Raw genomic sequence first — 110,844 nt, 5'->3', positions numbered from 1 at the left:
TAGCACTCGAGCCCCCAGCAAGTCAGGATGCTTTTAACATGATGGTTTCCTGTTTGAAAGCTCTGGGTCTATCTTGTGACTTGCGCTGGCACACCTAGCAAGGATCTTATGCACCCAGGATGCCATCACACCCTGGTTGAGAACCGCTGGGCTGGGCAAAAGCAGGTTTCTCCCCCACAAAGGGGAGGCCCCAGGCCTCAGCCTGCCTGAGCTGGGTGCATTCCTGACATTGGCCAGCAGGTGTCATGACATGCTTGTGTCCCCTTTGGAGAGTGGAGTCCCCAGGGCTTGGAGCTGTAGCTGCTTGTAGTTGGGGGGCGGGGGGGATGGACACACCCAAGTCGTGGGTGTTTTTGTGGGTTAAAAGCAGGGGTGGGGGAAGGCTGGGAGCCAGCTTGGGAATAGGAAGTTTCCCAAGGAGGGGTGGGGCAGGGGGCTGCGGACCTGGAGGGAGGGGCACTGGCATGAGGGGCGTGGGGGGGATGGCTGTGGGTTGAGAGTGAGGGGCACCAGCATGGCTGGTGGGGACGGAGTGGGGTGAGCAGAGGGCCATGGGGCAGGAGTGAGCTTCTCTAGCTGGGGCTTGTCTGTCCTGTTGAGATGGGCCAAGGGAGTTCCCAGGGCTCAGATGCCACCCCTCTCGGTCCCCTGCCAATGTGAAGCTCTTGCCTGTCGTCAGCCGTGCTGCACCCTATGCCAGAGCCCTAGGGCCCTGGCTTCCGCAGTTGATCTTGTGCTTCTGATGCAATTGCCCTCCTGTTGCTTCATGCCCCACTGAGCCAGTGCCAGGATCTGGCCCTGTTGTGATGCCAACAGCAGCTCCTGAGTTCTGTGCAGCTCTGCTAGAAGTGGGGTGGGCGGGCAGGCAGTGGGGCAGACACCTGGGTTGCATCCTAGCTCTGGGAGCCTAATGGCCGGCTGCTGCATGACCAGTGGGGGTGGGAGCCAGGATGCTTGGGTTCTTTCTTGGCTTTGGGAGGAGAATGTGGTCTAGTGATTAGAGCTGGACGGGGGAGCTGGGAACCAGGACACCTGGGTTCTGTCTTGGCTGTGGAAGGGCGGGGATGCTGGTGCTGGTGCCCCTGCTGCTGTGGGTGGAATCAGAAGCATCCCAGAGTCCTGCTGACCTTTCTGGAGCAACAGATAACTCTGGCGGCTGTCAACATGCCAGGGGCCATGTTCCCAGCCTCCTCCCAAACAGCTGGGGCTGGAATCACAGAAAATGAGGATTGGAAAGGACCTCAGGAAGTCATCAAGTCCAACCCACTGCTGCGAGCAGGTCCAGCCCCAGCTATCTCATCCCAGCCAAGGCTTTGTCTACGCTGCCTAACAACCTCCTGCTGGCACCGAGATGCAGCCACCTCTGCGGTGGGGCCCTCATCCACAGCCTGGCCCAGCTGTTTTCCCTCTATGTCCATGAGCATCTCTTGCCTGCTGCCCCATCCCTCTTGCCTGGGAGCTACCAGTGCCCCATTAACACCCCCCATCCAGTCCCCTTTTCCTCCCCAGCCCTACTTCCTGGCTCTTCCTTCCCAGGAATGAGGCCCCTTCCGTCCCCCGGGGCCTGATCCTCAGTGGGCTCAGCCTGTATGTCCACCCCCACTGCCCTCCATCCACCCTCTCCCTCCTCTGCGCACACACATGTGTACACACACAGAGACATGTATGCACACATACAGATACATGTATGCATATGCATGCACACGGGGACATGCACACATATGCACATGGATGGACACCCTCACATTTGGACACACATGTGTGCACACAGACACACACGCACACATGCATCCCTCTGGGTATCTGGTTCCAGGACCACCCCTCTCCCTCTATCCATCCTGATACAGAAAGAGTGAGATGGGGTGTGGTACACGGGATGCCTGGGTTCTCCCCCAGCCCTGGGAGAGGGAGTGGGGCTGGTGGGGTAGAGCAGGGGGTCGAGAGACTGGAGGCCTGGGTTCTCTCCCAGTTGGGGGGGAATCCCTCCTTTCTTACTCTACCCCCCACTCCTGGCTGCACCCCCTGGGCTGGGGTGGGGGGAGAAGTCAGGTCGCGGGGAGCGGGGAAGAGGCCGGGGAGGGAGGGGCAGGGGCAAAGCCAGAGGGAAAGGAAGGAGGCGCGGGGGGGCGGAGAGGGAGACAGCGGGACAGTGGAAGTGATGGGGGAGGGGCAGGAAATGGGTCCCAGCTGCTCTGTTCTGGGCAGGATGTGGCCGAGACCCCCGCTCCCCCGCGCAGGGAGAGGACCCAGGGTCCGGGCCGAGGACCGCCCGCCCGGGAAGTTCGCGCCTCGTTGCCGCCAGTCCCGGCCCCGCCCCTCTCTGCCGGGCGCCACTGCCCGGGGACGACCCCCTCCCCCGGGGCGGCTGGAAGAGCGGAGCGGGGCCGGCACCCCTGCCCGGCGCTGAGGCGTCGGGCCCCGCTGCGACCCGGATCCCGTGCTGGGAGGGATGGCTCCACCGCCCTTCCAGAGCCGGCAGAGGGGCCAGGCGGCCGGGCTCCCCGCTCGCCCCCTGCACCGCCGCCCCGTCGGACTTCCTCTGCACCGCGGGGGATGGGACCAGGTGGGGGCGGTGTCCACAGCCCCTTTTCTCCTGCCCAGCTCTGCCCCGCGCTGCCCGTCCAGCAGCTCCCCGTGCGCCGCCCCTGCGCACCCCTCTGCCAGCCTAGAGCCTACCTATCCCGATGTACCCTCTCCCTTCCCCTCTAGCTATCTACCCCCATCTACCCTTCTATCTATGTATTCGTCCCCACATACCCCTTGTCCATCTGTATTTATCCATCCGCTGTTTGTCCCCCACATACCATCTTTCTGCCTGTCTACTCCCATATACCCGCCGTCTGTCTGTCCATCCAGCCCCACACACCGCCGTTATCAGTCTCGCCACCCGCCTGCCTGTCTGTCTAGCCCAGTGATTCTCAGCCAGGGGCCACCACACCCTGGGGTATCCTGGGATCCTTTCCGGGGTGCCAGGCAAGGTTAGCGCCCTTCCCGTGCAGGCAAGAGCAGGGGTTTCCAACAGGCGTCCCGGGTGGGGAAAACACCCCGAGCTCGGCCCTGCTCCCCGGTCTGGCGGGTCGCGCTGGCTGCCCTGGCGCCGGCGCTGCTCCGGGCCACGTGCGGGGCTCGCGCTCGGTCTCCCACGTGGCTGGGGTACGAAGGGGCCCTACCCCGCTCCTGAGCTCGTCGCCACGCGCGAGTAGTGCTAGCGTGTGCCCGTGGGCAACCAGCAGCCAGAGGGTGGCTCAGAGCCGGGGTTTTCCCAGGAGGCACCGAGCCGAGGAGCGCTGGGCCGCCCCACGCCCCGCTCCGGCTGCCCCTGGCCTGTCCCCCCGGTCTGACCCCAGTCACCCCTCGCTGCTTCGCCCTCTGTCCATCACTGACAGCCCCACACGCCACCCACCGCTCTGCTCCTCCCTCCCTCTACCCCTCCTTTCATCGCTCCATCTCCCACCCTCCCTCCCTGCACCCCCCACACCCCCCAGTTCCCGGGCAGGGATCCGCCCTGGAGCGGACACACGGTCCGGAAATTCCAGCCCCGGGGGGTCTCCCTCCCTTCCCTCCTGCGGACCCCACTCTCGGGGGGGGGGGCGGGGGGAGGTTGGGGGCTTCCCCCTGCCCAGCTCCCACTCATAATCCCAATTTTAAAAATGTGGAGCATTGTCCCCTTAAAAGTACATTGTGGGGGGAGTTTGGGTAGGGCGGGGGCGGGGCTTCGTGATAGGTCACGCCCCCTTAACCCTTCCCCGTCCAGGGGTGCGAACCAAGGGGCAGGCGGCTTCGGCGGGGACTGTCCCGATTACGGCGCGGCTGGAGGTGGGAGCCGGGGCCGGGGAGGGGAGGGGAAGGGAAGGGAAGGGAAGGGAGAAGCCCCCAGGGATGGAGAAGGGGAGCCTGAACGTGTGGTGTGTGAGCGCGGGGTGAGTACAGGGGTACGTGTAGTCCCTGGGGTGCAGTGTTTGCTGGGGGCGCAGGGCAGGGGCTCTGGGTCCAAGGGGTTGCAGAGCGAGGTGTGTGTGTGTGTGTGTGTGTGTGTCTGTCTGTCTGTCTGTCTGTCTATGTCTCTGTCTGTCTGTCCGGGACTGGGTGTGTGTGCGCGCCCAGGATTGGGGGGGGGGGCAGTGTTAGAGTGGGTGTCCAAGGCTGGGTGTGTGTCTGTGCGTGTCCAGGCTTGGGGATTGGATGTTGGGGGAGGGAGACAGGAGTGTGCCCAGGGATGGAGAGGGTGTGTCCAGCAGTGTGTGGGGGTTGTTTAGGGGTGTGTATGTGTGTGTTCAGGAGTGCTTGGGTGTTGTCCAGGGGTGTGTGGGGGGTGGTGTCCAGGGAGGGTGGGTATTGTCCAGGGGTTTGCATATGTATGTGCCCAGGGGTGTGTGTGGGGGAGTGTCCAGCAGTGGGGAGGTGTGAGTGTAAATCCAAGGGTGTGTGTTTGTTGGGGGGGGTACATAGGGGGCTGTGTGTAAGGGGCTGCAGTGTATATGTAGGCATGTGTGCATAGGGATATGTATGCGGTATGTTTGCTGGGGTTGTAGGGTGTGTGTGGAATAGGGGGCAGGGGGACTGCAGGCTGTGCGTGTCCAGGGCAGTGAGGGACAACCATTTTGGTGGGCATCTCATAAATTAGCCCCGCACCCTCCCCAAGAACCACTCTCATTCCCTTCTCCTGCCTGATCCACTGTTCTGCTTTCTGCTCACTGCCCTGTGCCCCCTGCCTGCTCTGCTGCTCTGCTTTCCGTTCCCTGCCTTATTTGCTGCTGTGCTGCCTACTCCCTCCCTGATCTCCCATGAGCCACACACTGAGGCTGCCTGTGCCACTAGTGGCACCTGTGCTGTAGGTGGACCCCTCTGGCGTGGGGCTGGGTGCATGGAGTCAATGTGAGCATGGAGAGGTGTGGGTATGGGCCCCTGGGTCTGTGTGTGAATGCAAGGGTGCGAGTGCGCCTGTGTGTGGAGGTGTGTGTAATTGAGTGTTCATGTATATTCTATGTGTGTGTGTATTGGGTGTGGAGTGTGTGTATACTGAGTGTGTATTCAGGGTGGGGGATGGTGTGTGTGCATTCAGGGTGTGTCAAGGTGTTTCTGTTCAGGTCCATCTCCACTCCAGCCTTAGCCGCCTCTCCCTCACCCACCCACCCGGTTAGGGGCCAAGTCTCACTTGCGGCCACACCCCAAGTCACGTGTCCCCGGGCGTGTTCTAAGCATGTTGTAAGCGTGTTTGTTTCGCCTGAGCAGGCCTTGGTGCTTGGTGCATGTGGGCTCCTGCCCTTAGCCTCACTAGTGACTGTCTTGGATGGCACTGCTCTATTTCTGGGCCACTTTGTCATTGGATTCCCTGATTGGCTGCTTAATTTGTGCCCTGCTCTGCTATGTGTTCCCCGGCTCCCTGCCTCCCGGAGCTGGTGGGGGAGGCTGTGTTTGTCCCCTTGCTCTCTTGAGGTTTTGGATTTGCAAGGTGAACAGATTGGCTGGGTAACTTGCTTCCTTCTGGAACAAATTGCCGCCTTCTTTGCTTGTGGGCACCTTTGTTGCTGTTTTCATGCTTTTGCTGTTCTCCTGGGTCTGATCTTTTATTATGGTTACAGTGAAGACCGGGGGGCTCAGCCTCCAGCCCACAGCTCAGATCTGGTCCACAGAGCCATGGCATCTGGCCCGCGGGGATCCTCACGGTTCGGGAAATTTGGCAGCAGGGGAGTGGTGGTAGATCTGCATGGCTGGATCAAATCCTACCTGGGCATGGGCGGGGCCAATTCCCCCGGCCCATTGCCTTGCATCTTTGGATCAGGACTGAGCTATGACCCCCTGCACCCCCTAGACATCAGGATTGCAGCCAAGCTGCTCCCCAGCCCCCCCCCCCCCCCCCCATTGGGGCTGCACCATCCCTACCCCTGCCCCTCCTGCACGTCTAGATCAGGCTCCTGCCACACTGGCCTCATGTGCTTAATCAGGCCCATCAACCGGATCTGGCTTGTGGATGGACCTGGCACTGCCATGAGGCCTGTGGGGTGAAAAGTTTGGGCCCAGCAGTGTAGAATGATTCACTTATATTCTAGTAACACCAAGAGACCCCCGATGGAGAATGGGCTTTGCTGGCCACTGCCCAGACACCAGCTGAGATGAATTCGCTGCCATGAGCAGGCGTCGCCCAGACAGGCTGAGATCAGGACCCTTTTCACACCAGGGGCCATCCAGACCCTTCAGACTGACATCTGGTATCCATTGTGTTGAGTGGTGCCCAGATAGCAATTAAGATCAGGATGCAGGTGCTGCCCAGGGTCCTGAGTTCAGGGACCCCTGTCATACCAGGGACTGTACATGAAAAATACCCAAGAGCCCCTGCTCCAAAATCTAGAAGGAAAGGTTCTCTCTCCCCTTCTTAATCTCCCCTTTATGCTGCCAACACATACTCACCCCAGTTACTCACATGTGCAGACTCTGCATGTGTCCCTGAGGCTGAATTCAGTAAAGCCAGACCAGACGCCTCCCATCCATCCGTCCATCCATCTCTCACTTATACCTACCTACCCATCCATCCATCCATCCATCCATCCATCCATCCCTTCTATCTATCTATCTACCTATCCATCCATTTGCCATCCACCCATCCATCCCTTGTACCTACTTATCCATCCACCCACTTATCCATCCCTTCTTATACCTACCTATCTATCCCTCTACACTCCCCACCCTCCACGCCACCAGTGTACCTCACTGAGATATATATTAGATCTCTCTTTATAGCTGTATTCCATAACCAGAGATTTGTGGGTGCATGGCTGATGCCCTGGGTAGAGTGTTGCCCAGGCCTTGCCCTTCCTCCCTCACACCCTCACCCTTACTCCATTCTGGTCTAGTTGAGGTGCTTTGGTCTGAGGTCATGACAGAGACTGGGGCTGCATGACCAGATCTTGGAGACTGGAGAGAGTGTGTGTGTGTGTGTGTGTGTGTGTGTGTGTGTGTGTGTGTGTGTATGATGGACCTTTCATGCTGCGTCTCCTCCTGGCTGGCATCTCTTGCCAGAAGTGCCTGCCTGGGAGTAAATTAGCACATGTATGTGGGTAAGCACTGCCCTGTGAGACTGGCAGAGTGGGGAGATTGGCAGGGTAAGTCCCAGCCCTTTGTTTCCTACCTTCTCGTCCTTGGGTTTTTTGTCAGTGTCTGCATGTAAGTTCCTGAGATTTTTGAGGGCAGGGATTGTTGGATGAGCCATTTGGGTGTTTTCTGCCTGGCCCTCCTGTGCTTTTGGGTATTCCTATAGCTGAGAATTGGTCCCATTCAGCTCAGGCCTGGAGGACTAATTTAATCTCTGGCTAAAAATCTGCTTGGAGGCCCAATTCCCTGGGTTTTGAAGGGTGTCCTTCCCTTAGACGCCAGAGCAAGAAGAGAGAAATATTTCAGATTCTCCAGCCATCCCCATTTCTGCCCTTCTACCTACCTACCCACCCATCCATGTGTCTGTCTGTACATCCACCCTGTCTACCTCTCTACCCATCCATCCATCCATCCATCCATCCATCCATCCATCCATCCATCCATCCATCCTATTTACCTGTCCGTCTGTTCATCCATTCATCAATTCCCTCTGTTTATGACCCATCCATTCCTCCATCCATTCCTCCACCTCCAATGCACCCCTCTGATATATGTATTACATCCGTTTTAACTGTATTCCATAACCCAGGCTCCTTATCAGATCACTAAGAGGTGAATGCTTTTAAACAAACTATATCTATTCCCTCCCTCCATTACTATAGTAGGGTTGGAGTGCTGGTGCAGCCATCATGGTCCAGGAAAGGTAGGAGAGGGCATTTGGTGCCTGAAAGCTTGTCCAACAGCTCTCTGGGCTATGCAGGTGGTCCAATAAAAGATACCACAAAAAATCCTCCCCTCCATCTGTGTACACATCCATCTTGCCAGCCCCCTCATATACACCCCACCTTTCTCCATCCAGACTATAAATACTCCTCTGTCCTCCACACTCTGCATCTGTCCCCATACATACCCATCCATGCACCCATCAGTCCATCCATCTATCCATTCCCCCACCTCTCTTTCCACCCGTTCTTCTATCTATCCTTCCACCTACCCCTCCACCTCTCCATCCACCCATCTCTCCACCCACCCATTCCATCCTTCTGTCCATCCCTCTTATCTTCTAACCCATCTTACTCACCCAAACCCAACTCCAGGCTTGCCCCTAATTTAATTCAAACGCCACCCACACACACACACATGCATATTTCTTTTCCCTCTGAACCTCCCCGTTTCCAGCCTGCCTCTGTGTTACTGCTGACTCTGCCCTGCCAGGGCCGGAAGCTCAGGAATGCAGTGAACTTTAGAAGTTGGGCTGTGCAATGGCTTTTTTTTCCCCACTTTAGCACAATATTTGCTTTGGCTTCCAGAGGCCGGGAGACCGTGAACTGGGCTACCCATCAAGCCACTGAGGCATTGAGTTCCTCTATGGAGGGGCTCTTCCAAGTGGCGCATCTTGATCTGGCATCTCATGACTCCCATGTCTCTGATGAATGCAGGTAAATAAGAGTCCTGGAGCTCACGCCCCAGAGGGAGGGGAGAGAGTGCAGCTCCACGGAGGAGGAAAAAGAAAAGAGGGGGAAGGAAGAAATACATGAGAAGAGGAGGAGAGTGGCCAGGGGTCCTGCATCGACTCGGGCGCTTCTGGGAGAAGAGGATGGCTGGATGAAGACGGGCTGAACGGGGCGTGCTGTTGGATTTGGGACAAGTGTTGGCTTCTGTGGGCTCCCTGGGCTCAGTCGGCATCGGGCGCCTCGCTGGATTACAAAACAGGAAGAGGGAGATTTTGGCTGGATCCCAGTAACTCGGATTTCTCCTGACGTCGGATTGAGTTAGGGTGAGTGGAACCGAGGTGGCTCCAGGCTCGGATGGAGGGATTTGGGGGTGGGGGGAGGAAACGGGGTTCTCTGGAGGGAAAGTGTGCGTGGGGGGGGGCCCCTGGCATGGATGGGGAAAGGGAAATGCAGGGGCTGGACGTCTGGGTTCTGCCCCTGGATCTGGGAGGTGAGTGAGGCAGGGCTGGGAGTCCAGAGTCTTAGGTCCTTGCTGTGGATCTGGGAGGGGTTTAGGGTGGGGTGGGTTTGGGAGCCCGGATGCCTGGGTTCTCTCCCAGCTCTTGGAGGGAGTGAGGCCTGGTGGTTGAGCTTTGCTTCTCTGTTTCTTGCAGGACCCCATGGCCCCCTCACCTGGGTGGGAAATACCTATTGTTTCCTCCCTCCCTTCTCCCTCCTCAGGGTTGTATCAGCTCCTGAACACCCAACCTTTTCCTCACTCACCCAGCTCCATGGAGACAGAGTTCCTGTCTCTCTTGCTGGGCCAGGGAGAAAACCCAGGCGTCCTGGCACCAGCCCCTTGCTCTAACCCCACAGACGCCTCTCCCCTCCCAGTGTGTGTGGGGGGAGCTGATTGGCCCCCTACTCTCCTGGGTTGTTTGCTCCGGGCCTTCCCTGGCTTTTCCCCTTCCCCAGCAGCATACGGCTCCCACTCCCTTCACCCACCCCCTGCAGGGGGAACTGGTGGGGTGGAGGGGCTGTGAAGTTGTGCCACAGTCACTGCAGATCCCACCCGCTAGAGCCAGGATACAACCCAGGTGTCCAGGCTCCCAGGCCCCACGCCCCTTCCAGAGCTGAAGACAGAACCCAGGCGTCATGCCTCTTCCCCAAGGCCTGGTACCCAGAGATCTCCCTTCCCTTGACACAGTTCCACCTGCCTCCCTGGGAAGATGAACCCCGTCCGCCTTCTCCCTGGGAAGGGGAGGGGGTGGAGATGGGGCTTGCTTCCACAAGGCCTGGCAGGCAGGAACCCAGGAGCCCAGGCTCCTGCTATCCCCTGCTCTGCTCCGGGAGGGGATTAGAGCAGGGGGCCTGGCAGCTGGGACACCTGGGTTCTTTCCTTGGCCCTGGGAGGAGAGTGAGGTCTGGTGGGTCTGAGCTCAGGGGCTGGGAGCCAGGACACCTGGGCTCTGTGCCAGTTCCAGGGGAGGGAGCTGGGCCCTGCACTTGCCAGTGCCTTCAGCAAGCTCTTCCCTGTGTAGTGCAGGGCCAGGGCTTCCTCTTCCTCCTCAGCTCCTTCATCCCAGCCCACTGGGCTCTTTCTCTTGCCATCTTGGTTTCTTTGGCCCTGACTCTTGCTCCTGCTACTCCTGCATTTATCTAATCCCCTGCCAGCCCCAACCCTTACTGCTTCTTCCTCACACCATTTCTTTGGCCGACGCCAGTGGGTCCATCCCCTTCCCTAGGCCCGTCTCCCCTTGGTCTGGATCATGTTTCCCTGGGACCAGCCCTCTCAGCCATCTCTATCACTGTGGAGAGCCCCAGACCCCAGCTTGGCACTGAGGCATTTTGGCCTTGTCTGCTCCTTGCTGCACTGAGGCTGTGGAGAGGCCATGGCTCATCCAGCCTCTGACTAAGGCTGGGCTCTTGGCTTGCCCATCCAAAGCTTGATGCTCTCAATGGCCAAGGGAGAAAACCCCCCGGCCCTGATCTGTGCCAGCAATGTCCTCCACATTGTGTCCTTCTTGGACCTGCCACCCACTTCCTTTGCCAACCCAGTCACTTTGCCCATGTCGTTGCTTCCCGCTGGCTCCCCTTTCCCTGTCTTGGGGTTCTTCCCTTTAGGCCCATCTCAGCTTGGGAGCCCGGACACCTGGGTTCTGTCTCGGCTCTGGGAGGTGCATGGGGTCCGGGGCGTAGCAGTGGGGATGGGAGCCCGGGTGCCTGGGTTCTGGCCCAAGCCAACCTGGCAGGGCTGATGGCAGAGGGGTGCCTCTATCCCAGGCCTTGGAGATCTGCGCAGGGAGGGGGCTTGGATGCCCGAGTGTGGCTGCGGGGGGTGGGGAGGTGATTTCCTGTCCCAGGGAAGTGAAGTCAGTTTCCTCTGGCAGACCCGCCCCTCCCCCATCCACCAGCTGGCAGCCTTGGCTGGGGGCCTGCGGATGTGGGGTGTCCTGGGTGGGTGGGAGGGGTGGGCTCAGGGGGCCTCAAGGGAACAGGATGGGGCTGGCACAGCGGGGTCACAAGTCAGAGGAATAGGCTTGGGGGGTAGGTCTGGGGCATTCCGGTGGAGGCTTTTGATGAGAGTTTGGGGAGATGATGGGGGTCTAGATGCCTCTCTCTTCTCTGGGTTCCACCTCAAGGTCCTAGCCCTGAGCTACCCTGGGGGCTGGGATCCCCTGTCCCACAGCTGGATCCAAGTGATGGAGGGGAGGGGATCACCTCCCTCTGTGGGCAGGCGGGTGGGGGGGCAGGGGATGCACTCCTAATCCACCCCACATGGTTCTCCCCCCCAACACACCCCATGCAGCCACCTATCCCACAGGGCAGGAAACCCGTTGGACTGGATTCCAGCTCCGCATGGCTCTCCCAGTTGTTATAGGACTGGGTCTGGGGATGAAGCTGGTGCCAGAGCAAATGGCAAGCAGAGCTGGGAGCCCAGACATCTGGGTTGTATCCCAGCTCGGTGGAGGGGGCTGTGGGGTCTGGTTGGTTAGAGCAGGGGGGGCTGGGGGCCAGGAGCTTGGGGGAGGGAGGGATGGGGTTTGGTGGGTTAGAGTGGGGGGGCTGGGCTGCCGGATGCCTGCATGCTCTCCCCACTCCTGGCAAGCGCCTTCCCAGGGGCCAGCCCTACCTTCTGCTCTCAGGCTGGAAGCAAGGCTGGGTCTGACACCCCCCCAGTTCTGTCCTGGCTCCAGAATTACTGTTCCCAGGAGCATGAATCAATCCTGCTTATTAGCTCATTGCTTCAGGCCAGTGCTGGGGGCTGGGATCCCTCCTGCAGCTGGGAGAGAGAGGAAGCAATAGGTTGAGACTCATTCACAGGCAGCAGTGGAGCCCAGGTGTCCTGGCTCCCACCCCACCCCACCCCTCCTGATCTCACTCCCTTCTCTGAGCTGGGGTGGAACTGGAGCCCTGGCTTCCAGCCTCCTCCCCCCATGACGTCACTGCCCCCTCAGAACTGGGGTAGAACCCAGGAGTCCTGGCTCCTAGGTCCTTCTCCCCTCAGCCGTAACCCTCTAGACCTCACTCCCCTTCCAGAGCTGGGGTAGAACCCAGGTGTCCAGGCACCCGTTGCCCATTGATCTGGGGCTGGATCAGCCCTGGGGTACCCAAAGAGCTTCATACCCTGCAACATCCAGGCCCCCCTGCCACATTGGGGCTGGCACCCATAGGGTGCCACCCCTGACCTCCGTGCCTCTCTATGCCCCCAGATGCCGATCCTGAAGCAGTCACCTGTGACCCAGTCGAAGAAGCGGCCCCGCATCGACCGGGACATGATCAGTGCCCCCCTGGGTGACTTCCGTCACACCATGCATGTGGGCCGTGGTGGCGATGCCTTCGGGGACACCTCCTTCCTAAGCAACCATGGGGGCCCCAAGCCCAACGGCCTCCCCACCGCCACTGATGCCCTGGCTCAGGCTGAGCTCCCCCAGCTGCCTGCAGGAGTGCCGGGCAGCCCCACTCCCTTGGGGGGCAGCTGCTTGGATGGCGGGGGTATTGCCTTGCCATCACCCCCTGGCAGCCTGGATGGGGAGCTGTGCTACGGCGAGTCCCTCTTCTCCTTTGAGCTGGATCTGGGGCCCTCCATCTTGGAGGAGGTGCTGGGTGTGATGGACAAAGGGGGAAGGCCTCATGAGGACAGCCGGGGGGCGAGGCCAGTGGGGGGTGAGGGGCTGAGTCGCAGCCCAAATCCCCGGCAAGGGGAGGAAGAGTTGGAGGAGGAGGAAGAAGAAGCAGGCTCTGGGCATGGCTACTCATTTGACGATGAATTGGATGATGAGATTGGGCTATAGGGGAGGGGTCTTGGCCCCCCCCCCCCCCGGCCACATCCTGGACTCTTGTCATTTCTGGTTCTTCTCCCACTCCCCTTGCTCTCCTTCCTGTGTTCTTTTGACCTCTTCCACCGTCTTTCCCTCCCTCCTCCCCTCCTCAGCCTCGGTTCCTTCCAGACATGTTCCCAGGAGGTGCCAGGCATGGATCCTGTTCTCCCCTCCTCCTTGCTTCTGGGCTTCATGGAGATGACCCCCCACTGGCATCCAATTCACAGATCCTTTCACCAGTCCAGCCAGGCACCCATCGTCTGCCAATGCATCAGTTGACCCACCAGATGGCAAATGGATCACTCTGCGATTCCCTACCAGTTTGAGCAATCAACCCAACCATGGACAATCAACCCAACCTATGGACCGGTCAACCCAGTGGCCAGTCAGCCATTGCCTCAGTACTCAGTCATCACCATTCAATCTACCAACAGTTGCCCACTGACTTGGCATCCTGGCTGTTGATTACTCAGCCATCACCCACCCGCCATTAACAACTGATTCATTCATGGACAAGTCAATTACCCACCTGCCTATTAATTGGTCAGTTATCTCTTCAATCAGGTAGCACAATAGTTAAACAATGGATCTGTCAACCCACCTATCAGCAGTAAACAGACCTGTCAATGAGATGATCAACCAGCAGTCAACCTGCCAATCAGCAGACCAGTCAGCAGCCTCCATGTCTGCCCCTTAGTGATCTACCCTCCTCTTGGGGGCCCAAGCTGATGAAGCAGAGATGTGGACAGGAGCCATGGAGCCAGGAGGGGGCATATGGGTCCCTCACGGGGTTTGGAGGTGTTAATACATTAGCCTGGGAAGCACTGGGAACCAGGACACCAGGTTCTGTTCCAGCTCTGGGGAGGGAATGGAGCATCCATCTGGTTATGAGGAGAGGTGGCCTCATGTTACTAGGGTTTGGGTTGGGGATGGAGCCGGGATAAAGGGATGTTTATTCCAATGTTGGGCAGATGCGTTAGCACTTAAGAGGGCAGCTGTGAAGCTGTGGAGGGAAGAGGTTGTTCAGGGGGGCCCATTAATGGAATCCCTGGGTGGTGTTTTGCTGAAGTGAAGTCCTGCTATCTCCCTATGGCCGGAGGTGATGCGGTGGGGATGGCATAGGAGCTTAGGAGGGGCCATGATCTCTTGTAGAAGTGCCTGCTCTGAGATCTCTGGGTTCAGTGTCTGTTCTAGGGGGCCAGAGTTGGGGGGGTTGTCCCTATGGGGTTTGACCTGGGCTGTGGTGGGACAGGAATACTGGTTGATGGGGAGATGAATGCACTGGAGAGGTAAGAGGAAAGTTTAGGGAAATGGCCAAGGACAGGCTGGAGGTGGTGATTTGAGAAGCACTGAGAGGAAGGTGAAAGAATGTGGCAGAAGTATGGATCAGGACACCTGGGTTCTACTTCAGCACAGATGCGGGGAGTGGGGAGCTGGGAGCCAGGTGCCTGGCTTCCATCCTTGCTACATCACTGATTTGCAAGGGGGACCTCAGCCATATCCATTCTTGCTCTGTGCCAGTTTTTGCCTCTGACATGGAGCTGCTGTTGCTGCCCTAGAAGGGAAGGCAGGGAAGGCTCTGTGATTCTCCAATAAAAGCTGCTATTTAGATGCTAAGAATCAATGCATCTATCAAGCCCTGACTGCATGGGGGTCCAGGCTGAATCCTGATCTCAACTCCCCTGGGTCAAGCCCAGGTATCTCCTTTGCCCTTCATCATTCCCCTGTATGCCTCCACTCCCATCCCCCACCCTGCCTTTCACCCTCTGAGTCTCCCCTACCCCCCCAATGAATCTTTGCATATATTTTTATATCTCTGTATATTGTTCCCTGTGTATAAATGCCTCTTATGCCCCTAGCCCCAGCCCCATGGCTGCGTCCATTCTAAGGCAAATCTTTATATGGCGAGAGAAAGTTTGTATTTCATGCAGTTGAATAAATGTGGTTCTGATCTCTATGAGGTTTTCTAACCCAGCTGCTCCTGGAATCCTTTCTCCTCTTCCAGCCTCCACCAAGCCAGGCGGAAGGAGGACGAATGGGCGGCAATTGCCGTCCACCAAGGGGAAGGGAAATTCCAAAGAAAACCAAGGGAATCAGGAAGGAAATATTTCCAGCTCTGGAAAGGGCGTGGGGTTGGCAGCCGGACGTTTGGGGTCTGTCTCAGCTCTGGGAGAAGATGGGGATTGGGGGGGGAGAGGAGAGGAGAGGAGAGGAGGGGTGGGACTGGAGCCAGGACTCCTGGGTTTTAGCCCAATGCAGGAAGGGGAGCAGGGGCTGGTAGGTTAGAGCAGGGGGGCTGGGAGTCAGGGTTCAAGCTGCCCAGCTGGCTCCCATTTTTCTGGGAAAGGTGGATGGCTGGGCTGGGCCCTTGGCATTGCAGGAAAGGTGAGTGTGCTGGGGCTGTTAGTCCACCAGCCTTTCACTTGAGCCTAAAAGGTCAGGGCCCTTATCCAGTCCTCCTACCTGCCCCCCCCCTGTCCTGGGGATGCCTGTAGGACAGTTTCTAGCCCTCTCCCCTCATTCACCTAGCTTATCCCCCACCCCAAGGCTTTACTATACCCCAACACCAATGTAGCTGTCAGATCTCAGGCCCAGTTGCTTATCCCTTCCCCTTGCCCTGCCTTTCCTTGCAGGCCTTACACACACCAGCCTGCCAGTCCTGTGGGGGCGGTGGGCTGGGGCATATATACTCCAGGTCTTACCATGGAGCCAAGATCACCCCCACCCCTGCCTGGGCAGCCCTCCTCCCCAGCAGGGAGCCTGGCCTGTGGTCTCAGCTGCAACATCTGGCTGGCTGCAGGCCACAGGTCTCTTCCCTCCCCCCCCCAAACTGGCCCCCTGGGTTGCAATTGTTTAAATTTCCTGGCACTGGGCTATTTCCCCTGTAAACAGTGGGGGGGGAGGGGCCAGCTTGAAATACTGCAGGAGCCGGCACCAAGCCTGACAGGCCCAGGGGGCAAAGGTAGCGGGTGATGCAGACCAGATGTGAGCCTGAGGCACCAGCAGCTGAGCTGGCTGCCGTTGGAAGGGGCGGGGGAGCGGGGCTGTGTCCTCTTAAGGGGGTGGGGGGGTGGGGTAGGGTGGCAGGGACTAGCTCTGATCCAGCCCTGGGGTTGCATGTGTGTGTTGGGGGAGGGAGTGTCCCTGAATTGATAAAGGATGTGTCCTCAATCCTGCCTAATGCCTTTGGGCTTTAGGATTTAGAGCTGGGGGCCAGGATTTGAGCGCCCAGATGCCTGGGTTTGCTTCCAGCTCTCAGAGGGACATGGGGGTCTGAGTTGGGTGGGGGTGGCAGGAGACTGCTAGGAGCTAGGACAGCTGGGTTCCCTCAGCTCTGGAAGATGTGGGGAGGAGTGTGCACTGGATTCAGGATGTGTGGCCCTTATCTCACTTTTTCCTTCTGCCAGGGTGATGGTGACAGCAGTAGGTGATGCAGCAGTACCATGCGGCTGACAGCATGTGCGTGTTGGGGAGCCCAGGTGCCTGGGTCCAAGCCCAGCTCTGGGAGGGGGTGAGGCCGTGGGCTGGAGCAGGGCAGGGGCTGACAGCCAGGCTGCGCAGGACCTGCCCCACACCAGGGAGCAGGGCAGGGGGCGAGAGCTGGGGGATGGGGGCAGGAGCCAGGACACCTGGGTTCCCAGCCAGGCCTGGGTGTGGCTAATGGCGCTGCGCCTCCCTGAGCAGGGGACATTTGCCCTCTGCTGGCAGCACGGCAGTACAGCAGCTCCATTCCCACAATCCTTTGCAGCATCTTCTATTGCCCAGGGTGCAGTGGCAGGGGGTGCTGCCCGGGGAGAGGAGCGGTGGCGGATGGGGCAGGCCAGGCCAGGCCAGGCCAGGCCAGGCCAGGCTTGTGGCTGCCGGCAACACTTCCGTGGGGTTGAGAACACCAAGGCTGGGGGACGCTGGCCCCAGCCTGTCTGAATACCAGAGCTGGGCCCTGGCGGAGGTAATGCTAGGGCTGGATTGTGGCTTGGTTTTGCTGGCTAAGAACCAGGGGAGGAGTTGGATTTGACCCCCCAGGGGCTGGCCGGTGCCCCGCCGTGGGGCTGGAGTAGGGCTGGTGTCACCTGGGGGCACAGGCCCTGTGTTCTGCTCTCTTTCTCTTACAGGCAGTCAATGGAGGAAGGAGCTCCCGCCCCTGGGGAGGACCCCATGCCCCCTGCAGCCGATACCCCGGTTTCTGACACTGTGGCCCAGGGGGTTGCTGACTCCTCTCTGGAGCCCAGAGCCCCCTGCCGCTTCTTCCTGGAGGGCCGGTGCCGCTTTGGCAGCCGCTGCAGGAACCCCCACCCCAGCCAGCCAGCTGACTCCCCCCAGCCCCCACTGCAGCCCTCAGCCCCCAGCAAGAAGCCCCCCATGAAGACAGCTGAAGATGTCATCTCCCGCATCCTCTGGGACCCCCTGCTGGACCCCAGCAGCTTCTCCGTGGGCTACCTCGACCGCTTCCTGGGTGTCCTGGAGGAACCCTTCACAGCCTTCTCCTGGGAGGACCTGGTGTCAGCTGGGCCTGGGGTGCTGGCCGTGCCCCAGCACCGCATCCGATACTTCAAGTACTGTGGCCGTATGGTGTGGGACAGGGCTACCCGTGCCGATGACATCTTTGGTTCCACCGGGAGCAGGTGCACCATCCTGGAGGTGATGAAGGAGGTGGCTGAGGCCCAGCAGATAGGCTTGGGAATGGGAGCAGGGGCAAGGGACCCTGACTCAGCTGTGGATGAGAACCACGCCTCAGATGGGAAGGATGGAGGTGTGGGTCATGGCTGTGAGGAGACAGCTTTGGAGAGCCATGAGGAGGAGGAGGATGAAGATGGCCTCCTGGACCCATACACCAGCCCACCAGCCCACCGGAGACTGCGCCCCAGCCACTTTGTAGCCGTCCGTGTCACCAGCCCAGAGCTCTGTGGAGCCATGGGACAGGTGCAGGAGACCCTGTCCTGCTGCTGCCCAGCCTTGGCGGGGTTCTGCATGCCTTTGGGCAGCCTCCACCTCACACTGTGCCTGCTGCGGCTGGACACCCCCTCCGAGATCAACGCGGCTATTGTTGCCCTTCAGGAGCTCCAGGCTGAGCACCGGCGTCTCCTGCCTCCTGCCCCTGTGCTGCGCTTCCAGGGCCTGGCTGCCTTCAGCTCCCGTGTGCTCTATGCTGCTCCTGAGCCCTCCCCTGAGCTGGGAGCCCTGGCCCAGGCCCTGGAGCAGGCGTTCAGACGCAAGGGGGTGACGGTGATCCGACCCCAGGGGCACCCCTGCTTTCATGTCACCATAGCCAAGATACCACCCCAGGCAGAACCAAGCCTGAGCCTGCCCACAGAGCTGCCAGGGGTGCTCAGCCATGGGGAGCTGGGGGTCCAGGGAGTGGAAGCGCTGTGCCTGTGCCAAGTGGGGCCAGGGAGACGGACTGATGGCTTCTACACCAGTGTCTTGGAGCTGGATCTGTACTGAAGTCCCAGGGGCAGCCCCTGCCCTCCTCCCAGTCCTGTGGAGCTCATCCCCTCCTGGATCTGGGGCTCTGCAACTCAACCAGCTCTGAACCAGAACCCTTGCCCCCAGCTAGGACCCCTGGGTTTTGTCCCAGCTCTGGCAGGGATCCAGACCCGTTTCACTGCACTCCTAGCTTTTGTTCTTTCCAGACTCATGCCAAGTGGTCCCTCTCCCCTCCACCCATGCTGCTGTTTTGAATCACCAGCCCAGAGCCCTGCAGTCTCCATTTCCAGCTTGCAGGTTTGGCTTTTCACCATGGTGCACCAGAACACTTGGGTTCCACTGACCCATGTGCTGTCCTCCTCCCCAGCCTCCCAGAAACAGGAAAGTTATCTGAATCTCCCCAACTTAGGGCTCTTGCCATCTAAGTTGAAGGAGGCTGTGATATGCCACAGGCTCTGCAGCCCCCTCCTGCTGTAGCTTGGCTTTGGCCAGTAAATAGAGGACAAAGGGGCAAATTCAGCCTTGTCCAGGGGGCACCAATTTGGGATAGCCACCTTGCAGGGCAAAAGCCTGGCCCCAAGCTAACTGTATACCTGTCTTTCCCAGCCAGTACCTTGACCAGATTCCAACTCTACCCACAAATGGGAAAAGACCTAAGAGTCCTGGCTCCAACCCCCCTCCTCTGACCCACCCCAGCCACTTCTCCACCCAGTCACAGCTAAAAAAACCCCAGGAAGCACTGAATTTGTCTGCCCACACCAGAGCGGGGGGGGGGGGGGGGGGGGGTAGGACTTTAGGATGTCCCTTAGGTGCATCTGAGGCTTCCTACAACTCACAAGCTCAAGGGTGTTTGTTTCTGAAGAGGCTGAGAAAGGAGAGTGATGCTGCTACTGGATGAGGAAACTGAGGCACAGGCAGTCTATACCTCCCTGGTGTGCCAGGACCAAGAAGCAGAGGGTGCTTATTCCAGTAACACCAGACAGAAGACACATCCTACAAGTCCTTTCAAGGTGCTGGTTGATTGTGTAAAAGCTAACTGCAAGAAGTCTGAGGCAGAGGTGGGATACCAACCCTTACTCCGTGGGTAGCCCCTGAACCATGCTGCAGAGACAATAAATGTAGTGAGAAACCTTTTTTTTCCCCTAGAGTCTTTTTTTTTATTTGTAAGTTGAGGAAAAAAAAATCACCCTCAAAAAGGGGGAAGGAAAAATTTCTGGAAAGGAAAAAAAAAGAGCATTTGAAATCCAGCTACTTGTGCACATCAACAAGTTACATATTTTCAAAAGAAGGGGAGAGGGAGGGGAGCAGAATACTAAAGAAACTAAAGATAAAAGAAAGGAAAATAATAAAAATAAAAAAGGACAAACAGGAGACAAGGTTGGGGGAGGGGATGGGTTGTTACCAAGTTACCTGTAAAGAAACAGAGCGGTGGGGGGATGGAATAAATAAATAAAAAATAAACAAAAAACTGAGCAGCAAAACCAAAATCATAATTAAAAAAAAAATCAAAATAAAACAAATGAACTAAAAAGCCTCCCTCCTCCAGGAACACAGAAAAAAAGTTGAAACACTTAGACGTGAGCGGAGGCTTGGCTTGGGTCAATCCCAGGGAGATGGCAGCAGCAGCTGTAGCCTTTCTCCTGTAGCATCTTGCTATGGCTTGCATCACCCCTGCCTTTGCTTTTTCTCTCTGCTGTGGTGGATCCCTGATACGATTTGATTTAAGTCTCTGAACAAGAGTCTCTGGTGAGGGGGTTGTGGAAGGGATGGCAGCTCAACCTTTTTCATGGGGTGATTTTATATTTTTGCCTTCTCCTCTGCTGCTGGTTTCTGCAGGTTGCTTTGTTTTTTGCCCAGATGTGCCTCTTGTATACAGATTTTTGGCTTTCTTTCCAAGGCTGGACAAAAAGCTCCAAGGCAGGAGGGAGAAAGAGAGAGAGAGAGAGAAAACTGAGACAGTGTTAGTTTCGGCTCAAAGTGCATCTACGACTCAAAATAAGTCATTTGCTCTTTAAAATTCCCCCCAAATGGTTTCAACAGCAAAAAAACCCAAAACAAAACAAAAAAAAACCCCAACCCCACCGCCTGCCCTGCTAAAGTTGATCCTTAAAAAAAAAAAAGGAAGTAGAAAATAGGTACTTTACAAAATACAATCAATTTTCTCTCCTTATTTACAGCATCAAAGAAAAAGGTTCCTGTACAGAATCCTGAACAAATATATACAGAGAAATGGGGGTCTCCAAAAATCATCAGGTCAGCTCTGTTCAAGAGGGAGTGGTTTCCTTGGCCATGAAAAGGGGAACGGAGGGGAGAGAGAGTTCAGGGCAATAACCCTGGGAGGTTTCCTGAGGGCTCGGCTCTAGAAAGTATCGGCTCCCTGCTCCTGAGGGGTGCTCAAAGGAAGCCGGAAGCTGAGTTCAGGGTGGGGCTGTGTGGTCCCCTCTAGGCAGCCTCTGGATTTCCTTTCCCTCCGGAGGTCGAGTCTGATCTCTCCAGGAGTGCGCTGCCCCGGCTGGGAAGGAGCTACCTGCTTCTTCTCATGCACCGAGATCCGGGAGCCAGACATGTGCATGTGTTTCGCTGGGTACAGATGGCATGGCCCTGCCCAGCCCCGGAGAACGTCTAGGAAGGCCTCTCCTTGTGACCGCCATCCAAGGCACTCCCCTCCCCACCACAACACCCCATTCCCTCCTGCAGAAGTCATCTGCTGGCAAGAGACCAAAGGAAAAGCATTAACATTGCACATGCCCCTGCCCTCCTGCTCTTCACACCGTGGAGGGACGTGCTGTCTGTCAGCTGGCCATCTTACCCTCTTCTGTCTATGCGTCAGAGGTGCATGAGGGTGGGGGGTTGGGGAGTGCAGCGAGCAGCTCCTCTGTGCTGGCACTCGGAGGCTACCAGAGCCTGGCCCCTCCAGAGCTGCCATGTGCTCCCCTTGGGTTTGATTTAATTGAGGGGGTCACATGCCAGGGGAGGTTTAGAAGTTGGACAGGACCGCTAAGCTCTGCTTGCAGTCAATCTTGGTGGTGTCGGCGCCTGCGTACGCAAGGGACAGAGGGGCCAAAAAGAGCTGGCACTCTTCCTCTGACTCGAAGGCCAGCTCTGACTGAACGTAGGAGACTGGGAGCAGTGGGCGGAAGCTGAAGGAAACAAAATAAAACAAAATCAAGCACACACACAAAGGAGAAGAGGGAAAACATGGAGAAAGAGGGCAAGGAGGGCCAACAATGAGATGCCCAAGGCAAGCAGTGCTGGTGAGCTGGCCTGGCACCAGACCTCCCAGCTTGGCACCCAGTGTGAATCAGAGCTAGATGGCCCCTCTCCCCAAGCAACTCAATAGCCTTCTGCTGGTGAATAGAATAGTCAAGTACTCCATGCATGCCCATAACTGACTATGGGATGACTGGAAACACCTTCCCCAAGCATACCCCCACTACAGCAGGGCTGTATCCTGGGCCCTGCATGGATACTTCCCCTCCCCTCCCCAAGGTTGGAAATGCCTGGAAGAAGCTGGGCAGTGTCTGTGACCTGCCTCCCCCTGGGACAGCAGATTCATTGTAGCCTCTTGCAGAAGCCCCTGCTACAGGGGCTCCTTTGGGCCCATTTCATTCTGTATTTTCTCTCTGACTACCCGCAGCTGGAGGGGATCTCTTGCCCTGTTAAGGCAAGTAGGTGGACAAAAACTGGCTTGGAAGTGGGTGTGGGGAAGAGGGCAGAAGAAGCATGAATAGGTTCCCTTGTTAGACTGGGAGAGGTCCTAGTACCCAGCTGAGTGCTGGTCAGTGTAAGGCCCTCTTGGGGAGGGAAAATGGTCTAATGCAGAGGTTCCCAGGCTGTGGCAGGTTGCTTGTGGGGTTGTGGCACAAACCCTCTGTTCGGAGCCCTGTCTGTCCACCTGGGCAAGTGGCTTCTGGGGTCACAGCTGAGCTTCTCAGGTTAAAGCCGGGGGGCCGGAGAGCCCCGGGAGGGAGACAGCCAGCTCCGTGGTTAAAAAAAAAAAAAGGTTGGGAACTACTGGTCTGTGTAGCAGGAGAGAATGTGCGGTGCACTGCAGAGGGGTGGGAGTGTGTACAGAGATCTACCGCCAAGAGAACGCTAGAGAAATAGGCAGATTGGGATCACCCACAAAAAAAAAAAAATCACTGCTCTGGGAGTGACGATCCACCCCTTCGCTTCCCACTGCGGTAGAGGGCCGTGAATCTCACTGCTCAGCTCCTTTATGGAGCCCCTGGAGGGATCCATGTGCAGACCTGGCAATGGGTACTTGCTTAGATGCAGGGGCTGTATAAGAGCAGAGAACAGCCTGCTGTTGTTTGGATGGCAGTTGGGACGCAGCCACAGGTACTAGCCACTTCCTACTTACCTGCCAGGGCAGACTGCTCCTGAGTACACTTGGAAGTCTTTAAGGCTAGCCCCTATCTGGCCTAAGAGGGACTGTGGGCAGGCCGCAGCCCAGTCCCAGCAGCAGCTGGGCATGGGAAGGTGGGAGTGGGTACTGGGCACCTAGATCTCCCACCAGCTTTAGCCAGGAAGCACTTGGCACCCCCAGCAGAGGGTATCAGGCCAGGGATCCAGGTGTTGGGGAAAGGGAAGGCTGGGCAGGGGCAGATTAGCCGGCAGAGCGCTTGCGCAGCCTCACATACGTTTTGATCATGGCTTTAAGAGCCGTTTTCCTCTCCCGCTCAGCGAATTTGTCGATGAGGTAGCCGGACATACAGGGCGCCTCATGGTAGAGCTGGAAGAAGCGGTGGTAGTTGGACAGGGCCCAAGCAGCACGCAGGGCTAGGGCGTGGGCTACGCAGGGGTCTGATTTCAGCTCCTTGGTCAGGTACGCCAGCTCTGTGGTGATATCTGAAGGAGAAGAGAGGCAAGGCCCAAGCTTATTAGGGCTGACGGGGGGACCCCCACCACCTTCCCAGCCTTGGGGGGGTAGTTGCAAAGCAGAGAAGCATCCTGGCAGTGGCTGGGAGGTTCCCCAGTGTCCTGGGTCTGCCCTTTTCATCAGTGAAATAGGAGAGGCGCTCTAAGTTGTCTCTATAGTTAAGAGTCCTGCAGGGATTCCTGGAGGACTCCTCTACAACTCTACGGTAAGAGTCTACCAGAACTATAGGTCTTCCAAGCCAAAGACATGGCTAGAGTTACACAATGTAGGTGGGTACCACGGGCATCTCTATGGCAGACCTTCCCCAGACAGGGAGGCAGGGCTGTCAGGAAGGACAGCTGTAGACCAGGCTTAAGAGTCATACCATCAAGGAAGGACTCCCCAGCTCTGCAGTCAACACACCTGGATGCAGCTCACTCACCCCCAGAGTTCCTGGTGAAGATGTAGTAGAGGATGCGGTAGGCAGTGAATTCCCCAACATTGCCCGGTAGGTTCTCCGTGTAGAGAGACTTGAGCTGTGTCTGGCACTGGTTAAACTCCTCATGATCCCCCTGGAGGACAGATTCCCTTTTATTGAGGCTGGGTGGAGGTCTGCTTGCTCAAGCGAACTATGATCAGTGACACAGCTGCGTAAAAAACCCAACCCAACAGCCCCCAATCCTGGCTCTGCTTTAGCCTACAGATCCCATCTCCTTTCCAGAAACAAGGTTGCAGGATCCTGAATCTCAGCCTCTCCTGCTCTAAACCAAAATGCCCCCCACTCCCTGCCCATAACTGGGGGTATAAATTAGGAGTCCTGTCTCCTACTTCTAAACCCCCTAGACCTCTCTCCTGTTCTTACCAGAACCAGGGACAGAACCCACGAGTTCCAGCCATTGGGTCCAACCTAGCATCCCTTCCTGCTTTGGCAAATTTCAAGGCATGCCCAAAACAAGGGTTCAATTTCTTCTGACAGATCAGCAAGATGCTGATGATGCCCTACCCCTGGCACAGCTATTCCCACTGACAGACCTCACAATGACAACTGGCTTCTCTCCCCCACACTCACCTTCTCCAGCGCTATCCGGGCATGGGTCTCGTATACCTCCACTGTGAAATCTGTGCGAATACCCTGAACCTAAAATTGGGGGTTGGGAAAGAGGGGAGAAGAGAGGGGCAGTGTTACCATACATGCCCTTGTTCAGCCACAAGCATTGGCTGAAAGCAGCCACAAAGAGGCCTCTGAGCTGGGGCAGAAGGCCTAGGCTCTTGATAAGCAGGCCAAAAGGGAGTGGCCGCAGCTTGGATTAGCTGTTGCCCTGACAGCTAGCCACAACTGCCAGCAACACAGTTAGCACATGTGATGGAGCTGAGACACATTAACCCTTGATGCTGAGGAGTTGGCTCTGCAGGAACTGAGGGGAAGCAACAGAAAGATGGCAGGTGCCATCGGCAGCCACCAGATCCAGTGAGGCAGACAGTCTTCTTAAGGGGTTATGAGTTCTTATCTGGGGGCAGGCTGCTAGTGCCAACCCTGACAGGTCACATAGCAAACCAGTGGCAGAACACTGTGGAGAACAGAGGAGCCCCAGTTCCCCTGCTCTAAGCCACTAGATCCTACTTCCCCTCTCAGACCCCAATGTCCAAACAAAACAAAACCACACCAAAGAGAAAAGTGCTGATACTGCTGTAACAAGACCCTGGCAAGGTCTCACATGGAATAATCAGGTGCAATTCTGGCCACCTGTGCCTAATACACAAGGACTGACTGGGGAACAGATGCAGAGAAAAGTTACCAGACTGAGCAGCTCTTATGAGAGACCAGCTGGACAAAGCACAGGCAGAGAAGAAATGTAACTCTTGTCTATCAATACATCCACGGAGGAATACCAAGCAGGGAGAAGAGCTACTGGAGCCAACAGCAGCACCAGACCAGATGTTAACTGGATGGGAACAAACTTGGGCTAGAAATTACATTTCTAACCAGCACAGCACTGAAGCTTGGGAAGAGCCTTCCAGTAACAGTGGTGGGATCACCAAAATCCCAGAGATATTTAAGGTGTTTAGATCAGCAAGTGAATGGGACTGCCTTACATAATTACTTACAAGAGCAGGGGGCTGGACTCACTGCCCTAGGAAGACCCTGCCAGCCTGCTGTTTGGGCTGTTCAGGGCGTGTCCAAATAGGAAAGCTGACTGCAGCAGCAACAGGATTAGTCTTCTTCAGGTGCAACAGTGTGCAGACACCCTGCTTTATGCTGCAGTCATTGCTCCATTTTTGGAGAGGCCAGTGTCCCACAGCAGCTGGGCTCAAGATATTTGCAGGCAGCCCTCAGCTGACCCTCACATGGCTCCCAATGCCCAGGAGAGGGATGGAGTGGGGCTCACCGTGAGGTCCTGCCGGATGGATTTCATCTGCTCACAAGCAAAGACATAGTCCTGTTTCTCCTTCCAGTGTGACTTCACCACGGAGAGAGATTTCTTCAGTACCTGCAGGACAGTTATCCTTGGTGAGTGATGGGATGGACAGGAGATCAATGACTATCTTTATTAGGGGTTTCTCTCTCTGGGGACAGATCATTTACCCCTCCCTTGGCAGTTGAGGCGGCACTGGGCCTTGAAGCCAAGCTGGATCCTAGGCTACAAGACACCCTATTACTGCCTTGCAGATGGCTGTAATGCCACATGCTGTTCAGACTCTCCAGCTGAAAGGAGCTCTTCCATATGCCCCACCCCCAGCCAAGATTTGGGGCTCCTAGGGATGTTGCCTACACTCCAACCATGACCCCACCCTTCTCCCTCCACAAGTAAACCCTCTACAAATCTATAAGGACAAAAGGTGGGGAAATTGAGGCACTAGGAAGAAGTGAGCTAAAGGTCACACAGCAGGCTGTAGAGCTGACAGAAGCTCTTCCTGGGTCCTGGGCTGGTGCTCTCTCCAGTTAAGCTGCACTGACACCAGAGAACTGTGGCTGTCAGTTTTCATGTGGCACCTGAAACTTTCGGTCCCTGGCTTTGGTGGCTCATGTGGTATTTCTGTACCCGTGATAGCATTTCCATCCCCCTTCATCTTAGCTTGGGGAAACCAGGCTCATGTGTGTGACAGAGCCAGGGACAGGGAGCATCGGTGCTCACCGAGACAGGCCGGACGGTTGAGGGGTCAGGGGCGCAGGTGAGTCGCAGGTAGTGCTTGGTGATCTCCTGGCTGGTCCCCATGATCTTGAGCTCATTCCAGTCAGGGCCCTCAGAACTAGCTGTGTCTAGGCTGTTGATCTGAAGGATGAGGGGCTCCAGCCTCAGCTTCTTGGAGTGGCCATGCTGGAAGCGGGCCGCCCGCCGCTGCTTCTTGAACTCCTTCTCAGGGTCCTCATAGTCCATGGTGGCCCTCTTGCGGTTACGCTTGGAGGGGCCCTGGTCATGCCTGCACATCACATGGAAGTCATGACAGGGTCAGGGGTCTGAGGCACAGCCAGGGATATAACCCATGTGTCCTGCTCCCCAACCCTTTGGGTCCAACCTACCAGCCCCTGCTTCCCTCCCCAGACCTGGAGTGCGAATTCAGGCATCCTGCTCCAAACCACCAGCCCCCACTCCCATCACCAGTGCTGGGAAAGAACTGGTATTATGTCTCCCAGCCCCACTGCTCTATAACCCAGCAGACTCCCCTCCTTTGCCAGACTTGGACATTGAACCCAGGAGTCCTAGCTCCTAAGCTTGGCTGCGTTGTACAGTAAAGCCAGCCCCTACATGGACACTGAGGTTAGAGAGAGCTTGTTCCTTCTCTGGCACAAGCAGGACTCCCCTCCGTACCTTTTACCCCTCTGCATCCTCATGCGACCCCTCTCTATGTGCCCCCCTCTGCCACGGTTCTTCTGCGCACCCCTGCGGGGTCCCAGGCGGGTCTCGCCGCCGGAGTAGGAGCTGTCCGAGTCTGAGTGGGAATCACTGTCAAGGGAGACATAGGTATTAGAGTGGTGCAGCTCAGCCATGATATGAGGGCAAAGCTGGAGTCATCAGGGAGCTTCCAGAACTGGTTCCAGAAGAACTAGGGAAGGGCAACAAGGATGATCAGTGGTGTGGAGAAGCTTCCATCTGAGGAGACACTAGAGAGGCTAGGCTTATTCAGTTTAGAAAAGAGATGCTTGAGTGGGAACATGAGACGGATTTACAAATTAGTGAACAGTGAAGAGAAAGTCTCATGGATTTATTATTATTTACCGTCTCTCACGAGACAAGAACTAAGGGTCACAAAATGAGACTAGTAGGTAGTTAGTTTAAAACTAACAAAAGGAAGCTCTTTTTTGTACAGCATGCAATTGAAGTGAGGAACTCATTGCCACCAGATGCTGTGGAAGCTGTTTAACCCGATTCAAAAAGGGACTGGACAAATCCTTGGGAGGAAAGGGACATCAATAACTATTGACCACAGGAGTGATGGGCACAGCCTCCAAATCAGAACTTCCTGGACCTTAAATGCTTGAAGCTGCAAGTGACAGAGGAACAGCAGGAAAAACTGTGGTCATACCCTGTTCATTCTCCCTTTCAGCATCCTCTCTGTCCCTGTGTGACAGGAGACTTGGCAAGACAGACCTATGGGCTGGCTCATTAAATGGCAGTTCTTAAGCCTGAAATAGGTCTGTGTTAGTGCAGCTGTGGATGTAACTGTGACTCCAGTACAGGCCCGGCCCTACCTGCGCCTGAAGTGGCGGCTGGGTGAGCGCGACGAGGAGCGGGAGCGAGAGCCAGCACTGGAGGATGAACTGTTCTCCTTCATGAAGACATTGCGGTTCCCAAACTTGGTGGGGAAGCCATTCCCACGGGTGCGGCCAGCCCCAGCCCCACCACCTGTCCCACCAACCCCGCCACGTGGGGCCGGGGGGCCCAAGGTGCTGGCCCCAACCCGCTGCTGTGAGGGCTGTTGCTGCTGCTGCTGCTGCTGCGATGCCAGGCCTGAGGGCACAGAGGCCCGTGGAGAGTGGAGCGAGGACACTTCCCACCGCTTTTTCTTGGGGCTCTCAGAGATGCCGTCCCTGCCCAGACTGGAAAGGAGAGCGCGTGTGTTACTGGGGGGGAGAGGAGCAGCTGACCAAGGCCCACCTTGACAGAGCCTAAAAGACAGAGGCCCCAGTAATCTTAGCCCACATCCCCTCCTGAAGCTGGGATAAGAGCCAGGGGTCCTGGCTCTTTACTGCTCCTTCTACAGCACCTAGTTTTCTTAGCCTTCCTAGAGCCAAGAACAAAACCCCGGTGTCCTGAACCTTGGTACTTCCTGCTCTAACCCATACCCCACTCCCCTCAGGGCTGGAACGGAACCGAGTTCTGGGTCCTAGCCCCCACTGCTCTAACACGCTAGTACTACTTCCCTACCTCCAGGCACCCACTCACCCTGGCAGCGGCTCCTGGCTCCAGTCAATGGTGTAGGCTGTGCCGTCTTGCAGCCTGGCCTGCAGAACCTCTTTCAGCAGTTTCTCTGTTCTGTCCTTGTCTTCCTCAGACTCGCAGGCAGTGAAGCAGCGCTGGACATATTCCTTCATGTCCTGGGGCCAGTCCTCAGGTTTGCCAGCCGATGAGCTGGGGGAAGGGGAAACAAGACAGATGTCAGAGAATCGAGCCTATAACTGTGGCCTCATTTAGGGATCATGAGAAGACGCTTAGCTGGGGGAAGGGTTTGGGAAGAGGTATCCCTTTGACAGAGGGCACGGACCACTTGCTACAGACAGGGCTTACAGAGAGGTTAGACTCCCACCTTCAGCATTAGATCAAAATACAGATCTGGGAGACAGGGGTATTTAGATCCAGTCGTGTTTGCTGACTGGGGATTTTTCAGCTGTTTCCCTGCTTATGGCCATTTACATGCTCCTCTGACTTAGAAAGGGAGAAAATTAATCTGACAACTGCATCTCCTACCACCAAACCCAGCATGTGCAGTCAGGAAACTGCCCTGCACATGTGACATAGCTTCAACCTGCACTGTTTGGTCTGCATTGGACTTGACTGCTCCTTGGGTCATATGAAAGCTCCCTCTGAAAAAGGCTGGCTGGGGAGGAAAATATAGCGGAGGTGGGATTTGAAAATCAACAGGGCCCTGGGTCTGTACCACCTCCTCCCATCCCAGCTGCTTGGCCATCGGGCTCAGTGAAGGGGATACACACCCATGGTTATGATGCTTCTCCGAGTTCTGCTGTGAGCCAAAGTTACCATGCTGTTCTGCGCCCCCAAAGTTCTGGTTTGTTAGTACAAAAGGGCGTTTCTGAATGTTGAATTTCAGGCCCCCTGCACCAGGGGCTTCTGCGAGAAAGAAGTGGGAAAAGTGGATGTTACCCAATGGCTAAAAGAAAGAAGGAGAGCTTTGATTTCAGAGGCCTGTGGGATGGACTTACTCAAGACCCTGTCACGTGTCACCTGTCAGCAACTCGAGTGTGGAGAGAGCTATTCAAACTCAAATGGACACATGAGCAGCCAGTGGAGCTGAGCCTGGGAGAGGTGCTAAAAATCCATCCTCTAATTCTAACTGCACTCTCATGCATGCCCTCTCCTAAACTGGAGTGACATGGATTGAGGTCTGGGACGCGCCCTCCATCCCAGAGGCAGTTGCATCTCACCATCAGCTGACAGGTTCGTGTATAAAGAGAGCTCCCACACACCCTACACCAGAGATGGCTGCATCAGCACGGCTGCATCAGCACTGAGTGAGGTCCCTGCATAAGCAGCTCCACAGTGCACCCCTACCCCAGAGGCAGCCACATTTTAGCACCAGAAGAATCATCCTGGTATAAATGCTCTCTGAACTTCACCTGAGGCAGCTGCATCTTGACACTAAGCAGCAATGCTGAAAGTGACAGTAATGAAAATGTGTTAGGAGATGGCTAAATACTTTAATATGGTGCTCTGGATGAAAGTTTCCATTGCCAGGAGGCAGGAAGGAGTTAAGTGCTGTAGGTTCACAGAGCACGACACAGAACAAACCGCGAAGAGGCTGGGAGTAGGGGGAGGAGGTTGTTTGCATAAGCAAAGCATGCCGATGTCGACACAGGAACACCGCTGTCGGGTTACAAGACAGCTACAGTCATTAACTGCAGCTTGCCTTTGAGGACTTGCCTGAGTTCATACAGAGTCTGCTAAAGACTGCTAACAAGCCAGGAACCCTGATTCCTAGCCCCCCCCACAACCCCTTAATGTTCTAGAGTCTGGAACAAAACCCAGGAGTCCTGGCTCTCCACTCCAAGCTCCAGCTCCCCAGAACTCTTCATACCCTCCCGGAGCTGGGAGAGAACCCAGGAGTCCTGTCTCCCAGCACCACCCCTTTCAGAGCCAGCCTGAGTTGGGACTCACGTTTCATACGGTTCCAGATTTGCTGCCCTTTCTTAGGCTTGGGCCCCTCTGAGTACGAGTGCTGGCCATAGGAGGGGCCGGATGAGGTCTGCTGCGGGTGCTGGGGTGCAGAGGAGTTGCCCTGCTGTTGGCCTGCACCCCCCATGGAGTGGGCATTGTGCTGTGGAGGAGGCTGTGGGGGGGTCGAGGTGGCAAGCTGATGCTGCTGGCTGGGATAGGGCATGCTGTCATCAAGGCCAGGGACTGGTGGCTGGGAAGGAGAGACACTGTGAACCAGAAGCCACCTTGGGTCATACCCAGGGATAGAATCACAGGAAAAAAATCAGGGTTGGAAGGGGCCTCAGGAGGTCATCTAGTCCAACCCCCTGCTCAAAGCAGGGCCATCCACAACTAGATCATCCTGGTCAAAGCTTTGTCTAGTCGGGTCTTGAAAACCTCCAAGGACAGAGATACCGCAACCTCTCTGGGTAACCTGTGTCAGTGTTTTACTACCCTCCCAGTCGGAAAATTCTTCCTAAAATCTAACCTAAACTTCCCTTGCTGCAACTTAAGACCGTTGCTCCTAGTTCTATCATCTGCCAGCACTGAGAACAGTCCAGCTCCATCCTCTTTGGAACCACCCTTCAGGTAGTTGAAGACTGCTATTAAATCCCCACTCAGTCTTCTCTTCTCCAGACTGAATAAGGCCAGTTCCCTTAGCCTATTCCTGTAAGTCATGTGCCCTAGCCCCTTAACCATTTTTATTGTCCTCCACTGGACTCTCTCCAATTTGTCCACATTCTTTCTGTAGTGGGGGACCCAAAACTGAACACAGTACTCCAGATGTGGCCTCACCAGTGCTGAATAGAGGGGACTAATCATTTCCCTTGACCTGCTGGCAACACACCTACCAATGCAGTCCAGTATACCATTAGCTTTCTTGGCAACAAGGACACACTGCTGGTTCATATTCAGCTTACTGTCCACTGTAACCCCCACGTCCTTTTCTGCAGAGCTGCTGCCCAGGCAATCAGCCCCCAGCCTGTAGTGGTACATGGGACCGTTCTGTCCTAAGTGCAGGATTTTGCGTTTGTCCTTGTTGAACCTCATGGAGATTCCTTTTGGTTCAATCCTCCAATTTGTCTAGGTCACTCTGAATCCTAGCCCTACTCTCCAGCATATTTACTACTCTCCGCAGCTTGGTGTCATCTGCAAACTTGCTGAGGGTGTACTCTATGGCATCTTCCAGGTCACTGATGAAGACACTGAACAAAACCGGACCCAGGATCGATCTCTGGGGCACTCCACTTGATACCGGCTGCCAACTAGACATCAAGTCATTGATTATTATCCTCTGAGCCCGGTGCTCTAGCCAGTTTTCTATCCACCTTACACTCCATTCATCCAGTCCATACTTCCTTAGCTAGCCTGTGAGAATGTTGTGGGAGACTGTATCAAAAGCCTTGCTAAAACCAAGGTACACCACATCCACCTGTCCCCCCACATCCACAGAGCCAGTCATCTCATCATAGAAGGCAATCAAGTTAGTCATGCCTGACTTGCTCTTGGCGAATCCATTCTCACTGTTCCTAATCACTTTTTCCTCCAAGTGCTTAGACATGGATTCCTTGAAGATCTGCTCCACCATTTTGCAGGGACTGAGGTGAGGCTGACTGGTCTGCAGTTCCCTTTTTCCTCTTTCTTAAGCATGGGCACTATGTTTGTCCTTTTCCAATTATCTGGGACCTCTGATCACCATGAGTTTTCAAAGATGATGGCCAGGGGCTCTACAATCTCATCAGCTAACTCTCTCAGCACCCTTGGGTGCATCCCATCCAGCCCCATGGACTTGTGTATGTCCAGCTTTTCTAAACAGTCCCTAACCTGTTTTCATCACTGTTGGCTGCTCACCTCCTCCCCAAACTGTGCTGCCTGGTACAGTAGTGTGGGAGCTGACCTTGCCTGTGATGATTGAGAAAAAAAAGGCTCTTTAGCCTTTTCTGCATTCTCTTCCACTATGTTGCCTCCCCCATTCAGTAAGGGACCCACACTTTCCCTGATCCTCTTGTTACCAACATACTTGTGAAGGGTAACAAGAAAGGTTTCTACATCCCATGCTAGCTGCAACTCCAACTGTGCTTTGGACTTCCTGACTTCATCCCTGCATGCCCAAGCAATGCTCTTATATTCTTCCCTAGTTATTTGTCCATGTTTCCACTTCTTATAAGCTTTCTTTTTGTGATTTAGTTTACTGAAGAGTTCCCTGCTAAAGCCATACACAGCAGAACGATAAACACAGCAGAATGGTGGGGGACTTGGGATAGATTGCCTGACCCCCAGCAGCCCTCCAGTGCAGCCCTACTGAATTCCCCGGGATAGAGTAGGTAGTTTTCAGCCTCTTGTCCTAAGACCTGATAAACAACAAGGGGGTAACAGTCCCTGGTTAAAGGTGGAAAAGTGTCTTTTGCCACTGCAACTCAGGATCTTTTGAGGTCATACAACCGATAGCATTCTGTAGAGGTGCACTGACACACAGGCTCCATGTTGGATCAGCACTGATGAGGAAAATTGCGAGTATTGGCAATCAGCGTTTTTTGTCTGACACAGCTGATAATGTGGCCAATAAATGCCGTGTGCATGCACACAGGTGCAGCATGCATGCAGCCAGGAGTGCAGCCCTACAGCATGGACAGCAGCCAGGTCTGGCTGGGGGAAGGGATAAGTGGGGAGGGCATAAGCATGGGAGGCAGATCAAGGCCCCTGCAGTGAGGGAGGAAATAGGGCTGGCAGTGGTGTTGGGACAGGGGCTACCCAGCTGGGCAGTGTGGGGCATAGGACAGAGTCAGGTCTTGACCAGGGGGCATCCCCAGATCTGTGTGTGGGGCGAGGGCAGGCTGTGCTCAGGGTGGGTGGTGCTGGGAAGAGGGTTTGGGGGGCTGCAGCCACCCCAAAATTTGCTGTAGCCCCCCCCCCCCCCCCATTGCTTCCCTCCCAGCACTGCCACTGCCTGCCACAAAGCAGCCCAGCCCAGCCCCCCTGCTGGGACGAGTCCAGCGCAGCCCTGGCCCCAGCAGCAGCCCACCCTGCCCTGCATGCAGATCTGGGGGCACATGCCCCCACTCCCTATGCCCTCTCGGGGTATGTGCAGCAATGGGAGCTGCCACCCCGGCTACCCCCAGATGAATCGTGGCTCCATCCTGTGCCCCGCCCTGGCTGGGCATCAGCTGCCTCTGCCCAAGCCCCACTTCCTCCATCGAAGGGGCCTTGGTCCCCCCACACCTTCCCTCACAACAGACTCACTAGTTGGACGCAGCTCTCCAGGCTGCAGGGCTGCATATCAGAATTGGATTGGTATTGGCTGATATGGCTCCTTAAAAATGGCTAGTGGCATCAGCCCCAAAAATCTCTTTTGCTGCACCCCTAGCATTCTTGGCTCCCAGGATGCCCTGCTTTAACCCATCAGACCCACTCCCATCCCAAGGCTGGGGGAAGAAGCCCAGCATCTTGGCTCCCAGCCACCCTGCTCCAACTAATAGGTCAATCTCCTGCAAGAAGCTTAGAGTCAAACCCCAGGGAAGCTGCCAAGCCAAGAGTGCCCACCCATCCCATGTGCTCTTGCTTTTGGAACACCAGGCCACAACCCTAACACCATTCCTGGTTCAGGAATGAAGGGAACAACTGCCCACAAGCTGCTGAAGTGGGGAACCAGAGGCCATGATGACTGGGAGGTGGGGGTGAGGAGCAGTCTATATCTCACCTGGTTCATGTTCCCTTGGTGCTGGCCTGGAGCTGGCGGCTGCTGGGGTGTTGATGAGGAATATGAGCCCGCAACCCCATACTGGCTGGGAGAGTTGTAGCCAGGATAGACATTCTGTAGAGAACAACCCACAACACAGAATGGTGTCAGAGAGCTGGTGGCATCTTCAGAATGTTGGATAAATTCTCTATCATCTCCCCCCCCCACCATCATCTCTGGAGATGCTGGAAGCCTCCCTCCCATCCATGACTCAGCAACTCTGAGGAGCATATTCCCTTGCTTTGGAAAAATCATTTAAGGTGGGAGGGGAGCTCAGGTTTTCCCATTACACCCTGAGGGGGTGTCAACCACTTGGCTGTGCTACCTTGCTGACAGCAAGCTCCTCCCTTTGGATCCTAGTCCCCAAGATGCTGACAGTAGGAGACCTTAATGGTTACGTCCTTACTCACCATTGGGTAGTAGTAGTTGTATGGATACGTGTAACCATATGGCTGGTACCACTGGTAATACTGTTGCTGCTGCATGGCACTCAGGTCTCCTTGCTGGGATGAATACTAGAGACAGAAGGAGGAATCAGTAGGAATGACAGGCACCTCACTCAGTAACCACAAGCCCCTGCTGCAGCCAGGACTTCCCAGGATGCACTGCTGCAGGCACCTCTCTGGCGACCTACACAGTCAAATGGGTCACTAACTGGCTGGAGGGCCGCACCCAGAGAGTGGTGGTGAACGGGTCATTTTCGACATGCAGAGATGTGGGCAGCGGGGTTCCCCAGGGCTTGGTCCTCAGGCCTGCACTGTTCAATATTTTCATCAGCGACTTGGACAAGGGGGTAAAAAAAGCACCCTGTTCAAATTTGCAGAAGACACTAAGATGTGGGGGGAAGTGGGCATGCTAGAAGGGAGGAATAGGCTGCAATCGGGCCTAGACAAGTTACAGGGGTGGGCGGATGAGAGCAGGATGGGTTTCAACACTGACAAGTGCAAGGTACTGCACCTGGGGAGGAAGAACCAGCAGCACACCTACAGGCTGGGGAACTCCCTTGTCAGTGCAGAGGCAGAAAAGGATCTTGGAGTCATTATTGATGCCAAAATGAACATGGGCCGACAGTGTGGGGACGCGGTCAGGAAGGCCAACCATACCTTGTCATGCATCCACAGATGCATCTCAAGCAGGTCCAAGGAGGTGATCCTCCCCCTCTTTGTGATACTGGTCAGGCCACAGGTGGAGTACTGCGTCCAGTTCTGGGCGCCACACTTCAGGAGGGATGTGGACAATGTGGAGAGGGTTCAGAGGGCCACTCGCATGATCAGGGGGCAGCAGGGCAGGCCCTACGAGGAAAGGCTAAGGGACCTGAACCTGTTCAGCCTCCACAAGAGAAGGCTGAGGGGGGGAATTTAGTGGCCATTTACAAACTAGTCAGAGGGGACCAGCAGGCATTGGGGAGTCCCTGTTCCTCCAAGCACTCCCAGGAGTGACAAGGAATAACGGTCACAAGCTGGCAGAGGGTAGATTCAGACTAGACATCAGGAGGTGCTACTTCATGGTCAGGGTGGCTAGGATCTGGAACCAACTTCCAAGAATAGTGGTGCTGGCTCCTACCCTGGAGGTCTTTAAGAGGAGGCTAGATGAACACCCTGCTGGGGTCGTTTGACCCCAGTACTCTTTCCTGCCATGGCAGGGGCTCAGACTTGATGATCTGCTCAGGTCCCTTTCGACCCTACAAACTATGAAACCACACCATGCAGAAAGGCTGCCTAGATTTTCTCCACAGCCAGGAGGCAGCATGGACACGCAACAGCCAAGAGAGTGCACGCACCTTGCACATGTGCCTGACAACCTAACCAAGGCAGGAGATGGGTGAGAAGTGCTTATAGGGCTGCATTGGTAGCAGTGTGGCATGGTGGGGGTCTCAGTCCTCATTTGGGGCTGTGGTACTACTACCAGTAGTTACCACGGCAAACAGGTAAGGCATGACTGTCATTTTAAGTGAGGGGGCAGGGTGGTGTGGTGATAAAAATTGATTTAAAAAAAAAAAAAAATCATACTTTTTTTTCAAATTATAATCAGTTTTTTCTTTTTAAAAAAGCACAGCATTTAAAGCATAATGAAAATAAATTCTACAGGCTGTTGCATGTATTTAAATTCCAGTTACCAGTTTAAAGCAACTGTCTAAGGCAAATCATGAGCAAGAAGTTAATTAATTATCTAACATGTGTGCAATGTATCATTGGCTCGTTCCTAATATACTAAGGCTGTAAAGTTAATAAGAATCAGAAAACAGCATGTAATTGCTTCAACAAGCATGTGCCTAAGGTGACTTCCTATGCTGCAAAATGAGACACTATAGTCAAGGTCCTGTTCAGGGTGCTGACACAGAACATTTATGACAGTAAATGGGCTGTACTACATAGTAGGTTTGGTATTTGACTGGTCAAATAAAGTTTGGTTAACTGGCCCGTCAAATATCAGTCAGAAACTAAAAAATTGCCAATAGGTCCAAATAATACACAGAAAAAGTATAAATTTTCCATTAAATGCGTCAAAAAAACAATTAAGAATTCATATTTCCATCAAGAAAACTACAATAAAGGTGTGGGGGTTTTTTTGGGTAAAATTGCTATAATCTTTGGCCAGTCAAAAAAAAAATGCAGTCAACTGACCAATCAACTGATAATATTTGACTGGGTGTTTGTTCTATCCCACATCAATTGACCGCCTTGCCAACCCTACTACACAGTATCATTAGAGACGCACACGATGCACAGCCAAAGCAAATCACTGAAATCCAAGGTGAAGTTACCTCCTAAAAAGCCATGTAGTAACTTTACTACAAGAGAAAGGTAGTTCACCAGGTCAGTCACATCAGGGAGAAGGCAGGGCAGAGTGGCACCGTATAGTCTAATGAATTCAGAGGGGCATAATAAGCTTTTGTAAGCAGCAGCATGCCATGAATCTTACAAAGCAAGCTGTTGCTTATGAAAGCTTATGCCCTTCTGAAACAATAAGCCTATAAGGTGCCACTATGCCCTGCTTCTGCTTTACTATGCAAGGAGAGCCAATCTATTTGCATTAAGCAAAGGCTAATTCCAGAATGGAATCAGATGTCTTGCCACCTAGTGGCAGGACTCTAATAGTGGCAGGCTCTGCAATAGCACCAATTGTAGGCAGCCAGCTTGTTAGAACTGGTCATGGACTCGATCTTTACTATGGAATAAAGTCTGAGGTAAATGATTCCACAGTAATTGTGGTGATTGCCCTCATCCTCAGTTGTAAATTCCGGTTGGTATAACCCTTGGGATGAATGAGAATGCACCTTGCTTTAGACAATGAGTGAAGGACTAATGGAATACGTAAAATTAAACAACAACAAAAACAACTATTTAAATTGACGATTTTCCACTTGGGGATTTTAAACTGATCCATCTAATTTAAAGGAGTCTTTAGTTACTCCCTGCAGAGGCTGGGGCCCCTACTCACTGCCAAGAAACAGCTGAAGGGCAGGAGAGCTTGGGAAGTAGTCAAAGGTGAGAAACCCAGAGCTTTATCCAGTAGACTAGAGCTAGAAGCAGAACCCACATCTGCCCAGCCTAGGTCATGTGCTCCATCCACTAGGCTACAATACCTCAGGGTAGCTGAGCTCATGTGGAGAGATGTGTGATAAAATTGATAAAGGGCTTGCAAAGAAAGTCATATGAGGAGAGGCTGAAAGAGCTAGGCATCTTCACCTGGAAGAAAAGGCACTTAAGAGGGGACATGATGGAAGTTTTCAAATAGTTGAAGGAATGCCATAAAGAGAGCAAGAGCAAGAGAAAACACCTTTTCCACCTTTTCTCTCTTGCTGCAGAGTAGGATGCAGGCCAATGGCCTGAATTTGCAGCAAAGTAGGTTTAGATTGGATACAAGGAAAAACTTCACCATTAGAAGAGGTAAGGCAGTGGAACAGACATCTAGGAAAGTTGTGAACTCTCCATCACTGGAAGGTTTCCAGGAAAGGGGTCAGGGACAATCTAGCTGTAGCTATGCTTTTGTTCTACTATGGGGATTTCCCACATTTATGGGCTTTACTGGTAGCAGAAGGGGGGGGGGGGGGCAACGTGGGTCAGGGTGTTTTTAAGCCTTCCTCAGAGCATTGGGCGCTGGCTGCAGCCAAGGGTAGGGATTTGGATTGGGTTCACAGAGGTTTAAGGCTGGAAGGGACCTTGTGAGATCATCAGGTCCAACTCTGCTGCTCTGGGCAGGAAAGACTGCTGGGTTGTGTCATTGCTGGGACTTAAACCAGAAGGTTCCTGGCTAGAGGATCTTGCCTTTCCACCCAGGGTCAGACTGATCACACCATAGGTGGGGTCAGAAAGGAATTTTACCCAATGGCCAGATTACTGTGGGCTGTGATGCATTTTGTTTTTTCTGTAGTGAGGCACATAGCCCTCCACCTGGGATCTCGAGTATATATTAACAATCTTTCATAGAAGTAGGACGTTGGCTGCTGTGTCCCCCTGCTTTACTGGTGGCAGGTTTGGATGTTATTGCTTGTGTTGTGTGAGGAATGACGGTAGTTTTACTAAGAGGATAGATTATGGATCTATACAGGATGGTTTGTATAGGGATGATCCTGCCTCAGGCAGGGGGTTGGACTAGATGATCTATGGAAGCCCCTTCCAGCCCTGCTTCTCTTTGATTCTATGATTGAAACCCAAAACCTGGTAGCCTGGGTCAGGTGGGGCCTCCCTCCTTGGGTCTTCTTTACCTGGGCATTAGCTGGTGCACTGCTGGAGCTCTTGCTGCTCCCAGAGGCGGCGTTGGCTTTACTAATGCTGGCCAGTGCTTGCCTGGCTTTCTCCCACTCAGGGTTCTCGTGCATTGGCCCTTCCATAGTGTTCTCCCGGCTGTTGCTGTTTCCCATATTGTACTGCGGGGCCCTGGAGAGGTTAGAGAAAAGACTAGTTACATTAGGAGCCTCTGCCCATGGCATCTGCTGCCCTGCCTCCTCCTCTCCAAGTACAGGCTTGGGAATCACTCCAAAGGAGGGCACTGAGGCTTCTACAACAGGTTTAGATTCAAGGTCCCCAACTGGCACAGTAAAGGAGAAAAGGTTAAAAGGGAAGCAAGCTGCACTGTAACAGAAAAACATATGCTGAGGCAGAAGCTCCATCTATAGAAGTGTAACTGTAGCCCTTCTCTCCAGACTGTGGCAAGCCACCTTGCTCCATATACCCATGTTCTATTCTCTTGGGCCTAGGCTGTGCCAACTCTTTCCCCTACAGCCACCCAAGCACCTCTCCATTCCCTTCACATGTATCCTGAGAAATATGGAAGTGCAGATCCCCTCCATTATGGGAAACAGAAGTAGAGGGCAGGTCACAGGGTTCCCTTCTCCAACCCCAGGGCAGCAGCTGACAAAGCAATCCCAGTGGACTTGTTCCTGGTGGATGTATCAGGCCTGCAAGTAGGCTCTAAACCTATGCTTGGGTATCCCAAGAAAAGGGATAGTTAATTGAAGGCTTGGAAGGGGTTTTATATTCGATTTTCAGGTTTCGTCTTTCCACTCCTCCCTGGAACAGGACAGCTGACTGGAGACTTGAACACATTTGGATGTCATGGGTGGGTGGGTGAGTATATATCCCTGCAGAGGATCTGTATGGTCCCCAGCAAGGTACAGACAATGGAATAGAGTAGACCGGGGGCGTGGGGGAGGGGGGGGGGCGGGGGAAGTTTGCTGCGTGGCAAGAGTGTCTAAGGGGAGCTGATGGAATTGTCTCGCTGCAGGGTTAAGAATGTGCCAAGACCTCGCAGGACTGAAGCCAAGAGCTGGGAAGTTATTTTTGTTGGTTCGTTTTACTAACCCTGGTTCAAATCAAACAGGAGGAGAGATTGCCACTAAAGACTCTTTTCTTTCTTTAAACATATTTTTGATCCATGTCCCATACAAGGCACAACTTGTGGCTGAGAGTTTAAAGCCAGACAAATTGAAATTCCAAGTAAAACACATTTTTAGCAGCAAGGGGGAAATCAATAAATCCCTGGAAAAAACTCCCAGAAGCAGGGAAGTCTCCATGGCCTGATGTTTTCAAGCTGAAACTCAATGCCTTGCTGAAAACTCTTCTTAGTCAAAAACAAGTGACTGGACCCAAGACAGGGGAGAGCTGGTGAAATGTAACAGCCTGTAACAGACAGAAGGCCAGGCCAAAAAGAACTGTTAGATCAGCAGGGTCAAACACCCAGCCTGTGGAGCCCTGCCATCCAGCACCCCAGTGCTGCCCCCTGTGTCTAATCTGACCCACATGGAGCAGGACATATGCACATGGCACAGGGCTGATTCATGAGCTGCCCATGGATCCTTCCCTTTCTCCCTCCCCAGAGTACCTGAACCAGTGGCCATTGCAGCCAGTCTGAAAATTGTACTGCATAAGGCATGGATCCCAGCATGGCCAGAAGGCACTGGATCAAGTATTCTGGGGGATGGGGAAGGGAAGGGGAGGAGGTCCGTAGTCTCAATCTGCCCTGTGGACTGAACCCATGCCACTCATCTAGACCGTGGGGTAGAATGAACTTGACCACCCACATCCTACATCATCTAGACACCAATTTTCTTGTCTTACAAACAGTTCTCTACTAAATTGGTTACCAAGCAAGGGTGAAAGGGAAAGTGAAAGCAAAAAAGGTTTGGGGATTTCTTTACAAGTCATAACATGAAAAAAAAAAACACACTGTTTTCCCATAAGAAGCAACCTTTACAATGCTCAATAATCTGCCACAGGGGAGACCTGTTCTCATTTCAGAGGCTTTTAAAAAGAAACTCAAAAGTTCTAAGGTTGCTGCTCTCCAAGGGGCGATGGGCTTGATGTTGACACTGATAGGTAGACCCCTGGGAATGAGCACGGGTCTATATGGATGAAAGGGACTCACCTGCACAGAGGTCATGGCAAGATCAGGGCTTAGAATAACACCGTGCTAAGCAAACTGGTATGTACAATAAAAAGCAAAGGGGTTTATATTTTGGTGATATCTGTTACTGGACCAACTGTTTGGGAGAAATGTTGGACCATTTTTCCGGCACTAAGTGCCCTTCTTCAAGCCTGGGAAAGATCCATGCTTCTTTCCCAGACATGAAGGAGGACACTTGGTACCCACAAGCTTGTCTAGCATCTCTCCCAACTACATAACTGGTTCAATCGAAGATATCCTCCAAAATACACTTGCTTCTCCCATGTTTCCTGGACCATAATAGCTACCACACTCCAAACCTACTATGTATTTTCAACAAGATAGTTACAAAGCTGCTCAAATTATTTACTTGCTCAGCTGTATCCCAGTTTCTCTAAGTAGGGCAGCTGTGCTTGGAAACAACCCCCCTGCCCCCCTCACCTTCTAAATTTGTTTTCTAAAAAGAATGCAGAACAGGTTTGGCCACCTCCCTTCAAGTGAGATATTTCACTCGGACTCCTTTGCCTGCATTAGGGTACAGACAAGGGAACAAAGTACATGGAGTTAAGGGGGGGGGGATTTACTGCCCATTAGCTGACTTAAGGTAACTCTCCCAGGTGTTTGTTCTATCCCACAGTAAGTACAAATTAAACCAGGGCTGTTTAGCTCTGAATGGAACCAAGCTAAATTAGCAGTTTAATTTCCACTTACTGCAGGATAGGATTGGACACACAAGTTACTACAGAAGAACCAACACGTGGTAACTCTCTCCTCAGCCTCCTTAATTCAGCATCACTTCATTGTAAATCCAACTCCACATCTGACTGGAGATTCCTTAGCTGTTTTACAAGTGCAGTTCTCAGACCGATGCATTTAACCTACAGCCTTTGCATTATTAGACATTAATATTTATTTCCTTCCAATTTACTAAAGTGCTTAAAGGTTGTGCATCCACATACACTGGACATGCTCGATGTCAGCAATACCAAGGGCAACAATTTAAGGGCTTGTTTGTTGTACTGGGTGTAATTACCATGGCACACCCTACCCATAACATACCCACAGTTATAGCTGAACACATGTACTTGCACCAAAATATCCCATTCTCTCAGAACAGCAATTCTTGACCAGCATGCCACACAATGCTAATGCTGTTAAGGTGTGCAAGTATGATTCATACAATAAACCCAGAGATTTCAAATAGGAACCCACAGTGTCAAATTCATTCTGACCTGTTGTGGGCTTTCTGAGTTCTTTCCAACAGAATAACTGCTTTAATATTTTTCTGTAGTCAAAATGTGTGAAAACTAAGAGTTGACACTTTTCCAAGAGGGACCTTGAGTCTACAGAATTTAAGAACTGCTGCCTTAAAGGGGAATAAGCTATGTGATGATATTTGGATCACTGGTTGCCTGTGAACATGAAGGGCTGGAGCAGATGGCCCCAAAGGCCACTTCCAGTCCTATAAATGGGACAGCATAAACTGAGCCGACAGTAGATGACTGCCTGGCGTTATCATTTCAGCACTACATCATGCCCTCATTGAAAGAGTTATATCACTGCACCACCACCACCGTACAGGCCAGGCTTTCAATAACCTGCCACAATCTCCCTCCAACGCTTCCTAGCTCCATTTTCAAATGCCTTGGGCTTACAGCACAACAGCAACCGAAGCAAAAACTTCCCCAAGGTCAGGGCTGGGGTGCGCCAGGCACAAGACACGCACGAACAAGCAGCAACCCCTGCCTTAAGAGTAAAATATGCTGAATCCACCCAGGTCATTTTAAAATTAACTATGATGGATGAGAAGTGGCCTGAAGGCTGCCACTAACTCTAGTTTCACAGACATGCAGGCAGACAAACGATGTGTTTGTCCAGCTGCACGATGTTCCTTTCCTTTCCTTTCCTTCCCTGACCTGCATGAGTCGTGAGCTTGTGCTCTGAAATAGTGTACCTTTGTAGCTGCTCAGTGACAGGATTGCTACCGATGAGGACACATGGCGACTGGGTATACAAGGGGAGATTTTAACTGGGTTTGATATAAAGGCTCCCTCTAACCCAGGGTTTCTTTGGCAATATCTGCCTCTATAAAAAGTGGAGGGGGAGAAAAGGGAGGAGATATGCTTACATATACATATATGTATACATACACATATCTCCCCTCATATACAGATATAGATAGCTCTCCCTTGTGCGTGCATAAGTGTGCACACACATGGGTAGATCTATCTACATTTATATACAAGGGGAGATGTATATAACCTCTCCCCTTGTATATACAGATAGACAGACAAACATTGCCAAAGAAGTCCTGGTTTAAAGGGAGCCTTTATTTCAAACCAAATTAAAATCTCCCCTTGCGACATGCATAATCCCAGTCTCTACAGCTGGAGCAGTGGCTCTCAGCCTTTTTGGACTCAAGACACCACTCATAAGACTCAAGACCCCCTCACGGGGCTCGAGACCCCCTCCATTAACTTTTGCAAATGGCACAGCACCCACTTTCAAGCAACAAAGTGATCCCTGACAGCACTTTCCTCCTTGCAGAGGATCCCCACGGTGGGGCTGAGGCTCATGCTGGCAGGGACAAGCCTAAGCCTGCCTCTAACTATGCAGCTTCCCTCCTCACACCACAGGCACCCTTCAAAGGAGCTGGCAGTACACCTGGCATCCCTGGACCTGCCTCCCCAAGTCCCATGATCAGAACTGATCAAACCCTTATTCCCCACCCCTGCAAACCAGTAGTCACCATTCAGCGGCCCGCTGGTCTCCCAGGTTGGTGGCCATTGCTCGAGGCCCACTCAGGAGGATGCAGACGGATGCCCTAGATGCTCCCGGGGCTGCTCCTCCCTCGCGGCGGCAGCGGGACAATGCTCCCCGGCCGGGCCGGCGGCTGCCCAGGCCCCGGGGCAGCCGCTGCTCTACACTGCGGGAAGCCCTTGGGCCCTGTCCCAGCTCCGCCCCGGCCGGGGGGTCTCGGGCTGCCCCCGCAGCAAGTCTTTCGGGCCACAGCCCCCTGCCCCAGCCCCCCCTCAGGTCTCGGCGCTGCCCCCGCCCGGCCCCCCGTCCTCGCCAGGCCCCTGCTGCCGTCGCCCGGCCTCGCCTCCCTCTCCTGCCCCAGCTACAGCCGGGCCCGAGGCCCGAGGGCACGGAGCTGGCCGGGACGCGCGGGGAGTGGTGCGAAGCGGTGCAGGGGGAGGTGGGGGGCAGTCTCTCGCTCCCCCAAGATGGCGGTGGCACTTCCCTGCTCCCCCCGCCCTGCCCGAGAGGAGCGTCTACTTCCGGTGCCTCAGGAAGAAGAAGGAGAAGGAAGGAAGCGTGCGTGCGTCCGTGCGTGTGCGCGCGATGACATCACGCGCCGACGCTCTCCCAGAGCCAGAGGGCGGGAGGATGGGAAAGGAGCGGCAGGCTGAACCAATCAAGAAGAGGAAGGGGGAAGAGCCTTGCGTGCGCGATGACATCACCGCGCAGGTGCACTCCCAACCGTTTCCCCCTCCCTCCAGACAGGGGGTGTGGGGAGCGGCCGGTTCGACCAATCGGGAATGAGGAAGGCCCGCTCTGGGGAGTCATTGGTGGGAACAGGGAAGAAGCTGGGGGGAGGGGTTTGAGAAGCAGGTGGGTTGGTACGGTATCTCAGGAGGGACAGCTTCTGTAAAAGAGGCAGCGCTTATAAGGGGGGGGCAGCTGGGTTTTATTCCGGGAGGGGGTGTAGAGCGAGGTCGGGAGTTTGGCCTCTCTCCCAGTTCGTGCAGACTGTTGGCTGTAGTGGTTAGAGCAGCCTGGCAGGGGGCGCTCCCTGCTGGCGTCTGGTTCACCTCCCACCACCTGGGAATGGGAGCGGGCCCGGGCGTGGCGGGGGCAGAGCACGCGCCCGGGCAGCAGCCTGGAGACCTCCCCTGCAGCAGCCAGCTTGGTTCCCTTTGCCTGTCTGAGGCTGAGCTGGAGCTGCCCCTGGAGTGAGTGTCCTGGGGCTGGATATATGTGCACCCTGCTCTGCCCAGTGCTGGAATGCAGCTGCCTCTAGGTGGGGTGCACTGGGGCTGGGGGTTGGGCCCAGTGCACCCAGAACTTGCCTGGCACCGAGATGCAGCTGTCTCTGGAATGGGGCATAGTGAGGGCAGCATATATGTGGGTCCACTTCTTGCCTAGTCCTGAGATGCAGCTGCTTCTGGGGTGTGTTGTGTTGCGGGGGCTGTGCCCAGTGCAGAAATGCAGCTGCCTCTGGTTCAGTGCATTAGGAGAGGGGCTGTGTACAGAGACCTGGGCACTGAGATGCCTCTGGTATGGGAATATCTACCCTTGATGCCTGAACTTTTTCCTTAAAAAAAAAAAAAGTGTGTCCCAAGTCTAATCGGCCAAATCAATTCCAGATCTGTGAATCATTCAAGAACCATCTATGGCTCTACTATTAGCAAACATCCTGTACCCCCACCTCAGGTTTAGATGTTTCCAAATCACTTGGTAGGTGTCCTACATGCAGGCCCAAGCCCAGAGGCTTGGAGGTTTGGATACCCCCAGGTTTTGCTTGCCCTTAGCCATATGGCTGCAAAAGCAAGCTGAGGAGGAGTCTCCCCGTATGGTAAAGCGGGTGTAAAGCCTAGATCTTCCCACTGGAAACAAACCTGGGGAGGATAACTATACACTACCTCCACCTGGGTACTAACCCATGCCAGAACAGTGGTTATCTCCTGTTGCTGGGAAAACCACTATGGTGACTGAACTGGGGGAAGATGCATTGCACCCATCTCAGCAGATTTGTTGGAGCATCCCCCGTAAGACTGAACACTGCTTGCCACTGGTGTGGCCTAAAGCCACAGTCATGCAGCCACTGGAACATGGCAAGGCCCCTGCCCCTTCCCCACCCTGTAAACCAGCTAGTCTTGTGCTTTGGGGCTGGATGGGGCCAGTCTCCCCACATCCACCCTGGAAAGGACTGAATGCACCACAGCAACTCCATTTAAAAGAACATTTCTCTTTTATTTCTCCATCTGGTTGAGGAAGTGCTCGTTAGTGGCCGAGGCTCTAATTAGGACTGCGGGCAGGCAGGTGGGGGCATCTCCTGGGCTCACATTAATCTCCTCCCTCCTCTGCCTGCTCTACAGCCCAGGGTAGGCATTGCAGGCTACAGCTGCCTGGCTGCGGGGCTTGGGGTCCCAGTTAATATGCTAGGGCCACAGGCCTGGCCTGGCCCGGCCCCCAGCCTGTCTTGCTCAGCTCCCTCCCAGCCCTGTGCTCTGTCTTGTCACCTCCTTGTCTCTGCTTTGAGCCCTTCTTCAGGTTTTCTTTCCCATTCACTCTTTTTCATGCTTGCGAATTCTCTTCCACTTGTTCATTTCTCCTCATTCATGTTCTCCCCCACTTAGTCCCTCTCTCACTCATTTCCCCATTCTTTTGCTCTCATTCATTTCTGGTTCTTCCACATTCTTCCTTTTGCTCAATTTTTACATTCATCCCTTTTTTTCTTGTGTTGCCTTAGGCTTTTATTCTTGTCATTTTTTCCATCTTTTCCCCATTCATTCCATCATTCATTCTTTCATCTTCTCATTATTTCCCTATTGCTTTCTTCAGTCACTCCATCCGTTCCATTCATTCATTCATTCCCTCTTCCCCTCATCCATTCTGTTATTCCACACTTGCTCTCCTCCAGTTATCCCTCTCCCATGTAGTCATGTTTATCCCTCTAATCTTTCTTTCTTTGTTCCTCTGAACACGCTCGTACTCCTTCTCCCCTGTGCAGTTTCTCTCACTGACTTTTCATCAGGGATATTTAATTTGTCTTTCTCTTCCACACTCATCCATTCATTCACCCACGCACCCACCCTTTCAGTCTCTCCCATTCACCCTTTCTTTCCTTCCATCCCTTCATTAGCTGCCCCCCTCCCCCAATTCTTTCCTGACCTCCTCTTCCAACCCCTCCCCCCCCCAAGGTGCTTGGCCAGCTGAACAGACAGACAGACATGGCAATGGGGGAGGGGCAGTCCCAGGCTCTCCTTGTCCTCCCCCCCCCCCCCATGGCCCCCAGTGGGTCAGTTTGGGGTCTGTCAGGCCCAGCAGAGCTGGCGGGGCAGAAGCTAGTCCATGTGTTAGTCGGGGTGGGGAGGGGTGGGATCCAGGGGTCAGGATCTAGGTCAGGAATTCGGTTCGGTACTGTATGTCCGGTTCTTCATGGGCAGCACCAGCGTAGGATGCCCGCATGCTCGGTGAGTACTGGGGAGAGAAAAATATGGGCATTAAATTCACCAGTGCAGATGGGACAATTCTAACCTCGCCCCCTAAACCCAGGGAGAGGGAACAGGTCAGAGGGGGATGATCCTGACCACTTCACCCTGGAGGCATGAGGGCGACAGGGACTTACCGAGGGGGGCGGGGAGCACCGGTCAATGAGGGGCATGTTCTCATATCGACGACTGCCACTGAACAAAGCGCTTTGACTCCTGCAAATGACAGTGAGACAGGCGCTAGAACATGCATAGACTTCTCCCTTGCCCTCAGTACCCCACAGGGTGCCCTCAGATCCCCCTCCCAAGGAGATCTCCATCTCCTGGGTCCTTTTGCCACCTGGGCTTTGTCCAGTGGAGGTGGGAGGTGGGTAAATTAATAGGCGTTATTATACAGACACCAGTAATAAATTCCCAGGACTGATGGTGGTCATTTGGTCATTCGGGGAAAAGATGGTAGTCTTTCCCACCCACTGCCCATGCCCATAAAGCACCATCTGTTGGAGTCATGGAATTCTGGGTGGTGACAAAGCTGCTGGCTGAGAAAGGCTCACAGCTCACGGTGACATGCAAGGGTCTCTGCAGGCTTTGTAGCACCATGGTGATGATTTTATGGGTTTAAGGTTTATTGAAGCAAATCTTCACAGTGATTATTTTTACCCCTATATTGAGCTTTTTGTAGCACTGGGTGTGTGTGTGTGTGTGTGTATTGGGGATGGATGGAGGGGTGTGCATACGTGTGTGTGTGTTGAGGATAGATGGTGTGTGTGTGGTAGGGGGTGCTAGGGATGGATGATGCAAGTGTACGCATGGATGGATTGTGCGTGTGTGTTCGTGTGGCCATGTATACATGGACCCACCACTTGTCTGGTGCTGAGATGCAGCTGCCTTTGGGGTGGGGTGCGTTGGGGGCCGTGTGTGTGAGTGAGTGTGTGCGAGTGAGTTTACCTCTGCTGGAGGGGACAGGCCCTGTTCTGTAGATGTGTTTTTACCACAGCTCTCCACTTTGGAGTCGATCTTGTGGCTTTTTGGCTTCTCAGCAAACTTGGGCTTATTTTTTTCAAGTCTGTCATGTGGTTTCTGCACCATGCCTGTGGTGAGCTTCTGAGCTGGTTTCCCTGTCCTGAGGCTGGGCTGAAAGCACTTGGTCCTGGGGGGTGGGGAGGGGCAGGGGGAGTTGGGGGCGGATCTTTAGGATTGCCATTTGGAGAGATGCATGACTAGCTGGCAGGGGGCAACATACAAATGGAGATGGGATCAGGGAGGGGAGAGGGGACAAAGCTGCCATGGGGTGAGGTGGGGAGAGTCGCTTCTGGGTAAACCTGGCTTTCCTTTGACAGCAGCTGAGATTGCTCCTTTGCTGCCAGAGACAGGACTTCAGGCTGGATGGACCTATTGCTGCGACTGGAAGTGCCAGCTGGGATGCCTGGCTAGAGGGGCCCATTGCCATGATACAGGACAGCAGCCAGGATGCTGGGATAGAGGGGTACATAGATCTGGACAGGGGCAGTATCTGGAATGCCAGGCTAGACTGGCACATTGCTCTGACCCAGGGCAGGAAGGAGGACTGAATGGGTGGATGGACACACGTGCATTTTGCAGGGGGGTTGGACAGACAGGTGGACCCAGAGAGGTCCTTCCCAGGGTCTTGCCTTTTGCTGGCCTCTTACCCTGGCCTCAGCTTGGGCTGTGCAAGCTCCTTGGCCCGTGGCTCACGCTAGCAAACAAGGGGGAGCAGGACAGGGGCATGGAAGGGAGCTCCAGCGTGGCCAGTGGCTACTCACATGTACTGTGAGACGGGGGCGTTGGATATGGGCGGGGCGGTGCGGCACCCACCGGGGCTATGGTAGCGGGGCAGGGGCGGCAGTCTACGTGCCTGGGGGCTGAAGGGGTCGTCATCCTCCATGTCATCGTAGTCCGAGTCCCTGTGGCACCAGGGCAGTGACAGCAGAAGAGAGAGATGATGGTTGGCAGGGGGCAGCCACACAGGTCTGCTGTCCCCTCAGCTCTGGCCTGGACCCTCTGACACCTAGACCCCCACATTCCATACCAGGCCTGGGCCCCTGCCTCTCTCTGGACTCTGACCCCCAGATACTTCCCACAAACTTGGCTGGGACTCCCTGATGCCTAGACATGCCCCCACCTCCACACCAGGCCTAGGCTCCCACCTGGTCCCCAGATGATGTCCCTGCCTCTCCCTGGCCCCCAGACACTTCACCTAAGCCTCATCTGGACCCTCTGACTCCCAGACTCCTGTACCCTGGAGCAGACACTGGCCCCCCAGGTGATGTCCCTGCTTGCCCACCCAAGCTGCAGGCATCCACTCACCGGCTCTGGAAGCGTGCCCAGGCCCGGGGCAAGCTGCAGACAGCTGTGGTGAAGGCCAATGCTGAGAGCAGGGAGAAGAGCAGCAGGAAGAGCAGCCCTTCCAGGCCATCCTGGCACAGTCCCTTCAGCATGTCTACGTAGTCCTATGGGGAGACAGCCATGTCAGTAGAGAGCAGGCACAGGGGAGACGGGGTGGCCAGTGCCCAGGCCAGGGGCGTAGAAGGGGCTGGAGGGAGCAGCCAGTGCTCAGGTGGTGTGGACTGGGCTGAAGATCCTGGTAGGAGGATGGGGACTGCTGTGACCAGTGGGGTTTGAGGGTCCCAGGAAGGGAGAGGAGGGGATGGCAATAGCTTGGGGTGGGGAGGGCTCCCCTGGGAGAACAGGGAACCTCAAGGGGACAGGGAAGGAGGTGGCCTCACCTTGTACAGCCCCCTGCAGTTGAGGAGGGCGACCAGGTGGTGGAAGTTGCTCTCTGTGGTGTTCAGCGTCCCCCGGAGCGAGAGCAGGGTCTTCTGGAACAGAGAGGTGGAGGCAGTCATCAGCACTGGGGGGAACCCAGGCACCCGGGCTCCCTGCCTCCCATGCCCTATCCCAGCAGAACCTGCTCCCTGCTCACACTGACCTCGGCTCCAGGAAATTGTGGGACAGCCTCTCTCTCCAGGCCATAGAGCTGGGAGTGGATGTTGGACAACGCCCGCTGAGACAGGGTCAACCTCTGTGGAATGGTGGGGGGGAGTTGTCAGAGCAGAATGGCATTGTGGGTAGCAGAGAGGATTGTGGGTAAAAGGCTGAAGGGGAGTGAAGTGGCCGCACGGTAACATTTGTCTCCCTTTAGTTAGTGGTGGCCTGAGGAGCAGTGTGAGACGCCATGCATCCACAGATCCTGTCCTGGCTCCTGGTTATGTTTGTGGCGGGAGGACTAGAGCAGCTTGGCCATGGGTTCCAATCCTGTTCCTGGCATATTTGCCCACCAGGGAAATAGCGGCAGCCACAGCTTGACTGTGTGGAGGGCAAGTTCAGCTAGAGAGAGTGGATTAAAACGATTCCCCCTCCCCTACATCTCTGCCAGTGCCTCTCGTTCCTGAACTGCAACCCTGTCCTGGGCACCTTGCCCTCCCCTGGAACAAGTTGAAGGGGGAAGTAGGGACAGCTGGAGTCCGTGATCTATTCCAACCTCCCTGAGATGCTTTCTGGGTCCCCTCCCACTCACTGGGTAGAGGCCCAGACAGTTTGATTCACAGATGAATCAGTGGGTGCTTACTTGCTGGAAGGGGTTGGGGACATCTTGGCTGCAGATGAGGTAATACTGCAGGATTTCTGTCATGGGAGGGGGAAAAAAGAGGTTAATAATTGGCCCATCAACCACAGTATCTCCCTGAGATCAGCCCCAGAGGCCCATCCAGCCTAGCACACCCCACCCGTCCTTCCCCAGATCAGCCACACGGCCCCACACAGGATTCCTACCTGGGTTGAGTTCAGTATGGGCCTGGGTTGAGTTTATGACGTAGCCATCAGGATCGGAACAGAAGTCACTGAGTCCCTGCAGGCAGGGATGGAGCAGAAATTCATGCGAGTCTTTGGTGTGACGGGTGAAGGGACACATTAAAGACTAGGCTGAGTATAGAGAGGGGCCAGGGCTGGGCTGGCAGGGGGCCAAGAGTCATAGAATCACAGAGTGGGCTGGAAGGGACCCTAGAGAGCAATTCCAATCCCCTGCCTGAGGCAGGATCAGCTCTGTCCTAACCATCCTGTACAAACCCATTGTCTGACCTCTTAGCAATACAACAGTCAACCCAGCCAAGACATAATGAGAATGAGGGCCACTGGGAATAACAGTGTCATCCCTGGAGGGAGCAGATAAGGAAGAGTTAATTTTGGTAGCAGGGAGACAGGCCCCCCATTATTAGCTCTCCCCAGTTTGTTCCTTCCCTGCTAATTAAAGGTGACAGGAACAAACCCAGATTCCAGCCTGGAAGGGAACCATTAAATTATCTTGCCTGAGGGAGCATGGAGTGTGTGGAGGGGGACAGACGCTCCCAGGCCTGCTGGTGCCCCTCGCTCCTGACCCACCGCCCCTCCAGCCCTACCAGTGCCTCTCACTCTTGATCTACAGCCCCTTGCATGTCCCCAAGTGCCCCCACTCCTGACCCACAGCTGCTGCAGCCTGGCTGAGCAGAGGGGGCTGAGACCCTCTGACCCACTCCCCATGCTGCTACTCACCACGGCTGCTGCCGTCTCCAGCCCCATGGATCCCCAGCTCAGGAGGAGAACCAGGAAACTCATCGCAGTCATTCTGAGGGAAGAGAAGAGATGCTGGGGTCAGCCCTTATGAAAGGCCTGACCACCCCCCAACCACTCCAGGGGTGGGAGGTCCCACCCCATGCTAAGCATCAGATCTCACTCTTTATCTCAGAGCTGGGATAGAGCCCAGGAGTCCTGGTGCACCCCTGCTCACCCAGCTCTGATAGTTGTCTATCATTGACTGTCCTAACCAAGTGGCCCTTGGAGGTGTGATGTGGTCCTTTTTCAGGGGAGATGAAACTCAGCACCCAGCAGCGTGTGAGCCGCCACACCCACCGCTCTGGGATCTGGGAACGAAGGTTCTGCCCCTTCCCTGCAGAGTCAGTTGTTCCCCTCCACAAAGCAGCTCCACCCCCGCAACAAGATGTCCCTGCTCTGGCCCTGCACCCACGCACACGATCACCAGCCACTTGATCTGCTTGGCCAGGCCCAGCAGGGTGAAGAGGCAGATGCCCAGGTCCAGAAGCAGCAGCAGGATATATGCCAGCCATCTGGGCAGGGGACAGAGACAGAAAGAGAAAAAGACACAGGGTGAGCTGTGGACCCCCACTGTCAGCCACCTTGAGGGGCAGAGAGACATGGGGGAGCTGAGCCCTCCTTATGACCATGACAGTCCCCCATGTCACCCCCTGGTCCTGTCCCACATCTTCCTTCCCACTGTCTCCCCTTTGTACCTCTCCCTCCTCCAGCTGCCTGCCTTCTCTTCTCCCAGCCCATCAGTCCTTTCACACCATAGCTGCCTACTGCCTTGTCCCTGCTGACCTGTACTCTTCCAGGAAGGCGAGGTACTCGGCCAGCTGGCTGGGGTTGCTCCCTGCATCCCCCCAGAAGGGGAGACCCCCCAGGGTGTGGGCCACAGCCTCAGCCTGGCGTCGTGTGTTCCTCACCACAGCCAGGAGCTCAGTGCGCGGAGCCAGCATCTCCTCCAGCCGTGTTAGGTCCCCCCGCACAGCCGCTGACAACAGCCCCACTGTCTGCCAGACCTGGTGGGGTGGAGGTGAAAGGTACATGCCACTGACATGCATGAGCACTACTGTGTGTCAGCAGCTTGCCTCCCACAGGTGGGTGAGCTGGGCTGCAGGTCACTGATGTGCCTGTCACATGCAGGTGGGTTGGGGTACATGCCATGGCATGCAACCCATACATATGTGCACCCCCACTAATATATCTTCCATACATGCATTTGTAGTGCCTCCTCCTGCCCTGTGCTCCTGGAAAAAGGTGCTCCTTTGGCAGCATGTGGGGACAGGCATGGCTGGGACAGGATGGGTGGCTCCCTGCATGATGCCAGAGGCTGGGTAGGGAGTGGACTGTCCCTGGGCTGCAGGACATGTTGGGGGGTGCACAGGGGTTGGGGCCTGTGGGAGTCCATGGGGCCCCCAAGGAGTGGAGTAGAGACTCTGGGGGGCTGTGAGAGGCCACGGAGAAGTGTGGGATCCATAGGGGGGTTGGCGGGTGCTGTGGGGACCCATAAGGTCTGCAGGGAGCTGTGAAAAGCTCACTAAGCCATCAGTGTCCCTGGGGGCAGCTCTCTGCTGGCAGTGGGGTGCCAGGGCACTATGAGGGCCGTCGGGCACCATGAGCATGCTTGTGGGGGGTCATGACAGCCATGGGGTGCTGGGGGCCACACTGGATATCAATGGTGCGTAGACAGTGGCTAGCAATGAGAGGAGTCCCCCTGGGTGATGGAGGGACTATGGGAACATGAGGGCAGCAGAGGTAAAATAAGACACTGTGAGGCACTGCAGAGGTGCAGTGGGGCACTGAGGTCACATGGTGTGTGGCTGGCATGGTGGGGCTCCCCCCCATGACATGGGGGGCTGTGGGGTGTGGCAGGGTCTCACCAGCATGTCGATGGCACGTAGTGTGTGGTTGGCGTTGAGCAGCGCGTACGTGGCCTGGTTCGCCCCATCGTTGGCTTCGCTGTTCCCATAGAAGCCGATCCCGATCCCTGCACTTTGTGGGCAGGGTCAAGAAGGGGACATGAGCCTCAAGGAGGGAAGAGACCTGGGCCCTCAACCTCAGCTCCACCTCATCCCACCATGGGTCACGTAAAGTTCTACCCTCCGACCCAGGGCATTCACTCCAGCCCCCTCCCAAAGCCTCCACTCTTGAGGGGGCATAGAGAGGGACCCCCATCCCAGTTCTGAGGGATCCAGTCTGGGGTGCATGTTAGTGCAGGATATTTTGGGGGTGGGAATTGTTACTGGGGGCAGGAACAAAAGTAGGCAAGAGAGGGCAGAGAGAGGGATTGAATGGAGATGAACAAAGGACCCCATAAGCTCCTTACCGCAGCTGGACAGGGACAGGGAGATATGCCAGGGGGAGGGGGGAGTACAGTGGGTGACCCTAAGCCTAGCATCCCACCCCTTCCCTGTTCTGTAGGTCAGGCCCCTGGGACCATCTAGCCCAGTGTCTCAGCCCCTCCTTGCCACCCCGGATGGGCTGGTGGGTGTTGCTGGAACAGCTCCCCCACCTACAGGAAGCAGCTGGCTCCTGATAGCCAGGCCTGCCGCCCACCAAATTACCCCTCTGCACAGCAATTAAGGCACCTCCTGGGTGGTTAATTACAGCCCTGCTGCAGATAGGGAGAGACATGCGCAGAGCATGGCAGGATTAACTCCTGCCGTCCCAGAGGCAGCAGCCTTCGTGTGGACCCTCCAGCCGTCTGCCCATCTGTCCATCCTCACATGGACCCACCATCTATCTCCACAGCTACTGCATCCACCTACCCCTTTCCATGTGCTCCCCTCCATTATCCATCCATCCATCTGCCCCTCCCCACGGCTCCCTCCCTCCATCCATCACTCCCTTCCTCCCTGCATAGACTCCTTCATCCACCTCTTCCATCCATGCTCATGTGTCACATCCACCCATCCCTCCACCTCCAGGCTCCATCCCATCCTGCTCTCCGGGAAGTGCTGGGACCCCCCACCTGACTGTTTGCATCTGAAGCCCCTTCCTCACCCAAGCCCATTCCTATGGCAACCTCCTCCTTCCCAAGGAAGGCAGCCACATTGTCATGCTAATGAGGCCCCTTCTTTTCAGGGGAGGCCATTCGTTCCCAGAGTTGGGGGGGAGAGAGGAGCACAGAGGGAGGGGGTGGTGAGATGCAATTAACAGCCCCTTTCCTCGGAGTCAGTTGCCGGTGGAGTCCTCCTCCCTCCCTGTTCCTCCATTCTCCCCCCAGAGCTGAGATGCAACCCAGGCGTCCTGGCTCCCAGCCTCCCTTGTTCTAACCCAGTTCCACTCCCCTCTCAGAGTTGCAGCTAACCAGCATCCCAACACTGGGAGGGACCAGTGTCTTTTAGCAGAGGCTGCTTCTGTATGGGGCGTAATACCGTGGTACCCAACCCATTCCATGTAGCAACCATGAAGCTGACAGGTAACTGCAGGCCCTCCGATGCACTCGGCTGCCCATCCCAGGGGAGGTAGGGGCCTAAATACTGCCCCTGAGGGCTCAGAAACCTCTATACCATAGGGGCAGCAAACTCAGCAGTGAAAGCCTGCTGGCAAGGAGAAGAATTGCATGGGTCCGTTCCCCACAGATTAAGGGACATCTCAGCAGCTAGCAGGCAGGAAAAGCTGAATAGCTTTATAATAACCTAGGAGTAACCCTGTGATGACTTGGGAGCCAAAGCAGCCCCTGCCATGATGCTCTTGTGTGGTGAGACTGGGGGCGGTGTGGGGGGGAGCAGGTTGTCCAGTGTGTGCAGGTGGGGTGGGAGCTGTCATTCCTCTGGTCTCCTAGCGAGAGGGAATGTCACTGTGAGGTGGCCGTGCAGCAGGGACAGCGGCACAGAGAGCTCATTGTTCGCTCCCTGAATGCCCTGCAGTCTGGCACTCAAAGGGGCTCTTCTTCAGCTCCCGGGTTCTCAGAGGGGCTGGGAATGACCTGGAGTGACCTTAGCAGAGTGGGATGGGATGGGGAGGGGAGGGGATGGGTGGGTGACCCATCCGGCTGGGAAGGAGGAAGATGGGGGGGAGGGGGGGAAGGAAGTTGATGGCTTCAACCTGCACAGTGCCGTCCTATGTGAGACACGGCAGAGCAAAGGGAGTGGGGTCTAGTGGTTAGAATCAAGGCTAGGAGCTAGGACTCCTGGGCTCTATCCCAGCTTTTGCATAGAATCATAGAGAAGTCTGGCTGAAAGGGATCTTCAGAGGTCATCAAGTTCAACCCCCTGCCTGAGGCAGGACCCTGACCCTTCCTATGCAAACCAACTATACAAATTCATTGTCCAGCCACTTAGCAAAGCTACCATCACCCCTCACACAACCGAAGACATCACACCCCATCCTGCCACAGGGACCATGGTAGGCAGCATCCTGCTGCTGTAAAAAGTTGTTAATATATGCTCAAGAGATCCCAGGTAGAGGCCATGCCCCTGCCCCAGAGGAAATGTAGTGTAGTGGGTTAATGCAAGAGCTCGGGGAACCAGGACTCCTGCTCTATCCCTGTTTTGGGAAGGCAATTGGGTTTAGTGGGTCAGAGTGAAGGAGGCTGGGAAACAGGACTCCTGGGTTTTGAGAGGGGAACAGAGTTTGTATCCATGAACTTGGCCTTCTGCCAGGACAGTGTTTGGGAATGGTTTCCTCCCCCTCCCTGTGTAGCAGCAAAGCTGGGGCCGGGGAGGCTGAAGAGCAGTGTTGGAGGGGGGCTGGGATTGGGGAGGTGGAGCTGGAATAACAGACAAAGGAGCTGGAGAAACCATGGCTGGGCCCAGGAGAGGAGAGAAAAGCAACACAGTTTCCTATTCTACCAAGGGGAACAAGGGGCTCTTTGTGGTCACAGGCCTGTGGTGGGAGGAGGGAAATGTGGGGGAGGGGGGTCACAAACACCCTGTGCCAGATAAAGGGGAGACAATTGGGACTTTGATGCAGCCAAGGAGGCTGGTGCTGGGGTGGGGGGAATGGGAGGGGACAAGCGAAATGGTGGAGGAGGGGTGGGGGGGTGGGGGAGGAGGGATGGACCCCACATTGAGCCTGAGAACAAGAAGAGTGGGAAGGGCCTACTGGATGTCAACCCCAGGCCTTGATCCAGCCCTGGGCTGGGGGCACTGGCTGGGGCAGGGGATGGGAAGGAGGAAAGGCCCTCTCCCTCCAGAGGGTGCCAGATTGGATCCAGCCCTAGGTTCATGTGGGTGGTTCCCCCCACCCCCACCCTGTTCCCTACCAGCAGACGATGACAGCTGCTACACAGCTCCAGGTGACCCAGCAAACCCTCTGCGCTTTGGGCTCATCCTCCTCTGGGTCGCAGCAGCAAAACCGGATCAGGTAGATGCAGATGAGGACCAGGCTGATGGCCAGGCAGAGCCCAGCGGTGCTAGCCAGGAACAGGAGGGCCTGTGGGACAGATGAACAGGCAGGCATCAAAAGATGGACAGATGCACCAGTCCCCCCGCCTGCCGCTGGCTGTGCCCTGTCTACCCAGTGCCTCTGCATGTCCCCGCCTATTGGATCCTCTCCTTCCATCCACACAGCTCCCCTGCCAGCCTGCCCCAGGATTCCTGGGGTCTGTGGACAGGGCTGGGGTCTCAAGGGCTGAGTAGGGAAGCCTGGGCTCTATCCTGTTCTTCTGGGCAGATGAAGGGTCATGGCTGGGTACCCTGTGCTGAGGCTGCCTCCTGAGCCCATGGAGTGTGGATCAGGGCTGTAGTGGGGGCATCCCACTTTGGGGTGCTTCCTGCTCCTTCTCTCTCCTTGCCTCTGCAGCAAATAGACAAGCAGATTAGAGGCAATCCCACAATTTGCTCCAGGCTCAGACAGTTAAACCTCCCTCCTGCACTGGCTGCCCCAGGCACGCATCTGCAGCAGCTGTCAGAGCGTGGGAGCAGGGGGAGGACTGGGGTGGGCGACTTGATTAGTCACAGTTTGTGGCTGTGCTGGGCCAGGTGGGCTGTCTGGCAGGTGGAAAATTTCACCACAAGGTCCCCCTTCAGCCACATACACCCCCCACATCCATTCAACACCCCCATACCTCCATCCATCCCTTCATCTTCACACACACCCTTCCATTCATCCATCTCCTTATCACAACCCCCATCAATCCAGCCCTCTAATTCCCCACACATCCTTCCCTCCATTCATTCCCCCACTGTCTAGACCCCTCCCATTGCTCCTGCTCTCCCTTCCTGTATGCCCCCATCCATCCAACCCCCACACCTTATTCATGCATCCTTTCTTTGCCCCCATATTCACCCCCCACTTTTACCCTTCCATCTTTCCTTCCATCTTTCCATCCATCTGTTTAGCCCAAGACACCCCTCTAACCATCTTTATAAATACACCTCTATCTATTCTAGCTACCCTGACAGCTAGATGGACAAATGGAAAGACAGACAGACAGACAGATAAAGGGCTGTGTACAGATGCATACAGACAAATAGACAGATAAGAGCGATGACTGAGAACAGAGAGAGAGAGGGATGTATGTATATATGAAGAGATGGAGGGGTGTGTATGGAGATGGGCCAGTGCAGGGGTGTGTGCAGCAGCAGGGTGTAGGGTGCCAGGGTGTGGCTGCATGTGCCATCTCTACTATTTGTCCATCCAGCCATCCATCTACCCGGCACCCCAAGCAAACCAGATAGTGTGGCTGGGCTGGTGCTGGAGGCTGAGGCTGACCTACATTGCGGCCCATCAAATGCTCTACTCAATTGTCCTCACTGCAAAGGGAGTTGCTAGAAAGCCTGGCTTCCACCCTGGCCCTGTCCCACTCCAGACCTGGCCCCCAGCCCTTGCCTGGGTGTGGCAGACTGCTGCAGGTCCACAAATGATTGTGGCCACCCCAGACTACCCTGACACCTGCTATGAAGAGCAGTCAGGGAGTCCCAGAGGTGAGGGCTCCACTATACAGCCCCCAAAACACAGCCCCTCACCATACACCCCCCCCCCCACCCACACCCACATAGAGTTATTAAGAACCTCTACAGCTCTACAGGACAACCACACTGTCACATACAGTCCTTCACACCATGCATGGCTACGGCATGTAGCTACAGACAGACAGACACTCTATCTCTCTTCCACACCCCCCCCCCCCCATTCAATCTGGCACCATGCACACCCCACACTCCCATGTGCCCTGATACAGCCCTCCTACAACCCAGCTCTGCCATGGCGCTCCCTCTGTCCCACAGTGCCCTCCTAAGTATGGATAGGGCCTCAGGCTCCCTGGGAGCTTTGTTGCGGGTTGGGGCCAAAGGAAAGGGCAGGGAAGAGGTGATGTGGGGGACTGGCAACACCATCTAGTACACCCAGGACACCTGATAGGGAAGTCCTAATGGGTTCCAGGGAACTGGGGCCAGAGCAGAGCCAGTACCCCCTGGAAGGGATGGGCCCCCGCCCCAGCCCCAATTTGTCAAGAGTTACCTCTCCACACATGAGAATTGTTCCAAGGGTCTAATTAGGAAGGAAGCCACAATTAACGATAGGGGAATGAGTTGAATTAAAGCCCTTCTGGGGAGAAGTTATGCTTGGTCCAGTTGCCTTGCCCCACTGCAGCTCTTCCGAGGACTCACACAGGCCCCTGCGACCTGGCATCATTGATCTGTTTAGTCCATGCTCTTGATTGTGACAGTAGCTAACCCCTCCATCCCCCAAGTTCTGGCTATGTCCATCAATTTGCCTTTCTCGTTTGGTGGCCTCTTTATGCAACAAGTTTATCAGGGCTCAGACCAGCCCATCTCATGTACTGCCCATCAACGGGGGAAGGGGGGCTTGGCACTGTCAGGGACACCCCCCATGCCCAGCATGTACTGAAAGGGCCTGGATGATCCCATGTCTACAGTGCAGAGCAGGGCCCCAATGTTTTGGTGCCAGCAGCTGGCACCTACCCCAGTGTCTGGAGCCTGCACATGGGGTCCAACTCCCCCATGCCTAGCACCTGCACACTGGAAGTGGAGGCCTGCAGGTAGGGTCAGACTTCCCAAACCACAATTGGGACATTCTGGGGTCTGAATGCTTGGGAAATCTCTTCTTGAGGTGCCTCTCCCAGGTACTCAGGGCAGCAGGTGACATTGTTTCTGGGGAATGGGGTGGAGGTTAACTGAATCCTGAACAGGAACTCCACCCACCAGGGGCTGGTAAAGACAGAAGGGAATGTAAATTAAAATGAGAGAGAGGGAAAGAAGGGAGGATGTGATAGGGACAGACAGAGGGAGGCAGGATGGATGGATAGATGCATAGATGGAGTGGGTGGGATATGGAAAGAGGCTGAAGGATGAGCATGAGAACGGGTGGACGTAGAGGGGCAAGCATGGGGATGGATGAGGAGGAGATAGGTATAAAGGGGCGAACATGGGAAGGATTGAGAGTTGAACAGGGGCCTCAAACCAGCCCTAAGCAGGACATGAGTCCACGTCACAAACTGCCTATAATCAGGACCTAGGAGCCTGTGCCCTGCACCTACTGTCCAGATCTGCCTTGACCCACTTGTAGGTGGGGCCTGGATATCTCTAGCTTTAATTCAAAAGGATTTAATTTACAATGAGAGTAGAAGAGAGAGAGGAGTGGGGCTGGATGAATAGCTAGGGAGGGAGATGGAGACAGGTAGGGGGAGTGTGTGGGGGTGGGAAGGTGAAGGGAAGGGGCTGTTTAAGGGAAAGAAGGATGGATAGACAGATTTAAGAAAGCAAGCTAGCAGCCTTCTGTTTTGTCATCCCACTCAGACTCCTGAGATGTGTTAATCCCCAATGAATTTGCTTTTATTTATTTATTTATTTATTTATTTTTGGAAAAAACACTTTCCATATTCGCATGTGTTAATCCTTCATCCCTGGAGGCTGAGCTGGGACAGTGGGGGAGGGAATGGAGTTTTCTGGAAGCTGTCCACAAAAGATGGATGTAAATCAGCAATGCTCCTCTGGAGCCAAAGGGGCCAAGTCCCCAGTGGGTGTATATTGGCTGTGGCTCCAGCCAAAGAACTGATACAAAGTTCTTTTAATGCCAGGGTCAGCGACTGAGGGCCCATAGGTAGGATCTGCCCCCCCACCCAACAAATTTCATTTGGCCTGTGATGCCTGGATATCAGTGGCATTTTAACAGTAGGGCAACCTGGGGGTTTTTGCAGTGTTCAGCAGTGGTCAGGTCATGCATGTTGCCAGCAGTTTGGTGCTGGGGAGAAAAGGTGGTGGTGGTGCTTTGCTCCCAAGACGTTTAGAAACCAAAACCAAAATGGAGGAGAGATCTCCATTGCTCAAGAGTCTGCATATGGGCATTGGTCATCTCTGTAACCAGGTAGAGTTACTCATGGAATGTAGATGTGATCAGCCAGAGTGCTCATTACTTCATGCTGTCTGACCTTCGGTGTAACATGAGCTATAAGATCTCACCCTGTTTCCTCTGGATGGAGGCCAAGAACTTCTGTTTAACTAAACAGAAGTTCGATGAATTCAGGGTTAGACAAACATGTCTCGGATGGCTGCCCCTGCCCTGAGCCAGGGACTGACCTAAACGACCTCCTGAGGTCCCTTCCAGCTCTATTTTTTAGGATTATCAGGTATTTTCCACAATGAAAAGGCAACCAGTCTTAATCTGATAGCATCTAGGCTATGGCGAAACCAGCACTTCTCTGGGGTAATTGTTCTAATGGTTTATTGCCTGTAAATTTTTTTAATTTCCATCTCCGAGCCCTTGCTCTGCCTTTTCCCTGCTGAAGCATTTTAATATTCAATATTTTCTCTCCACAACTCCCTAGTCATACCACCTCTTGGTCTTGATAAGTCTCTTTTTTTTTTAAATCCATACCTTCGGTCACTATAGTTTTCTCCCAGCTTCCCCAGGCATGGTGAAGTATGATTTTTCATCAATATTACATTGGCAGAAGCCTCAAAAAACAGGCACAGTTTCAGTGGCAAATTCATACTTCCCTGGTGGGTAGATGAGTACACAGCTCTAGTCTAGCAGTATCTGTATTTATGGGGGCTTCACCAGTGTTTCTCTCCCAATAGAGCCCTCCTTGTGTAGATCTAGCATTAGTTAGTTCACTTTGTGTGTGGACAGAGATGCTGACAGCAAGGTCTTTCAGAGCAGTAGACGAGGCAATATATCCTGGAGGGATGAGTAGCAAATTTCCAGCTTGTTGGCAACTGGTATATGACCTTCTTGTTGTCCTTTATGCAATGCAATATTGAAGAAAAGATAGTTTTGAGAATTTATTTCTGCAAGGAGCTATGAGGGGTAAGAAGATGAGCCAACTGTAACTCAGGAGCTGCAGTATAAGCCTTGCTGCCTTGGACTACTTGACAATAAATCAACCAACTGCAGGTATACAGAGAGGCCTCATCTGCAGGCAATTTTCATAGGAAAAACTATTGGACCCTTCAGTTCTGATGTGCTGGCTGTCACAGACTATTAAGATTCACTCAGATGCCTTCTCCTGAGCCCAGACAGGGTGGAATTTTGTTCTAACTGGGATGTCATTTTTTTTTAACCATTTATAATTATTTCAACCCAAACCCGCTGTGTTCTCCTGGCACAAAGGCTCCATATGCCAGTTTAAGCAAGTGTGGTAGTAGAGTGGGGAAGGGGTCTTGCTACATCTTCAGCGGCATGTGTGCTAGCCCTGCTGTTGGGCTCGTGCCAAAGGCTGCCCCCAATTGACCCAGCTGTAAATGGGCATCTAGTCATTGGGGCTGGGAAGTCAAAGGTGGTTGAGTGTGTGGCTGGTCTCATCATCATTCCCTTATGTGTTGTTGGCTACAGAAAGTGGTGGGCCTTAACCACATCAGCTTGTGAAGACCTATGATATCAGTTTAATGCATTCCCTTCTTGTATAGTAGTAGCTATACCAGTATAAGCAACGTTATACCCTTACTCACATACTATTTTATACCCATAAAAATACAATAAAGCCTCATAAAAGACACCATGCTTAGCACAACCCCCTCCGCTTTTAAAAATCCCAAAGGCAGGAGCAGATTTTTTTTTCATTCTTATGATGTAGCAAATTGACTAATGCTATTATAGGGAACACCTTCTTTTCATGAATTCTCCTGGTCCCATCGGGGTCCGTTATAATGAGGATGGACTGAAAATTCATGATGGGAGATAAAGGCAGTGAAGACAATTCTATTCTATGGACAAGGCCTAAAATGCGTTTTTTAAGGAACATCAAACCTGCTCTATGGTTTAGGTTGAAAAGTAATTCAGTCAGGCTAACCTGGTAGGAGAATATACCCTTTTCACCCACCAAGCTAGGCCTCTGAGCAATGACAAATCCATCTCAGATCGCTCGCTTGAGTCAGTGATAACCTTCCCCATTAAAAAATGTGCCTCTTCTTTCCTGCTGAGACTGATCTTGCTTCAGGTTCTTGTGTGCTGGATTAAGGAACTTTCTCCTATCGGAAATCTTGTTTGCACACAAAAATTTGCAGATGCTTTCAGATGCTTTAGAAGATGGGAGCAGATGGAAGACAAATTGTTTCCCATCCCCAGGTTTCTAATGGAGATTGGGGTATGCCCTGTAGCAGGAGGGTATAATATTTCTCTCTCCATATTTTATCACCATTAATGTTAACTCTGGATATTCTGGGTATCTGCCTGATCCTTTGATTTCTTTCTGTGACTTGCTTTTTGCCTCAGTGCCATCCAGTGGTGGTGAGTCCCAAAGGTTAACCATCCATCTGGAATTTGTTCCATTTGCTCAGCTGGTCAGGCAGGGATGTTCCTGGAGTTTGGGAGTTGATGAGGCATCGTCTGTCCCACCCTCTGTGCTGTGGAACTAATTTTATGGTATAGCAATGCTAGAACCAGTCAGTGAGATATGAAAGCTAGAAAGCGCCTGTTGTCTGTGTGAGACACAGATCAGTCCAGATGATTAAGATTAGAGCTGGGGGAACAATGGAGTTTCAGTTCAGTGGATGAACTGAAAAAAAAAAGAACCAGAAAAAAAATCAGTTTAGGTCAAGCCCAAGTGGAAATGTTGGGGTATTTTAGCAAAACAGAAAAATCAAAAAAAGTTTGTATCTGGTTGACCTGAAACATTGTATTCAACCATTTCATTTTTTAGTTATTTAATGTCTTTAAATATTATTTATTTAAATCTAGGTCAATTTGGAAATGAAAATTCAAAATGTGTAATTTAGAAATGATCAACTATTCTGACATTTTAAAAATTCTCTCATCCTTCCACTTGTTTTTTTCTCCTCTATTTCATTCCCTTGGAAATTATACTTTTCAGGGAAAGTCCATTACTTGCTGATTTTTTTTTCTCCCAGCTACAGACTCAATGGTCACTTTCCTCCTCCAGATCTGCATTTTAGCTTCCATTTTATTGTGTCCCAGGTGGAATGAAAATATCTCTACCCTCAAATATTTCCATGACTCTTTTTCACAAGTGCAGATGACACATCCGGGGGCCATAGGATTTCAGTTGTGGTTCCAACAGTTCCACAGGGAAAGCAGACTTTGCCTCCTCTTCTCCAGGAACTTTTTGGGGCCTCCCACTGGGATCTTGGTGTGAAATCTCCCATTTCAGCCCAGTTCTGCAGCAGGTCAGATTAGGTGACCTGGATGGTCCCATCTGGCTTTAAAACCCTTAGATCTAGGACTTGTTGCAAGTGGGATCTCACCTTAATACCAAAGACTGAAAAATTGTGACGCTCAGAATGTGGGCCAAGTTTTCCTTCTAGGACCCAGAGAGGGATGAAGGGGGACTTTCCCGTTTGGGTATAAATGTGTAGGTAGTAAGATTCCCTCAATAGCTTCCATATGGACGGCAGGGATGGGACCCAGGGGCAGCGGGGCTGACAGACACCAGGTAGTCCTGAAGTGGGGTAAGAGTTTAAAAAGCTTCTTAGCTGATGTTTGAAATTATGGGCTGAGATGTTTTGTTTGAAAAGGGAGTGGAAACATCAATAGAGAGAAGGGGGATACGAACGGTGGCTGGTTGGCATATAGGTAGATGGGTGAGTATGAGGGCGGATGGATGGATATACAGGTAGACAGATGGTTATGGGAGCAGGGTGGATGGGTGTGTATGGGGGAGGATAGAGAGAGAGAGGCATGTGTGTGGAGATGAGTGGGTGGTTGGATGGATAAGTGTGTGCATCTGGGTCAGAAAGACAGATCTAGGGCAGCCAGGCAGGTCCCATACTGACCAGGATACACTTCCCTTGGAGAGGCAGTATTTGCATCCCGCCCCCCCCCCCCCGGGGTGGTGTCTCACCCCTCAAGGTTTGAAGCAGGCTACAACTACCTCCATCCTCTCAGCTCGATATCAAATATCAGTGGAATGAGAACACACACACACACACGAACGCGCGCGCGACTTCCGTGGCCTCCGCTGCTGGGCAGAACTGCCTTCCCCAGTTCACCCCATCGCCCCAGCTCTCCATCTCAACCCCTCCAAGCCTCCATCTGCCTGCTGTCTCACACCCCTTCATCTTTCTCTCTCTGTTCAGCAGTCTTCTCCCATTTGCCTCCTGTCCATCTCCACCCCCCCGCTTTTTATCTACATCCTCTTCTTTCCCCCATCTCTTTCCTCATTTCTGTTTCTCTATCACTCCTTCCATCTGTCCATCTTTTTCTTTCCTTTCATTCTGTCTGTCCAGCTCTTACTCTTCTCCTCTCCAACATTCTATCCTTTTTCCCCATCCCTCTCTTTGCCTCTCGCCATCACTCCTTCCCTTCCTTTCTCCTATCCATATCTTTCTATCCAGCCCTTTCACTCTGCCTGCCCATCTCTCCTCAGCTCTTCTTTTCTCGCTCCATCTCTTTCTCTCTCTCTCCATCACTTGTTTCCTTTCCTGCTCTGCATGTCCATCTCTTTCCCTCCAACAGTCTCCCTGCCTCTATTCCTCCGCCTGCTCGCGCTCACTCACCTGCTGGTAGGACCAGTCCTGCGGGGCGAAGTCGTTTCTCACCACCTCGAACTGGAAATTGGTGCGTGGTGCCTGGTGCAGCAGGTAGACCCACCACGATGCCTGGTAGCCCTGGGGGGTCCCCATAGCTACAGCTGCCTTCTGTCTGGGGTGGTCGCCCTCTTCACTGCTGCCCTGGGCACTGAATCACTGGAGCGGGACGCCTGGGTTCCCCTGGCTCACCAGCTGGGGTCGGCCATGGTGATGGGGTTATGGGAGGGTGTGGGGGGGGGGGGGGGACACGACTGGGGGAAGGTGTTTGGGGTGAGGGAAGGAGATGGACAGAGAGATGGAGGGTGAATGTGTGTGACCAGAAGCAGCGGTGACATGGGGTTTCTTATGAGGCAGGGAGATTGGAGGGGGGGGGGGTCGGGGCTATAGGGTGTGGGGGGGGAAGTTGGGAAGGGCAGCGCCATCTGGTGCTGGCATGCTGTAATTTCTCAGCCAGTCATGATACTACACTTGATTTTAGAGCCAGGGGGTGATCTTAATTTAACCCTTTGCTCCCCAGCTCAGGGAAGGTGGGGCGCCATCTGGTGGCAGCATCATGTCATTCCCAGCTGTCAATCAATGCAGTACCTGGGGTGGGACACCCCCTCCCCTTTCTCCACCCACACAGCCTCTCATTTAACCCTTCAGTGCCCAGGCTGATGGTGGAGGGGCCTGCAGAGCCACCTGCTGGACACATCATCTAAAGGCCCAGTTCTCAAATCATACAATCTGGAGATGAGAAGGCTAAGGCGGGATTTGATCACAGGCTTCAAAAACCTGAAGGGAAATTACAGTGGGGATAGAGATGGGCTTTTCTCTGCAGCCATAGGGGACAGGACTAGGAGCAACAGCATTTTCTCTGCTGCTGTAGCAGACCAGACAAGGAGCAACGGCCTTGAGCTGCAGCAGGGGGGATTCAGGTTGAAGATGAGGAGGAACTTTCTGACCCTGAGGGTGGTCAAGCATTGGGACAGGTTGCCTAGAGAAGCTGGGATCTCCATCCTTGGAAGTTTTCAAGAGCAGGTTGGACAGACACTTGGCTGGGATGGTCTAGTCAGGATGGCTCTGCCTTGAGGGAGGGCCCATGGGTCTGATCTGGAACAAGGACTGGTATGATACAAGGCTAGATGGGCCCATGGGTCTCATCACCTGTGGCAGGGGTGGGTATGGGGATGATGGGCTGGCTGGGAGTATGAAGGTTTCCTATGGGGGTGGGTTGGGACATTCCAGGTTTCGGGGCTGGGTCAGTTTGGGCCCAGGCACAGGGGAAGATCCGGAGCCTTGGGGAAAAGCCTTTGGAGGAATCTCTCTCTGACCCTTCTTTTTGCCCCAGCACTGACAGTCTTTGGCACAGCCATGGTGGCATGGCAGTGCTGGAGTCTCTGTCTCACCACCATTTTTCTCCTACTGCAGAGTTGTACCCCAAAACCTGGCACTTCTATGGCACCTGGCTAGGACGTGGCCCTGGGAGTAGATGTGATCATCCAGTGTCAGAGTTGGTACTGAAACATGAAGCTCCCTCTCTACACAGTGGGAAATTCAGCCCCAATGCAAAGCAAGGACCCTGCTGTGGAAGTGGCTGAGTTTCACATCAAGGAAGTGACACAAGGAGATGTGGGGAGCTACCATTGCCAGTATCACAGCAAATCAGTACCACAAATCTGGTGGTATCACAGCGACTCCATGGAGCTAGTGGTGAGAGGTGAGGGGCCCAGCAGAGCATTCTCACTCACAGCTGTACCCACCTGCCAGGGGTCTCCATGTGGAGGGCCAGGCTTTGCCCTGAGCTCTGGGATCCAAAAAAGGGGCTGCTGTCTGGACAGACCATAGGCAGGAGCTGCTGTAGCTTGGGGGCAGAGTGACCGGGGGGTCACTGCCCCAAGGGAAAGCTGCAGAGCAGGAGTCAGGGTTGGGGGATCCACAGAAGGAGAGATGAGGGACATTGTCCTGGGCATTAAGAGAAGTGCTCTCATGATCAGCAACTGAGTTGCAGATAGAACCTAGGAGTCCTGGCTCCCAGCCCCTCCTGCTCTAAACTACCAGACCCTACTATACAGGAAGGGAATGAGTTAAACTGATATCATAAGTGCTCAGGCTGATGTGGTTAAGGCCCACCAGTTTCTGTAGCCAACAACACACAAGGGAATGATGCAGCCAGCATCACACCCAGCTACCTTTGCTTTCCCAGATCACGCAGAGAAGAGACTATCCCCAGGGCAGGAATTGATTCCTTTTGAAAGCCTCCAGAGGTTATTTTGATAAAAAGACAGAAGTAGTAGGTCTGCTGAATAGTCCAAACCCCTATGGTGATTGTGGGACATAACCAAAGAAGCAATTTCATGGCTTTTTTTGTGCTGAAGAGGATGATAAGGTAGGTTGTAAGAAAGTCCTCCTAACTATGCTTACACTGGGGCATGTGCAGGGGAGAGGGCTGAAGTGGGGAGAAGAAATATGGAGCATGTGAGAAGAGTTTTTTAGGTTGTACATGTTGGGCAGAAGGATGGGTGGTGTTACAAAGTGGGTGAAGCTTGCTCTGTAAAGTGCTGCAGACAGTGAATGAGGCATTCCTTCCAGGTGGGTGACATATAAGTGTATGTCTTGCTGATGAATGACAATCTACTACAGTCACAATCAATAAAATAATTGACCTGGGTCAGTTTGGTCTTTCAGGCTCTTCTTCAGGAGTACAAACAATTAATAATGTTATGGAGCCACTCAGAGATGCTGTGATCAGGTTCCCTGGCCCAGCTAGGCTCAGTATCTCCCCAGGGCTCTCAGGAAATAATGAGAGTTTATCAGAGCCTAGGGGGTAGGGAGGGCACTGCCTCTGTCTATGGGAAACCTGAAGCAGCAGAGGGGTGAGGGGAAATTTGGGCACTGCATAGAAAAAAGAGTCAATAAATAATCTCTTCTCTGTAGAAATCCCAGCCCCGTCCACTTCCTTATGTGGGGCACCAAACGAGAGCATAGGGAACCAGGTCTGTATGTTCTGTGTCTGTATATAACAACCACAGCTCCATTTCTAATGACCCCATCCTGAACCTCTGAGGTGAACTGCTGGCTGTTTGAACACTCACACTAGAGACTGAGGGATTGCCACAAACTCAGCCCCAGGTACTGCCCATAAAAGCATCTACTCCCAGACCTTGAGGGAGGGCCAGGAGGCCTCATGGCCAACAGCAGGCTGCAAGGCCTGGCACAGGGGACACAGGAAGCACAGCGTGATTGCCTGGTGATGCCATGCCAGAGTTTGGGGTGAGGGTTTGGAGGGAATCAGGAGAGAAGGGGAAATGGAGACGCCAAGGATGTGGTCAGGCTGTGGCCCTATCTATCCAGAGCCCAGGAGTCACTCTCTGGTCCCTGCTGAGCCCAGCATCACATGGCCCAGATCACTGCATGATGCCCACATACAGGCCCAGCCTGTCACCTCCATGGGAACACAGTTGCTTTGGCCAGTCTGTGAGCAGGGCGCGGTGCTCACCTGGGGATGGGGAGGAAGCAGACAGAATATGAGATGGCCCATCCCAGCCAGGCAACATGCTGCCATTACAGAGAAGGGATTCCAGTGAAAAACCTGACCCCACAGAGCCCAAGAAACATCCAGCCTCACCCTGCTCCCAGCAGCCTGATGCAGAACTGAGGACCCTGATCTCCTGAGAAATGAGAGACCTGGGAACCCCCATATAAAGGAGACTTGCCTGCCCAGATTGGGGCAGAGAACAGACAGAGGGAGTCTGTCCCCACACTGTCTGCCCCCATCCTCTGCCCCTCCACCCAATGCTGCCCGGCTTACCTTCAATAGAGCATTCAGCCTTCAGTATTCGCAGGAATCTGCCCTCTTTAATGCCCCCCTTGCTCTCCTCCCCACCTATCCCATGGGTCTGTCCTGGCATTTCTCCCTCTTTCTTCTCTCTGTGTCAGCACCATTTCCCCCCCAGTTTATACCTACTCCCCATATTTCTATCACACAAACCCTCAAAGCCTTTCACCATCCTCATTCCTCTGTCTCCAACTTTTTACCTCTTGCCTGGGGCTCCTCAGCTCAGGGGCTCTCCAGATTCACCCATAGATTTGCTTATGGCCCTTAATGGTATAGGGGTCTGAAGGGATCAGGTTGGGAATGGGGAGGTTTTGAGGAAGGAGGGTTGAGGATGAGTCTGGTGAAGGTAGAAGGTGTTTGAGGGGAGATGGATTGGAGAGATGGCATGAGGGGCTTGGAGCAAGGGAGAGTAGAGGGCAAAGGAGTTTGGAGGGATATAGGCTGCCCCAGAAAGACACAGCCAGGAGGGCAGGAGAATTTCCCACCGAAACCCCGGCTTAGCCATGGAGCACATCCAGGGGGTTAAGGAACAAGGGGATTCCTTGCCCATGAATGTCAGTGATATTTAAAGAGTGGATTCATTCTGAAATGCAGAAAGGGAAGCCCACTTTCCCTGTCTGCTGGGGGAGTTGTCATTGGACCCCCAGAGCTGCCATAGTCCAGCCTCCACCCACCCTTTCCCAATCTTTCTTCTCACCCTTGCCCACTAGCTTCATCTTCCCTTTAAATTCACTTTTCTCTCTCTGACCCTGAGCAGGGAATGATCTGCTCTGCTCCCTGTTTAATTTCTCAGACTGTTTTTTTCAGGTGCGGCTTTTCATAGATTCATAGATTGTAAGGGGCTGGAAGGGATCTCACAGATCATCGGGTCCAGCACCCCGCTCTAGGCAGGAAGACACCTGGGGTCAAGTGACCCCAGCAAGGTGACTGTCATCAGGATCCAGAGCCTCATATGGCAAATTCGACTTTGTCAACTTGAGGGGATGAAATATCAGACATTCAGTGTTCATACAGAAAACCCCAGATTGGCTTAGAAAGCAGGAGCTGGTTAATATGACAGTGTGATTCCCACTGGAGAAAAAAAAGATTGGGACCCTTGGAGACCAAGCAGGGCCTGGTAGCTTGTTCCCACTTCACTGCTACTGGCTGGGCTGCTGGCTGGCCAGGCACTTCCTGAGCTTCAAGGGCTCTGATTCTTTTTGGAACTTATGCTGTCTCTAGCTGGCTGGCAGCCCAGGCAGGGATGGTGTAAGGGAGTGAGCTGCAAAGCTGTCCAGGCACTGCCTAAGCTCCAAGGGGCCCAGTGCTTTTTTTCTTGAGATCTCGCCCCCACCCATGTCACCACCAGTGGGAGCAGCAAGTCAGTCTGGATGACAGTGGGAGGCACTGTTGTCACTGATCACTGCCACTCTGGGGCTGCAGCACTCACTCTGTCTGACATTCCCAGGAAGCAAGGTGCCATGCCCAACCTTGCTGCATTGTGGGGTCTCCACTTACCCTGACTCACGAGGGGCCATTGTATTCTGGAGGACTTCAACTTGGGCAGAATAGCTGTAGGGAGTGGCCACACCTTAATGGAGCAGGAGCAAAATTATGCAGTTTAGAGATAATCCTGCCCTGTAGTGGTATAACTTTAAGCCAAATAATGAGTGCTTTAAGCCACTTAAAAGTGTTAACGTGCAGCCAATCCAGGGGTTAAGAGCTCTAGAAACCACCTAAACTTACTGTGTAACAAGGCCCTCATTCACAAGATAAACCCAAAGATTTTAAATAGAAACCTGCAGTGTTAAGAACATCATGACCTGTTGTGGTCTTTCTGGGTTTTTGCAATTGACATTTTTTATTATTATTATTCTGTAGTCAAAAAATGGAGTCAAAACTAAGCTCTGGCATATTTCAAGTGGTGCCTTGAGTCTACCAGGGGATGCCTTGAGTCTAAAACTGTTGAGAATCACTGGTGTAGGCCCTTAGGGAAAGGCATCCAGAAGAGTCTCTCCACTGTCCCCTCTCTCTGCTCCATCACTGATACTGCAGCATGGCCAGGGTAGAATGATGCTGCTGAGGTCTGTCTCTCACTGCTCATCTCTCCACTGCAGAGACCAAATACCCCAAACCCAGCATCTCAGTGGTCAGTGTGGGGAGAAAAGTGACCATCCAGTGTTAGGGTCAGCATCAGAATGTGACGTTCCATCTGTACAGAAATGGAACCACGACCCCAGTGGAAACCATGGACTCTGCTGGGACATTGGCTGAATTTTACCTCCATAATATGAGACCTGAAAATGGAGGGAGCTACAGATGCCAGTATTACAAAAAATCAGATCCACCTGGCTTGTCAGAAAAAAATGACCCCTTGGAGCTGGTGGTGAAAGGTGGGGGCCCCAGGGTTGGCTTCCCTATTCCCAGCCTCATCCTCAGGGGTTCTCCATGCTGATGACTTATGCTCAGAGCCAGGTTCTGCCCTCAGCCCTTGTCTGTAGCAGAAGAGACATCCAGCTATACTAGGAGCTGGTATGCATTTTTGGGCAGACTGGGCATGTCTACACATACATTTAAGTGGGCTTAAATTTACTGCATGGTAAGTTACTACACAGTAAGCCAGTGTCTTAGGAACACCAGTCAGGAATAGGCCAGTGTCTACATGTGCAGGAGTTAAAGTGCATTAACACTAAAGGGTATACACTAAAGTTAGTCCTATGTTACTTCATATATACAGTGTTACTGTGCAGTAAGGCATCTACACGGCATTACTTTGCCGTAACTAATTGGGCATAAATTTGATATTTGCATGATGCAGGTATCAAATTTATGCCCAAGTTGGCATAAGTAGCCATATTTACTGCACAGTACGGGCATGCATGTATAGACGCGCACCTGTACTGTGCAGTAATTTTGGTTACTGCACAGTAAATGTGCACGTGTAGATGGACCCACTGATGAGAGGGATCCCCCCCAGGGGTTATCAGGAATGGGAGGTTTCCAGAGTGAGGGAGGGGAGACACAACCCTGGTTGTTATGGAACAACTCCTATAACCAATGATTCAGGTGCGTATAGAACTCAGAAGTCCTGATTCCCAGCCCAGGAGCGATAACTCGGTAGACACCACTTCCATCCCTGAGCTGGGATAGAACCCAGGAGTCCTGAACTGCTTTTCCTGCTTTTAACAAAATCCAAGCCATCTTTGAAGATACAGGACTGTGCCAACACCCTCTGATATGCTATGGGCACAGCTTGGCACAGTCATGTACCAGCCTGAATGTGCCAGGTTTCCAGTATTTTCCCAAAAGCAGCAAGTCCTGGCTTCTCTGTGGGCAGGATGGTGGGCTGGGAGGGCCCATGGTTTTGATCTGAAACAGGTATGGCACTAGGTTAGATGCACCAATGGGTCTGATTATCTATGCCGGGGCTGGATAGGAGGAGGATGGGTAGGTTGGTCCCATTAGCTGTGAACAGGATACCTACAGTAGTGGAGGATATCTATGGCAGCAGACAGGGATGGTCCAGGTTTTCAGGGCTGGGCCAGTTTGGGTCCAAGCTCAGGGAAGCTCTAGGGCCTTGAGGAGAAGCATTCAGCAGAACCTCTCCCCCAGCCCTTCTCTGCCCTGTCACAGACACCCTGCATCCTGGTCAAGGTGGAGTGATAGTGCCAGGGTCTGTGTCTCACTGCCTGTCTCCCTCCCACTACAGAGCTATATCCCAAACCCAACACCTCTATGACTCCCAGTGAAGAGGTTACCCTGGGGGAAGATGTGACCATCAGGTGTTGGGATCAGCATGAGGACATGACACTCCTTCTGTTCAAAGATAGAAAGCGAACCAGGTTGCAACCACAGCCACAGGTCTCTTTTGGGAAGGTGGCTGAGTTTCACATTTGCAGTGTGACAAAAGAAAAGGAAGGAAAATACAGCTGCTATTACCAGAGCAAGTCATACCAAGAAGTTTGGTCCCATCCCAGCAACTCTGTGAATCTGGTGGTAGAAGGTGAGGGTTCCAGCATGGTGTCCCAGCCAGAAACACAGGGACCAATCAGGCTCATGAGCTGGATGCTCAGAACCACACTCTGCCCTAAGCCCTGGGACATAGTGGAGGGGATGTCTGGTTGGGAAGCTAGCTCTGAAGCAGAGGAGATTTCCTCAGTCAGGTGGAAACAGAAGTTGGTAAAGTTTCAGTGGGGGGAAGTCGGGGCAGAGGTGTGCCTCAAGAGGATCTTTCCCTGGATGTTGCTATTAAGGTAAACATCTTCCCCAGACACTGAACCCCTAAGGCAACCCTGGAAATACCAGTGGCAGTAATTAAATTCTGGGTCATAGGGAATGGGGGAAGGGCTGAGATGCCCCTGTCCATTCCCCCTCCACTTCCTGGAGAGAGACTTTCCTGGTTCCATCCTACAAAGGGAGTGCACCCAACTCTGCCTGGAATGATGCACGGAGAGAAATACCATGGTCAGGAGGAGTCTCCAGCCTGTAGAGAAACCTTAGGGCCCTGCTAGGGTGGGAGAGGGCAGGAGTGAGTACCACAGTGCTCCTTACTTGGCTTGTATCTTAGGGGCCCAGATGTCCCAATGATGGAACTTTCTTCATCCTGACAGGCAGTTGGGGAAACCTGCAGAGGGTGGAGGGGTGAGGATGGGTGAGCAATGGGGTATGCCTGGGGTAGGGACCTACGCTGTTTTCCTGTTCTGAGGTGATAGGGAGGTTGGGAGCCCTGTGGTTCTGGCTGAACCAATCTTCCCGCCCCACTCCTGGGAGATGCTGGATTGCTCCAGGAGCAATTATAGTCCCTGGTCCCCCTTCACTGGGGAAGCTGAGACTCAGTCTCCCAGGTCTTTGCATGGAGTTCATTTCCCCAGGACAACGCCTCCCCTGAGGGCCCCGGAGGGATCTCAGCAGCTGCTGTGCCTGGGAGACCCCAATACAGGGGTGATACAGGAGGGATCTGCTTTGTGGGGAGATGGGGCCTCTGCTCCCAGGACAGCCCCAGTGGCTCATCTCCCCATCTAAGCAGCTGTGAGTGACTCTCCTCTTTGCTCCTCTGCAGCTGCAACCCCAGGAGAACCCAGAATCCTTCACCCGGATGGGCCTTGGTGCCATGTTGTTGTTCCTCCTGGAGATGGTCATGGCTGAATGTTTCAGCTGCCTGCGGAGGGTTTGGGATTGAGAGTATGGTTGGGGGTAGAAAGATAAGAAAGATTTATTGACTTAACAAAAACACAACTATGCGTAGTAATAAAATAAACAAAGACAGACAAAAGCAATTTGCAATGGTAACTTATTGGCAGTCTCCTCTGATGCCTGATACACAGTAAGCTTCTCTTTTCATAAAGTTTAGTGAAGTCAGGCATCCCTGAACAGCGCTGTTTGAAGGGTACCGGGAAGGACCTTGGAATTCAGTTCTTGGGCTTCTTGAGGTCCATGGGCCCACTGATCCAGGCAACAGTTAACTAATTTTTTTTACAGAGCTGTATTTTTCTTTTGAATGGTTTTTAGATATTTTAGCCAATTTAAAGCTTCTGAATGGTTTTGATAATGTACAACTACTTAGATTCTTTTTACTTCATAGAATCATAGAATCATAGAAGTAGGGTCGGAAGGGACCTTGCAGATCTTCAGGTTCAACCCCCTGCCTGGGCAGGAAGAAAACTGGGCTCAAAGACCCCAGCCAGGTAGGCATCAAGCTGCTTCTTAAAGACCCCCAGGGTAGGAGCCAGCACCACTTCCCTTGGAAGTTGGTTCCAGATCCTAGCCGCCCTAACTGTGAAGTAGTTCTTATGGATGTCTAATCTAAACCTACTCTCCAACAACTTGTGGCCATTATTCCTTGTTATCCCGGAGGGCGCCAGGGGAAACAAGGTCTCCCCCAAACCCTTCTGGTCCCCCCTAGTGAGTTTATAGATGGTCACAAGGTCCCCCCTCTGCCTTCTCTTGTGAAGGCTGAACAGGTTCAGGTCCCATAGCCTCTCATTGTAGGGTCTGCCCTGCTGTCCCCGGATCATGCAGGTGGCCCTCCTCTGGACCCTCTCAATGTTGTCCACATTCCTCTTGAAGTGGGGTGCCCAGAACTGGACACAGTACTCCAGCTGTGGCCTGACCAGTGTCACGTAGAGGGGGAGGATCACCTCCTTGGACCTACTTGAGATGCACCTGTAGATGCATGATAAGGTCCGGTTAGCCCTGCTGACTGTGACCTCGCATTGTCGGCCCATGTTCATCTTGGAGTCAATAATGACTCCAAGATCCCTTTCTGCCTCCATGCTCTCAAGAAGGGAGTTTCCCATCTTATAAGTGTGCTGCTGGTTACTACTGCCCAAGTGCAGCACCCTCCACTTGTTGGTATTGAAACGCAGACTTCAACTGTCTTTAGACTGACTAATAGCAGTACAAGCCTTGCATTTCTTTGTTAAGGTAATTTTAACTACGCTACAGGGCTTTACTACTTTAAGGCTTTGCTAAACTTACTAGGCTTTACTTTATACAAGGCCTCACTACATCTTAAACTTGAATTGGGCTTTTAGCAACAACATATAGCTTAATATTTAAACAAATACAGAAAAATACTTAGTCTAGTTTTCATAGAGCCTTCAGCAAGCACCTTTATCACACATACGTAATTTTAGCTGTCACACTCCACCCCTTGCTTGCTGAAGCACTATGATTGCTACAATTGAAATGCTAAAGCTACATGCGCTACATTGGGAAATGGGGAGGGATTTATAAATTTAACATGCATAGCATAAACAGATTTACAACAACGATTTAAACACTATTTAGCTGTTGCTACTAGGGCAATGCAGAATATTATGATGCTCAAGATGGTTAGCTACGTAGTTGAGGTGACACTTGGTGACACACGAATAGTACAGATGACATCATACTATTTACAAGGCTTGGGCATGTTGACAGCTAGACTGATGATTTGCCCACCCTCTTGAGCAAGGAGAGCCAACTGAGTGCCTTGCTGAGCTTTTGCCTCAAGGCTTTGCAGCTTATTTTTTACTTTATTTTAATTTTTTAACTGTGGCATGTCTACATTTGATACCCATGAAGTGGGTATCGTAAAGTTGAGAGGTATAGTTTCAGAGGAAATTTTTGGCCATTTTAGGGCAACAGTACGGTTACTTAATTGCAGTGGAGCAACGGCTTTACTTTTAGCTCTTAAGTAACATGAATTGCATAAAGTCTAGGTGGTACTATTTTTATGCAGCAAACAACTTGGTTTTTTTTAAGAAACACGTTGCCTTATTGTTACGTATGACACATTAGGTAACTTGTATACACAGGTTATGTTAGTTGGGCTGAGAGGCTAGATTCTCCATAGGGTTTTTAATTCAATTAAGGTGTTACTAATTTAAACTAAGGGGGACTGTGTTACATACTGAGAGCCATCGGGGGTAACTATTTTTTATATGGGGTGATGCAGATTTCAGTTGTAAAGGCATTTTCTTTTTAGCTCCGTGTTTAGCAAATATGCAGTGGTTTAGTTTCTCTCTTTTACCCCCTGTACTAGGAATGAACATTTTTTTTTTATTACAGCCTTTCCAAGTGGTAATTTAGGTACTTTGGTAGGAGTATTTTTTTTTAACTGTTGCAGGCATTTCATGATGCTCTAAGCTAGGGGGCTATTCTCTATTTTTAATGTTGTTTATTACTTGGGAAAAATGCATATTTAATGATAACTGAACTTGTGCACAAGTAGTACTCTAAGTTTGATTTTTGTCTGCTTTAAAAGAAGTGTCTATTATGACCTGGGCAAGACGGGCTGTTTTTAATTTTACATTAGTTAGCAATTCGTCAGTGTGCTCTAATGTTTTTCCTTCGAGCATGCCTCCCCTAGTGAGCAGCCCTACTGCCTGTCGGAGATTGGCTACTTTTTCAGTGTTTTTCTGGAATTTATTTAAGTTTTACACATTTATAGCTGAGTTAAGTCCGTTTCAAAGATAACTTGAGGTATCTTTTTGTCTGCGGGACTTAAGCACACTTATGGAATGAAAAATGACTGGCTATTTTTATTTAAGTAACTCTTCAGCTACACGGGCTCCTGCTGAACAGTTTGGAAAAGTAGCTCAGACATATCATTGTTCTGGTTTGAACGATATTCGGGCAGTGAACAAGGAAGCATTTAGGAGGGTTGGGATTTTAACTTGTGACCTCCACCAGGGTGTGGAGTTATACACGGGTGGTGTCGGGACCTCTCGTGGGGGAACAGCCAGAGACTATAGTGAACACTTCGCTTTTTTACAGATTACATTTAACTTTTTTTGGGGGGGAGCCTGTAACTATGCTTCACTTTTCAGAGAGCAAAAGAGCTCTCACTGTCGCTCATGGGGACGATGCTGTATCGGGTTAATGAAACGGCATTGTCTTGGCAGAATTATAGCACTGATTTGCTTTAGGAACTCCACTGGTATAAAAGGATGAGGATAAGTGGTGGAGACTTGCGGATACAGCCTCCTTCTGGTTGTATTAAAGTGGGTACTATTCTACTACGCTTCTGTGTAGGTATGATTCACAAACTATGTAATAACTTTGTTTTAACTTGTAATGCGCTTTCCCACCTGATGAGCTTCACATCATCGTTGGAGAGTGTTGTCAGCCATAGAGATGGGAGGGGGCAGATTTTCTCATAAACACAGTGGCTTGAGAGGCTGAACAAAACAACTGCGCACCAGAATGAACGCACACCGGAAATCCATCAAAGACAGAAACACCCAATTACCGGTGGGGGCACATTTCTCACAGGAGGGCCACTCTCTCTCCAATCTCTCAGTCCTGATCCTCAAGGGAAACTTACACAGCACTTCCCAGAGACGAGCTCCATTTCATCAACCTGCTGGATACTAGAGATCAGGGACTAAACATAGACACTGGATTTTTGATACATTACAATCTGCCTGGCAACTGACTCCCCAGCCCAGCCCAGCCCCTGGCTTCTTTACTTTTTATTCCATCCAGGAAGAGCACACACCAACTGCTGCAGCTTCCCTAGCCTGACGAAGGGTTTTTGAACCCGAAAGCTTGCTTAATAACTATTCTCCAACCATTTGGGTTGGTCTAATAAAAGATATCAAATTCACCCAAGGAACCTTGTCTGCCTATATCCTTAGACCAACACGGCTACAACCTAAACCCCTGCAACATGGAAGATATCAAATTCAGCTGTCTGAAATGGAAACTGTACAACATGAAAAAGAAAGAAGCCAGACTCAACAGCGACATATATTTTCTAAGCCTTTGCAAGAAACACAACTTCATTCCCCGAGGACTAAACATCTACAATCTCCTGACTACTACACACAACTCCAAATATGCTGCACAGCTATGCAGAAGAACTTCAGAGAAAATTAGAAATCATCTACTTCACCTACTCTACTCCAAAAGAGACCAACTCAGGAAGGAAATCGTCATACACTACAACAACTTAAAAGATAGAAATCCATGCATGTTCCCTGACAATATACAGCGGATACAAAGAGACTACGAAAAACTTTCTACAGCATTCATCCTACATAAAAAGAAGAAATGGGACAAATTACTCCAAGAACAAGCTCCCCAGCCACAAAACAACCATCAGAGGAACAACACCAACACCTTATGACCTTCCAACCTCAGACTTGATGAAACTGCAAGCAGCAACCAACCCACAAATATTATCAATCTCTCCACACACACGCTTACCAAAACTGAAAAATCTGTCCTTTCTAAAGGCCTAAATTTCTGTCCAGAAAAATACCCTAATAAAATATTTCAATGTGGAGAACTAGAAGAATTCTTCCGACGCCTGCGCCTCAAAGAATATTTCCACGACCAAACTGAACCCACTCCCAACAACAACTCATCCTCTGACAACATTCAAGAAAAGATCAATGCCAAAAAAACCCAAAAAACATCAGATTGGACACCTCGCAGTGGACGAAACCCTAACCTTGACCGCTACATTGACTACTTCAGGGAAAGAATGAACAATGAAATAATCAGCAACACGTGCCACCACAACAACCTCTCTCTACCAGAGAAAAAGGCCATAGAATCTCTAAGATCTAACCACCAAATAGTAATAAAACCAGCAGATAAAGGAGGAGCCATAGTCATCCTAAACCGTGAGGATTACATAAAGGAAGCCAACAGACAGCTCTCTGACACCACCTACTACAAAGAACTACAAGAGGATCCTACTTCCCTTTTCACCAAAAAACTCAACAATACCATCAAATCATTTCCACCAAGATTACAAGAAAAACTACAGACCTTGATCCCCCTGCTACCTAACCCAGGGACTTTTTACATGCTCCCTAAAATCCACAAACAAGGGAACCCTGGCAGACCTATCATATCCAACCATGGAACCCTAACTGAGGAAATATCAGGTTTTGTTGAATCCATCCTAAAACCGCTTGTCACCCACAGAGCAAGTTTTGTCCAAGACACCACAGACTTGCTACGGAAACTTAAAAACATAGACCACCTTCCCAGCAACACACTCCTAGCCACCATGGACGTTACCAGCCTATACATCAACATCCCACACCAGGATGGCATCCATGCCTGCCTTACAGATCTACAGGAACAAGATTACAACCCAGAATACAGACCCAAAGATATCACTGAGCTTATACACTTCATCCTCGCACACAACAATTTCACTTTTAATAATCAACACTTCCTCCAGATGATGGGAACAGCTATGGGCACTAAAATGGCCCCACAGTATGCCAACCTTTTTATGAGCCACCTGGAAGAAGACTTCCTCAAGAAGTGCACCATCAAACCCTTGCTGTACTTACGATACATCGATGACATCTTCATCATTTGGAGTGAGAACCTGGAATCTCTGATTGAGTTCCACCAGAAATTCAACAGTCACCATCCCTCCATCCGACTTTCTTTAGAATACTCCAGCACCAACATCCCCTTTTTAGACACAAGGATCAGTATCCAGAAGGGTAAAATACAGACCACAGTATACAAGAAACCCACAGACCAACATACATATCTGCACAGATCCAGCAATCACCCGAAACACACCAAAAAAGCTGTGATATACAGCCAAGCCCTCAGATATCACCGCATCTGTACTGAAGAGAACACCCGGGATTGCCACCTCACCAATCTTAAAAAGGCTTTCACCCAGCAAGGACACTCCTCCAGAGAGGTAGATCGCACGTTTGAAAGAGCCACCTGGATACAACGTGAAGAACTGCTGCAGTACAGAAGAAAAACACCCACAAATCGCACACCGCTGGTTATGGCCTATCACCCATCCCTTGAACCTGTACGGAAAATCCTCAAAAAATTGCAACCCATATTAGAAAAAGACCCTATTCTTAAAAAGATCTTCCCAGAGCCACCCATCCTAGCCTTCAGACAAGCACCGAACCTCGCCAACCGGATCACCAGAAGCAAACTTCCTCAAGCCCAGAACACACCAAAAGGATCCAGACCGTGCCATGACAAGAAATGTAAAACCTGCCCCCACATCTCCACCACCTCCACTATTACTACACCCCACAACAGAGCCATCAGCATCCCAGGATCTTACAGCTGCACCACCAAGAATGTAGTATACCTCATCCAATGCACCAAATGCCCTGATGGAAGATATGTAGGACAGACCAGACAACAACTGCACACCAGAATGAACGCACACCGGAAATCCATTAAAGACAGAAACACCCAATTACCGGTGGGGGCACATTTCTCACAGGAGGGCCACTCTCTCTCCAATCTCTCAGTCCTGATCCTCAAGGGAAACTTACACAACACTTCCCAGAGACGAGCCTATGAGCTCCATTTCATCAACCTGCTGGATACTAGAGATCAGGGACTAAACATAGACATTGGATTTTTGATACATTACAATCTGCCTGGCAACTGACTCCCCAGCCCAGCCCAGCCCCTGGCTTCTTTACTTTTCATTCCATTCAGGAAGAGCACACAGCAACTACTGACACTTCCTTAGCCTGACGAAGGGTTTTTGAACCCGAAAGCTTGCTTAATAACTATTCTCCAACCATTTGGGTTGGTCTAATAAAAGATATCAAATTCACCCAAGGAACCTTGTCTGCCTATTGGGGACACAAACTCAGGGACGTTGAGCTTAATGGGTTCCCCTCAGGAAGTATGTAACAACAAACTCCCAAATGAACAGAGCTACAACAATTACCTCCCTTCCCACAGCTAGCCATTTTAGCCTTCAGGTAGGGAATGAACTCAAGATAATAACTGGTGCCACAGGTGCACTGACAGTTACTACTTTGCCAGTCAACTATTTTGTTTCTTCTACTCAGAGACCAGGACTTTACTTGCTCTGGGGTGGTGGGTTTTTTTCAGTATGGATACTGCAGCTGGACCATGTGAAGGTCATCTGAACATGTTTTCGGGGGATGCTTTTTAGGGTCAGGCTACTCTCTGAGGTCTTCAGGAGCAAGTTTATTAATATTTGGGTAATAAGAAGGATAGTAGACACACCCTATGCAGGAAACACAATAAGGCATTAATAAAAAGAGTACATTTATAACAGTCTACTACTTCATGGTGCTAGTCAATTTAGACCGACCGGTGACAGAACAGGACTTGTCTTTAGTGGCAGGCTCAATTAGAAATGGTTATGGCTGCACTTGTAGACAGATTTAACCTGTAGAAACAAGACAACAAGGAGCTTGGCTCTCGTTAGATAGATCTGACTTAAATACTCACTATGTATTATGCATACCTTTTGCTAATAGTGTCCCCTCCCATTTATTTTCTTGAGGATGCTTTACTACTACTCAATCTCCTGCCTGGAGCTTTCCTGGGTCACCACCCCTAGGTTGCTTTACTGCCGGCTCGCGGGGACCACCCAATTCAAAGGCCTGTTGCATAGGGCTACCTCCTGGATGGGGTAGGTTATTGGCTTAATTGATAGCTCAATTTAGGTTCAAGTTTTAGTTTTTAAGAGCCGGGCTAGCAGCTACTCGCAAATTGCATTTGAGGATGCTATTGGCTTATTTTATTAATTTGTTAAACTGCGGATGGTATGGGATGTGATACATCCATAACATGCTATGTTTCGCGGTCTAGTCATACACAAGATGATTGCGGAAGTGAGGGCTATTATCGTTCTGTAGTTCTATTGGTGGTAGATACACAGCTAGCAGTGTTTCTAGTGCCGCACAAGTGTCCTGGGCTATAGCTCTCACTGAGGCATGGGTGAACTTTATTTTTGTGGCAATTTTTACAGCTACAAACTCGTAGCGTCGCAACATGTTTTTGATACTAATGGATTCTATTCATGCAGGTTTATAACACTGGATGCTTTTTGTCAAGGCTGGTAGTGATGGGATGGCAGCTATCAAGGGGTTAGTATTAGCATTTAAAGCTTGAAAGTTAATAGTCAACTGCCACCCTCCATTTGGCTTGCGCACTGCCCACACCGGATTGTTATACGGAGAGTGGGTTTGAATAGTAGTCTCATTTTTTAACTGCTGGCTTATAATACACTGAATAGGTTGGGTGGCCTCGGGGGGGGGGAGTTTGATAGTGGGGTCTGTGTACTCTTTTCATGGGAGGCAGTGTTAGTGGGATCATGCTACATCGAGTTACAGCTGTTATAGCCATTTCTTCTGGTTCTCGGTGAGGCACTGTGCACTCAAACTGCCAATTCTCTTGTTCAAGGGTAAACTGCTGTCTTCTTAGTACATTAAGTCTCAGTAAGCTTGGTTCCCCTTTTGAATATTTTTAATTTTTGCACAGGTAAAGGAATGCAGCTCTGTTCGGGGATTCTCTTCTTGTGGCCTTGACTGAGTTATTACTATGGGAAAAACTTGGACGAGTTTCTCATTCGGGGTGGGGAAGGCCTGGCTACGTTCCTCCCTCTGGGCAGGAACATACGGGGGGGTGTTTCAGCACCAGGCTCATCATAAATCTCTTCCTCTCCATCAATTTTATCTCTTTGATTTTTTCAGAGCTTAACTTTTGGTTTCTCTCTATACAGACACTTGTGGGAGGATGGCTCCACAGCCAGTGCTAACTGCACTTTCTTCTGGAGAGAAGCGGCCACGCGCAGGATCATAATTTTTCTTTTCTTCTGTTCTAATGTTTCTAAGCAGCTCTGCGTAGCTTGCACGGTCTTGCACGCCATGCTTTTGGAATTTCTCACATCTTTTAACTCCTTACTCAGCCGGGTGACCTCTTCCCGGAGCTGGGTATTCTCTTCAGCCCCTAACTGCAGGCATGTTGCCAGCAGCCATGACAGGCACCCCTTCTCAGGCTTACTCTGGGCAGCAGTAGCAAACCTAGCCCAATGATCAGGTACAGTTCCTGGGTCATTCCAGGCAGGTTTCAACCTATCCTTATTCCACCTGGGATTCTCCATCCCCGTCACCTCCTTAAGAAAAGCCACTAACGGGGCCCACGCAACTCCCTCTATTTTGCCCTTTCTCTCCAGACCAGAGCCTCTCAATCCTGTTCGTGACGCCAATTTATGTCCCAGCCGCCTGCAGAGGGCTCAGGATTGAGAGTATGGTCGGGTGTAGAAAGGTAAGAAAGATTTATTGACTTAACAAAAACACAGCTATGCGTAGTAACAAAACAAACAATGACAGACAAAAGCAATTTGCATTGGCAACTTATTGGCAGTCCCCTCTGATGCCTGATACACAGCAAGCTTCTCTTTCCACAAAGTTCAGCAAAGTCAGGCATCCCTGAACAGCACTGTCTGAAGGGTACTGGGAAGGACCTTGGAATGCAGTGCTTGGGCTTCTCGAGGTCCACAGGCCCACTGATCCAGGCAACAGCTAACTATTCCTTTTCACAGAGCTGTATCTTCCTTCTGAATGGTTTCCAGATATTCTAGCCAATTTAAAGCTTCTGAATGGTTCTGATAATGTACAACCACTCAGATTCATAGATTCATAGATGTTAGGGTCAGAAGGGACCTCAATAGATCATCAAGTCCGACCCCCTGCATAGGTAGGAAAGAGTGCTGGGTCTAGATGACCCCAGCTAGATGCATATCCAACCTCCTCTTGAAGACCCCCAGGGTAGGGGAGAGCACCACCTCCCTTGGGAGCCCGTTCCAGACCCTGGCCACTCTAACTGTGAAGAAGTTCTTCATAATGTCCAGTCTAAATCTGCTCTCTGCTAGCTTGTGGCCATTATTTCTTGTAACCCCCGGGGGTGCCTTGGTGAATAAAACCTCACCAATTCCCTTCTGTGCCCCCGTGATGAACTTATAGGCAGCCACAAGGTCGCCTCTCAACCTTCTCTTGAGGAGGCTGAAAAGGTCCAGGTTCTCTAGTCTCTCCTCATAGGGCTTGGCCTGCAAGCCCTTAACCATACGAGTGGCCCTTCTCTGGACCCTCTCCACGTTATCCGCATCTCTCTTGAAGTGCAGTGCCCAGAATTGCACGCAGTACTCCAACTGCAGTCTGACCAGCGCCTGATAGAGGGGAAGTATCACCTCTTTGTATCTATTCGTCATGCATCTGCTGATGTACGATAAAGTGCCATTGGCTTTTCTGATGGCTTTGTCACACTGCTGACTCATGTTCATCTTGGAGTCCACTAGGACTCCAAGATCCCTTTCCACTTCCGTGCCACCCAGCAAGTCATTTCCTGGGCAGTAGGTGTGCTGGACATTTTTCCTCCCTAGGTGCAGCACTTTGCATTTCTCCTTGTTGAACTGCATCCTGTTGTTTTCTGCCCACTTGTCCAATCTATCCAGGTCTGCTTGCAGCTGTTCCCTGCCCTCCGGCTTGTCCACTTCTCCCCACAGTTTTGTGTCATCCTCAAACTTAGACAGAGTACACTTCACTCCCTCGTCCAAGTCGCTGATGAAGACATTAAAGAGTATTGGTCCAAGGACCGAGCCCTGCGGGACCCAACTGCCCACACCCTTCCAGGTTGAAACCGACCCATCCACCACGACTCTCTGGGTGCGACCCTCTAGCCAATTCGCCACCCACCGGACTGTGTAGTCATCCAAGTCACAGCCTCTTAACTTGTTCACTAGTATGGGGTGGGATACCGTATCAAAGGCCTTCCTGAAGTCTAAGAAAACGACATCCACCCCTCCTCCTGTGTCCAGGCGTTTCGTAACCTGGTCATAAAAAGAGACTAGATTAGTCAGGCCTGATCTGCCTGCTACGAACCCGTGCTGGTTTCCCCTCAGCATAATTTGTCCTGCCGGGCTCTTGCAAATGTGAGCCTTGATAATTTTTTCAAAGACTTTGCCAAGGATGGAGGTGAGACTGACTGACCTATAGTTGTCCAGGTCCTCCTTCCTCCCCTTCTTGAAAATGGGGACCACATTGGCCCTTTTCCAGTCCTCCGGGACTTGGCCCGTGCGCCATGAGCATTCAAATATTCCCGCCAGTGGCTGTGCAATGACGTCGGCCAGTGCCTTCAGCACCCTCGGATGGAGCTCATCCGGGCCTGCTGACTTAAAGGCATCCAGTTCTTCCAAGTGACTCTGCACCATCTCAGGGTCTATGCACGGTAGTCTGGCTCCTTGCTGCTGCCTCTGTACCATCCCAGTGAGAGACTTGTCTTGCCCCTCGCTTAGAAACACTGAGGCAAAGAACTCGTTGAGGAGTTCAGCCTTGTCCCCCCTGTCCTTCACCAATTGTTTCTGCCCATTTAGTAGGGGTCCAATTCCTCCCTGGGCCTTCCTTTTTCTCCCTATATATCTAAAAAACAATTTCTTGTTATCCTTTACTTGGGATGCCATCCTCAGCTCCATGGTAGCTTTGGCCCGTCTAACTGCCTCCCTACAAGTACGAGCAGAGGAGGTATACTCCTCTTTGGTGATCTCTCCCTGTTTCCACTTTTATGTGCCCCCCTTTTGGCCCGTAGGCTGCCCTGGATTTCTCTGGTCAGCCAAGGAAGCCTCCTGGCCCCTTTCCCTCTTTTTCCTCGCATCGGGATCACCTCCCTTTGTGCCTGAAGGATCATTTCCTTAAGGCACAGCCACCCTTCTTGGGCTCCCATTACTTCAAAACTCCTACTCTGCAGTGCGTCCTTGTAAAAAATTCCTTTTACTTCATAGATTCATAGATTCATTGATGTTAGGGTCGGAAGGGACCTCAGTAGATCATCGAGTCCGACCCCCTGCATAAGCAGGAAAGAGTGCTGGGTCTAGATGACCCCAGCTAGATACTCATCTAACCTCCTCTTGAAGACCCCCAGGGTAGGGGAGAGCACCACCTCCCTTGGGAGCCCGTTCCAGACCTTGACCACTCGAACTGTGAAGAAGTTCTTCCTAATGTCCAGTCTAAATCTGCTCTCTGCTAGCTTGTGGCCATTGTTTCTTGTAACCCCCGGGGGCGCCTTGGTGAATAAATACTCACCAATTCCCTTTTGTGCCCCCGTGATGAACTTATAGGCAGCCAGAAGGTTGCCTCTCAACCTTCTCTTGCAGAGGCTGAAAAGGTCCAGTTTCTCTAGTCTCTCCTCATAGGGCTTGGTCTGCAGGCCCTTGACCATACGAGTTGCCCTTCTCTGGACCCTCTCCAGGTTACCTGCATCCTTCTTGAAGTGCGGCGCCCAGAATTGCACGCAGTACTCCAACTGCGGTCTGACCAGCGCCCTATAGAGGGGAAGTATCACCTCCCTGGACCTATTCGTCATGCATCTGCTGATGCACGATAAAGTGCCATTGGCTTTTCTGATGGCTTCGTCACACTGCCGGCTCATGTTCATCTTGGAGTCCACTAGTACTCCAAGATCCCTTTCCACCTCTGTGCCACCCAGTAGGTCATTCCCTAGGCTGTAGGTGTGCTGGACATTTTTCCTCCCTAGGTGCAGCACTTTGCATTTCTCCTTGTTGAACTGCATCCTGTTGTTTTCTGCCCACTTGTCCAATCTATCCAGGTCTGCCTGCAGCTGTTCCCTGCCCTCCGGCATGTCCACTTCTCCCCATAGCTTTGTGTCATCTGCAAACTTGGACAGAGTACATTTGACTCCCTCGTCCAAGTCGCTGATGAAGACATTAAAGAGTATCGGTCCAAGGACCGAGCCCTGCGGGACCCAACTGCCCACACCCTTCCAGGTTGAAACCGACCCATCCACCACGACTCTCTGGGTGCGACCCTCTAGCCAATTCACCACCCACCGGACTGTGTAGTCATCCAAGTCACAGCCTCTTAGCTTGTTCACCAGTATGGGGTGGGATACCGTATCGAAGGCCTTCCTGAAGTCTAAGTATACGACATCCACCCCTCCTCCTGTGTCCAGGCGTTTCGTAACCTGGTCATAGAAAGAGACTAGATTGGTCAGGCACGATCTGCCCGCCACAAACCCGTGCTGGTTTCCCCTCAGCATAATTTGCCCTGCCAGGCTCTCACAAATGTGAGCCTTGATAATTTTTTCAAAGACTTTACCAAGGATGGAGGTGAGACTGACCGGCCTATAGTTGCCCGGGTCCTCCTTCCTCCCCTTTTTGAAAATGGGGACCACATTAGCCCTTTTCCAGTCCTCTGGGACTTGGCCTGTGCGCCATGAGTGTTCGAATATTCCTGCCAGTGGCTCTGCAATGATGTCGGCCAGTGCCTTCAGCACCCTTGGATGGAGCCCATCCGGGCCTGCCGATTTAAAGGCATCCAGTTCTTCCAAATGACTCTGCACCACCTCAGGATCTACGTATGGAAGTCTGGCGCCTTGCTGCTGCCTCTCTACAACCCCAGTGAGAGACTTGTCGTGCCCCTCACTTAGGAACACTGAGGCAAAGAACTCGTTGAGGAGTTCAGCCTTGTTCCCCCTATCTGTCACCAATTGTTTCTGCCCATTTAGCAGTGGTCCTATTCCTCCCTGGGCCTTCCTTTTACTCCCAATATATCTATAAAACAATTTCTTATTGTCTTTTACTTGGGTTGCCATCCTCAGCTCCATGGTAGCTTTGGCCCGCCTAACTGCCTCCCTACAAGCACGAGCAGAGGAGGTATATTCATCTTTAGTGATCTCACCCTGTTTCCACTTTTTATGTGCTCCCCTTTTGGCCCTTAGGCTGCCCTGGATTTCTCTGGTCAGCCATGGAAGCCTCCTGGCCCCTTTCCCTTTTTTGCCTCGCTCGGGGATCGTCTTCAACTGTCCTTAGACTGACCAATAGCAGTACAAGCCTTTCATTCCTTTGATAAGGTAATTTTAACTACGCCACAGGGCTTTACTACTTCAAGGCTTTGCTAAATTTACTAGGCCTTACTTTATACAAGGCCTCACTACATCTTAAACTTTAATTAGGCTTTTAGCAACAACATATAGCTTAATATCTAAACAAATACAGAAAAACACTTAGTCTAATTTTCATAGAGCCTTCAGCAAGCACCTTTATCACACATACATAATTTTAGCTGTCACAGCTGAGGACTATCACAGCAGCTGGTGGGGAGTGCTTCAGGTGAGGCGACCCCTTTCCCTATGGGGATTTTTATCTCCCAAGACCCCTCAGGAATTTTCCATTAAATGTACCAGGTGACACAGCTGCACCCTCTCTCAAGGGCAGGGGAGGGAAGTAGCTGCAGGCCCCTCCCCAACACAGTAAGTGTTGCTATGATGGGCCAGGGTCACCTCCTCCCCATCTCATGGGGAGGTACCATCATGGATATCCCAGTGTTACCAAGTCATTTCTGTGCCAGCAGGTCCCAGCCCTTTGGCACCTCTTTGTCCTGAGTATCCCAGCTGACTCATCCCTACCTCTGTCCACCCTCTGAGCCCACCCCAGTGAGGAGGGCTCAGGTTCCTGGCATGACATTGGCCCCTTTAACCTGGCATTTGTCTCTATTCACAGGGTTGCTGGGATCAGGCCATGTAGAGATGAGCAAGAGCTTCTCCCCTGTGGGGGCCTCTGGGGGTCTCTGGAGGGGCAGAATTGTCTACACAGAATCCTTAGTTGCTTCTGAAATATACCTCTAGAGAGAATCCCCACAGCTGTTTCCAACTTCTTGCTGAAGGAGCTGCCCATGGTGCTGGCACTTGTGCTCTTAGCTAGAACTTTGCCCTGTTAGTTTATGCTTTAGGCCAGTGGTTTTCAATCTGTGGACTGCAGACTCCTGGGCATCCATAGAATATGTATAAGGGGTCTGCAAAAGATGACATTGACTATGATCAATCAAAAGCATGTGACTACCCACACTTACACTTCAAAGGAGTCCGTGCCTCCATTCAAAATTTCCAAAGGGATCCTCAAATGAAAAAAGGTTGAAAACCACTGCTTTAAGCTAAGGATCCTAAATGCTTTGCCTGCATGCCGAGTTAGGACTGGCATTTTTTGATAATATGACAGAAGTATGTCACATAAGACATGATAGATGAACAGGTTCCTTATTGTCTAGTTAACATATATTCATGTACAGTTCTGGATGAGCAAAAGGCTTTGCTGAGCTTCAGAATAGTTTGATATAAAGGTAGGAACATCCAGATTTCTGAACACTCCAGCCCCCTGTATAACCACAAAAGTGCTAGTGCCCACTCCTGTGGGATGTTACATAGCAGCCAAGCTTGTTAGGAGGCTACTGTCTAGTTGAGGCTGAGCAGGAAGCTGCTACTTTTGTCAAGGCATAAACATGGTCAAGGACAGTGTGAGGAGGATGTACAGGAAAGGAGAAAGTGTAAGAAGAAAAATATGCAAGTGTGGGTGTGTTTCTGCATACATGTTTTTAGAAAATAGTGAAAAGTCAATGATGCATGTAGCCAGTTGTAGCAATAGTAACAGTAGGAATAATGAATATGCAAGTAACACAAAATGTAAAAAGTTTGGAAACAAAGGGTCATTGGACTGCTGGACTGCTGGAGACTGGACTGCTCCCTTGAACATCCCAGCAAGACCCTGGACTGTCTGATAAGCAGGATAGGGAACAAAACTTGCTAGCAAGGTAACTAGTGCATTTCTTAGTAGAAGAGTATGTGTGCAATCTGCTAAATAAACCTACATTAGTGGAATGGAAACTCCTGTCTCTTGTGCATTCTTTGTCTCAGCACCCCATTGGTTCCCAGATCTAAAATTTTGGGGTAACACCCATGCTGACCAAAAAGGCCAATTCATGGCATTGTCTGTGCAGAACAGGCATATGAGGAGAGCCTTGAGGAAGTCCCTGTAACTTTGCTTCCAGTGAAGTATGCATGGAGGGTGAGAGAAAAGGAAGCATTTAATGTGAGATAGAACTCAGAAACATTGTCTAGAAGCTGGGGAAAGGGATAGGTGGGGTTAATAACTAGGACAAACTTTTTTGGTGAAGTGCTTTAGCCACTGTACCAAAGCTTTCCTGCAGGGTGGGCAAGCCATGGCTTTATGTCATACTGGCTGATGATGGTTTGTTAAAGGCCCAATCAATAAACTACTTGAGCTTGGTCAGTTTGGTCTCTCAGATCCTTCTTCAAGGGAATAAACAGTTAATAACAGAGAGGAGGCTCTTAGCAGGACTGGAAGCACATTCTATGGCCTGGTGTCTCCCCAGGACTATCAGGAAAATTTGGGATTTTAGAAGAACCAGGGTGGTGCGGGCAGCCTAGCCCTACCCGCCCCCCCTCTGTTTCTATCCCACAAACTACCATAGACATAGACATGGACATTAGGTCTGGAAGGGACCTTGCAAAATCATTGGGTCCAGTCCGCTGCCCAAAGGGCAGGCAGTCAGCAGGGGTCAAATGATCCCAGCAAGATAGGCATCCAAGTGTATCTTAAAGGAATCCAGAGTAGGTGCCTGCTTCACCTACGGGGGGGGGGGGGGGCGGGGGGGCGGGGGTCTATTCCAGGCCCTGGGGACTTGGACAGTAAAGAAGTTTTTCCTTATGTCCAGCCTAAAACAGTCTTCCAAGGGTTTGTGACTGTTGGACCTAGTCTTCCCATGGGGTGCCCTGATAAGCAGACATTCTCCCAGTTCCTGATGCACACTCCTTATTTATATACTTATAGGCTGCCACCAAGTCACCCCTGAGTCTATGCTTTTCCAGGCTGAAGAGCCCCATGTCTCTCAGCCTCTCCTCATAAGACCTGCTCTCTTGTCTTCTAATCATTCACGTAGCTCTCCTCTGGACTCTCTTGAGTGTCTCCACATCTTTTTCTGAATTGTACAGCCCAGAACTGGACACAGCATTCCAGCTGTGGTCTCACCAAGGCTGAGTAAAGTGGGAGGATGACTTCCTGGGTCTTGTTTGAGATGCATCGGAAGATGCAGGCCAGAGTTTTGTTTGCTTTGCCAGCTGTGGCATTGCATTGGTGGCTCACGTTCATCTTCTGGTCAGTCATGACCCCCAAGTCTCTTTCAGATGCAGTGCTAGCTAACGTAGCACTGTCAAGCCTATAAGTGTGGTGTGGTTGTTTCTCCCAAGGTGGAGCACCTTGCATTTCTCGGCGTTGAATGCCATCAGGTTTTGATCTGCCCACCTGTAAGCCTGTTGACATCGGCCTGGATTGCCAACCTATACTCTAGGATGGCTGCACTTCCCCATAGTTTGGTGTCATCAGCAAACTTAGCCAGTTCGCTTATAATGCCCGAGCTCACTGTTCTCATAGATTTAATAGATTTCATAGACATTAAGGCTGGAAGGGACCTTGCAAGATCATTGGGTCCAGCCCCCTGCCCAAGGGGCAAAAAGTCAGCTGGGGTCAGATCACCCCAGCAAGACAAGCATCCAAGCATTTCCAAGCTTGCACCACTTCTGCGGAGAGTCTATTTTAGACTCTAGAGACTTGGACAGTAAAGAAGTTTTTCCTTATGTCCAGTCTAAAATGGTCTTCCAGAAGTTTGTGACCATTAGATCATGTCTTCCCATGGGGTGCCCTGGTGAACAGATATTCTCCCAGTTCCTGATGCACACTCCTTATATACTTATAAGCTGCCACCAAGTCACCCCTGAGCCTTTGCCTCTCCAAGCTGAAGAGTCCCATGCCTCTCAGCCTCTCCTCATAAGGCCTGTTCTCTTGACCTCTAATCATGCATGTGGCTCTCCTCTGGACTCTCTTAAGCTTCTCCATGTTCTTTCTAAAGTGTGGAGTCCAGAATTGGATGCAGTACTCCAGCTGCAGCCTCACCAAAGCCGAGTAAAGTGGGAGGATGACTTTTTGGGTCTTACTTGAGATGCATCGGTAAATGCAAGCCAGAGTTTTACTTGCTTTGCCAGCTGCAGCATCATGTTGGTGGCATATAGTCATCTTGTGATCAGTCATGACCCTCAAGTCTCTTTCGGTCATAGTGCTAGTGAGTGTAGCACAACCAATCCTATAAATATGATGTGGGTCTCCTTAGGTGGATCACCTTGCATTTCTCTGTGTTGAATGTCATCAGGTTTTGATCCGCCCACCTTGTGAGCCTGTCCAGGTTGGCCTGAATCACCAGCCTGTCCTCTAGTGTAACTGCACTTCCCCATAATTTGGTGTCATCTGTGAATTTAGCTAGTCTGCTTCTGACACCCGAATCCAGATCCTTTCCTGCATTCAACTTACTACCCCCTGCCTAACCTCCCCCAGAAAAGGGCCCCTCAAGCTTGTCTATTTTTTTACAACTGCTGGAGTTGGAAGGGAGTCAGTCTAGGAATGGGTGGTAGTCTGAGGGGAGAGGTGTCAGGGAGTATTGTCATGGGAAATGGAGTCTGAGGGGAGATGCTTTGGGTGATGACATGAGGAGCTCAGGGGAAAGGTCAGTGTGGGTACAGTAGTTTCAGGAGAAACAGACTCCCTCTCCAAGAGTTAGAGATGGATGATAGGGGGCCATTTTCCCACCAAAATCCTGCTGAGCAGAGGTAGAGTGGGGAATCATTGTTTGCTGGAGGAAGAACTCTGAACAATGTGGGACTTGTAGCTTCAGAGAAGGGAAGGAGAGAGTCATTCACAGCTGCCCACATGGGGAGATCAGCAACTGGAGCTGCCCTGGTAGAACAGGCCCTTTCTCCCTAGTTGGAAGATCCCTTCCATAGAGCTTCTCTGCAGTAGGGGTGCACCGATAAAGAGTTTCTGGGCTGACACCGGTGGCTGATTATTGACCAGCCATAACCACCAATATCAATCCAATTGCTGATCCACAGCCTGGCAGCATGGAGAGTAGCATCTAGCTGGTAAGTCTGTTGGGGAGGAAGGGACATGGGGGTGCAGATCGAGGCCCCTGCAGTGAGGGAGGAAGTGGGGCTGGGGCAGGCACTGTCCAGCTGGGACAGGGTGGGGTGTGGGATGGAGCCAGTGGCTCATCTGGGGGGCACAGGGGGCAGCTGCTGCCACTGTGCGCACCCCCAGAGGAGATGTGGGGGGTATTGCTCCTCGTATCTGTGCGCAGGGTGAGGGTGGGCTGCCTGCTGGGGCTGGAGCTGCTCCAGCTCTTTCTGGTGGCTGTGGTGGGGGGGGGGGTGAGGGGGCAGGGTGGGCAGTGGTGGTACTGGAAGCGGGGCTTCAAGGGTGAGTTTCCAATTAATTCACGTGAACAGAAACCCTGGCAGAACTGTAAGGTGATGTCTCTTTTTCAGATATCACTGCCCTTGATAGAATAGGGGCTGTAAGTGTTTCCTAGCACTCTCCTGCTGCTCTGCTCTGGACCTTGTTTAATTCCTCAGACTCTTTTCATAATGCAGACACCAGAACTAGATACAGTAAGTCCAATTTTGCCAGACCTGTGGGAATTAAATACCTGGCATTAAATCCTCATCTACAGATCCTGAGGTGCGAAATCAGGAGCTTATTAAAGCAACAGTATGTTTCCCAAAGCTAAACTCCCTGGCCTTGGTGGAGTGTCTTGCCTATGTATCTCCTCCCCTGCTGCAGCTCAGGGTTGGGCTGGGAGGGCATTGTCAACCATGGATGGTGCACAATGAAGCCAGGGCCTGCAGGCAGATGAGATATGGCATGTGGTTTCCTGGATATGGCAGAGGCCTCAGTGGATGTTGCTTAGAGATTGGATGTACTCAAGGACAGATAAAGACATTGTTGGTTCCAAGAAGTCCCTCCTCAGTCTCACTTCCTTTTTTGTGGTTTCCTGGGTCATCAGGCTCAGTGGGACTGCTGACCTGGGTTAGACAGAGAGCCTGAGTGGCCCTCACTGCCCTCAGCATGTCTGCTCTCACCAGCCTCTTCCTTGGTGAGTATGGGATAAGGACACAGCATGTGCCCATGGGGATCTGACACCAGGGTATGTATCTGTGAGGGTTCTGAGACTAGAATGCATGCCTATGGTGGGGTCTAAGACTAGGGTTTTGCGTGTGGAAGGATCTGAAATGAGGATGCTTACTGTGTGGAAAGAGGTTGAAGATGTCAGGTCAGGGTGTGGGACCTCATTGTTGGAGGGCTGTTCCAGGCAGTGCTGGGCTCAGACTTCACAGTTCCCTGGCAGGAGTCCTTGATTGTGTTCCCATACCACTTAGAACAGGATCCATGCAGCAGCATCAGGGATCTGGGGATACAGATGAGAAGGGGAATTGTTTGCTCTAGTTACTAACAAGCTGTCTTCTTTCCAGGCTTCTGGCTGGCCAGGGAGGGTGGAGTGTTGAGACGTGAGTATCATCAGGGTGTACTGGGGGAGGGCAGGCTTTGAGGAGGGGAGAAGAGAAAAAAGTTCACCCAAACCCTGAATTTTGACCCATGAACTGACCCCACAGGAGTTGAGAACAGGATCTGGTGCCTGGGTTCCCTGTAGTCCCAGGGGTAGGCTTGTTTTCTCTACTCAGTGCTCATCTGGGAGCTAAGGAATGGGTTAGAAGTTAAATGGGGCTGGGGCTGTGTCTTCCCCATCTGACTCTTGTTTCTTTGTGATGCAGAGTCCCCATTACTCAAAGTCTTAATCTCTGTGAGACCCAGCAGGGTGATAACCCTGGGAGGAAACGCCACCATCCAGTGTGACTGTCAGTGCCCAGGAAAGAGTATACAGCTGTTTAAAAATGATATCCCCTTCCGGGAGCTTCAGCTTCTTAGGAATAAGAATCAATTCAACTTCAGCAATGCTGACCGGCAGGATGGAGGGAACTACAGCTGTCAATACTGGCCTAACAACAAAGGAACCTTTGTTGAAAGTGAGCACTTGAAGATCCTTGTAGCAGGTGAGGGACCTGGCTTGGCATCTCCACTCCCAACCTCACACCAGCCAGGCCCACAGAGGTCCTTGCACTGGTGGGCCAATGCTCAGAGCCAGGCTTTGTTCTGAGCCCTGGGACACAGCTGAGGGGCCGTGCAGCTGAGGGGCAGGGATGGAGGCAGTGGGAAGTTCCCCAGCCAGGGGAGAAGAGCAACCCCTGTTGATTTTCCAGCACAGCACAGAGGGGCTTCCCAGGTACAGCCCAGTTCTGGTGGTCAGAGACTAGAGCAGAACCCAGCACAATGATTCACTTCCTGACTCCAGCATAGACTCCAGGGATAATCCTGGGAAGTCATATAACCATGTTGTGCCTCAGTTTCCCTGTGCAATTGGTTCCAACCCTCCCTGTGCCCTAATCAGCCAGACTCCACATTCCACCAGGAACCAGACATGGACTGGGAGTGTTGAGCTGCTCTCCCCTGCTGTGCCCTTCTACACCTCTAGTTTCGCCACTCCTGAGCTATGCTGACAATTCAGGTCTGTCTGTAAACAAAGAGCACAGTCCTGTCCCACTGGCCAGACTGTGTGAGGTGTTGTGTACTTGCCCTTGGAACAGCAACTTCTGGCCCCTTTGTGAACAGGTCAGTGTGCTGGGTGCGTCTATGGGCCTGACCTGAAGCAGGGTAAAAGGGTGCCACCAGGCTAGATGGGCCCATGGGTCTGGTCCCTGGCAGCAGAGCAGGCTAGAGGGATGCTGGGCTAGCTAGTCCCATTAGATGCATGAAAGGGTCCTATGGTAGTAGGTATGGAAGTTCCAGGTTGGGGCTGGGTCAGTTTTGGGGCAAGCTCAGGGGAACCTCAAGGTCCTTGGGAAAAGTATGTGGAGAATCTCTTCCCTGGCCCCTCTCTCTGTTCCAGCACTGACATCCTGGCCCTGGGGTCTGTGTCTGAGGCAGATAAAGGCATGATGGGATCTAATACATGATTCATTTAATTGTGCTTCCTGCTATGCCACATATGCATTGCAGGAGGTGTGATTGTGGGATCATGCACCAGATTCCATTGTACCTTTTTGCTGGTGTGGGGAGACCCCAATCCCAGGCTCTCTCTGTACTGGCAAAAATCAGGTTCTCACAGCTGGGAGCCCCACAGGCCCCAGTTGAGGGGCTCCCAGCTACAGAGGCACCCCACCAGAGATGGCTGCTGCAGCAATCCCCCCTGCACTGGGGATGCAGGAAACTCCCAGGGCTGAAGGATTACCACAGGCTGACCCCTCCCAGCCTAGGGCTTTTCCTGAATCCTAGGGGCAGGGGATCACCCTGCTGTGATCCTCTGGCAGAGCCCTAAGGATCACAGCAGCCATGATCCCCAGGGCCTGGAGGGTTTCACACACCTGCAAGCCCTAGCAATCATGACAGCCAACCCCCAGCTTCGGGGGTTGTGGCTGTGTCAATCCCCAGTGCCCAGGGCTTACTGCTGGGCATGGTACACCCCTGTGGTAGGGAGCCCTGTCAGCTGATGGAGCTCTAAGCTGCAGGGAAAACCCTGCTACATGTGCAAATTAAGGCCTGATAACAACCAGCTAGAACATTAGTGCACATTTTTGAAGTCTGACTTTATAGCTGGTTGGAGCTTTTATTGTGTGATAGCTATGTTGCATGTGTAACTGGCCTCTAGGTAATTGATCAATTAATTAGCTAATTTGTGCAATACCTGTAATGTGTAGAGGGGGCCTCACTGTCTGTCTACTTTCTACTGTAGACCCCAAGTATCCGAAACCCAGCCTCAATCTGAGCCCAAGCAAGAAGCTCACCTTGGGGGAAAACGTGACCATCCAGTGTCTGGGTGGGCCCCAGGATGTGGAGTTTTTCCTCTACAAGGATGGAAACATGACCCTGCTTCAACCCATGGTGCCAGCTAGGAACATGGCTGAGCTGTTTATCAGGAGCGTGCGGCAAGCAGATGGAGGGAGATACCAGTGCTTTTATCAAAAGAAATCAGAACCATTCGTCTGTTCATATCACAGTTACCCCATGCAGCTGGTGGTGATAGGTGAGGGGCTCTGTGTTCCTATTCCCTAGCTTTACCCACAGTCAGGCCCTCAAGGGACGTCCATGCTGATGGGAAGAGGCTCAGAACCAGGCTCTGGAACCCAGCAGAGGGCCCGTGTCACTGAGGACTTGGGTATAAGTCACGGCTGGAGTTGGGTATTTCCTATCCAGATGGTGCAGGAGCTCCTATAGCTCCAGAGCAGAGCCTGAGTGTGGTCCAGAGCAGGGGGCTTTCTCAGGGGCATGGTCATGGGGCTGCTCTAGGGATGTAGTCAGTGCTCAGGGGCTGCCAGGCTGGGATCCCCCCCAGACTTACTGGTGGCAATATGTGTGGAGTCATGGAGGGGCTCAATCACCAAGTCAACATTTCAATCCCTTCACTCTGCTTCCTGGCAGTGGGAGATGCCGGGACTTCTTTCTATCCCAGAAAGATAAAGATGAATGAATGAATGAATGAATGAATGAATGAATGAATGAATGAGTGCCTAGAGAGGGATAGGACAGGCTGGAAGCTTGTGGGAAGATAAATGCTGGGGGGAAGGGGAAGTGCATGGTGACTGGAGAAAGACCCAGAGAGGCTCAAACTAGAGGGGACCATTGTTCCTTCAGTTTGACCCTGTTTGTTACTGGTGCAGCCTGGTCTGTACAGAGACCAGGACTGAAATCATCGTGTTGGGTATAACTCACCCTGCAGGTTTCTGGGTGCTGATCTGCATGTGGACATGGGAAGTTCAGTAGCACTCACCTTTGAACACAGTAAATTGGTGACAAAGAGCATCCAGTTATTTAGAAATCAGACATTTTATGCTGGAATTGGAGCCTTTTATTCCTTTCTAGAATTACTCTGAAATGACACCATGTACAGGCAATCCCCACTTAGTACTCGTAATTGGTTCCTGAAAAACTGAGTATTAAGTGAAACGAGTGTTAAGTGAAATGGAAAGTATTTGATGACCCAAGATGGCAACCACAATTGTTTTTAATGACCCAAGATGGTAACTGCAAGCGTTATAACGAAACTCATTGAACGCTAAAGTGAAATCAGGTATCAATTCCAAATGAGTGTTATAGCAAAATAGCACTAAGTAAAACAGCGTTAAGCAGAGGTTGCTTAAATAGACATCCTCACACTTTATGGTTTGTTCCCTGTTTCCCAGCAGACAGTACTGACAGAGGGTCTCTGTATGCAGAACTAGGATCCATGGGCAGCTCTGCTCTGTCTGTGGTCCTGGAGAAAATGAGTCAAGCCTGGGTCACTGGGTTGTATTCTGTCCCTAGAGAGGCAGGCACAGTGTATGACACAGCAGCTGCTGCCAATGCAGGGCAGATGGGGGACTCCTATGTTACTGTCCCTGACTGCAGACACCAGCCTAGCATCCTTCTTTCCCTGTTCAGCACCGGCAGACACTTTTATTCCCATGGGGGGAACCAATCTGGCTCAACATGGAACTGCCCCAGGGAGCATGTGGATAGGTCCTAGGGGTGCTCTTCTCCTTCTCCTCAACATTTGTGCTGCCACAGGCCTCCAGCCCCCTCTATCTCTCTTCAGTTTACATGCCACCAGCTATGGGAACAGGGTGGAATGACCAAGGGTGGAACACAGATACTGGTACATTATATTGGATGGTGTATGAGCTGGGTTGAGACCCAGAAAACTCATTTCATACACTGAAGAGCATTCTTGATTGGGTGTCAGTTTGGTTTGATTAATGGGCCTGCCAGAGATTAGCCCCTCTGAGTATCCATTGAGTATGATCAGTGCCAGGGAGACCTCCCTGCAGCACACAAACCACCCCTCCAAAAACAATGTGTAGGGTGGAGGAACAGGTTATGGACAGTGTTTGGGGAAGTGCGCACTGCCTGCAGACTCCACTAGAAAAATGGGCATCACAGACCCATGGATCAGGTCCAGCAGGTGCAGGGCATTCCCCTGGGAGAACACGTGATTGCACAGAGACCCCAAGAGAACAGCCTGGGGGACCTCTGCAAGGCAAGGCCCCCCTCTCTTTGCCCCTATTCCCCCTGGCTGTATGGGGAAATAGCTGTGTGGGTGGGGGTCCACCATGGATGGAGGATATAGTAATTTGCTTTTTGGGTATGTTGTTGTTCTGGATAGGAGGTTTGGTAGGAGCTCATGTGGGTTCATGCAGGAACAGAGGGGCCAGGGGTTCCCATTCTGGGGTGGCCAGAGGGATATGGGAGCCCCTCTGGTCCCAGCTGTACTCATTCCCCCACCCTGCCCCATTGGAGTAGCTGCTGAGTAACTCTCCCCTCCTCACTCTCTCACCCCTAGATTACACCCTGGACAACATCATCCGCCTGGGCTTGGGTGCCGGGGGCCTGCTCCTCCTGGTGTTCATTGCAGTAGAGGCCATGTATGACTGGCAGAGAGGAGAGTTCTAGCCAAGCTCACACCTTTCCAGCAGCAATCACTTACCCTGACCCTGCTACACCCTGATGGAGCCAGCACTTGGGAAGAGCAATGGTGTCACCATAACCTGCAGCACTGTGACATCGATTTGTAAGGCAGAGCCAGAAGGACTGGTGCATTTGTGTAACTGCCCCTACCTCTTCTCCACTGCCCCTGGATGTAAGAGGCACAGGGATGGAGATGGGCTCTTTGGATGGGTTTTGCCAATGGGAGCAGGACAGAAGCTGTGCTCCATCCAGATGCATTATGGGGAGAGGTCTGAGTGCCCCCATGGGGGCTCAGACTTCAAGGACATGGGGCACTCTGCGTGCTGCACTCCAGCACAGTTCCTGACCTGCCCCTGTGCCCTCTGGAAAAGCCTCAGTACAGCCAGACCACAGAAGACGTGGGAATGTAGTGCAGCAGTCTGAAGGCTCTTAGGGATCATTCATGCTGCCTCCAGCACAGACCACGGCACCACCTGTTCTAATGTCCATTCCTGGCCTGACTCCCTCCACAGCTTCTGCCCCCATGGGCTGCACTCAGCCAGAGCAGCAGAAGGCAGCCACATTGCCAGCTCTCCCAGGAGTTTCCCCAGTCTCAGGAGATCTGTTGCTTCCAGTAAAGACCCAAATCTTGGAGTCCTGGGAGTCTAGATAAACCTAGGCTTTGGTTTCAAATCCAGAGTCTGTTTCAAGTCCACATGGCTGAGAAGAAACCTCCCCAGAGGCTTCCTTCCCTTCCCCCATACAGCTCCGAGAGCAGGCAGGGAAATATATAATTAAAATCACAGGAATTAGACTTCAGTCTCATGATTTTTGGTGGCTCCAGATCAGCAGTGCTGTAGGGGGAGGATGGGATTGTGGGGAAAGCAGCAGGGTTGAGCTCAGGGCTCTGGGTTTACTCTCTGGCTCAGCCACAGACTTGCTGTGCATCTATGGGCAGGACTTTGTATCCCTCTGGGCCTCCACTTCCCCTTTGTGATATGGGGAGAAGAGCTCCTCCTCAATACATTCAGGCCAGGTGCTCCTCGGACATAGATTCATAGATTCATAGATGTTAGGATTGGAAGGGACCTCAATAGATCATCGAGTCTGACCCCCTGCATAAGCAGGAAAGAGTGCTGGGTCTAGATGACCCCAGCTAGATACTCATCTAACCTCCTCTTGAAGACCCCCAGGGTAGGGGAGAGCACCACCTCCCTTGGGAGCCCGTTCCAGACCTTGGCCACTCGAACTGTGAAGAAGTTCTTCCTAATGTCCAATCTAAATCTGCTCTCTGCTAGCTTGTGGCCATTATTTCTTGTAACCCCCGGGGGTGCCTTGGTGAATAAATACTCACCAATTCCCTTCTGTGCCCCCATGATGAACTTATAGGCAGCCACAAGGTCGCCTCTCAACCTTCTCTTGCGGAGGCTGAAAAAAAAAAGCCCTATGTTGCCCCTTCCTGAGAATTCCCCAGCTGCTTCCATATCTGCCTGCTGAAGGAGCTGCCTATGGTGCTGGGGTCTGCCCTGTTAGCTACAGCTTTGCACTGTTCTTGCTTTGTCCCTAAGCGAAGCTGGACCATTAGAAGGCACAGTGCTTTGTCCTTCTGCTGTCTTAGCATTGCATCTATAATGCTTCTTGATGCTAATAGTGGAAGTATGTTGAAAAGGACATGCTAGATAAATAGTTTTTTCCATGCCTAGCCAATGTCTGTGGAGTCCCGTAACTTGACTCACACTGGAGCATGCGCAGAGGGTGAGAGAAAAGAAAACATGCAATGTGTGAGGTAGAACTCAGAAGCATTGTCACAATTTGGAGACAAGGATGGGTGGTGGTAATACATGGGATTAAGTTTGCTAGATAAAGTGCTTCAGCCACCACACTAAAATTTTCCTGCAGGGCAGGTAAGCTTTGACTTTATGTCTTACTGGTTGTGGATAGTCTGTTAAAATCACAATGAAAAGAACTACCTAAGTTCAGTTATTTTGGTCCCTTGGACCCTCTTTCAAAGGAAGCAACAGTTAATAACAGAGAGCAATAACTTGGCTGAAGTAAGCCTTTGTCTCTCCCCAGAGCTCTTAGGGGAAAGTGGGACTGTAGAAGAGCTAAGGGTGGGGAGGAGGATGCCTTTATTTGTGGGTAACTTAATCCCCTGCACTTCTATTATCTACACCCCAAAGCATCCTCCAGCTGCCTCAGCCCACTACCTCCTGCCTGAGTCCCTACAGATAAGGGGCCCTTGAGATTCACTCACAGGTGTCTCTAGTGGGTTATGGAATAGAGAAAATCCCACACAATTTACTGATTCGTTTTGATGCACTGGCTGGGGGAGTAGTTAACTGATTGCACGATTTCACAATGATTACACACTTAATTTATACAACACAATTTTATTTTAAAACTCTTTGCTACGTATATAACACTGCTTAGCTTTAAGAAACACCACAAACATTAAAAACACAATAATTACATATATCAGAAACAATGCTCTGAATGCACTTCCTTCCCAAACAATACTATAAGAATTAGTGTTACAAAAACAACTACAATTACAACTAAAAGTTAAATTTGAATCAATACTATTATTTTTCATATTATACTTACAATCCTAGAATTCCGAGAAGCCAAATACCAAAATATGGTTTCATTCCTCAGTAGTACGATTTAATGGGTTGGCCTCAGTAGTACGGTTCAATGGAATGGCCTCAGCAATACAATTCAATAGGCTGGCCTCAGCAGTGATAGGACTAAGTCCCCTTCCTTCAGTCCCTTTTGGGCGCTCTGCAGCTTCAGCGTGAACTAAGAGATTCGTGTTCACGGAGAGGGTGTTTCAGGTGCTCAGTCTGACCCGGGCTATACTTGCGATTTTTCCTTTGTTGTTCTGCAAGTATAGTCACCTCCAAATTGGGACAGTAAGTTACAGTTTTTATTGAGAGAGCTGCCGTCAGTGGGCTCCTCCTACTCAATCTGTCATTACCCCCAAATTTGGGCTCGGATCTTACTCAACAGATTCTTTTGCCTTTGTTGAGCATTTTAAATTACCTTTGGGAAACTTCCATATCACTGCAAATGCCTTTTTCTTACTAATCTGGTCAAAAGGTCTTAGGGTTTGATCTCTTGGAATTCAGGATATTTGCTCTCTTTGTAAAAGACTTCTAAAAGATGAAATTTAAATTAAGACTTTAAGCAAAGTCAGGACCTTTTGCACGTAGTCCCCAAAACAATGAACTAGATAAGGAGATAAATCTTATCTTCTTCCTGAAACTGGCTAATGGGCAACCTTTACAAACATTCAAACTATTTCATTCAATATGACAACAGGCTTAGCTATTCCCCTCACATCTACAGGAGTTTTAGGGATGACAATTGGGAAATGGGAGGATAGTTTGAAGGGAGAGTGTTGTGGGGTAATATGGTCATGGTAGCTGGAGCTAGAGGTGAGATGGATTGGGGGTGGCAAGAGGAGCTTAGGGGAAGGGAAGGTGTGGGGACAGGAGGAGTTTAAAGAAAAACCAGCTCCATCCCTCCCCAAGAGTCATAGCTGGATGATGGTGGGGATGTATTTTCCCACCAACCACTACTGAGCAGATAGGATGGAGCTTGAACAGGACAGACTGAAGGGGAAGAAATCAGAGGTTGAAGTAAATGTGTGTGCGGGGGTCTTTTCCATGTTTCCCCCCTCAGAGAATTGAAGGGGGCAGAGACTGTCTTCCCATCAAAACCTCCTGGCTTAGTCCTGGCCAAGGAGAGGATGGGTGAGCTTGAGTGGGGAGCAAAACAGGTGGGCATTATTTGTTAGAAGAAGGTAAGAGGGAATCTGAGGGGAGAGAGGCTGGGCTTGGGGGAGTTCTGCCATGTGGCTGCCTCCCCAGAGTCAGAGTAGATTGGTTTTCCCACCTGAGACCAACACCAGCTGGGGCCAAGAAATGAGGAAGGGAGCCACACTGGCAAACACCATATGGCCACAGAGTGGGATTCACCCTGGGAGGTATACTCAGGAGGGACTCCATGATCTCTTCCCAGCTCCTGAGGGGAGCTGCCATTGTAGTCCATCAGCTCCCCCTTTCAGTATCCAGCCCCCCCTACCCCCTGCCCCCAGCCCCTGCACTCCCAGCCTCCCTCTGCCTCACATTCTTCCTCCCTCCCCCTCAGCCTCCTGATGCCACCATCCCAGCCCTATAGCTCTCCACACCTCCTCTCTGTCTCTTGGACCCCACTCTTCTTGCTGCTCAGTGCTTGTCTCCATTCCTCCATATTCCACTTTTCCCTGAGGACCCTGGTTTTCTCATAACCTGTGTGGTCATACCCTGGTGCCAACTTGTTTGGGAGCAGTGGGATGTGACAACCACCTTTACAAAGGGAAGCCCTGAGAAAGGGATATGGAGTGGGACATTACTCCATGCTCTGTAATGTCAGTTATATTTACAGGGTTGATTCACTCATATGGGGAAGCCCACTCTCCCCACTTGATGGGGGAGCTGTCACTGGCCCCATAGACCCACCCTTTCCCAATTATTCTCTTCAGCTCCTAACCCTTCAGGTGGTGTCTCTGCTCACTGGGGTCATCTTCCCTTTATATTTTACCCTTCGCTCTCTGACCCTAAGTAGGAAGGGAATGAGGCAGAGATGTGGAAGGATGGAAATATGGGGAGAAAAGACTGTAGCAAGATTTTGGGCCTGGACTTGTTCTTTTCACCAGCTGGGGAAGGGGCCAGCCAATGCTCGTGGGTGTGTTTTTCTTTTGCATGTGAACATCTTCCTTTCATACAAAACAGCTACCTCCACTCACTCTACTTCAGGGGCTCAGGTTGCTTAGAGCAAAATCACACAAAAAGTCAATGGCTAAGCCAGGACCCACCCAGGACTGGGGGTCTGATGGAGTCCTGACTCCCTCTATCTCCATTTCCCTAACCACTAGGAACCACTCTCATTCCAGATGTGGGCCTTGCTCTATCCAGTAGCCCTCATTTACTTGCAAAATCATATCTTATCATACCATCTCCCCATCCCACAGTGGGCTTCTGCTTCATTCTTGCACATAGAAACAGTGACAGGAAGGTGGTGTCTTTTCTTTGAACCTCATTGCACTTGGCTAGAAAAGATGTTTTATTCTAAATCCCTGCTGTTTTGCTCTGAACCCTATATCAACTCTCAGCCACCTTTTCAGGTCAGGACCCCATAATCAGACACGCAGGTCCAATTTTGCCAGCTTCTCAGGAGATTGAATTTTGGGGATTTGACCCTCATCCAGCTGTCCCAGACTGCCTTGGAAATCAGGAGCTGTGGTTCTCAGAGCTAAACTCCCTGCCCCTAGGGAGCTGAGTCTTGGCACCATCCATATCTCCTTCTCCCCTGCTGTGCAGTTCAGGGTCAAACTGGCAGCTCTTTGCTAGCCCTGTGTGTTGTACACAACAGTCAGGGCCTGAAGACAGTTACACCAGAGGAAGTGGTTTGTTGGGCATTGCAAGGAGCTTCATAGATGTTGCTAAGAGATTAGATGTATGCCAGGAGATATGTAGACATGACTAGTTTCTGGAAGTCACTCCTGTGCATTACTTCTTCTTCTGAGGTTTGCTGAGGTACTAGGTTCAGTGGAGCTGTGGACCAGGGTGACTGTGAGACCCTGAGATGCCCCTTACTATCCTTAACATATTGGCTGTTGTCACTATCTTCCTCCTTCATGAGTATGGCTGGAAGGCCAGGGTGTGCACACATGGGGATAACAGAGATGAGGGGTGTGTACCCATGAGGGGCTCTGAGGTTAAGGTGTGTGCCCAGGGGGTTCATAAAATATGGAGTTTCACCCTTGGGAAAGGAAGGGGAATGTCTAAGGCCAGGGAGTAGGATGTCACTACTTGAGGTATGTTCCAGGAAGTGCTGGCCACAGATCCCACAATCAACAGATGGAAACCCTTGGATCCTGTTCCCTTCTCAGTTAGAAATAGATTCACTTTGCACCATCAGGGATCTGGGGACTCAGAAGGGAAAGGAAATATTTTGCTGTTTGTTTGGTCACTATCAAGTTGTCTTCTTTCAAGGATGCTGGCTGGTCAGGGATGGCATGGTGCTTGGATGTGAGTATCAGCAGAATGAAGGTCTTTGGGGAGGGCAGGCTTTGAAGAGGGGATGGGGCCAGGGAAAAGTTTACCCCAAATTATAGGGAAAAACACAGCTCACTGATGAACCTTGCTCCATGGTCTGACACCAAGGGAACTACGGTCAGGATCTGGTGCTGGGGTTCTCTGTAGTTCCAGGGATCTCTCTGTTCTTCTCTGTTGGTCCCCCTAGAGCTGGAAGCTAAGGGGCAAGGGCTGATTTTGGGTTTTATTTTCTCTCATATCTAACTCCTGTTTCTCTGGGATTCACAGTAAGTGTCACTGCCTGAGAAACAGGATACAACTGTATAAACAAGAGCCATCACAAGAGAGGACTATATCTCGGTAGCTCGGGAATGTAGGGGGGTGGTCAGGAAGGCCAAGGCGGAAATGGAGCTGGGACTAGTGATCCAGATCAAGGACAACAAGAAGTCCTTTTTCAAATACATAGGGGGGCAAAAGAAGGTGCCAAGTAACGTGGGGCCTCTGCAGGACATGCTAGGAAATCTGGTCATCTCACCTGACAGTAAAGCTGACATATTCAACAATTTCTTTGCCTCCACGTTTCTGAGGAGGGACCCAGATATCTCCCCCACTGGCCCCCGTGAGGGCCCTGTGGGTGGCACACCCAGGCCTAGGGTTAATGAGGACCTTGTCAGGGAACTTCTGGAGGGACTAGATGTATTTAAATCCACAGGTCCTGATGATCTCCACCCCAGAGTGCTGAAGGAACTAACAGGGGTCATTGCAGGACCTCTGACACAGCTCTACAAGCACTCATGGTTCTTGGGTGTTGTGCCGGAGGACTGGAAAAGGGCCAGCGTGGTCCCCATCTTCAAAAAAGGGAGGAAGGAGGACCCAGGGAACTGTAGGCCCGTGAGTCTTACCTCGGTCCTGGGGAAGCTTTTCAAAAGAATTATCCTGGCACATGTCCAGGAAGGGCCAGCAGGGGAGGTTATGCTCGGGGGCAACCAGCATGGGTTCATTAGGGGCAGGTCTTGTCAAACCAACCTGGTGGCCTTCTACGACCAGGTCACCAAGTCCTTGGATGCAGGTGTCATTATGGATATAGTCTTTCTGGACTCCAGGAAGGCCTTCGACATGGTCTCTCACCCCATTCTCAGTAAGAAAGTAGGAGACAGTGGTGTTGATGCCTACACGGTCAGATGGGTTGCTAACTGGCTGGAGGGCCGCACTCAGAGGGTGGTGGTGGACAGGTCTTATTCAACCTGGAGGGATGTAGGTAGTGGGGTTCCCCAGGGCTTGGTCCTCGGGCCCACACTATTCAACATCTTCATCAGTGACTTGGGCAAGGGGATAGAAAGCACCCTGTTCAAGTTCTCAGATAACACTAAGATGTGGGGGGAAGGGGGTACGCTAGTAGGAAGGAACAGGCTGCAAGCGGATCTAGACAGGTTACAGGGGTGGGCCAAGGAGAACAGAATGGGGTTCAACACTGACGAGTGCAGGGTCATGCACCTGGGGAGGAAGAACCAGCGGCACACCTACATGCTGGGGAACTCCCTTCTCACCAGTGTTGAGACAGAAAAGGATCTTGGAGTCATCATTGATGCCACAATGAACATGGGCCAACACTGTGGGGACCTTGTTGTGCATCCACAGATGCATGTCAAGCAGGTCCAAGGAGGTGATCCTCCCCCTCTACATGACACTGGTCAGGCTACAGGTGGAGTACTGCGTCCAGTTCTGGGCGCCGCACTTCAGGAGGGATGTGGCCAATATGGAGAGGGTCCAAAGGAGGGCCACCCGCATGATCAGGGGTCAGCAGAGTAGGCCCTACGAGGAGAGGCTGAGGGACCTGAACCTGTTCAGCCTCCAGAAGAGAAGGCTGAGAGGGGATCTAGTGGCAGTCTACAAACTAGTCAAGGGGAACCAGCAGGCATTGGGAGAGTCCTTGTTCCCCCAAGCACTCCCGGGAGTTACAAGAAACAATGGACACAAGCTAGCGGAGGGTAGTTTCAGGCTAGACATTAGGAAGTGCTATTTCACTGTCAGGGCGGCTAGGATCTGGAACCAACTTCCAAAAGAAGTGGTGCTGGCTCCTACCCAGGGGGTCTTTAAAAGGAGGCTGGAAGAACATCTGGCTGGGGTCGTTTGACCCCAGTACTCTTTCCTGCCACGGCAGGGGGTCAGACTGGATGATCTCCTCAGGTCCCTTCCAACCCTACCAACTAGGAAACTAAGAAAGTATGAAAAATGATATCCCCCTCTGGGATGAATTCACCATCCACAATGCTGACTTGCAGGACGGGGGAAACTACAGCTGTTAATATTGGCCCGGAAGGAACCCTTGTTTGTTGAAAGTGAGCACATGGAGATTGTTGTGATAGGTGAAGGGCCCAGCTTGGCATCCCCCCTTGCAGTCTCACACCAGAGAGGTCCAGAATGGGACTGCGCACTGATGGCCTGATGCTCAGAGCCAGGCTTTGCCCTGAGCCCCAGGACACAGCAGAGGGGTCATCCAGCTGAAAAGCAGGGGTGTTGCCAGTGCGGGGTTCTCCAGTCAGGGGAAAGAAACATCCCTTGTAGAGTTTCCAGCACAGCACAGAGGGGCTCCCTTGATACAGCCTGTTCTGTGGGGTCAGCATCTAGAGAAGGACCAGGCACCTGCATTAACTTCCTAGTTCCATAACAGAAACCAGGAATAGCCATGGGCAATGTACATAACTGCCTCAGTTTCTCTGTCTGTGCAACTGGGTCCAAGTCCCCTCTTCCCTAATCAGCCAAAACTGAGACTCCAGCAGGAAACAGGCATATGACATTATGTGGAGCATCTGTCTACTGCTATGCCCCTCTAGATCCCTGAGTTGTCACTCCTGAGCTGTCTTGACACTTCAAAACAGGCTGGAGACAGCATGGTGCAGCCCTGCCATACCACCCTGCATGTGCCGCATATTCAGGACCTGCCCCTGGCTCCTGGCTCCTTGGGGGCAGGACTGTGGGCTGGATGGGTTTGTGGATTTCATGTGAAGCAGGGTATGGGGTGATAGCAGGCTAGGTGGGCCCATGGGTCCAATCCTCTGTGTCAGGGCAAAGAGGGGAATAATGGGCTGGCTGCCCCCATTGGGTTCATGGAGGTAGCTGGAAAATCCAGGTTCCAGTGTTGGGCCACAGTGGGTCCAAGCTTGGGGAAAGCTCACTCTCTCCCTGGAATGAGTTGATGCCTCCTGCCATATGGCACCACATCTATAAGTGACATGCACAGGGGTACCGGGGCAGCTGCAGGTGGGAGTGGCCCATGTCTCCTGATGGGGCAACATCCTGTGGGGAAAACATCCTGAATAGGGCATGATGCCTATGTCCCTTCAGGCTATGGAGACTTTGCAGTGACTTGAGTGCTCTTGGGCTGTCCCTTTATTTCAGTTTCTCTTGGGGCTAAGAACTCTGCCCCCTGGGTGTGATGGGGACAGGTGGGCTAGCCAGTGGTGGGCTCCAAGCTCCCAGGATGTGGTGGGTGGGATCTAGGCCTGGGTCCTGGTCTGAACCTGCTGGGGCTGAGCACCTCTCATCTCACCAGGTTGTCTCTGTCCCACAGACAGTAAGCAGCTGGACGCCCTGTGAAGTGCTCCCCTGCCCTATACCTCCCACAGACCCAATGCCCTGTTGACTCCAGTCTAACCCAAACTCTTATACTCCCTGAGGTCCCAGGCAAGCTCTGATAGTCCCTCCTGTCCCAAATTTCCCACCACTGAGTACTGCCTAAGACATGCTCCTGTATCTCTGTTAGGGTACTATAATGCCCACCCTCCACTTCAGCATCCCAGAGATGACAGGGCAGAGCTGCCTTCAAAATTGGGGTTCCCCAAGGATCAGATGTATCCCTTTGCCCATACTCACCCCCACCACTTATCTGAGGCTTGCAGAGGGTGGGTGGTACTAGAAGGGAACTGGCCTTTAGTTCTGTGCTTTGAGGGTTGAGTGTCAGGCCATGGTGTGATAGCTACCTATCCTGGTTGTGAGTTGATCCTCGATGGCCAGTCGGGGTCTTCTCCAGCAAGGTGTTGCCAGAGGGGGGTCACTGGCAGGGCCTCTGGGTGGATAGGTGATGTGGCATAGTGCTAGTCCAGATGGAGAGGGCGTCCCAAGGAGGTCACACTCTACCACCCCTTTTATAGGGGTGGGCTACCTGTGTCTCCTATGGGAAGGACATGCCGAGGCAAGGGCCAGTCCTGCTCAGATGCATACGTGCAGATCCAGGTGTCCTCATTGTCTTGTGGGATACAATGATGGGGTTGCTGGTTTCTGTAGGGTCTTTGTCTTCCAAATGTTGGGTTTCTGTAGGTTCTTTACCTTTTAAATGCTGGATTCCTATCTCTGTTTCTAGGTGAAGTCTGTGGTTCCTGGGTGAGTCAATGCAAGGCAATGGTCAGGTTGTTGAGTTGATGGTCTGGTCATTACTGGTCATTCAGTACAGGCCTGCTACCATTATGCCTCAAGCACCCTCATTCATTTCCATTCATTCAGGAACCAATTTACATAGGAGGTGTGGAATCAGAAAAAATATATGCCTTAAAGTTTGATTATTTTAGTTATAAGATGACATAACCGCTTTGTGTAGAATTGCTGGCTCTGTACAGTAGAACAGATAAGGGCAAGTGTTTGTTCTTTATAACTCTTCTGCAACTGCTTCGCTCACCACGGCCTTGAAGGTAAAAAAAAAAGTATGTACAAAGTAGATTTCC

General features: G+C 52.2%; 6 protein-coding genes across 10 annotated transcripts; 4 read left to right on the top strand and 2 right to left on the bottom strand.

Annotated features, from left to right (window-relative positions):
• Positions 1–8,303: 8,303 nt before the first annotated feature.
• CDC42EP5 (CDC42 effector protein 5) lies at positions 8,304–14,801 on the top strand. The gene is made up of 2 exons (XM_059728123.1): positions 8,304–8,866; positions 12,236–14,801. The coding sequence occupies exon 2, from the start codon at positions 12,236–12,238 to the stop codon at positions 12,815–12,817; it is 582 nt and encodes a 193-aa protein (XP_059584106.1). The 5' UTR covers positions 8,304–8,866; the 3' UTR covers positions 12,818–14,801.
• Positions 14,802–15,080: 279 nt separating this feature from the next.
• LENG9 (leukocyte receptor cluster member 9) lies at positions 15,081–19,401 on the top strand. 4 transcript variants are annotated; one of them, XM_014604142.3, is made up of 3 exons: positions 15,081–15,806; positions 16,252–16,303; positions 16,957–19,401. In XM_014604142.3, exons 2-3 carry the CDS (start codon positions 16,275–16,277, stop codon positions 18,284–18,286), a joined length of 1,359 nt encoding a protein of 452 aa, XP_014459628.1. In that variant the 5' UTR covers positions 15,081–15,806; positions 16,252–16,274; the 3' UTR covers positions 18,287–19,401. The 4 variants fall into 4 exon arrangements, with proteins under 4 accessions (XP_014459628.1, XP_014459626.1, XP_059584105.1 ...); XM_014604140.3 differs by having other exon boundaries at positions 15,081–15,829; XM_059728122.1 differs by lacking the exon at positions 15,081–15,806 and adding an exon at positions 15,941–15,963.
• Positions 19,400–44,405, bottom strand: LENG8 (leukocyte receptor cluster member 8). Its single transcript, XM_006261913.4, has 15 exons — positions 43,870–44,405; positions 38,944–39,115; positions 34,646–34,750; positions 34,197–34,310; positions 30,461–30,710; positions 29,281–29,416; positions 28,514–28,699; positions 27,820–28,167; positions 26,939–27,073; positions 26,264–26,549; positions 25,517–25,618; positions 24,199–24,267; positions 23,572–23,701; positions 22,912–23,119; positions 19,400–21,408 (listed from the first exon to the last, which is right to left on the bottom strand). Exons 1-15 carry the CDS (start codon positions 43,905–43,907, stop codon positions 21,246–21,248), a joined length of 2,442 nt encoding a protein of 813 aa, XP_006261975.2. The 5' UTR covers positions 43,908–44,405; the 3' UTR covers positions 19,400–21,245.
• A 1,667-nt stretch (positions 44,406–46,072) lies between these two features.
• TTYH1 (tweety family member 1) lies at positions 46,073–66,183 on the bottom strand. Of its 2 annotated transcripts, none has more exons than XM_019492660.2 (14): positions 65,791–66,183; positions 57,141–57,310; positions 53,812–53,923; positions 52,730–52,950; positions 52,363–52,458; positions 51,887–51,959; positions 51,131–51,206; positions 50,928–50,983; positions 50,289–50,381; positions 50,086–50,175; positions 49,667–49,809; positions 49,215–49,263; positions 47,476–47,554; positions 46,073–47,327 (listed from the first exon to the last, which is right to left on the bottom strand). In XM_019492660.2, exons 1-13 carry the CDS (start codon positions 65,914–65,916, stop codon positions 47,516–47,518), a joined length of 1,344 nt encoding a protein of 447 aa, XP_019348205.1. In that variant the 5' UTR covers positions 65,917–66,183; the 3' UTR covers positions 46,073–47,327; positions 47,476–47,515. The 2 variants fall into 2 exon arrangements, with proteins under 2 accessions (XP_019348205.1, XP_006261976.2); XM_006261914.4 differs by having other exon boundaries at positions 50,086–50,178; positions 65,791–66,181.
• Positions 66,184–71,867: 5,684 nt separating this feature from the next.
• Positions 71,868–74,764, top strand: LOC132250686 (immunoglobulin superfamily member 1-like). The gene is made up of 3 exons (XM_059727654.1): positions 71,868–72,012; positions 73,329–73,622; positions 74,679–74,764. The coding sequence occupies exons 1-3, from the start codon at positions 71,868–71,870 to the stop codon at positions 74,762–74,764; spliced, it is 525 nt and encodes a 174-aa protein (XP_059583637.1).
• A 19,828-nt stretch (positions 74,765–94,592) lies between these two features.
• LOC102570659 (osteoclast-associated immunoglobulin-like receptor) lies at positions 94,593–100,860 on the top strand. The gene is made up of 5 exons (XM_059728117.1): positions 94,593–94,668; positions 95,045–95,080; positions 95,345–95,623; positions 97,360–97,650; positions 99,943–100,860. Exons 1-5 carry the CDS (start codon positions 94,641–94,643, stop codon positions 100,050–100,052), a joined length of 744 nt encoding a protein of 247 aa, XP_059584100.1. The 5' UTR covers positions 94,593–94,640; the 3' UTR covers positions 100,053–100,860.
• The last annotated feature ends 9,984 nt before the right edge of the window (positions 100,861–110,844 follow it).

Source organism: Alligator mississippiensis, chromosome 5, assembly GCF_030867095.1.
Source record: "Alligator mississippiensis isolate rAllMis1 chromosome 5, rAllMis1, whole genome shotgun sequence".
Classification (NCBI taxonomy): Eukaryota; Metazoa; Chordata; order Crocodylia; family Alligatoridae; genus Alligator; species Alligator mississippiensis.
The sequence above is the reverse complement of the archived record's forward strand: the minus strand, read 5'-3'. Positions and strand labels throughout refer to the sequence as shown.

Excerpts from the sequence above, each read along its gene's own strand:
- CDC42EP5 (XM_059728123.1), top strand. The coding sequence starts at position 12,236 with ATGCCGATCCTGAAGCAGTCACCTGTGACCCAGTCGAAGAAGCGGCCC.
- LENG9 (XM_014604142.3), top strand. The coding sequence starts at position 16,275 with ATGCAGCAGTACCATGCGGCTGACAGCAT. Across the intron at positions 16,304-16,956 it reads TACCATGCGGCTGACAGCAT|GCAGTCAATGGAGGAAGGAG; the intron begins GTGCGTGTTGGG and ends TTTCTCTTACAG.
- LENG8 (XM_006261913.4), bottom strand. The coding sequence starts at position 43,907 with ATGGCCACCAACCTGGGAGACCAGCGGGCCGCTGAATG. Across the intron at positions 27,074-27,819 it reads AGCCGCCACTTCAGGCGCAG|TGATTCCCACTCAGACTCGG; the intron begins GTAGGGCCGGGC and ends CTCCCTTGACAG. Across the intron at positions 21,409-22,911 it reads CTTAAAGCCATGATCAAAAC|CTTCCGCCCACTGCTCCCAG; the intron begins GTATGTGAGGCT and ends TGTTTCCTTCAG.
- TTYH1 (XM_006261914.4), bottom strand. The coding sequence starts at position 65,916 with ATGGGGACCCCCCAGGGCTACCAGGCATCGTGGTGGGTCTACCTGCTG. Across the intron at positions 49,810-50,085 it reads ACTGCAGGGGGCTGTACAAG|GACTACGTAGACATGCTGAA; the intron begins GTGAGGCCACCT and ends GTCTCCCCATAG. Across the intron at positions 49,264-49,666 it reads TGGGCACGCTTCCAGAGCCG|GGACTCGGACTACGATGACA; the intron begins GTGAGTGGATGC and ends CTGGTGCCACAG.
- LOC132250686 (XM_059727654.1), top strand. The coding sequence starts at position 71,868 with ATGGACTCTGCTGGGACATTGGCTGAATTTTACCTCCATAATATGAGA. Across the intron at positions 72,013-73,328 it reads CTTGGAGCTGGTGGTGAAAG|AGCTATATCCCAAACCCAAC; the intron begins GTGGGGGCCCCA and ends CTCCCACTACAG. Across the intron at positions 73,623-74,678 it reads TGTGAATCTGGTGGTAGAAG|CTGCAACCCCAGGAGAACCC; the intron begins GTGAGGGTTCCA and ends GCTCCTCTGCAG.
- LOC102570659 (XM_059728117.1), top strand. The coding sequence starts at position 94,641 with ATGTCTGCTCTCACCAGCCTCTTCCTTG. Across the intron at positions 94,669-95,044 it reads TCTCACCAGCCTCTTCCTTG|GCTTCTGGCTGGCCAGGGAG; the intron begins GTGAGTATGGGA and ends TCTTCTTTCCAG. Across the intron at positions 95,081-95,344 it reads GGAGGGTGGAGTGTTGAGAC|AGTCCCCATTACTCAAAGTC; the intron begins GTGAGTATCATC and ends TTTGTGATGCAG.